Raw genomic sequence first — 144,179 nt, 5'->3', positions numbered from 1 at the left:
GAGCAAACCTTGGTATGATTTTACTTTGTATAACTGAAAAGTTTATTTTTGTAGGTCCCCCCCAATTACGAGTTTTGAGGCCATTATGTAACTTGCTTATTAAAAGCAACTTATTTAGCAGACCATGGTATTAAAAGAGTGGCTGTTTTCTGTATTTATACCAATGTCATGCCATAGATTCTTAGTGTGCTACTAATGTACACATATGAACAAGTGACTTGATTTAAACGTGACTTCAGTTTATGAGTACATTGTCTTTACGTGCCCAACCTGACTTGAAATAATAGATGTTCTGTTAATGGCTTTATAAATGAACATAGTCTTGAGAAAAAGAAGGATGTACGTGCTTGTGTTGTAAACTGGATTTCAAAATCATATTTATCTGATGTGCTAAAGCCGTTAAGCCACAGTTAAACATCACTGGGCTTTTATCCTAAGGCTTGCCCTGTGGTGTGCCTGATGAAAGCTGTTCATTATAAAACTCATGTTTAGAATGACTAGGTCTCAAGCTGACATTACCTGTTCATTGTTATTTTATCCCTCTTTATAATTTTCTAGACTTTTCCACTACCTCTTCTCTATTTTGGGAACCAAATCACAGGACTGTTCAGCACAAAGAAATTGAAGTATGGATAACTTTTATATGTTTGTGAGGTTATAATTTTATTATGCTTTTATTAAAATGATGTCTCTGTATAGTGGGGGCTCTATTTAATTTGAAAGATATTATGATTACTTCAAAAGGCTAGTTGCTTTTGGAATACTAAGGTGGGTGTTTTCTAATTTAGCAAATGGAAAAGTGCTTGATAAAACTGAAGAAGAATGGAAGGGGTAATATCAGCTGGATTTCTTTATAAATTATTCTCTTCCATCTCAGTCCTGTAGTTGTTGAAGTCAGAAATAAATCCCATTATGTTTAGTAGGACTTACTTTCAAGTAAGAATGGATAGGAGCCTTCGTCTGGGAAGACACATACATGTTACAGTGCAGTCTTGCATGCCTACTCAGGAACATAAGTCCTATAAAAGTGGAAAAAATTCACACATTACAATAGAAAATGCATATTCTTAAGCAATAAATACTTCCTCTGTGACTGCATCCATACAGTTTGCTTAGCTGTGTTACTGAAAGTGGTTTGCTAGTGACTTCTTCCAGGTTATGTATTTTTAATTCCCTGCCTAGCCAGTCATCCTGGAATATCCTGGTAGTCCCCCAGCCCTGGATTAACCATTAAGCAAAATAAGTACATGCTTAGGGCACCAAGGGAAGGGGGGCACCACAGAATTTTCCTCCTAACTATTGTGCCTTTAACTCTTTCACTGCCACACTTGACTTCAATTATCAGGACTTATTGAGTCTTCGTGTCTTGTCAGTCAAGCAATGGAAGGGCTGAGGGGCACCATTGCTGGGCTGTGTTTAGGGAATCAGTTGGTCTTGACTCAGCACTGTGGTCCCCTATCCAAGCCCTAAGGAGGTTTAATCCTGCTTAGATGCTGCTACCTGGTGAAGTGTTATTAAAAACAATTAAGAGAGGTAAAACTGTGTGATTTGAGCCCCTCTTTCTGTGTGTTTGATCCATCTCCTCCCTAGCTTCTTTGGACTGCCCTGGTCAGTTTTGAGTGGCTGGAACTGGGAGATTGTCAGTGCCTTTCTGAAGGAAAGAGGAATGCCCTTTCTTGAAGAGGCCTACCATAGATCTGTCTACTGTTGGCAAAAAGAAGGTGGTGGATCCTCTGTTACAGAGGATCCTAGAAGTAATAGTTTATCTGGATTAATATCATCAGGTGTCATGCTGGGTCATATGCACTGATCACCGCGGTTGATGATCTTTGCTATGACTGTGGTAAGGGGAGGTCTCTTGGTGCTTTAAAATTTTTTGGTGGGGCTTGATTCCATTGATTATGGCAGTTTGGTGAATACCTACAAGGGTTTCAATTAGGGGGTACTGTTTTATGGTGGGTTTAATTTTACTCAAGTAGGTGGTTCAAATCAGTAATAATTGGAGAGCAGCACTCAAACCTGTAGCCATTCCACTGTGAAGTGTTGCAAGGCTCAGTGCTCTCCCTTATGTTATTCAACATCTGTATGAAGCCATGGGCAAGGTTGTGCATCACTTCAGAATTGAATGTCATCAGTATGCTGATAACACTCACTTTTACATCATTACCCTGAGTTGAGCTAGCGATGTTGTAAATACCTGAATTGGTATCTGGACCTCATTAGAATCTGGATGAGGCAGAACAAACTAAAATTAGATTGTACCAGGAGAAAGTTGTATCAGTAAACATCAAGTTGATCCATTAACAATGGACCTGATAGTCATCCCAGATGGGGTTGTGCTCCACCTGAAGATGTTGGTCTGTGAATTGGTGGTCCTCCTGGATTCAGGGCTCCTACTTAAATGGCACATGGAAGCTGTGGCCAAGAGGGCTTTTGCCCAGCTCTGGCCTTGTGTGCCAGTTGTGATTCTACCTTGACTAGGATTCCCTAACAACAGTAACTAATGGACCAAAACAACATGCGGTTGGACAAAGTAAAGATGTTCCCTGTGGTGCTGCCTTTGGAAATGACCTAGAAGCTTCAGTTAGGTCACAATGCAGCAGCCAGACTGCTGGTGAGACAATCCTACCATTAGAAAGCAATACCAATTCTGAAGTCCCTACAGTGGCTTCCTGTTAGCTTCTGGGCCCAGTTCAAAGTGCTGTTTATCACTTATGAAGCCCTGAACAGCTCACACCAGGTTGCATTAGATACCATATTGCCAGTTAACTTTGTCCCTGCTCTTTGTGTGGTCCATGGCATTTGGACAAAGTGGCAGGACTTTTCTTTGGCCTCTCCAGTATTAAGGAATGTGGGTTTTGTAAACTGAATAGTTTTATTTTCTGATTGAAGTGGCATAAAAGCACTTGTAATAAAACAAAAACATAAATATCTATGGGAGGTTGAATGGTTCCTTGTCTTCTTCTATTTAAGAAGATCATTAAAACCTTCCTGTTCCAACAAGCTTCTGGCTCCACTTGATGGTTGTGGGCACCCATCTTTGCACTCATATAATTGTCTTATGATGTTTATTTTTTATTTTTGTTTTGTCTTTTTATTGTTTTTGTTCTGTTATACCTCTCCCAGCATTTTAAGACTGGGATGGTTAAAAATAGTAAATAAATAAAATAAACACCTTAAAGCAAAGTGTCCCTTTCTACCACCACCTTAACTCCCTAGGATATTTCACTCTCCAATTTACCTTTTGTTTTTTTCTGGGTAGACTTCATAGTAGAGTACTGATCTACAGCTTCTTCCTACTTTTTTGAGAATAAATCTGGGGTCTGTTTTGCAAAGCGTAATTGAAGTGTGTGACATACTTCAAAAGCATGCAATGAGTGTTAGAATAGCCTAATCCTATATGCAACAAAAGTGTGCTTGACTGTAGCTAGATGAACCTTCCCCAGCACATGGGTGCAACTATGACTGTTGTTTCCATGACACAGCCATTCCTGCCTGCAACTCCACCCAAACACCTTGTTAGAGACATTTCTTAGGTGGAAAATAAAGTTTAGGATGGTGCTGACAAAAGACCTAAAGCAGACAATAATAATATTGTTAGAAGACTTCTGCAAAATTCTTGAAATATTAAGTAGTATTTAATTGGACTACTTCGTTAAAACAAAGACATCATCTTCAAGTCTTATACCATATTCCTAAATTTAATTACATACGTTAATGAAGCATTTTAAGAAAAAATAGTATTCAGTTACTTTTTCCCCAGTTGACAAAAACTGCTGTTCTGCCATCTTATCTCAGAAATACAATATATTACTATGTAATAAAAGATATGGCAATGTATGACCTTTAGCAAGTGGTTATGGAATATTGGTAAACATAACCTTAAGCACAGAACCTTGAGAGTTTATCTCACTTCAAGGGAATAAGATTTGGAGCAAATACATATTCCTCAATAACCTGTCCATATGCTGTTTAGTAGAAGAAACATTTGACCTACTAGGTTTCTGAGCTTCATATTTATGTGTAAAACAATCCCCCCCCCCCCAGTTTTGGGGTTATTGATGCTAGCCAAGACTTGGTAGACTCTTGGTCTTTTTTCTTGTTACTCTTTCTAGCAGTGATGGAGGTAATCTTTCCGGCTTATAAAGATTTTCTGAAACTACTACTTTTCTTTTGTGATATCTAGTGCTTATCATGGTTTATCCAGAGTAGCTTGGCATGACAGTAACTTAGAGCATCTCAGAATGATTAGCTTTATTCAAAACATTCTTTTTGTTTTCTTTCTTAGTCTGCCAATGTTTACAGTCCTGAGACGGTTTTCCATTCTGTTTACAATGTTTGCAGAAGGAATCTTACTCAAGTGAGTTAAGCAATATTTTATATATTGTTTCATGTGTTTGTGATGGGTACAGTTCTGCAAAATTTATTATACTTCTTGGTCATACTGAATCAAGCAAGAGAACTGTAAAGCATTGTGGAACAATCCATTATTTCTGTATTTTTTGCAAAGATCAGCATGGGTGTATATATTTTTTTTTCCACATTTGAAACTCCAGCAATTCTTTAATTCTGTTGAATTTTAGAGCATATTTTTGTTTGTTCTTTGTAGATAGCTGCATGTTCCTTTTTGTACAGCTGAGGGGTTAAAGATATAAATGTGGTGTTTGTAAACATGATCAGTTGCTTGCAATATCTAAGGTCTGGATCACCATTGGCTTATGCCCTCTTGTTAAGTGCAAAAAAGCAGGGGAATCTGATACTAATCTTCCCTGTCCCTGCTATAGTGACATCAAAAGGACCTATCAGTTCTGGTGGAAACCTCATCAAATTATTTTGATTTACTGAAAACTGACTCTGTGCTACAGTTTTCAAATTGGAACAGTACTGAATTTCTGAAAATTCCCTGCAGTAATGACAAAGTTTTCTTTTTAGGAAAAAATTTTCTTGGGGAATTCGGATGACAGTATTTGCGATGATAATTGGTGCATTTGTGGCTGCAAGGTATGGTTTGATTTTTTTTAATGCTTTCGTCACATTTTCATACCAAAATGCTACTGAAATAGCTTACCACCATAAGATTCTGTTTACTGGTGAAAAGAGAGTAGAAATGTAGGTTATTTCCTGTTATTGGGGAACTGAAACAGTACACAATTAATGCAAGTATACTGCTGAATTTACAACAAAAGTGGAAAGTTTCTTTCTCTGATACATAAATTCCCATGCAAGGGATTAAACAGTGGAGTTAGAAAGTATTGGGGGAGGGTATTGTCTGAAATATTTTTTTAAATTTCTGTGCAATCTAGTTGTAAGGTATTTGTAGCTTTCTGCATTTTGTTGAATATTACGTTTCATCAGCAGGATAGTTAGTAAGACATGCAGGAAGTTATAGTTCAGTAACATCTCAAGAGTTACTAGTTACCTGCCTCTTGTGTAAACTAAGGAAGTTGGCCATTTTCCTCTTTTGCTTTCAGCCACCTGCATGGTTTTCCTGTTCCATAACAAATCATGATTGTCTCATTCTATTTATTTTAACTGGGTGGTGGAATTAATAGGAATCTCTAAATCCACTTTAAATTATTTTAAACTTAGAGCAAAGCTCAGCTAGACATATTTAAATTTTTGTTGGGTGGTATGACTCACCTATTATTAAGGCAGAACAAAGATTGCACACAAAAACGGTTTGGCTATATCCCTCCTTCCTCCAGTCTCTTACAGGAGATCAGCACTGATCATATTTACATTATGTTAGAGCACTATACAGCACAGTTCATCTGCTGCCTGACCTTTTCTGGAATACCGTTTACAAAATGTGGCCCTCTTGCAAATTCTTGTAAATCATATTCCATACTGGTAAATGTTATGAATTTTCTGTAACTTAAATGTTGTCTCTTCTCCATAGTTCTGATTTGGCATTTGATCTAGAAGGTTACATTTTTATCTTGATCAATGATGTCTTGACAGCTGCAAATGGTGCTTATGTAAAACAGAAACTAGATTCAAAGGTAGGGTTCATCTCACTGATGCATGTTAAAAACATTTACTATACTGATCAGTAAAAGATAAATAAATAAGTAATTTTGGTTTTGGTGTGAGATAAGCTGTTCCACAGTAATATGATTGACCTGTTCTGTATCTAGGGATGTGCAAAACATTTCATTTTGAAATATTGCAAGCACAAAATTTCATGGAACGCCCTGCCCCAAGCTTGAAATGGTCTGTTCCGATGCTTTGGAGCATCTCAGAGTTGAAACATTTTTTTTTTTTTTATCAAGCTTGAAACAGCCTATTTTGCACTTAGGTGTTTCATGCTTGAGATGAGACATCTTGTGAAATTTCATGCTTGAAACATTTTGAAAGCTGCCATTTATAATTTGTCAAGATAGTCTTTCAGTTCCTTTTTTGTTCTAATTCCCTACGTTCTTTTACCACTTGGAACATAATATTCATTCAGACTCCTTTCATATTAGCAAGATACCCTGCTCATAGTAATTGCCATCCTGGATCAGACTGAGGTTCCTCCATTCCACCTGAACTACAGCTTAAAGCAGCCACAGTCAACTTGGCCAATGTTGAGAGATACTGGGAGATGTAATTTAGCTGTATCTAGAGTAATATGTTCCTCACTGCTGCTCTAAATCAGCGTTCTGTTTCTACCAAAGGACAGCTACAATTCTGTTTTGTCTCCTTGAGTTAAATAACATAGTCATAACACCAGAAGCATTACTGCATTCTGCAGGACAATACTACCTAACAATTTTTAGTGTGAAGCTATTTCATGCCAAGATTAAAGTGGCAGACTGCACATTTAGCTCCAGAAAACCTTGAAAATCTCCAAGTGTGGTTTTTAAGGTTAGGTAAAATGGTCAGGTGATACAAACTTGTGATAAACAACTAAACTGAGTTTCCCAAAATGCAGTGGAATACTAATGTTACCTAGATATTATATTAATTACTTGGTTATACACATATATATTTAAGGAAATGTTATATAATTAAAAGATGAATTAGTGAAAAGACTGTAACCAGTTTAAGTAACCAGTATAACTGGTTGCTTTCTGAGCATAATAAATCAAGAACTAGTTTGCCAGCTGTGAAGGTGGATGAGGGTTGATTTGATCATGTGGTTTCAGATTGTGGATTAAGGGAGTTAACTGCTTGCTATGGTTATTTGGGATAGATTTCTTGCAGGGAGGATACAGGTTGTTTCAGGGAAGTATGTAATCTAAGGACTGATTTAGGTTTATTCTACATATTTAGCAGACAACTACTAGGCAAAAACTCATCCAATTCAGAGGTTGAATATCTGTGTGTAATGTTTTTTAAAGTAGGCACTAATCTGCAGAAAATATAAATTATGAATTATGTATAGCTGCACAACATTTTCTGTCACAGTCTTGATTGGTGCTAGAGTATGAACCTGGTTTGTGTCTAAGGATATGGGAAAGAAAAAATAATAGTATTTGAAGGGAATAACTACAGTCCTGTTTGTGTAGTTTTCTGTGTAACATTTTATTTTTCATCTAAGATATATTTCTGGTTATTTTTTCCTCCCATTCCCAGGAGCTGGGAAAATATGGTCTCCTTTATTACAATGCACTATTCATGATTCTTCCTACTTTGGGCATTGCCTACTTTACAGGAGATGCACAAAAGGTAACTCTTTTTAAAAAAAAATTACAGAATGCAAGTTTTACACCAAAACTGTATACATAATTTTATGTTGTGAAATGCACTTCTACATGTCACTTGGAAATTTAGGACATAGAATATAGTTTTTCAGTATTGTTTGCTAAAATGTCTAAATGTGGCAGAGTTTGATTCTCTTCCTCTGGAGTCCTAGTTTATTTGATTTATGTGCCTCTTGTCAAAGCAGTTTACATTTTAAAAAATAAATATATCAAAATAGAAGAAAAGGGAGCATTTATCAACTACTTAATGTGGTTGCAGGTAAAGAAACACAATATGGATGGTATATATGAAAAAATTATATAAAATTCTGAGCCTGGGAAGTAGCTGGAAGGCTGCTTTCATTAGAATTGATTTCAGGGAAATTGTCCTGGGAAGCCAATACTCGAATCTTATAATCTATTTATACCATGCTGTTTGTTTTGTGCATGTTAATTGGTATTATGTTTTTTGCTAGGAGCATTGCAATAATAATGGTAGTAACTTTAAGAATCAGTGGAGTAAATGCAGTTGATCTGTTAGGTAGTAGCTGTAGCTGAGATTCAAATGAGAGAAGCTAGAAGTGCTGGTTTTGTGGATGTTGTAACTTGCACCCAAAAAGAGCAAGGCTTGAATCTGTTGGGCCTTTACAGTGCAGATTCTCCAACTTGGTGCTGTAAGCATGTACATGCTGCTTGGGAATATGGGATGATTCTTCCACAGGCTTGGTGGACACCAGGTTAGGGAAATCAATGTAGAGCATAATGGTGCAAGATACTTCAGTGGTGGCTTTGACTGTGTCAGTATGATAAATAATCTTGTCCTTATGATAAAGTGCATATTTATTTTGATATCTCACACTTCTGACAAAGATAGAAAACATGAATCTCTGTATAACAAGTAAATTATTTTTAGCTTATTATGAAGTAGTCCTCTCTAATTTTGTTAATGCACCTAATACAACAGATTCTTTATTACTTGCCTGTATACATATTTTCTAGGATAGCTTGATAGTTTAGGAATGGGTTTCATTCATGTGGAAATATGCACAAGTAGTGTTTTATTATACTTTTTAAATAAAATATTATAGTCTGACATCAAGAAAAGCAAAAGAACACAGAAAACATAAAAAACAGATCAAGTGTCAGAGACCTGATACCAACATGGATCTCATTTAAACCAAATTGATTTAACTGTCTTGTTGGGTAGATTCTTTTAATCATTTTCTTAAAAAAATGTGTCCTTATTTAATAGTACCTCAGTACGAATATTCTGGTACACAGAGATAGATGTACCATTTTTGAAGAATATAGTAAGTCCAAATGCCTTGCAGATATGCTTGTCTTAACAGGTACAAGAATTCCATTAAAGTATTTCCAGTACAATCTCTTTTATGATCTGCTCCCATGCTAAGATTAAATTTCTACCAACTACTACAAATTCTTCCATAATTTTCATGTCAGTAGAGTGCACACTCCATTGTACCATTTCTTAAGATTTCAGGAATATATTTCCTTTGTGTTAATATTTCAGTTCCTCTTTCCAGTTCTCTGCATTTACATTCCTCTCCAAATACCTCTTTGTCTTCATCCTTTTAGGAGGAAAGGTAAGGGTGTGATGGCATGTATGTAACTACTCCAACTGCAGGTCTTCCTTGTTCTCCATATACTGCTGTTAAGGTGTGCTCCTAGAATATAATTTAAATACATTATTATTTGTTTTAGTAACTCTGAGCTAGGCTTATTTTAAAAAAAATTAAATGAAATGTAAAATCTGGCATGTTTTTCCAACTTGATTTGTATTCACCTTGTCCTGCACCAAAATAAAGGGTGTAGTGTTATGTAGAAGCTTAACCAAGGCAGCCTGGTTAAATGAGTATGTATAATTTAGCTTTCCTCATCCTAGTTAAAGAATCTTTTCTGTTCCAAGAGAAGCAGCAAGAGACCTGAAGCTAGCAGGGCCAAGCAAGTTCTGAATGGCAGCCAGCCAGACTGGAGACAATACCTAATTGTTTATAGTTGTTGTCCATTGAAGAAATCTAAAGGAAGTGTTACAGGTAGGGTATTTACCCAAAATGAAGCTAATCCTGAATTTAAACCCCCAAAGGAAGAGTAGACTGAAAAAAACAACAACACATACAATTCTTACACAGCCCCCAGCTTCCCAATCTTGGCAAACCAGCTTCTCAGTTCTAGTAGAACCCAGTCCTCCCCAGTAAATGAATGTGTGTGCCTCATGTATGTATGTGCAGGCATTTGTGTATGTAAAAGTTCAGCCAGAAGTTGTAGAGAGTAAGGAAGATGACCTTGATGGCGATATGCAGAAGCCGTTGCCTAGGCAAAAGAGCTGAAGCATTTTTAAAGTCCAGAATGGCCAGATAACATTTGGAAATGGCTCAGACAGACTGCTCCCTAATTCATTGAGCTATAAGAAAGAGGAGGAGATACACTTCTGAAAACTCTGAGAATTGCAAACGATTGAAAGGATTAAAAAAAAAACCTGAACAGAGAAGAAGCTCAAAATTCAGAGGCCTGGGAAATCGCTGGCTTGTTCCTAATGAACTTATATTTAGGATTTATGTGTTAGCTTATTCTGCACTGATACGTAAGTGCGAATTATGACCTGTGAAAAGGGTGGATAATTGTATTTTCTCTTGGTGAAGTTTTTACAAGAGGGAAATATTTGTCAGTAAAATTAACAGGCTATATGTCAGTCATGAACCATTGTGGAAAACGTTAGTTATATCAGTGGAGTTCCAGTGGAGTGAATACATTTTGTTGCATGAAACCTAATTATTGCCATGATTATAAAGTTGGTAGTAGATATGTTCCTGTTTTATTTAAGTCTTATTTCCCAGCTCATCTGTGGTTATGGTCAAGAAAGGTTTTTCTACTGCTTTTTCTTTTGATACTAACAAACTTTGATGAACAGAGAAGGCACACGGTATACTCCAGAGACACTTCTTAGGCTGGTGAAATTTTGAGACCATCATTCTCCCCAAATAGATGCTAGAAGATTGTTCATTCACAAGAATGGCCACCATGGGATCTAACCAGGTACAAAGCTCTGAGATAGCAGAATATTACCTGATTGTAATGGTTGCCTATTCTAAAACACTATCAGACTCATGAACAGGAATTCAAAGATATCTGATTTATTAAAGAATAGTATGCAGGATCACAGAGAAAGCTGAGAATGAAAGCGTGCCAAATTCAAACTAAAAACCCTTGGTGCAAATGAAATCCCTCCCCCCGTAGAATCTTCTCAAGTTCACAATCCCAGGTGCTCCTAACGGTTTCTGATGGTCTGCGGGGAAAAGTCCTTGAGCAGAGAAGATAACCCAAACACATTCCATTGCACTGATTTCACATACAGAGCTTGGTACAAGGTCTCACAGCAGCTCCCTCCCAAAGAGAAACGTGCGTTAGCGCCATGGCATGTGAAACGTTACGATGTATAAACTACATTGAATCAGTGAACATGACAGATATTCTCTCCTGGAAGGGACTTCCTATTATCCCTGTTTACCTGCATTTTTTTTTCTTAGCAAATTTAGCCCTGGATTGTAGTATTTGGGATGCACTGGCATTTTGGAAATAAAGACAGTGCTAGAGCTTACCTTTGCAACATACCAGGTTACAATTTCTGAAATGTTTAAAAGTTTTTCTAAAAATAGAAACTCTGATGGGTCAAGGGATCTGTCAAAGCTTTGCTGGATACTTTTATGATTTTCTGTAAATGCATTGTTTAATAAATAGGTCTGATGCTTGGTACCAGGTTTTTATAGACACGGGCTCTATGAGATAGCCAAATATGTCTATGTATGAAATATACAAAAAGGTACATTTTAATTTTCCAGGATTTTAGCTAGTAGATAAATGGTGTGCATTAGATGAAGCTTTTTGCTGATGCTGCAGTTAGTACTCTTGATTTTTATTAGCTTTCACACTTTTTTTCCCAGTTCTGTGTTTTTCTGTGTCAAACATTTAGATTATAAAAGCATCACAGCAGTTATCCCCTCCCCCTCCACCAATTGATTGGTTTCTTTTGATTTTATGGAAGCTCACTGGGAAGTTATGCTTTATAAAGTTTTTCTTAACATACTAATATTTGGGGTTTTTCTTAATTTAGTTCTTAATACCCAAGTAATTATATTTTATTGATATGCTTTTTTTAATACCTTATTTTTCTTAAATATTATTTTATTTTCTTTCTGCCATCTTAAAGACTGCACATAAACTCTTTTTACACACTTCACATCTCTATTTTATCTTTTCCTTTGCGTCTTAATTTCCTTGATACTTTGTAATTTTGGATTTGTATAAAACATTGGATCAATGACTGTAAAAAATTGAACTCATGGGAATAAATTTCGTATTCTAAAGCATCTACTCTTTGAATCCTTCTTCTGTCTGCCTCTGTACTATGGTAGATGTGGCAAAGTGAAATGCTAATTTGCTGAGGTAATAGAATATAGACTGAGCACTTCAGACTGTAAGTTCACTGTTTGTGTGATATTCTCTGCAAGAGGAAACCTGCACTGCAAGCAAAAGTTTGGGTTAGAATTGCTCCTATAATTAGCTCTCTGTGTTTCTTCATGAAGTTTCTTAAATATGGATTGGGGGTGGGTATATAAGCTAGGTTCTAATTCTCCATTCTGCTGTATGTGAATGAATGCTGCACATAGAAAGCAAGTGGATAAGACACCCCTCTCCCCCAAATAAGAAAGATAGCAAAGGCAGAAATTCGTATTCTTTTTTTAATCTGGTCTTATTTGTAAGTAAAGCTATCTTCAGATCAGTAGACATAAAGCTGCTGTGTACAGGGCATGCAAGATTTAGGATGGATTTGGAAGAAGCCTGTGAGAAGCAGTTTAGATAGGTGACCTTGGTTGTGACCTGAAAAGTATCTTTATGGGTGGGATTTTAGGGAGGAAATACAAAATGCTCTCATCTTCCCTTCCTGTATGTGCAGTATTAACACTGGATTATATTACAGGGTTGACATAAACAAATCTCTGTTAGCCAGACTCTGTTCCGTCAACTTTTGATAGGAAGGTATTAGACTGTATTACACTGGAATGTGAAAGGGAAGAACTATTTTAAAATACATAAACAGAAACTCAAAATAATGTCCATTTGAAATAAGACGGTTGTTAGAAGAAGCAGTAAAATGTCTTTCCTATTGTGGAGATATGAATCAACCAAAAGGTGTTTGGTTCCTTGATTAGAACTTGCATTCATTCATGGAGGTAATCTTGTACTGCCTGTAACTAAACATTTTGAGTAAATTTGCCAAGACATATTGAGTAGAACTGTGGGACTTCATTGACATGCATTTCTTAGACATAACCCACTCTCTGTATTAAAGATTTCTTTGTATATCTTTAGGTATGCATTCCTTCTGCACTTGCATGCAAAGTTCCAGGTGCTCTGAACTGTCTCCTGCTGCAGATTGTATTAGTCCTTCATCAGATTTCAGTCATTACTGCTTGTAGTACTATGACTTTAATAACGGGGACTATTCAGAGTCCAGCTGCTCTTCAAAAGCTTATCCAGAAACTACTTCTAACAACTAAGGGAGTCATTTGCAAAGAAGACATAAAACATTTTAATTTATTGATAAGACCGTCTGTCAAAGTTTCATTCTAGTCCATTGAAATTCACAGATCTTTGGATGATTTGTTCTGATCTTTGCTCTGATTAGGTGTGTTCAGCATAGAGCTCTAATATAGAGGTAGCTGAAAAAGTAGTAAACTTGAATATTGTACATTAGAGATGGCCAGATAAACTGTTATGAAGGACTGTGATAAAATATACTTTGATTTTTTCATATTAACTACAACTTTATGAAGTATTTATATTTTCCTTGACAAAGGTAACATAAAAAATTCATTAGATTGATGGCCTGCACTATATCTTAGGCAGAATTTTTGCCACACTTTATGTATATTACGATACTCATTGGTAAACAAAACTACTGTAATTTATGATTGCTATTATCTCTCTTATCAACGACTCCTTTTTAACAGTAATACAGTATGGGATTTTATTTTTAAATATTATATAGCTTTCTGTTGAGATGAACAATTTTTCACTGAATAGATTCCATACAAAAGGCATTACATCAAAGCTTTGGTCTATGAATTCTGACCTCATTGTCATTTTTTCAGCTTACGTGGATGAAGTATTATGAAAAATATTCCTGATTATTTGCCTTTCTATTAATATACATACAATTTGTTTTTAGGCAATGGAATATAAAGGTTGGGCAGATACCCTCTTCCTTGCACAGTTTACACTCTCCTGTGTAATGGGGTAAGAATACTTTATTTTTGGCTTTCCCAATTTTTCTCCAAAATGCATTTACATTGCCTTTCTGGCAACCTTACTGGTCAGTGTATAGGGTTCTCTGTTATAATCAAATACAGCGGGTTAGATAACAGCATCAGAAAACAATTGTTATTTATATACATTATACACATTTCAATAGCTTTGAACTCCAACATTCTTTTAAGGTAACAAAACAGAGCAAGCCAGATTCCAATACACCCCTTGGAATGTATTCCAGATTTTTTTTATTAGAATTCTTCTGGATTAAACTAGAGTGAGATTATAAAGTTGAATGTCCCTTCCTCCTTAATGAATTTGTGTTAAGTGAATTAAGTATGCTCTCTATTTTACAAATATAAATGCCTTGCCCCATCAAGTTCAAAAGTGGGGTTTTTTTTCTTTTTGAACAGTGCCTTCAAGGACACAGCCATTCCTTCAGGGACATCACTGAGAGACAGAAAAGCTATTTGTTGTGTGTGTGTCGGGGGGGGGGGGGTTGTGTGTTAAAACTTTAGGAACAGTCTCAAAAGCAAAATGCGTGTGTTAAATCTCAAAGACTCTTTTAGGCTCTTATTTCATAATAAAAGCATGAATAATCACATCACTGAAAACTGGGAGTTTTGCTGCTGTGTCAGATCACATGTAGTGATTTGCGGGTCTGCTGGGCACCCCAAAAGAGAGTCTATGGGCTGCTCATCCAATATTGTTAAACTTTCTTGCCAGGATCTCAGGAATTAGCAGGCATCACATGGTTTCCCAGAAAGTGACTACTGATCTGTCTTCTGCCCACTTCTGCATTATATTAAATCCATTGTCAAAATGTTGTGTTGATTTTATATAGGTTTATTCTGATGTATTCAACAGTACTTTGCACTCAGTATAATTCTGCTCTTACAACTACAATAGTTGGTTGTATTAAGGTAAGCTCTTTAAGTTTATAGAACTGATAAATAGTTGTATTACCCCACCTTGCAATTTTTCTTGGAAAATAGGCACAATTCAGCCATACTGTATGAGTTTTCATATCTTTTTTGGTACATATTGTACTTCTGGTGGGAAAGAAAGTCATAGAAGATATTGTATTACTTTGGTATATAGAAAAGACTGTGTCCTGAAATGGTCTTTGTGTATGTGAGAGGGGAATGGTACGTTTTGTTTAACAAATCCAATATGTGTGGGAAAAGCTAAGCCTGACAGATGGAGGTGATGTGATAAAACTTAAAAGAATAAAGCTGTGGGATTTCATGCAATCTCTTGCAGATATTCTATTTAAATCTAATTTTTAAAGTAACCAGATCGCATCTGTCTCTTTTAATGCTGGGATAGCATCTGTATGTGATCTTTTTCCTCTGTGTTTTATAAATAATTTAAAATATTATAGCAATTTATGAACATAACATCCTTCTGTCTGAGAAGTTTACTTAAACACTGTTTAAAAAGTTAAATTCTGTTTATTTATTTACTTCCAGAATATATTAATAACTTACATAGGAATGTTCTTTGGAGGAGATTATATTTTCACATGGACAAACTTTGTAGGATTAAATATTAGGTAAGTAGAGTAAAGTATCTACCTTTTTAAAAAAATGGACAAATTATGCAAGTTTATTATGGAGTTTGTGGCCAGATGCTTATAGTAGCTTTCCTGTAGTCAGTAAGCTGGAAATAAGCCCTATGGAACTTGGAAATTTACATTTAAGGATCTGTTAAGATTTATATTATGAGGTACTTTTCATATATTGGTACATATCTTGGGAGCTGCAGATTAAAGGGTGGGGGATTTTTTTAAAAAAAATCAACATTTATGCAACAGGATAATGCAATGTATTCTGATATACTGCTATACTGCATAGCAAAGGGCAGCCCTGAATGTGTTGGAGTGCTTTGTTGTATGACAGTTGTAGGCTTTGTTTGGCTTCTGGTATTATTTAATCATTTGACTGCTCAGTTAACTATATTTGTTTTTGTTTTTAAACTGGTGTACCAGTTTTAAGTTTGCTCACACAGGAGTCTGTTTTTCCTGCTATGGGCTTTACTTACCTCAAGAAGTCTGTCTGTTAAAAAAATGATGTAATTCAAGGATATAGTGAAAAACAATTAATTGCATATATATCATTTGGGTGTAATTAATATTGTTTAAATGACTCAGTCTGACCTTATTTTAGTTAGAGTAGCAGCCTTATGAGGTCAAGCTATTTACTAAATTATTTTCTGAACAGAAGTGCAACTAAGAAATTAAAAATATATACAAAAATAAAATTAATGACTGAACTTAGGAAAATCATCATATATGTAGTTTACTTTAAATCACAATTCTGATAAAATTGCATTTTCTATGTAATCAAGTGCAAGTATTAAAATATAGATGGAAGTTTTTATTATTTTTTTCACTGGCTATTTATGGGTGGCCCTTAATGTTGTCTTCTAGTATTCACTAGGGTCTTAAATGGGAACCACTTCTACAAGAATATTGGTAGGAATAAAGCAAGTTTAAGGCATCCATAACAAGCTATGATGGGGTAAAAAATGTTACATGTGCCATAACATTGTAAAATATGTAATGTCATGATGCACATGTTGTCATCTGCCCCCCTGCAGATGCCAGTGATTTGAGGTAAGATTATTTAATACAGGAAGAGACCTTTTGTGTTTCAAAGTCATACTAGCTATTTTTAGGGGGACAGCTGGCAGCAGTTACATAAGCATACAGGTAACTCCCCAACACCCCTCTCACACATACTCACAACATGCCCACACATTCAAAACATTCTATCCATCACCATATATCCACAGTGTAGGAGGAATTAAAATAATTCCACTTTTGTTACTATGGCCCAAAGAAAATGTAGTCATTTTCAGCAGTTTCTCTAGAAGAAATGCAAATTGGACTTGCAGATTAGTTGGTGGTGTGGGATGAGGAGAGTCACAGGATACAAGGTATCTGGCTTGGGGACACAAAGACTTTAGTGGAGGCCTTGTGGGTGTCCATGGCTGCTGCAGTACTGACCACCAATTTAATATCATTTCATGAAGATGTTTTTTGTTTATTAACTCTAAATGCTAATGTTTTGCAGTATTGCTGGAAGCCTGGTATATTCATACATCACCTTTACAGAAGAACAAATGAGTAAACAGTCTGAAGCTAGCATCAAGATGGACATTAAAGGGAAAAGCTCTGTATGACAAAAGGCATACTTACCAGAGTAACTCTTGCTTTTTAACAAGATGTGCTGACAAATCAATGTAATATGCAGTCTCTTTGAATGGAATTGGATGGCTACTTTGTATTTGCACAATCTGAAGATTGTCACATTTGGAATCAATTATTTATACTGGACTGCACACATACAATGTAAAGATTGCATTTAGGCTGCAAGGAAAATATATATATCCACACCCACCCATACACACATATGCCTTGCATTTGTTTGTGCATCAAAACTACTTCAAGTGTAATAGGATTAATAATCTCAACTGCAGCAAAAATTGCATTTGATTGGTTGCAGCAAGAAAATGTATCATTGAAATCAAACAAGCCTATTGTTTAAACTCTCATGGCTTTGGCTTGTTGAACCCTCCAACTTTAACTACATTTTCCTTGAAGTCATGCAATCTGTATAAATGAAATGTAGTTCCTACATTTTGCTGCAAGAAGCTGTGTATAAGTGATAAGAGGATATTCTGAGGTGCAGTTTGTGGGAAAGGTGGACCTATACCCACAATCAACAGAAATGTTATCCAAACAAATTTGGGACTTGTTGATGTCCCGTTGATTTTTTTTTCCTGAACCTAATGAAGCACTTTTAAGTGTGTGTTACATGTTGTTTGTGTATCTTGGCCAGAATTACTATTTGTAAGGCCTCATCAACTGATCAGTAGCTGTTACAGATAAGGAGTAGATAAATGTTCTAAAGAACAAGGTTTTAAACACTGTTTCTCACAGAGAAATGAGAAGAGCAAGCTACAGTGCTAAAATAATATTTTTTTTCTTCCCAGTAGCAGGCTTCCTTTTATTTAGTTAATTTTTTTTCTATGCAATTGGTGTGGGTTTTTTTTAATATCATTGGTTTCTTTTTTAAAAGTTCATTGCTTCTTAAAAGACTATGTTATAAATGTGAGTTTGCAATTCTGTGATTTAAGTGTTTTGAAATGCACAGTTATTTCTGAAGAAAATAGTTTTGCAAACTTTTATTGAAACTTTTTGTACATAGAAAAGCATGCTGTTGGAAGTTCTTCCTCCTTATGCTCCCGGTCTGTCATTTCAGCTGTGGTTTGTCAACTCTAGTTTCCTTTTTTGAAATGGGTTCACGCATCATGCTAAACCGACAAACAGGCTCCTTTCATTTTGAAGAAAGTGAAGCTGCTGGGCATGCATGTTGATGTGGAGATAAGCAGAAGCTGTTTTCAAAGGAGCCACACAAGCCTTGCAAGTGAAACTTTTTTTTTCTGTTTGAGGTCTTCATATGTCCTCCCATGTGTTGCAAAGCAAATAAGTCAGATTCACAATGTATCTAAAATAAGTCCTTAAAAGAAAATGAAAGGGCAACTGATAGTAGAATATATTATCATACGCCTCTTGTACACTTACATTGAAACATGAGGAAAACTCTATCTGGATAACATTTATCTAGAAAGTTCTGAATTTTAAGGAGCTTCCTGTCAAATTCAGACCACGTTGGAAGATATGTTGGGGCCCAAAGCAAAATGTTCTCCTGAATGAAATCGTTTGCTTTCCGCTAAAGAAAACCTAGCTTTTGTTTATTTGACTCAGTTGACCACACAAATTCCTGGTAATTGCCTTGTCCATGGTGAGATTGCAAAATACAGTAAATAATCCCTTTTAGACATTAAAGACACTGTAGAAGGTGAACCCTGTGGGACTGGCAGCCAAAGATCTCTGGTAGATAGTAGGACCTTTTCTGACTAACAGACTTTATTAAAAGGCATAAGCTTTTGTGAGTTGTAGCTCATCAGATACATGGAGTGGTTAAACCAATGGAAGACTTCAAAAGGGAATGAGGCAAGGATGCTGGGGGAGAAAGTGTTGTTTTGCACACGCAGGTTAGCACATTACATACACCTCATCAGTTAGCAGTTGTAATGTGTTAAAAACCCACTGTGTGTGTTAAGACCTGAGATAGCTAGAGCCAGAAGCTTCTTGCTGTATAATACTGGCATAGTTTAAAATGGCCACTTGTCTCACTATACACTTGTGTCCATTCTTTTGTGCAAAGTGTGACCTGTTTGTCCAGCAGAGAATCCAAAGGGGTGTTGCTGGCAGGCATGGGAAAGTACCTCTAATCTTGTGAAGTTATTGGGGCCTGAGATTATACTGTTGGTGTAAATGTGGAGGCAAAGTAGACATCTGCGTTTCTTGCAGGGTCTGGTTTCCATGCTAGCATCATTGCTCTGTTGCTTCGTTGCCTGTGAGAATCTGTTTCAGGTTGGGTGGTTGTCTGTAGGCAAGAATGTGTCTGCCACTCAGTGCCTGAGAAAGTTTAATATCAGGACTCAAGACAAAGCAGAGTGTTTTAATATATCAGGGCACTCAATTACAGATTTCAAAGTAGCCATTTTAGAACACAACTACGCCAGGATCATAGATGCCAAACTCACATAAAAAACCTTCAGGCTATCTCAGATTTAACAAACACAATCGGTTTTTCATAAATTACAATTACTAATTTATGAGGTACTTGTAATCTGTCTCACATGTAAACTGCATGTGCAAAACTACCCTTTTCTCCCCTTCTTGCCCCATTTTCTTTTCAAATCCTTCATCTGTTTAACCACTCCATGCATCTGATGAAGTGAACTACAGTTCAAAAAGCTTGTGCCTTTTAATATAAAACTTGTTAGGCAGGCTTTGAAACGGAGATGAGCACCGCCCCCTAGAGTCGGACACGACTGGACTTTACGTCAAGGGAAACCTTTACCTTTACCTGTTAGGCAGAAGAGGTGCTACCAGATTACTTTTAATCAGTAAAAGATTCTAAAGCATTGCAATTTTCCTCTATTTCAAAAGGAAATAAGGCTAAATCTTAAAATTATCAGAACTTAAATGATTCCCTTCCAAGAAGCTGAGATTGTTAAGTGAATTCCTTTTCTAAGGAGATGTTTCTGTCCTATTGTTCTGTTGTCAGGACAAATGCTGATGATCATGATCATCAAGCCTAAGGAAGTGATTCCATTGTGGGTGTCAAAATTACTGCACTAACAAAAATGAGGTGATTTTATGCCCCCCCCATCAGCCTCACAGCGTAAACCAGATAGGAATCACAACCAGATGAGCTAATTCTACTTTATCATAAAGCTATGTTGACAGAATCTTGCAAGTATGAAAGTAGAATTCTCCCCCCACCCGTCTCCCTTACAGCCTGAGAAATGAGGGAGGGTCTCTTCTGAGTCTTTTGCCCTGCCCCCTATCTAGCTGTGGGCTATGCTGTCTCTTATCTGACTGTTCCCTTGACAGCATCTCTTCACCCAGTCTCCCAAGATCTTTCCCACATACCATTACACCGACCCCCTTTGGCCTCAAATTGTCCTGCCTATATTTCTCCACCACCATTACCTGTTTGCATGTAAGATGCAGTTACAGGTAGTCTTCACTTAATGACCGGTCAGTTAACAACCATTTGAAGTTACAACAGCCTCGGAAAGGATGCTTTATGGCCTGTAAGGCACTTCCAGCTCTCATGAAATGGTCATGTGACTGCATTTCGGGCACTTGCAACTGGCTTGCATTTACGACTGGTTGCCAAACACCCCGTGATCATGCGATTATCATTGCAATCTTCTCAGCCGACTTCCCCAGAAAGTCAATGGGGAAACCAGCAGGAAAGGTTGCAAGTGGAGGGGATGGAACTCTTTGGCACTCCTAGGAGGGGGCAGGGCTGGCTTTGCACTGTGAAAAAGGAAAAAAGGCAGCTTTCAGGTTCTTTTCCCTTGGAATGATACCCCTCTCTGGAGCTAAGGTAAGGAGGGCGGGTTGCCTATGGGGGAGGTGGAATCCTTCAAAATTCCTTGGAATCTCAAAGGATTCTTCTCACCCCTCAGAGGTACCCCGTGCTCCTTACCTTCTGCACTGCCTCTCTGCTCAGGGGCTGAGCATCCTGGTTGGATCCCAGCTCGCTCTTGGGGCTACTTTGAGAGCTCCCTGCCAAAGAATTCTCAGCCTCTGAGTGGAGAGGCAGTGCAGCAAGGTAAGGAGCACAGGGTGCCTCTGGTGGGTTGGGTGGAATCCTTTGGCAGGGAGCTCTTGAAACAGCCCTGAGATGGGAGGGAGACAGTGCATAGCCTGCACTGAGCCTCCCAGGGTCTCCCCTACCCTGAGGCATCCATGCTCCTTTCCTGGGGCTCTGTCCACTCAACAACCCATGAGATCACTTAATGACCACAACTGGGAGTGTTGATACCATGGTAGTTGAGCAAAGTAATCACGTACTGTCTCACTTAACGACAGCTTCACTCAGCGACCAAGATTCTGGTCCAATTTTGGCCATTAATTGAGGACTACCTGTATGTTCTTAATTGCTTTGTGGATTAAATTTAACTCTAAAATGAAGTCTGTGAAACCAGTAATGCTTACGTATTCTGTGTTAAATCTATCCAGTCATTCCAGATCTGGCACCAAAGAGTTGAATTATGTGTGTACTGGAGACATTATTTAGCCTGTAATTGTTACTGTTTTGCATATTTATGACTTTGTTAGAGGAGGGATGGAGAACTATGCTGGACATTGCAACAACACTAACAAGAAATCCTATTCCAGCAGTAAGTTGCTGTCTGAGATAGCACAGATTGTTTGGTACACTTTCAAATATATTCTTAGCCTTAAAGTGTTGAAAGTAAATACAGAATTTCAGGATGTACACTTGCCATATGCAAAGTGAGTAATTGTAATAGGTATTCTGGGACGGTCTACCATAGTGTAATGCACAGAAGACAACCCTGGAGCTTCACAGCCTTGAGCCGCTTTGCAGCCTTGGAAGCACTCTCATCCTTAATGCTGCAAATTTATCGCAGTTTTGAGGTAGGAAGTAAACAGACAAGTTCTACAATAGGTTTACTGTGATTTGAAAAACAAGCCCCCGTTGTCCCTAAAATGAGACAACCCCTCCCAGCCATCTGCAATATGCCCATTATAGCTTTGGTCACCAGAAAATTGCCATTAATACACCAACCAAATGGGTGTACCAATTTTTAGTTATAAAATGGTTCTAATTTAGGAGGAGTGTAAAGTGATTCACGCAAAGAGCAGCAACTTTCTAGATGTCAGTGACTCCATGTTTTCTCTTGGGTAATGTGAGCAACAACAAATGTTTGGGGCGTGGAATTTGGTGTGCAGGTTTTTTTTCTCTTTGCCTTAGATGTATTAAGCCATCCTTTGGCTTATGTGTTTTTTTTGTTCGTTTGTTTTCAACCTTCTAAACCAGTGTTTCTCAACCTTGGCAACTTTAAGATGTGTGGGCTTCAACTCCCAGAATTCCCCAGCCAGAAAGGTTTGGGGATAACTGAAAAGGAGTCGGTTCTGCATAAAAAGATGATGTGTACTTTCTCCAAATGCTGTAAACCAATTATCAGTACCAATATTTTAATCAAAATAATTAACTCTAGGGTTTGCACCTGCCAGCTATTTAGAAGAATGAATTGTTTTGACTTGAAGGTAGCATTAAAGGGAACCTTTATAGAATTTATTTTGTCTACTTATGCTGGCTTGTTAAGTAGATAATGGTAGCATTAGCTAATGCTGGCTAAAAGGTGGATTACTTAACACACAGCTGCCTTGGTCTATTGTTACCTTAATTGCTGTGCACCATAATTCTCATGAAATGCTTGTGGACAATTTATGCAAATAAACAGGTAGAATAAGGGATGTTGTTAGACTGCATTTCTCATAATTCAATCAAATTATTGTATTTTTGTTAATCTGCTCTACTGAGGCAGTTGCTCTCAGGTACTAGTTAGAGAAAATGTTAATCTACTGGATAGATTTACTGCCATATAAAATAGTTCTGAATTAATTTGCTTTTTGTAAAATACACATTTTTAGTGCCAAGTTTCAGAAAATATATCTACTGCCTAGGTAACTAAGTCTTACTAGTTTTATTTTCTATGCTGTTAAACTTCCTGTTACTATTTTTTCTATATAGAGCAATCCAGCATTAAGAGTAAGCATTTTTACTGTATAACTTTTATGTGCTATGTATTTTTGTACTGGTTTAAATAAATCAAGATTGTCTCCATTTACATTTTTTTCTGTCTGGTTTTTATAAGATTTCCAATATTTTAGTCACTATAGGTTTAGGTACTATACTGTACTTTAGGTGAAGGTGGAAGGTCCCCTGTGCCAGCACCAAGTCATGTCTGACCCTTTGGGGTGACGCTGCTTTCATGTTTTCTTGGCAGACTATAGCGGGGTGGTTTGCCATTGCCTTCCCCAGTCGTCACCTTCCCCAGCAAGCTGGGTCCTCATTTTACCGACCTCAGAAGGATGGAAGGCTGAGTCAAGCTGGGCCAGCTACCCAAGAATCCAGCTTCCGCTGGGATTGACCTTGGGTCGTGGGGAGTTAGTATAGTACCTAAAGTACTCAAGCCTACCGCTCTGTGCCACACGAGGCTTGAGTACTTTAGGTACTATACTGTTAATTATCTTAGGGTTTGGCACCACTTTTTAGTGAATTTTGACAGTAACAAATTCAGCAGTAGTTGCCTTGGTTGTAAAAACAGCCATTATCAAGATAAGTTGGATCCACTGAAGCTATGATTAACAATACAGGAGAAAGCTTTGAGCTGTCTTCCAGTTACGTATACATCCCACACATTAAGCTGGTATATGCAACCACAAAGACTTTGTTATCTCTCTCCTCTTCCAAAAAAGTAGATGTGCTTTTTTATATTGAGAAAATATTGCAGGATATGTGAATAAATGCATCTCTTCACATATTACCAACTATGGTGCAATGGTTGAGCTGGACCAGAGAAACTTGAGTTCAGACCTACTTTCAGTGGGTTATTGTAACAGTCACTCAGCCCAACCAACCTCACAAGGTTGTTGTGGGAATAAAACAGCACTCAGTGTAAGCTCCCCACCTTGAACTCCTGGAGAAGAGTCAGGATGTATATTTAACAGATGAGTAAATACATTTAAAAGGGCCAAACTCTTTTCATATTGTTGCCAAGAAAACTCTATAGATGTGTCCATGAAGTCAAGATTGACTCAAGGACATTATATAATACTTTTTAAAATAATTTCCTTTTGCCTGTATTTATAATGTGGAAATTTTAATATTTTTACTTTAGATAGTGATCTAAACTTCTTCAGGTCTATATTATTGTTTAGATTCCTTTACACATCAGCAAAATTATTTAGCTAACTCATTGTACGTCAAGATAATGAGCTTGAACTATGGAGGAGCCCTGATTGCATGATACAATTATATTCAGAAATAAAAAATATTTTGGAAAAAAAGGATTAAAGTTAATTCCCCCCTTCCCTTTATATCTTGAATGTATTTGTTCCCATAACCAAGATGTTTATTTGCATAGTCAAAATTATTGTACTGGTGCTCCCATTCAGATGTATGGTATTAATGTTTTTGATTGTTAGCCATTGCAGGATAGGTAATTTTGACACATCATTTTAGTCCATATAACTATCAGAAAAGGATATATCTGGATGTATATCTTAATCACAGTAATAAAGATACTCTATTATCTTTATTGAACACTCAGGTTTGTAGATACTTGTGACAACCCTTAAGAATAAAACTAAAAAGTACTTTTGAGGGTGGAAAGTACTAGACAATGGGACTTCTGGTGGGAATATGGCGAGCTGAACAGCTGTACTCGTGGGCTCAGCGGACAGAACTGACAATGCAGCAGTTTTTCATGGGCTCAGGCAGGTTTTTCGTGAAGCCCTGGAGCATTTTCATGGATAGAAATTGCTCGGAATCACCCCATCTGTTTTCCAGAACGGCACCTTGCAGCCAGAGGATCTCAAACAGCATGCTAATCTTGTATAAGATGCCGGGAGGCTGGGATGTCACCATTTCCAAGCCGCGCTGAAGCCTTAAAGGGACACTAAGATTGGCAACCCCATTTCTAATCAACCAATTTATATATATATATATTAAAGTTTATGTACCCTAAGAGAGGCTTTCTTACAGCAAGGAGAAGTGATCTCTCTTGGTGCTTATTGTTATTTTTGGGATTAATTTCCCATCCGAATTCTAAGGAGGATTGAGGATAAATAATTGCCTCCCTGCTATTATTTTGCACTAAATTTGAAGAATTTACTATTTTCCTACACGTTGAATGTGCTGTTTTGAATCTCCAGCTTTCTGTTGCCACTTTACCTCAGAGCTGCCTGGTAGCATACTTTCACTTGTATCAACATCTTTTGGAAATTTTCCATTAACTCCTACTTTCACTAGTCAAGTATCTAGGGGGCACCATAATCTACTGCCTGAAACATGGAGGATCTCAAGCAGACCTCAGAGTTCCACTGTAAACTTAAACAGAGTTTCAAACATTATTTTCGATTCCTGTCAAGCTATTATGCAAGATATTTGTGACATTGTAAAAAACATCAGCTTTAGAATGTGTTATCTGGCTGGGGATGCTATGGAAGAGGTTGAGGAGTTCAACGATAGAAATGTTTTTACTGACAGTGAGACCGAGGCTGCTGATGGTGACCAGACTGTGGACCTGAAGGAATTAAAAGGACAGTTTGAATTGCAAACCATAAATGGAATTGTTTTTCTGATGGAAAGTTATGGGAAGGAGGTGGTTTTCTGTTGAGAAGTCGGAGTTTTTAAGGGGGGCAGTTGGGCTGATTTTTTTTTAAATGAAAACTGCGCTGTGTGTAGTGTGGAGATATGTGAATGCTTTCATATATTTTGAAGTAGGGTAAGGATTTAAGAATGTTCATTTGGATTGTTTTTAAGGCTTGTTTGACCTCATATGCTTCTTTAATGACTTGGATCAAGATTAGTAAAGTATAAACAATAAATGCTTGGTTTTAGGTTTAATAGAAGTAAGATTGTTACAACTGTAGCTTTATTAATTATGAGCAGATAATTTACATTTTTTGGTTTAATCTTTAATCTTTATTATAGTGGACAGAAATGTATAAAATAGTGGTAGGAAGGAAATAAATGTTTTTTGGGGGGCGGTTAATTAGGAGGTTTACATATTCTTTTTTCTTTTAATATAAAGAGAAGGAGCAACTGTATTTAGTGATTTTTACAATGTGCTAATGGAATGATTTATAGAAATAATGTGACTGGCTTGATAGAGAGCAAGGGATTGATTATGGAAATTGCTGTATATTCTGGCTATTTAAAGTCAGAAGTCACCTCTATGTGATCTTTAAACTTTTTTCCTCTTATGTTTTCACACTTTTTTAGTTTTTTCTTTTTGTAGTTCTTTTCTTTTTTTGTAGTTTTTATCTTTGCTTTAAATCTAATACAATTCTTTTATATAAAAAAGAAAGTACTTGACAGTGGAAACGGAAACACAATAGATTCTACATAAAATGATTTTAGATTATTTTTGTTTTCTGCCAGTTTACCCAACTTTGCATGAAACTTCCTATTGTATTGCACTGTAAGTGCATCACCTCCAGCCAATTTGGTGGTATAGTTCAATACAGTTGGAGGACATCAAACTGGGAAGATTACAGATCATTCTTTAGAATTGTTTTATTTCCTGTTTCTATTTTATATAAAATAGAAACATGGCATAACAGTTTAGTATTTTTCTGATTTTCCATGCAAATTCTCATAAAATATGAATTGTTTGATCTTCCTTTTAAAATTTCCTAGCGCCTTAACTAACTCCAGCCACTATAATGTTTAAATTTATATTTACATGAATATAGTCCTACAAGATTCAGGCTTTAACAAACACTTCCTTGTTTATTAAATCATACTTAACGACTTTTCATTTTTCTTTACTGAGATATGAATGAATCTAAAAAAATCATCTATAATCTAAGAAACTTGATGAAATTCTATCTGGGCTAGTTAATTTTTCAATACTTTTAATAGTAATCTGTTTCTTTATTACAACAATTAAGCTCTATATTCTGTTGTATATCAGGAAATGGTTATATTTTATTGGTAAATATCCTCAACAAAAGTATTCATAGATTTAGATATTACACATCTAATTTCACAGCAAGAATCTATACATCTCAGTTTATCCCTAATTGGATTTTTTAAAAATCCTTTTATATATCTAGAATTTAGTTTGAAACTCTAGTGTGTAGGACAGAATTTTCTGTCCAAGTGCAGAGGTTCGCTAAAACAATTGTTGAACAGTTCAAGTATTCGCTCCCGAATTATTAAGTAGCATTTTCACATTATCTTAAAAGAAACAAATTCCACTCTTAAGTACTCAATATTTGTATTTATAAAGCAATATGTTTAAAAAAATACTTTAATAAGCTTTTCCAGAATTGCAGACAGGGAGCTAGGTAAGAGACACAGGTATTACCAACAGTGCAAAATTACTATGTGAAAAATTTATAAAAACTACTTTGCAATTTTTGTTTTGATTTCTTTCAAAATATCACTTTAAACCCTTTATAAAGCCAACAGTCAGGCCTGTTGAACTGAAGGTTTGATTCAGACTGCACACAATGCACTTTATGGATCAGGACACAATAGTGCTTAAAATATACATTACAATCACTATACACAAGCTGTACTGACTTTTCAATCCAATTTGGAAGCAATGGGTTTCATCTTTTCCAAACTGTACTAAAAGCTGTTTGAACTGGTTACTAAATTACAAGATTTTTAAATAGTACTACTAGTGCAATGTCTTCATCAAGTTATAGTGGCTGGATTTTAAAGAACATGAATAAAATATTGTATAAACACCTGCATAAATGAGATGCACATTACAATTAAATACTTAAAAACAGCTGAGCATTACATAGTGAGTATGGAATGTCAGGATTTTCTTAGGCATACCATTAAAGGTAAGATTAAAGACCAAAGTAAAATTTCTGAAAAATGTACACAGTGCTATATTTTACTTACAAGCCTGAGAACAATATATTTATAAACTTTCCTATGAACAGTCTTGCAAGCATTTCCAACCTGCAAAAATACAGACAAGGAACAGAAAATAGGCCTTCAAAGTTGCAGTAAGATTTCTAAAAGCATTGCACTGCCTTGCTTTGATATACCTTTTAAAACATAATCTTTGATACGAGGCTAGAAAACTTTGGATTTTCATATTAACAAAACTGGGTTTGGTCAGCCATGGCACTTTTCCTAACGCAGTAAAGTTTAAAAGATTAAATATTTCATCTATACATGTATTGAGATACAGTATACTGCTTGTGAGCAGCAGACAATAAATACTAGTCCTGTCATATTAAATCATGGAATTCATCAAAATGTCTCATGGGAAAGCAGAAGGCTAAAAGTAGGTAACTTCAGGAATACCTACGACAGAATTATGTTAGGACTATCTAAAAGTCTACTGGAGTTCATGATTAAAATCAAACACTGTGCATTTCGCCAAATCATTAAATGATCAGATAATGTGAAGCTATAGTTGTAACATTTCAAGTAAGCTCCAAGACATTGTTAACTTTATTTTATATAGTCAATGTGGCAACAAAAAGAAAGACTGTATATGTCACTGAGTGCTTGATTCTGTAAACCTTCATTATGGCCATAATCCAAATCCTTTTATGTATGCGAACTGTCGCTCCTGAAACTATCCCCAGACTGAAAAGGGTTTCTAATATAAAAAACAGGTTAACAATCCTTACAGTACCTCATATGTGTGCATATTGATACACATACATGCCCTAATAACTACTATCCCCACTTTTCTACTTCCTCAGAAGCAGTGAATCCATGGATTTGTTGGATACAGCATAAGGCCCCATAGCATACAGGCTGTGCATTAGTTCCTCCTCAAGGTAGCCAGATTTAATTGACTCGCTTCCTAATTCTACTGTGCTCACTGAAATGTACAGATAAACTGATAAATAATGTAATGGATGACCTTGACTAACAAGAGTTAGCAACATTAAAGCCTTTAGCTGATTTTTAAGATTCTATCTCATAAAAAGAAATCTGAAAAACAATTATAAAAGCAAGAACATCTGTGCAATCAAAGCATCATGCTAATCTAAAAATTTTAAGTCACCATTTGTCCCAAGATATAAGTTTGAAAATTCTGATATTCATAATTGGGTATGCATTTTAAATATTTAAAATTTCTACTGGTTTCTAAAACTTGACTTTTATTAATAAAAAAAGCTTTAGCAAAATAAAGTGAAGCTGACAATTCCTCAGAAGATCAACTCTCAGAAGATCAAACTTTACCATACTGTACAAATTATGAAAATTACACACTTCTTTTTAGTATTGTAAAAATCTTTCAAAGGCTACAAAATCTGGAAAAATACAGAAAGTATTTCTTATTTCCAGATAAGAATATGGAAAGACATCACTGATGTCAACAATTTTACATACAAACCTCTTGGTTTATTTTAAAAATATAATTCATTCATATATATATATATATATATATATGTACACAGAGAGAGAGAGAGAGAGAGAGAGAGAGAAACACACACATATACACACACACACATGAATGAATTCTCATGCAACTTTCAGGATTTACAGGCATTCTTTAAACTGTTTAATATTGCTTCTTTCTTCACTTCTGTTTTATCAATTCTGCTTAGGAATTTTAAGCTGACTATTTTTCAAAGTATATTTTACATAACAGGTTAGTGCCCTGAAGTAATCTGCAGAAATCTGCCTTAAAAAACGAACAAACAAACCTCTCAACCACTCCTATAGCAACTGGCTCTCTGACAGAAAATTCTCCCACCCACTGCATCTGCATTTCAGGATTTTAAAAGGTATACTATACCCTTACCTAGGACTAGGAAGCAACTAAAATACATTTCAAAATCTCCATAAACTATATTATGGGATTTGAATCTGTAAAAAGAACCTGTTAACCCTGAAAATGCAGATATCCCACAAAACTATTTGAAAGAAACATGTTAACATGTTCAGTCACCCACAGTGTCCTGTTCTTCAAAATTTCCATGAGCTACTGCTTCTGGGAAAATTTCAGAGGAAACTGTGCACTCTTTGTCACTGCTGTTGATTCTTCTCCTTTTCACAGGCCTTTCATTTCTGTCTTCAAGATCATTCCTTGTATTTGAATGAGGAAGTTTAGAATGATTGGAAAGGTTTTCAGGTTCATAACCATTTGTATCAAAATCTACAAGATGCATTTTTTTGCCACTTGTTGGTCCATTTATGTGCAGTCCTTCAATTTTCATGTCATCTTTATTTGATAATTCACTAGGCCCATTAGTAGATACACCTACAAGCAAGAGTAATATAAAACAGAAAAGAAAGAACTACCGTTTTAAAAACAAATCACAAAAACAAAACTTAAAATGATGGACATGTACAACACTATCATATATACAGAATACAAACTTGCCCAATTTGTAACTGCTTAGCTTTTAAGCGGGTGAGTGATATTCTACAAAAGTGGTTGGTGATACCATGCCCCAAACTAAATTTGATTTTACTTTCTTCACATTTAGATAATGGTTACCATCTGGTATGTATTTTTCCCCACTTCTATATGCTTGAAATTATAATTTCAGATGTCTCTAGGGCTGCACTGAGATGTTAGACTAGGACTGGGAAGGCCCGATTTTGAATTTACTCATAGCCATGGAAGTTCCATGGATCAGCTTGGGCCAGTCGTTCTCTCTCAGGCCAACCTACCCCATAGTGGAGGAGCTGAGGGGAAAACACGAGGAAGGAGTACCACACTGAGCTATTTGAGAAAGGTAAAATATTAATCTAACAGACAAATAAATAGACAAAGTATTTAAGAGAGCCATGTGATTCAGAGGCTGCAGATTGTACATGAGCCAAGTACCTTTCTGCCCTCAAACACATTTTTGCAGAATTGAATATTGTAGTTCGCATCTTAAAAAAAACAAAAAACCACAACTCACAAATGTAAAAATGTACAGAGGAATACTTTGTTGACTTAAAGAGTATACTATTAGGGAATTTAGATGGAAGAAGATATATTTTACCTACCATTTTGATTACTATTGCTGGTTGTGCTATCCTCTCTTTCTGAATGGCTGGTGCTGCTATTGGAAGTTGTAGGAGGAGGGCTAGGAGCTCTGCTGGATGCAGCACTTTCACTTTCATCTAAAAGACGATCCATGTAGTCCCTTTTAAAATAAGAAATTTGCTCTTCAGGTATGTTTCACTATAATTTCCTACAAGATATGGTCCTACATTGAATAATCTGCATTCACATAATGCTAAGCCAGGATTTTAAAATTATAATTATTATTGAAGAAGTCACATTTGCCTGGTTTGCACATACATTAAATCATATTGCACTAAGGCAAAACCACACAAACTATATTAGGCAAATATTTACTATTTGTCTAATATAGGCAAATTTTATTACTGAACAAGGTATAAAGCTCAAATCCAATGAATATGTATTGATAAAAAGTAATATAGAGGTAAAACCCTAGAAATTCAACAACTAACTTGTTTACAATGTGGCATATGATTTGCTGCTTATAATGTCTATTTCTTGCTCAAAGTACTAAGGAGCACAGGTAGTCCTCACTTAATGACTGCCTTACTTAGCGATTGTTCAAAGTTATGATGGTGGTGAAAAAGTAATTTTATGACCAGTCCTTGCACTTATGACTGTTACAGCATCCTTTGGTCAAGTGATTGTCATTTGCACGCTTTACAGATGGCTTCTGACAAGCAGAGTAATGGAGAAACCAGCAGTAAAATTGCAGGTTGTGGTCATGTAAGGTCTTGCTTAATGACCATGAGTCATTCAATTAATGACTGCAGCAGAAATGGCGTTGTAAGCCCATTGCAGTCATGTGATGTCTCGCTTAACAACCGTGGCATTTAATGACAAGGTTGCCAGTCCCAATTGTGGTCAGCAAGCGAGGACTACCTGTAATCCTAACGCATCATTCTAATATGATAAGCCTTAATGGAAAATGTCCTTTTAAAGCATTCAGAGCATAATCCATTTTAAATTTTGAACGGAGATTTATTATACAGACAAACAATAAACAAAGGCTTGCCTGAAGTAACTTTTCTATACCAAGCTGGTAGCTTTTTAAACAGCTATTTTTATGATACTTCTATCTACTGTCTGTTGTATTCATATTCTTTTACTATGTATTTTTGGCTTTATTCCTAAGCGACCTGGGACTATTTGTTGTTGAAATGTGGATAGACATTCTTGAGGTAAAGTGGCATCTTTAACAAGCTCCTCCCATTCCATGCCCTTTAAAAAAAAATAGAAGGAGGGAGTCAGCCAAAGAGCTTGGCTTTAATTTTATACACTTCTCTTTTGGGGCATGACATAGCTATACAGCTCTCAGATAACATACATTATACATTACTTTAGAGGCCTCACAAAATTGTATATAAATCAAATAATTTTCAATCTAATAGGTGGTAGGAAAACCATAACTAAAATTCAAGAGATCAGAGGAACTTCTCAGTTAAAATTCCCATTCAACAACTTTTCCTATTGTCACCAGTTATTTAGGGCATACTTGTGGGAAAAGGAGAGAGATGATCTGGACCTTTGGAAGAAAGGATAAAAATTGTAGTAAATAAAGTAATAATAGCATCTCTACAGGTAAGCATGGCCTGGGAGAACAAAACAAAGCAGGACATAGGCTGATAGAATTTTGTCAAGACAACTCACTCAGCATAACAAACACTCTCTTCCAACAACCTAAGAGACGGCTTTATGCATGGACTTCACCAGATGGACAACACCGAAATCAGATTGACTACATCCTTTGCAGCCAAAGGTGGCGGACATCTATACAGTTGGTAAAAACAAGACCTGGAGCTGACTGTAGTTCAGATCATGAACCTCTTCTTACACAATTTAGGATCAGACTCAAGAGATTAGGGAAGACCCACAGATCAGCTAGATATGAGCTCACTAATATTCCTAAGGAATATGCAGTGGAGGTGAAGAATAGATTTAAGGGACTGGACTTAGTAGATAGGGTCCCGGAAGAACTATGGACAGAAGTTTACAACATTGTTCAGGAGGCAGTGACAAAATACATCCCAAAGAAAGAGAAAACCAAGAAGGCAAAATGGCTGTCTGCTGAGACACTAGAAGTAGCCCAAGAAAGAAGGAAAGCAAAAGGCAACAGTGATAGGGGGAGATATGCCCAATTAAATGCAAAATTCCAGAGGTTAGCCAGAAGTGATAAGGAATTATTTTTAAACAAGCAATGCGTGGAAGTGGAAGAAGACAATAGAATAGGAAGCACAAGCAACCTCTTCCAGAAAATTAGAAACATCGGAGGTAAATTCCAGGCCAAAATGGGTATGATCAAAAACAAAGATGGCAAGGACCTAACAGAAGAAGAAGAGATCAAGAAAAGGTGGCAAGAATATATAGAAGATAACAAGAATATAGGAAGGATAACAATATCGAGGATAGCTTTGACGGTGTGGTCAGTGAGCTAGAGCCAGACATCCTGAAGAGTGAGGTTGAATGGGCCTTAAGAAGCATTGCTAACAACAAGGCAGCAGGAGATGACAGCATCCCAGCTGAACTGTTTAAAATCTTGCAAGATGATGCTGTCAAGGTGATGCATGCCATATGCCAGCAAATTTGGAAAACACAAGAATGGCCATCAGATTGGAAAAAATCACCTTATATCCCCATACCAAAAAAGGGAAATGCTAAAGAATGCTCAAACTATCGAACAGTGGCACTCATTTCACATGCCAGTAAGGTAATGCTCAAGATCCTGCAAGGTAGACTTCAGCAATTCATGGAGCGAGAATTGCCAGATGTACAAGCTGGGTTTAGAAAAGGCAGAGGAACTTGGGACCAAATTGCCAATACCTGCTGGATAATGGAAAAAGCCAGGGAGTTTCAGAAAAACATCTATTTCTGTTTTACTGACTATTCTAAAGCCTTTGACTGTGTGGACCATCACAAATTGTGGCAAGTTCTTAGTGGTATGGGGATACCAAGTCATCTTGTCTGCCTCCTGAGGAATCTGTATAACGACCAAGTAGCAACAATAAGGACAGACCATGGAACAATGGACTGGTTTCGGATTGGGAAAGGAGTACGGCAGGGCTGTATACTCTCACCCTACCTATTCAACTTGTATGCAGAACACATTATGTGACATGCTGGGCTTGATGAATCCAAGGCTGGGGTAAAATCACTGGAAGAAACATGAACAATCTCAGATTTGCAGATGATACCACTTTGATGGCTGAAAGTGAAGAGGAACTGAGGAGCCTTATGATGAAGGTGAAAGAAGAAAGTGCAAAAGCTGGCTTGCAGCTAAACCTCAAAAAAACCAAGATTATGGCAACCAGCTTGATTGATAATTGGCAAATAGAGGGAGAAAACGTAGAGGCAGTGACAGACTTTGTATTTCTAGGAGCAAAGATTACTGCAGATGCTGACTGCAGCCAGGAAATCAGAAGACGTTTAATTTTTGGGAGGAGAGCAATGACAAATCTTGATAAAATAGTTAAGAGCAGAGACATCACACTGACAACAAAGGTCCGCATAGTTAAAGCAATGGTGTTCCGTGTAGTAACATATGGCTGCGAGAGCTGGACCATAGGGAAGGCTGAGCAAAGGAAGATAGATGCTTTTGACCTGTGGTGTTGGAGGAAAATTCTGAGAGTGCCTTGGACTGCCAGAAGATCAAACCAGTCCATCCTCCAGGAAATAAAGCCAGACTGCTCACTTGAGGGAATGATATTAAAGGCAAAACTGAAGTACTTTGGCCACATAATGAGAAGACAGGACATCCTGGAGAAGATGCTGATGCTAGGGAGAGTGGAAGCCAAAAGGAAGAGGGGCCGACCAAGGGCAAGATGGATGGATGATATCCTAGAGGTGATGGACTTGACCTTGCGGGAGCTGGGGGTGGCGACAACCAACAGGAAGCTTTGGCGTGGGCTGGTCCAATAAGTCACGAAGAGTCGGAAGCAACTGAACGAATAAACAACAACAAGCATCTCTACCTCTGAGAAGACAACATGCTAATGTAATATAAACGTGGTATTCAGATTGATTATGAAAAAACACTTTCCATTTCCAATTAACTAGAAAAGCCATAGTTTTTTTGAAAATGATTTTAGTACAGTGCGAAATGAGAAAACTGACAAGTAATCAACAAGACTTACGTTACACCAGGATGCAGATTGTACTTCTTTTTACCAAATCGTGTCTGCTGAGCGAAGAAGTCATAACGTTCTGACTTTTTCCACATATAGTAAAATGCTACACACTCTCCAACAGATCTTGTTCGTACCTGTGTTTATTATGAAATATATAATCTATTTTAATATAAATTCATATTGAAGGACATATCTATAGCAAATATTCAATTTGGAACATTTACATCAAGGTGTAACATGTTGCCAAGAGCCTATCAACAAGCCACCAGACAGCAAACTTCTCTTAATTTTTTTTCCCTTTCAACCACCATGCAACACCCCTGTTTTGGCTTTGTAAAGCTAGACAATAGCATATCATCATCATCATCATCATCATCATCATCATCATCATCATCTAGTTGGAAAACCAATATGTAATATTACCATTGTACTGGTACTCTAATCTTGCCTACATATTCACTTCCTTAAATAAATAATGCTAGAATAAGACAGTAAGACTAGAATACAAACAGTAATAAAAAATAGACCTCTATAGGCCAAGCCTCAGGCAAATCAGTTTTCAAAACGTGTACAAAAAACAAAACAAAACACTACTGCTTCTGGTAAAGAATAAAATCCTGCTGAGTTTGCTGGAGAAGAATTCCAGTCATGGAGTAGATGTGGTGAACAATTGTTTGATATAATACACACAAAACATTATGAAGTTCTTAGTAACTGAACTCTTGTTAAGAAAGGGATAGGGAAAAGGTTCCACAGAAGAACTCAGCATTTTAGCTAAATGACAGCAACAAAGGATTGTGTCCAGGAAGCTAATCAAAAGTCCTAGAAAACACTCAATATACTTCTGGGAAGCAAAGGCCTTTAAAGAGACAAACAGAACTCTGTACAATCCAAGGAGCTACATCTCATAAAAGTGCTGTACAATCCAGTAGTATTAGTACCATAATTGCATAGGCAACCAAATAGTGTGATTTTTTTTTTTTGCAGAATATGAACAAAAGGGTTTGAGAGGTGGGGTCAACGTCAAATGTCGTCTGATATATTGACCATATTAGACACCGTAGTTTAATATAGCATTGACAGCAGCACTTCAAAGGCAGCAAGAAGCCATAATCATAATTTCCCCATAATGTCTCTGCCTGCTTGATCTAATACGCCTACAAGCTACTGATGAACATTAAATAATGACTGCTTGGAGAGTTGGAGAGAGCTGGGGAGCATGAGGGGAGTAGGACATGCATCAGCAGTGTAGAATCCTGTAGATGAATTGGGATTTAGTAGTTTCTCCAAGGCTGTCACATGCTAATGCCCTGGCTCTAACATAGCCCTAAAGTTCAGCATGGTTAAAGTTGGCAAGATTCTCTGTATAAGTTGGATGGCAAATGGTTATATGGCAACTTGGTCAGCCTCAGCCTTAATGAAGGTTAAGTAATAGCCACTGGTGATCAGTGATAATCACTGTTAATACAGGCAAGTCAAATTCAACTTATGAAAGGAGCATATCATTCTACAACCAAGAATAAGAACTGCATTTGTCACACTTAGGTCTCATGAAGTCAGTGCTAGAAACACTCTTTAAGTGCTACATTAAAAATAAGCAAGAATACAATATTGCTTTCGTTACAATTAAAAATGTGATTTCATTCAAGTTAACTTTTCAAACTGGGACAGCTGGAAGTACAATTCTAAACTTACAGGTCACAGATTAAATAACTATTCTATACTCCTCAGGCTGCTCAGGCCTTTGATAACCTGGATCATCTCCGTAGTTGCCATGGTGGCCATGAACTCATGAGCCACTTCTAACTGTGCTGAGAGAAGGCAAATTGAATTCCCCCAAGATGATAAGCCTGGATAACTCCACTACTAATTCAGGCACAGTATCCTGCAGTTCAGGTTGGGAGGTAGCTACACAACAGAGAATTTGGTACAATAGCAGCAGTCTTGTATGATCCCTAAAGCTCAACTTCACAAACAGGGTCTCACCTCCTGTTATCTGCAGAGCAGCATCCCTAAATGCCACAAGCATTTTTCAGATGAAAATAGCCACTTCTCCATGCCTTCTCTGAGATTGTATCTGATGCCACACTCAAACTCCGGGTGGGCACATTTCTGAAAGGGGCATCCCACTGCACCCAACCAGTAATATGTGCCAAGTCAGCTCTCTCATCCACATTTAATCATGGATGAAGGAGACCTTATTATAGGTGAAATTAGAGACTAAATAGTCCAGTGACCAGACACAGGGCAGAAACCAACCAGTTCTTCAGAGGAAAGATGGAAAAATTCCAGAGCAGCTGACAAGTAGAACAGAATGTGTTCCTGTTACATGTAACTGCCATCCAGCATGGTAGGTCTCACACAAGACACTGGCTAGTTCTCCTGCAGGACCACAGTCCAACTCACATTCCTGTCAGCACCCAGCATCTGGGCTCTCAACTCCTTCAAAACACTGTCATTAGGGAATATCAACTCCACACAGATGAAAAGCAGTTCACAATGAAGCCATCACCAAAGCTGTCCACTGGACAGCCAGTCCCACCATTGCCCTGCGATGCTGGGATTCAACAGCTGAGTGGCAGCGGCTGAAGATAATCACTACTAATAATTTCTCCAGTGATCACAGTGCTGGCCAGAGAACAGCCCTTCTTTCTTGGCAGCTCAGAGATTCATGCTTGAGGCTATCTTCAGAATCTGCTGTCATTGCCACAAGCTGCTGTCACACCAACTGAAGACTCAGCAACATCAGAGCCATCCACAAACCTTCACCATTCCTAAAAAAAACCTTCAACATCAGCACCATCACCTATGGCCTGTCATCACATAGCCTCAGCACCATGACCAATGTATTACCACCCAGTTTAATGCAACTCCTTTTATCCTTCCCTTCTAAAGCATAGGTAAAGGTAAAGGTTTCCCTTGACGTAAAGTCCAGTCGAGTCCGACTCTAGGGGGCGGTGCTCATCTCCGTTTCAAAGCCTTGGAGCCGGCGTTGTCCCTAGGGACACTTCCGGGTCATGTGGCCAGCATGACTCACGGAACGCCGTTACCTTCCCGCCGAAGCGGTACCAATTAATCTACTCACATTTGCATGTTTTTGAACTGCTTGGTGTGCAGGAGCTGGGATTAACAACGGGAGCTCACCCCGCCGCGCGGTTTCGAACCGCCGACCTTCCGATCGACAGCTCAGCGGTTTAACCCGCAGCGCCACCGCGTCCCCACCGCGTCTAAAGCATAATCCTTTAAAAAAAATATTTTAGACACCTTGTGCAATTTAGAATCGTGATTTTCCGGGGGCTAGGTAAGGTAGTAAGAAATGGCTTCTCACTACATAAAAACTGTCCCTCAGTAAGTGAAATGCCAGTAGATGACCTCATGGGTGACACAAAACGCTTGGCCCCAAAGTCCATTTGGTTCTTTTATTGGCCATCTTACCAATAGTGGAATTTAATTACTGTAAGTCTGAAAGAAAACAAAGTAGACTATATCTACTACTATGCATACATACATACATACCCTTTTTAATCCGGGCTACTGTGTAATAATTTTGAGGGGGGAACAAAACGAAGAATCAGCTATGAAGAGAAGCCAGGTTCTTCCCTTCTGAAGCAACCCAAATACTAGTCATCAGGCCTATTTTTTACCATCAGTATCTGATGAGGCATTTACACTTCTGCACTTAATGCCTTTTATCATTATACAAGTTACTAACCTTGTTTGCTTGGATTAAGTGAAAATCTTTTCCATAAGCCTTCAAACCTTGTTCAAAATTTCTACATTCTTCTTCTGTCCAGACAGACAGCTCCTCTGAATTAAAATAACACAATATGTAGATTAATGAGAAACTGCAGATCAAAGAAGGAAACCAACATATGAATTCTTAAGTATTAAAACTGATAAAATGTTTCATTTTTGATACAGGACCACTTTAAATGCCATGTTTCATTTACATATAACTATTTGGAGACTGGGAAGCTACTCACAGTGTATTTAAAAGAGTGTATGGGGAAGGGGAGCAAATGTTTAATATTGTAAGCATCTTCTTCCTGCCTAATTTATTTCCAGCTCTGGAATAGGGTTGGGGATTGTTTTAGAAAGCAGAATCCAGCAAGGGACCACTCTCTTCTCCTCTGTCCTTCTTTTTCTTATTTAGAACAGGCAAAATCTCTTCTGCACAGAAGTTCTTCACTTTCATATAGGCTTACAAAGTCACTGTATTGTGAAAATATAGTACAATAAGTTGCCATCATTATCTTTTTCTACATGTGCATGCTAAGTCTCAAGATAAGCAACGGACTAAGGAAATACCTCCATAGCAAAAGATGTGGCTATGAATTAGACCCTCCCTGTCCCGCCCCCCCCCCCACATCACATGGCATCTTCAGATGAATTCTCTTTCTCCATATCTGCATCGAGTGAAAATATGGCTACTGTAATATATGTGTATACCACAGAACAGAAGCTTAAGAGGGAGGATCAAACATTCAACTGAAGTAAGTATGAAGATCACTGGATGGTACAGATATTGATCTATAGTAAGAAACTGTTTTGAAAATGATGTAAACATTCACAATAGCAAAACACATTAAAAAGAATAAAACATACACACCTCGGGCTGCTTTTACATTAAATCTCAATCTTCTTAATGCCTCATCTGTATCAAAATTACACTTCACCAATTCATACAAAGCCTGCAAAAGAAGAAGTCCAAATTGTCTTCTCAGGCTTCATTTTAAAAATTTGAATATTAAAACTGGGAGAGCTCCAGCAGTATGAAATATAACCTTTAGTTTTTTCTGTAACTAATATAAAAATTCTGAGTCTTCTCCTCAAGATATTCCAAAAAGTGATGGATTGGATCTAGAATGTTATTCCTCTGACAGGAGCATCCTAAAAGGGAGACCTGCTTAAAATGCCTCTGCTGGTGGAAAAAATGAACCAATTTTCCCTGATTTCCTGTCTCTTTTCATCATCTGCAATATTTTCTTCCACTGTTCTGGACAGCTCACAACCCTCCAGGGCAAATTTTTATAAAAATGTAGGCAACAAAATGAGGATGGAGGAAACTGCTGAAGACTGACTTCCTTTTCAGCAATAGAAAAGCTCTGCTGAATCCAAAGTTCTATTGGCAAATGAAGATTTCCATATATTTGATATACCTGTTCATTATCTTTAATATGAGATCCTTCAGGAATTGCATCAATTCCTCTCTCATCACCTGTTCGTCTAGAGGCTTCATTAAGGAATTCGATCACTTTGTCTTCAGTCAAGTAATCTGGATTCCATAGCAATTGATCATCATTTTCATACACTAAAATTAGAGACAAATAATTACGATTCCTAACAGTATTTAAGCTTATCTTCTAAAGAATCAGCTAATTATTTTCATTTTATCTTACCTCTACACAAATCACAAATTTCTGTTTCTTAAATATTACTGAAAAATAGGAGACCTGAATCAAAGAGGGGAAATCCTGTTCCTGACTAAAGCATTTTCTCTAGCAGAGAGATTCTGGAAAGTGTCTCATCCTACTTATTTTTTAAGTTCAGTTTATTTCATCCAGTTCCAGATAAGTGCAAACGAGACTTCTAAAGACATTACTTTTGCTTAATCAATTTTACATAGAAAATACAATTTTTAGAGCAAATGTCCAGTAACTATTTTCTAATATTTATATATACGGAAAAACTAGTACTTGCATATTAAAAATCTTCTTTGAAATATCATAGCAAAAATATCCTGCTCTTTGCTTCTGAGCATCCCTTGCAGTAACTGTTCTAAAACTTCTCTATAAACTGCCAGCTATATATAAAAAGGATGTTACCAAATCTGACACCTATAAATGCTGCGAAGCTCATATAAAACCAGAATGATGAAAACTGTAATGTCATTTAATTTTATAACTTTTTCCTTTTAATATAAAAAGATCTTAATTCAAAGTCTTCCATAAATGTAGCCAATAGTAGAATCAAGACATTAGGAACCCTAATTAAGAAAGAAGCATGGAATAACAGAACCAACTGTTCTAAATTAATCAGAATTAAATCTATCTCAGTAGAATATATATCAAGATTCCAACTGCCAGGATCTGGCTGAGTTGCTCAACTATTAAGTTGTTCTTAAAGTTTCTGCAACCTCCAAAGCACCACAGTTAGAATTTCTGAAAGATGGTTTCCACCATTATGGCGGCCGTTAATATATGCTGGTTTCTGTGTAAATTCCATCCCATTCAATAATATATAGCGGTGGTCCCCAACTTTTTTGGCACCAGGGACCAGTTTTGTGGGATATTAGAGGAGTTCTGAAGATCCATGTATGGGAGATGCAATACAAGGATACATGCACCTGATAATGGGCAATCCAGTTTTGTAACTTTGTACTGATAAGGAAGCCATGCACAAGCGTTTGCAACATCCCTTACTCTCTGTGTATCTTATACCTTATTCTCATGGCCATTCTAACCTGGTAAAAACATTAGGTAATTACTTTTGTCATATTCATTTCATGTGTAAAAATCACATGGTAACATGTGAATTGATAGATTTTTATAAATCAATCTTATTAAACTGAAGAACTTACCTAAAATCTTGACCTAAACCTTAATTCAACTAAATTACCATAGTAACTTTAACTTTAACAACAATTACCTTACCTTTCTCATTCTCTTTATATTTAGATATACCAACTGGAATTTCAGCTTGATACATGGAACCCACCATAATTTCCTGTTTGGAAAAAATATAAATTGTTTGTAATCACAGATCAAACACCATAACGTTCAATAACTAGAAACATAACTAAGTATCAATTGCAATAAAAACATTTTAAAACTGTGAAATAAGTATATTTGTTCATATATTGACATCTTTATTCAATGTAAACCCTTACATGGGCTTAATAATAACCAAATTTGCCAATAAAAATGCCAGATTCTGCAGCATTTTTCAGAAACTTCCCACTTGATCCTACCAGGAGTGGCTAAACAAATCAGGAACTCAGAAACAAAGAAAAGATTAACTTTAGATCCAAATTCTGGGCTTCCTGCTGCCAAATGCACCAAGAATTGGCAGCGACTATAAACTGTAACTTCAGCTTGTGTCTAGTTAGGAAAGTGACAAAGCAAATTACTTGCTTATAACATTAAGTTTTTCTTTGCTGGAAGAAGCCCATTGCTCATGAATGATAAGACAGGATTCTCTGGAATTCTGACTTCTTGTATGTGGATGAAAAAAGTGCACCAAAGTAATAAATGATCCAGTTTATAAGCAAAACTGTCAGATTAAAAAAAAACATTCTGCACTGAGTCAGAACAAACTTTTCAACTTGGCAACTAGTTATCAAGCAGTCGCAATTAACAGTCAAGTATTTTTTTTCAGCTAGCATCATTTGGATAAGGGGGGGAGGGAAATGCCACGAAACGACATGCATAATAAAATCACAGATGTAACTAACAAAAACATGTTTTGTTCAAACAACACCCCCCACCCCCTATATTAACTCAGTCCTCTTAAATGCTCAATGCATTTAACAACCACAGGATTTCAACAACGATTTTATTTAAGACAGAGTTAGGAGTTTTTAAATAAACTATAGCTGGATGCCAAGAAAACTACAGATCTGCTGGCCAAGTACCCAGCCTGTGAGATCATTCAAATATAACCTTCAAATGGCTTAACTGTAAAGGCTCCTTGGGTCCCCTCTAGCTGGGATAACCCTTCATAAGAAGATTTGAATACTCATAATACTGGGAATGATTTTTTGCATAAATTAATTTGTATAATAGCCATATTTGTTGATATAGTTTATCACAAAGCTCAAGTGTTTACTTTTTTCCAGTCTTCTGAAGGAATATAGTCTTCGTCTTCTTCAGATTCCTCTTCTATTTCACTATCTATATTAAGAAAATCAACAACTGTCACTTACAGTTATCCAGAATTTACATTTCTTCAAATGAATTATTTTCTACAGACAGATTTTTCAAGACCCATTATCTGGTTGGTTAATTAAATATTGAACTATGATGTCACAACCAACTCTGTGTGACTAATTGTGGTAGGTATATCCTGACTGAATAATACTCTGAACAACAGCAACTTAGGAGGTTTCCAATTTGAAAAATACCACACTCTAGTATAGTCATTTTAAGCAAACACCATTGCTAAAGAGTTGATACATACAGTGAGATGTTGCTTAGAAACATCTACATCTTGAAAGTCACAAAAAACATAGCATTCAAATGAAAACAAACTGTTGTCCAACACAGGCAAAACTTAGCATGTAATACTTAAAAAAAAAAATTAGAAATAGGCTTCTGAACATATACAAAGAACAGGGGAAAAAAGATTCACACAGCTAAAAATTAACTATATTCTTTCAGGGACATACATTGGAAGGATGTATACAAATGTTTCAGAATGTATTAGCTAAGCAATTCATCATAAAATAATTTTATGTAGCCATTTCATCATCCCACAAGTTCCATACAGGAGAGAGAAGTACAAATGATAATTTAAAGAAGAGATTCATAGGTTAAAAAACCAGCCATATCATATGTTAGTTTTGGTAAGATACACAACTAAACTATTTATATTCTTGGGACTCACTAACTGTATGCTAAGAGCATTTCTGCTCATACACATTTGTACATAAGTAGAAATGAGCTAGGCAAAAAGCAGTTAGGCAGCATAATGGAAGAAAAGCTAGTTAAAATTCTTAGCATTCATACAGAGAAATACGAATATTAGAGCACTGATTGGGCCAGAAATAACATCATGTCAGTCCCTATTTCTCTAACCGGTTTTCCAAATATTAGCTGTGAACACCAGGAATGGAGAATCCCTGGCTTAATAATCTGCCAGCAACTATTTCCCCTCTTCAAGAACCCCCTCCTCTTTTCCCACCCTTCAACATTCAGAGTGATAGTGCTCAAAGCTTACTATCTCACCAGCAAACAAGAGAAAAGATATTCAGCACTTAGAAATGTTCTTCCAGAGCACAGAGGATTCTCTCACTTGAATGCAGTAATAGCATCACGTAGGCTATATATATATACCTGGATTGTGGTGTGATAAAAATTCAGTTTTTATACTTAATTGTGCAGGTTATACTCTTGATAGAAATGAAGTATTAGAAAGTAGGGCAGAAGATCTTGTTATTCAAATATGGAATTCAGAATTTTCAACACCAACTAGCATATCTTTAATTAATTCACAGAAAACACGTTCTAACATGTTCCTCAGTGGATCCAACGATATCAAGAGACAAGGCTCTGGAGAGGATCACTCTCCCACTCCCCACTCAATTAATCCCTTGATAAGCACTGCCCCTGTAAAAAGACAAGCAGCGACTACTATTTGTCTTTCTCTATAATGGAAAGACAGCCTTTCATTTGTACAGAAGGGTCTTATTGTTTCCAACCAGCAGTTGATAAGAGCTCTGAGGTTCCTAAACATTCTCCTCCCACAAGAAAACACTTCTCTCCTTGCAGATGCTTTTAAAATAGTAGAGAGCTAAGGAGGGAGACTTTTTCCATACATCTAGAAGATTTCAACTAGAGAAAAAAAAAATCACTGCCTTTGTTAAATTCGTCCAAATTTCTACACATAAAGTAGATTTCATAATCTTCAACCTGGTTCAAAATTCCAGATTTCATCATTTAGCAATGGTTCTAGCTTTCCTGATGTTCATTTACTGTGTATGAGAATGCCCAAATATTTGTACAGCTTCCATGCATTATTAAAACGTTCGAAAACTGATTTAGAAAATACATACTTGTATCAAAGTATTTACAACGCCGTGGTCGAATTATTTCTGGTACAACAGATGGAACTGGATCACCATTGGAGGACTGTGTCTCATCCTCTTGACCTGATGAATCCTTTATAGTTTCCTCCTTAGAAACAATGTAACAAAGATAGAAGCAATTATTTCTATTAACTCTACTTGACTCTTAACAACATAACGCAGCAAAATAGACACAACAGATATCTTAAAACAATAGGTCCAATTAAAAGATGAGTACAGCAAATAAAGCAAAGCAAATCTCCACATTAAAACATAAAAAAGCAGTATTTTAACAAATATCTGAAAACTAAAAATAGAAGCAGCCCAGTAAATACACACATGGAAAATATTTCAGTTTCAATACTATCATTGGAATTTTTTTATTTCACCTATTCACCATTTTACATCATAAAGGATGAGACAAAGAAAAACACACTGACTGTATGTTCATCTTAAATTAGCTAGTAATAGTATTATTTATGAACTTGAACAGTTCTTGAAGTTACCTGGTCCCAAAATATTAAAAAAACTTTAACCAATATTTAAAGAACAGAATTTATTTCCCCAAAAGATTATGATCCTCCCGCAAATGAAGAGTAGACAGAATGAATGCACATGCACATACTTATATGCACACATGCATGCACACGCATGTGTGTGTTTGTGTGTAGACAGACAAAAATACTGTGGAAAGCTTCTCCCCTTATTAATTTAGAGTTGCTAAGTCTAGCTGAAAAACAGCCTTATATACATGTGACATATTTACCAAAAGGTATTTATGCATGTGACAGATTTGCACAGGCATATGTGTGCCATATATATGCTTGCCAAAAGCCACACTCCAAAAAAGGAAGGTTAAGACAAAAACAAAACAAAACAAAACAAAAGCATTAATTACTACTGATTAAAATTTCTGATAAAAGCAGTAGATCCCAATCTGCATATATCCACCAATCTCATACACAATTCTGTCTCACACAAGAAACACATGGGGACACATATACTTCTCTCCCTACTTCTAGAAGAAACAGGAATAGTATTAAATATAAAATTTTATTTGTGATCATAGACCAACATTCTATATATAACACATCAAACATGTAATAAACTAAATATTAAGAGAAAAACACAGCTAATTACCTTTTGACATGGAACAATCTATCAGAACTTAATTATACCCAGAGTTTCATTACAGTGATGACTAAAGAGTGCTTTGCTACCTTTTAAAAGATTTCTAAGGATTTTTCAGCTAATACGGAAAAAACAGTATCTTCTTCCATGGCACAGTTGGAGCAATTACAGGTAGTCCTCAACTTAAGACCACAATTGGAAACGGAACTTGTCACTAAGTGAGGCCATCATTAAGTGAGCCACGCCCGATTTTACGACCTTTTATCATGTCATTAAGTCAATCACGTGGTTGTTAAGCAAATCTGGCTTCTCCCATTGACTTTGCTTGTCAGAAGCTGGCTGGGAAGGTCGCAAATTGCAATCACATGACCCTGGGATGCTGCGACTGTTGTAAATACATGCTGGTTTGCCAAGTTCCTGAATTTTGATACCGTGACTGCAAGGATGCTGCGATGGTCGTAAGTATGAGGATGAATCGCAAGTCATTTTTCAGTGCCATTGTAACTTCAAACGGTCACTAAATGAATGGTCATAAGTCAAGGACTACCTGTACTAAGGAGGAGTGATATTAATACAGAGTGCCATGTCCCACCTTTGATAGAAAGGCCAAAAACCTGGCAAGAGTAAATGTTCTTTTTAGGGAGAACACTGGAAATGTTGGAAATGTTCTCCCTCAAATGAGAAATGAGGGAGAGAGAAAATGTATAAATATTTAAGAGTAGGTAAAAGCCTGTTCCACAGGCCAACTTTATGAGAAATTCTGCTCCTTCTGTAACTATAGATCCAGGATACATTGCTTGATTTCTTACAAGTCCCTCTCAGACTCCAGTGAACCAAGAATCCACAATAGGCCAAGTCTGAAGTTATGTGTTTTTTTTCCATGAGAAGTCAAGCTTAGATTCAACAAATATTAACGGGGATAGTTATTTTCCTCCCCCCAATTTAATTTTAACTAGTATTTCAATCAGTAAATCTTCATGCTGGCCTCTACTGTTCTGCAACCCAGCTCCAGCCTCAGCTTGGAATGCAAGAACTTGTATTGAATTACCTCTGTTTTTAAACATTTTTATAGACACAAATGTGTGTTCCATGGTGTATTAAACTCTGCACTCTGGCCCTGAAAAGTGTGATTACAACAGGAATGTGAGATGTGTGGTGAATTATTTTGATAGATAGATAGATAGATAGATATAGATAAAATGTGATTATTTTCATAGTGCTTGGCAAATTTAATGATTAGAAGTATTTTGTGCACAAGATGAAATATTTTTTTTGTCGTTGCTCTTTCTAGGTATCAGAGGAATGAACTTTTAATTCCTAAGCATTTTACACTTTTAAAAACTTAGGAATTGTATTTCAATCCTCTAATACCTGAAAATATCTGTTCAAACTGATTGCATTTGATTTTCTATTTATGGCAGATACTTATGCATTGTTTTGTTAATAAGACCACTTTTGTTTTACTATAATTATTTTCTAGTTTTTCTTCCCTACAATAAACATCTAATGCTCATAAACTTTGTTGAAGACCAGCATGCATCAGGGAGAGGAGGATCACATCATTTGCATAAAACAAAACAGATACTGGTTTGTTTGCTAGCACTGGGGGATGAAATTAACTTTTTGTTAGAGCTTGAATTAGGGAGTTGATATAAAGATTAAATTAAAAAGGGGCTTGTTTAAATCTTCTTACGATGGGAATTGGGGCTGAATAGGCTTTTATTCACTGTACATCTTACTTGTATGTATATATTGTTATGGAACATAATAATCTAGTAAGATGGTGATCCACAGATCATTTCCATCACAAACTTTAGAGATCAAATCAAAACCCACCTTCAAATTTATGAAGGCAGCATAAAGAAAACCTTGAGATTGAAAGGAATATTTCTCTACGGTTTAGGATAATTCATAAGTCTACAGTTGACTGTCCTGTCCTGAAACTTCTTTGTTCATCAGCCAAGACTTACTCTTGTTCCAGCTAATCAGTGAGGTTCCCACATATGTTTGGCACATAGTTTACTAATAACACTTAAGAGACTGCTTGGACAGAAGTTAACAGGATTAGATTTGCCACCTTTCTTAAAGATTGGGACTATAATAGAATAGGAGCATTCTTTGGACAACTGGATAGAGCAATCAATGTGTGTGAAGGAGGCTAGCACAGGACCCACCATTCCACATTAGCTTTTATTCTGCCAGAAGAAAGAAGAAAAAGAAGGAAAAATAATCATAGGGTGGAGATAGGGTCAGCAGTAGCTGCTCTGGGAAGTGAAGAGAAAGGGGGGAACAAAACTAGATGTAAATGAGGCATCAGAACGAGGTCAAAGAACAGGGAAGGGAATAAAAGAGAGCAGCTTTCTTTAGGTATATTAAAATTTCAGTGTGAAAACAGTCTCTTCCAACTGGCTAATCTTCAAAGGCACTAATGCTTTTCAGCAATAAAGTCTGCAATCACTTGTATTTCCTGACCACTCTTTACTTTCAGCAACATTTTCTACTCTTTTAAGAATTTCAGGGAATTTAAGACCCCCATCCCTTAATTCACAAGTAATTATTTGGTGGTGGTGGGGAATCTCATCTTCCTACAGGTAACTGTGGGTACTTCTTTATATGGTCTTTAAAGAAAGCTGCACACACAGAGTGTTACAGTACTACAACCTGGAAATGACTATATGGTAACTGAGGCCAATATGCCTTCTTCATTAAAGACTGCAGCTAATAAAAGAGCTGAAATTTGTCAGAAGCACTCTTAGCTACAGCCACCATCAGAATATGTAAAAATGGCATGAAACTAAGAAAAGCAGTAATGAGATATAAGAACACCCCTTACAGGAGTTCAATTCTTACCTATATCAGGTTTTATAAATGCTTCCAGTTTATATATGGGATAAAGTTTCAGCATGTTTATTCATGCCTCCCTTTAGGGATTTAATATATTAATACTATTTTTTTTACATCTAGATATAAATATGATCTCATCTGGCTTCTTGGGATCTGATTTTAGAAACAGTTTCCAAACCTTACTCATCTATTTTGGACAATACCTTTAGTAATGTATCCCAGCTTCAATGAAAGAACTTCACTAACTAAAAACAGTCAGATGAAGAAGGAAGATCATATATACCCTTTCTCTGTGGCTGGATTTGCTTTGCCCAAATTTGGTAAGGGTAGTTTTCAATGGTTCATAGGTACAGGTTTCATTTTTTCAACACATGCTCATTGTCACAAAAAGTATCTCTTACCCTGCAGTTTAAAAAAGAACTGCCTGGGCTTCTGGTGGGACCATGGCAGTCTGAAAGGCTGTGCTTGCGGGCTCTGTGAGCAGAACTGAGAATGTGGCAATTTTTGGGCTCAGGAAGGCTTTTCCTGAAGCAGTGGAGCGTTTTTCCGGAGAAAGGAAAACACTCAGAATTACCCCATCTGTCCTTGGGAAGGCTGCTTGCAGCCAGAAAATCATGAACAGCATTCGCAATTAACTGGTAAGAGCATCCAAGAGGCTGGGGTGTCATCATTTCCAAGCCGCACTGTAGCCTTAAAGGGACATTAAGACCAACCACCCCATTTCTAAATCACCCAATTTATTTTTCTTTTAAGTATGTGTACCCTAAGAGAGGCTTTCTACAACAAGGAGAAACACGTTCTCTTGGTGCTTATTGTTATTTTTGTGATTAATTTCTTTTTAAAAAATTCTTTTTAGGTTTTGGATTTTGCTTTCCATCCAAATATTAAGGAAGGTTGAGAGTATGTAATCATCTCCCTGTTATTATTTTTGTATTATATTTGAAGATTTTAGCATTTTCCTACATGTTCAGTCTGCTGTTTTGAACTTTCAGCTTTCTGTTGCTACTTTCCCTGGGGAACTGCCTGTTATACTTTCACTTGTGTAAACACGTTTTGGAATTTTTCTGTTATCTCCCACTTTTGCTGGTTAAGTACCTAGGGGGGGCACCATAATCTACTGCGTGAGACATGAAGGATTTCAATCAGACTTTTTTGGATTTTCATCGAGACTTTATTTATTTTTTATCCCACCTTTATTTTTTTTATAAATAACTCAAGGTGGCGAACATACCTAATACTCCTTCCTCCTCCTACATAAGGTCTAAAATGAGTTATCTGGTTGGAGATAATCATGGAAAATTGAAGAGCTTAATAACGATAGAAATGTTTCTTCTAATAGTGAGATCAAAGCTTCTGTTGAAATGCTAGATGAAGATTGAATACTTGAGCTGAAGAAATTAAAGGGACAGATCAAGTAGCAAGCCATAAGTGAAATTGATTTTCTGATGGAATGTTATGGAAAAGAAGGGGTTATTATGTATGGGGGGCTTTCTGTTGAGAAGTTGGGAGTTTTTAAGGGGGGCAGTTGGGCTGTCTGATTTCTTTATGATAAAAGCTCTGTGTGTATTGTGGGGATATGTAAATGCTCTGGTTTATCTTTGCCTTAAATCTAATAAAATTCATATATACAAATTCATACACACACACACACGAGAGAGAGAGAGAGAGAGAGAGAGAGAGAGAGAGAGAGAGAGAGAGAGAGAGAGAGAACTGCCTGAAGTATTCTAACATGATTCTTTGGGAGAGCATAAAACATGCAACTGGTAGCCCACAAACTGGCCTGTAACCTCTCTATAGCATCAAGCAAGAACCTCCTCAAATGTATACATTATATATGCAGTAGGAAATTTCCGAACCACAGGCCAGATATTCCCATTCAATCCTTCAGTGCTCAGATAGGGTGCTTTCATCAACTCCTTTTGCAGATGCAAAAAATTTTCACCACCATCATTTCCTCTTTAACTTTGATTCTACCTTGCGTAGAATGGATATATCTCAAATCTTCCACAATCTGTGTGGTGAAAAGAGAGACCAAAGGTCCATCTATTTTAATGTTTCTGTTTCCTAACAAACGTATAAACCTAGGGGTAGGCAACATAGTGCTTGTAAACTTTCTTATAAACAGGCATTTTTACGTGCCCAATGTCTCCCCATCTCACCTGAAATTCTGAAAAAGATTCTAATAATAAAATAGGTTGTTGGAATGCTGTAAAGCAAGAGACCAGCCTTTAGCATCAGATAAGAAAGAACAGGTAATATACAAATGCAGGTAATAAATATTATAATAAATATATTTACTTGCAGCAATGCCTTTGGACTCCACAAAAAGGCTGGTAGAGAGCATTATGAGAGTCTAGTTTGCCTTCTGAAAACCTGTGTTATCTGACTGGCAATACCAATTATGACAGCGACTTTGCAAATGCTCTCACCATATTCCAAATATGCTTCTGGCCTAAAGAGTCCTCTACTCTCGTAAGCTGTGTTATGATTTAAACTTTTTAAAAATACAGAGCCAACCAGAAGTTTCAATGCCTCACAGACATTATTTCACAATAACTACCATTAATTAAAGTAAGACACTGTCATACTTAATAGCAAACTGTAGTTTGTTATAGAGCTTTGTTAAGCTGCCATGGTGCCTTTGTGATTGAGACAGCATATAAACTGATTAAACAAATAATTAATAAACATTAATTATTACAGTGAGAGCCAGTTTGGTTTAGTGGTTAAGGCATCAGGCTAGAAACCGGGAGACCGTGAGTTCTAGTCCCACTTTAGGCACAAAGCCAGCTGGGGGACCACTCTCTCTCAGCCCTAGGAAGGAGGCAATGGCAAACCACTTCTAAAAAACCTTGCCAAGAAAACTGCAGGGACTTGTCCAGGCAGTCTCTGAGAATCGGACACGACTGAACGGAGTAAAAAAATATTATTATTAGAATTGCTGTGTGACATATTTCAGTGGACTAAATAGATGGGCTATTTTGTATCTATCTATAAAGAAAAACTGAGAAGATTTTACCTAAAATCAAATTTCTCAAAATATGAAAAATAAAATTCTTAACAGCATAGCCAGAAACAAACCTTTATTTGTTATTTCACTTTTCCTGCTGGAAGTATTGATATAATGTTATCAATTTTGTCAAAAAATTCTGCAATTCCTAAGAAGTGCAAAAGAAAATTGGCAGGAAGGGCATTTTAATCTGAAGACCCTCTCAAACAACATATGCAACAAAGTCACAAAAATAATATTCTAGAAACTTCAGTTCATACTGGATATAAATGTTTACTTTTTATTTATATCCTTATGTACATTGTTCAAAATAAAATGGCATCAAAGTAGCCACTATGTCCACAAACACTTTAATATACAAAGTGTTCACATATTAGAAAGTTGCCTTTCAATTATCCATTTCTAAAATATAGGTCCAACTTCCAATCAAAACCTGACAGAAAAGAATTCCCTTTTATTGGCACAAAAACTAACCAACATCAACTTAATCTCCAGGACAATATATTCAACACCTCCAACAATTCCACTGAGAAAGTTTTATTGGTTCTGAAACTCGAGATTTCATTTAGGATGTGCTCAAAAACGGCTTCCTGGCAAATTTCAAACTATGGCAGGATAGTGCAAGGAGAGGTACTCCTTTAGGTAATTCCAATCTAGGGAATTTATGCATTTATCCATTCAAGTTAACAAACTGAATTGCAGTCAGTTCTGCTCTTAAAGGACTAATATTATATACTCTAGCCCCAAATAGTTGGCAGCAGCTAATCAATCCTGACTGATCTCAAATTGACCAGATCTGGTTAGCACTTAGGTAAGAGACTGCCAAGAAAAGACAGGGAAGGCTAGACAGGAAAGTAAAAACAAAAAAATCTCAGAGAAAGGAAGTGGCAAAGTACTTCCATAGTTATTAAAGGTAGCAATAATACGTCCATAAAATTACCAAAAGATGAGTTCACCTAAAGATTTTATCTATGTCAGTGTTTCTCAACCTTCACAACTTTAAGCATGCTGTCTGGGGAATTCTGGGAGTGGAAGTCCACACATCTTAAAACTTGCTAGGATTGAGAAACGTTGATCTACAGTATGTCATCAAATCCTGACTGCATTTTACACAAGCAATTATCTCTGAACCATTTTCAAGGAGCACCCTACCTGGAGCAGATCAGGTAGTCATCAGAGCATGATTACTGTGGGCAAGCTACCTTTACTCTGAAATAGCCTTACATGAAAAAAAGCATTCCACACAATTATTATCATCAAGCTCTGGTCACACACCTATATTGTTCTGCTTTGCTTTATTCCATCGCAAAGGGAAGGCAAAGAAAGTGTGTGCGCGCGCGCGTGTGTGTATACATGCTTTCAGGCCCCAGTTTTGTCAAGTAGTCTTAAGTTGCCAAGAAACCAGTAACAATTATTGAAGTTGCACATCTCCTATGACTCTGTTAATAAAAGTTATTAATCAGGGCAAACAAAGCCAATTCAATGCAATTTGGGAAAAAGCTGAGATGAAATATTCTAAATAAATATTACAAAACTGAATTTTAATATCTTGGGTTGAAATTTTAATATCTTAGGCTGAAAACGAGAGAAAGGACTTGACCTTAAAGAGAAAAATTCGACACCACTTTCCTTTTTGTATATCCCATCAGCTTCCACAGCTTGCTGTATCCAACAAGGGCAAATTCCAGTGTAAGAAAAAAATAGAAGAAAACTGTAGGGAGAAGAGTTATGGATCCAAAGTTTCCCAAACTTCTGCAGTACTCTCAGACTGGTTGCAGTTGTAGAACTGATTTCTAAATGTCTTATGGTAATCCTTCACATAGCTTGCATTGGAGGAAACTTTGTTTTGTTGGAAAAAGAAAGCAAGAACAAAAGAAAACGCCAGAAAGAATAGCAGACTTTTTAGAATCTTAGCAGGGCACTATATTTACCAGATGCTCTGTTACAGCACTTCAAGAAACTAAATAGGATTTATTTTATCCAGTTTTTATTCCAATAAAATTCAGCAAAATAGCATTTTTATTATGGGTAATGGAGCAATGTAAATAAGGAAATATTTTTAGTAGATTAAATGCATTGACTAAAGATTAGTAAGATTCTCAGTAACAAATAGTACTTTCTTTGGATATAAGTTTTCCATTATTCATTTGTGACTCTTAGATTTCTTGCATTGTTCTTTGTGCTCTGCACTGTTCCAGATTATTCTTTTGGCAACATTTCTGGTACTATGCTCTAAAATTAATTAACATTTCCTTTATTGTAACACACTAGAATAGTTATGCAACTTGCCATATATTGCATGACAGAAGTGAACAATAAATACTCCTAGGCAAGGGGACGAAAAGATGAACCCTTCTAGTATGATAACCCAAGACTCTTATTCCAAGATGAAAACTGTGATTCGCAATCTGAATAACACTATTCCTCCAACTTTCTATGAAGTAAGTTACTCATTTCTTGGATCTCAGACTGTATTTGAAATTAAACTAGGCAGGGGGCTTGAGTTTGCATGCTTGCTCGTTCATTTTATTCATAAGCAATGATAATGGGAGAGGCTGAACTGGGAAAGTCACTAATAATTATAACCACGAACAATCCCCTTTAAACAAATATGAGTTCTTTCCTATTCAACTGTTAACTAAGTTAATGGAACAACAAGCCCAAGCCTTCTTCACAGTCTAGATTCAGTCTTGAAAACCAAAAAAGTCACCTCTCTCAACTCTCAGGAATTCCTTAACAAAAAAACAGAGCAGATACTAATGTGCATTCAGCCACTGTAACACTGTGAAGCAATCCTATAGTAGCAGTCAATCTCAGCTTTCTCTTTGCCTTCTAATCTTTAAGAGCCTGCGCACATATCCACAAGGTTAAATCTGAAAATCAAAACCACATGCCAGGTTACATTCTGGTATCTACAAGGGCTTCTCTCTATATGGCAAATTTCAAGTAATTAAATTCTTGCTTACCAAAGGCACATGTACATAATAGCACAAACCAAGTTTTTAAATTAATAAGTCTAACTCACTTTATTTTCTCCACTGCACCCACTGTTGTTATCATTATCTTCACCCTCACCCTCCTCCTCCTCCTCCTCTTCTTCCTCTTCTGGTAGTGGTACAGAACCATCATAACCATAAAGGCTAAGAAGCTCATGAATTGGCATATCACCTTCCTAAAAAGAATTAAAACAGGACATAAGAATTTAACCAATTATATACCATTGTGGGATGACTAATCAACAGTAGCAAAAATTGCTCCTTGGAGAACACATGTCAAACTTTATATATCTATAGAGAGAGACTTCAAGTGTATGTGTTATTTTTTTATAGCAGAAGAGGCAGGATGGGACACTGATGCAGTCTGATATGATAACAGTACAGCAATCAAGTACAGGGAAAGCAGGATGGAGCAATTATTCCATCTGACGCATTTTTTACTCTGTGTGTTCAGGAAACACTAACACACATACACGCTCACTACTCAATTTGATAATAGCAACAAGCAAGAAAAGCTACAAGTGATGGATGACTTACGTTATATTTAAGTGATTTTGAACAAGGAATGCTAGACAGGACAACAGACATCAAATTATTGCAAATAGGAATGTCTTTTGAATGAAGCAACAAGTATATGCATATAGATTTGTATGTACAGTTATAATCATTTTGCAGAAAGCTAGCTTCTTTTTACAAATTCATTATAAGACTGAATTACTGCCACATAATTAGTGCCAAAATGGAATGTGCTGTAAGAATGTATTCCAATAGTTTTTCATCTTGAAAAATATTTATGCAGGCCAGCAATAGTTAACATGTACACATAACACACATGTACATACATGTACTTTGTGCATAGATTATATACAAATACTTGCATAAGTATTATACACAACACACATATGCACACACACAACTGCAGAAATAAAAAATATAAAATATTAAAGAAAGCAATTGGAATAAAGCAAATAAAGGGAATTCAAAACTTGACTGCATTTTCCAAGTCTCGTATATTCCAAGGCTCTGAAATTCAAACAGATTTTTAAAAATACTTTTTAGATGATGATTTCACCAGCTACTAATGTCTTGTCTGTATTCAATAAAATAATATGCAAGCTAAATATATGTCATCCAATCATATCTTTAAAATTAGCCATAACTGACCATAATATATCCCCTGGGCAATTTTCAATATTGATCAAGCTACCCATTGAACTGAGTATACGCAATATCTTTAATATGTACTAGAGCTTTATCTGTACTAGGCTTTCATTGAAAGTCAATACTTCTGACCTTCACTGTCTAATTTATGAGCAGCTGACATCTGATTGGCATGCAGGCTCCTTGTTCCATTAAGAAGCTGCACCACTTTGATGGGACACACATTTCCATGGTGACACTTGATACATGAATGATGAGGAACATTGACATAGAACTTGCAATGTTCTCATAATCTCACAGTCACTCCTATTCTCCAGGCATGTTCACTTGACCATTTCTTTGATTTCAAGAAGACAAAGTAATTATCTCAGAAATCACTGCCATGCAAACAACCTAAATATTTTTCACTTCCGTCTAATATAACTAAAATATTGTATATTTTCAAAAATGTGCATATATACCAAGAATTAGTAGCCATCAACCTAGTTCTAATCCCATACCTGCTGATATAATTAGTCAATAATCAAACTACCTTCATCCTTACATGAAACACAAGTCTGAAATAAGCTGTAGTATTTTAAGAGGGAACCTTTTCCATGTACTCATTTTGACACTGACTTTTTAAAAAACCAGCCCTTAGTATCTTCAACCTTGTTAATGTAAGAACTGTCAATTTCTCTTTGACTTCATATTCCACTTACCAAAGAGTATCTGTGATTGCTTAAACATGGAGATCTATTTAAGTGCAGCTGGATTTTTATAATCAACAATGGGAAAATAATTGATTACTTGCTGCTTCATCCCAACAGTCCCAGAAACAGCTCTGGATGCAATTTAAGTACAACAGTGCCAGTGTTTACAGTTTTCAAGATCATCAACCTTTTTTTTTATCCTTTTGCTTAATGAAATTATTGGAAGATCTTGAAAAGTTGCATTTTGGTCTAAAAAGGTTATCTCCCTAAAATGGATTTTTTTATGGCTAACTGGGCTTATTCTTTTAGAAAAATAAATACAACTAAAACCTCTTAATCAGTAGCTTAGATGGAAATATTTTACACTAAATAAAGCCTGTATAAATTTTGTACAGTATTAGAAATAGATGACTGAATTCTCCATGTTTAATATATGAGAAAAACTGTGAGGAATATGGAGAATACTACTGTTCAGCCAACTGCTACATAATATTTTATATGTCCTTCTACTGAGATATGGATACATAAAGTTTTTGTTTGTTTCCATTATTTTTCGAACAGCATTTTAAGTGTCCCATTTAAAATAACTTTGCCAGGATATTTCAGCTATATGAGTACTTACAGACTTCTATTTTCGCTTGGATGATGTTCATTTCAGGAACATTACCATAATAATGCATAGCAACACTCATGATAAAACCTAATACTAAATAAAAACAGAGTATACCATATGTGGACAACGTTCATATATTGTTATACATACAAGGTAATTATTCTGCAGCCACTATTTTACTATAATTTTGAAAAACATCTATGTACTTTCAGGCATTTGCAAGAAGAATATGCACACACAATATTTGGAATTTAAAAAAAATTACCCTTGTAAGATCTTCTATTTCAGAACTGAAGTTTGTTTCACCTTCCATCATTTCTTCCTCTTCTAATGTTCGTTCATCATCAAAATCATGTACCAGCATGTCTGCTGTTGGGTCAAAGTCATGGTCATCTGATGTTGCAGACCCTCCTATAATTAGATTAATAACCACAGAGTTGATCATCTCATAGATTTAAGTATAGTATTACTACACGATTGCAAAAATCAAGAATAGATTAACAATCCAGGCAAGATAATACAGTACTTGACAAAATCACTGAACAATGATACCAGAGTAATTCTACTCAGGCTTTTCTCCACTATCAAACTATAGTGCAATGCACTCAACCTTGATCTAGCAAAAAAACTATACGGGTATGATATTTGCTTTCCCTGCTGTCAATCACTATCCTACCTTTATTGCCTCTGTTCATTGCAAGTTGACTCACTGCAAGTCATTTAACTTTTCTTCAAGATAATAGGTTGCAAAACGTAATGGATTTTACACACTGTGAGGCTGTTCTTGGACACTGTCAGAATAAGGGGGAAAAGACTACTGTAACACTGATACAGCTGAGAATCACTTAAGCCTGTCTTACTTGGGCTGAGGATGAGATGAGGGAAATATCATGGGGACATTGATATTTCATGGAAGAAGAACGATGTTGCAAAGATAAGTTTGTGGCAAGGTTAGGTGCAAGAGGATAATCTCAGAAGCATGTCCTGATGAGCTAAATAATTTTTACCCACATATACACGGATATAAAATTCTGTTGTAAATTCAAAGAACTTTTATTTTCTATAGGAAAATAATACCTAGGAAATACACCCCAAAAGTCAAACTAATTATAAACATTCTAGTGCCTATGCTCATGAAATGTTATTTTCGCCCAGAACAGTGTAAATTCAAATTTCCAGTTTGGGGAGGAGTGGGGGGGAGGGACAGGAAAAAGAACAGATAGTCTGCACAAACAGACTTCAAATCTTTAATCATGGAAAATTATAACATTTATATAGCTATGCTTTTTACTAGCCAATTATTATAGCTGCAGTTAAAGGGTCCTTTGTGTAAGTAGAAATGCTTTCATTTTTATTTGCAGCTTAAGTGAAGACGAACAATTCCAATTGTCACTATTCTACCATAAACTATGTATGACATTATTTGAAAGGCTACCCTCAACCTCAGGTGAAGATAAACAATAACCTGCGACATAAGAGGGGAGGGGACACTCTGTTATGCAAACGTAACTCTGCTTTTAATTATTTGGGACGCGGTGGCGCTGCGGGTTAAACTGCTGAGCTGCCGATCGGAAGGTCGGCGGTTCGAAACCGCGCGGCGGGGTGAGCTCCCGTTGCTCGTCCCAGCTCCTGCTCACCTAGCAGTTCGAAAACATGCAAATGTGAGTAGATCAATAGGTACCGCTTCGGCGGGAAGGTAACGGCGTTCCGAGTCGTCATGCTGGCCACATGACCCGGAAGTGTCTATGACAACGCCGGCTCCAAGGCTTAGAAACGGAGATGAGCACCGCCCCCTAGAGTCGGACACGACTGGACTTTATGTCAAGGGAAACCTTTACCTTTACCTTTAACTGCATGGTAAAACATTCCAGCTAGTGGTGGTCCTCATTTATATGCTTAAAAATAGAAATTATGGCAGTTTGCGCTCTCCTCAACATTGAGTTGAACTTTCCAGCAAATTCTTCTTCTATATAAATGTAATAAAGCTTTACCCCTCTTCGCCCAATGCACCAATTTGCCATTAAGGAAAAAGATGCTGCCACAGTTATCATGTGATATACTTTATTTGACATATTTTGAAAACTAGCTTCCAGAAATGTCCCTCTGACCTTATTGGGTAAATGTTCAGAAGTTATGTGAATTGCCATTCTTCCCTCACATTCATTTTAAAAATTAAAATAATATAGGAATTTCAAGGTCAAAGTTGTTGCATATGAAGCCTTGCTTAATTATTAATAGTTTTTGAATACATGAATTACCATAACATTGCAACAGGCTTGCTGAAAAATTTGCTGTTCATATATATTCTGTGTTAGGGATGTACATTCTGCTCCATGTAAAGAATGAGGACTCTGGGCAACCTGTGGATGGAGAGAAATCTGTGGGTACCTTATGATTTGCTCTGTCTGGAATCTGGGATAACCTGCTTCAAATGTTTTATATGGAAATGTATATGCCTATGCCTATGTTTGGGTCTGCCACTCCTTTTAAGTACCTCTGACTGAACACCCTGTTTTCTCTTGCTATTAGAATGTTTATCCTTATGATCTTTTGGATTCTCCTGTCAGGATGAGTACAAGAGGAGAGATATGCCGACATATAAAGAACACATGGCACATTCTGGATCTATCTGCTAGTGGAGAAGATTAACTGGACAAACTAGACAGCAAGATATATTGAGGGATCACTACAATCTGCACTCATTCAGTGCAGGACTGGTGCTTCTGCTGGTGACTGGTGATAATACTCGTAATGTATCTGGTTGCTGACTCCTGCAGCAACCTCCTCAGCCCCAATCCTATTTTATTTTAATTTTTTTTAAAGTTTTAATTTAATTCAGTGTAGTGGGATAAGTGGTGCTTTTAGTTAGTTAAAAAGAGAAAGATTCTCCTACCCATTGCCTTGCTTTTTAAAATAACCCACTTTTTGGTCTAAAACATTCATCCACCCCTCCAATCCTCTCCCCCAAAATATGGTCTGCTTGCTTATTGGGGGAGGAACACCTTTCTTTGAATACTTGGGTGAATGTTTAAGAACTTGACTCATCTCTCCCAGCAACTACAAGATGGCATCAGAAAGTCAGAGTTTTCATGTATTTCTTTCCTGCCGTTCAGTGGTACCCACAGACTTTACAACTTCAAAATTCTGCTGTTCAGTTTGGAACTTCTGAATTTACTATGAATTCTGTATTGACAGAACCTAAACTGGGGAAGTATTATAGATACTTCTCATTTCAAACATCAACCAGCCTGCAATGGAGTGACAGAATTTACTGAGTAGGATGTGCTTCACTCTGCATATATGACTAAACCACCTTAACATATTTCTGTTGTACTGATTAGTCACTTCCACATTAATTCATCATCAATTCATTCCTGACCCCATCTCTTCTTGTTTACTATGCACACTTTTTAGGTAACTCATTTTTACTGCGCTTAACTTACAGTTCTAACTTCCATATAGCCAAATGGGCAAAAATATGTTCTTATAGACAAGCTGTTGTTTCTTCTTTCAACACTCATTCCTCACAAGCATATGTTTTCACCAACATTTGCACATATTAACATGTTTGACCTATTTTCCCATCTTTAGTAAACATTCTATTTATATACATTCATCTACAATAGTCAAAAAAGTTTGAGTCCTTTAAAACTATCTGCAATCCTGCAGTACTGTGACCTAAAATGTGATCAGAACTTTATCTAAGTCCTACCAATAAAGTGATTTTGATTAAACAAACTGCTCAAAAAGAGCGTACTGTGTCACGTTTTTACTGAACACAATAAGGCGATCTTCACAGTCTTTACTGGGAAAAGTATGTGAATTTTTAGATTTAGTAACTTTGGGTGGGGGTAGAAATATAATTGATTTCTCTTCAGAATGTATACTTTCCTTTTGCCTTTAAATTTAGTAACTGGTGGTACCTCCTTATTAGCAATGACTTCAACTAAACATTTCCTGTACCTGTTGATCATTCCTGTATTATCAGCTTCAAGTATTTTGGCCCATTCCTGCTTTAACTCTGATATTTGTGAGCTGTCTTGCATGAACTGCTCATTTCAGGTCATGCTGCAACATTTCAGTTGAGTTAAGATCAGGGCTTTGACCTAGCCATCCAAGTTGCAAAATTTCTTCTGCTTCAGACATTCTGTTGTAGCTTTACTTGTGTGTTTAGGGTCATTGTTGTACTGTGTGACCCACATTTGTTTAAGCTTCAGTTCACGGATGGATACCCTGACAATCTCCAGTAGAATTTTCTGGTACAATGCAGTATCCATTGTTCTTTCAGTAATTGCAACTGGGTTCTGAGACTGCAAATCAGCTCCAAACCATGTGCCATGTTTCAGAATTATGATTAGGTTCTTCTGTTGAAATGCAGTATTTCATTTTCTGTAAATAGAACATTTCTCACTAATAAGTTCTATTTTTGTTATAGCTACCCAAAGAACATTGTTCCAGTAGTCTGCTAGATCATCCAAGGGGTCTTTGGTGAACCTGAGAGGGTGGCAATGTGCTTTCTGGAGAGCAGTGTTCTCGTCCCATGCACACACCACTCTTGCTATTTTCCTTATGGCGAACTCATAAACATTATGACATCAAACAATGCTAGAATAGCCTGCAGATCCTTTAGAATCACCCTAGGTTCTCTGAGACCTATTGGGATATTGTACATCTTGTTCTTGGAATATATTTTGTTCTCTATTTGTACACTACCTGCCCGACCTTGGATTGATGGTGGCCAAAGTCTTTGACAATGGTTTTGTAATCCTTCCCTGCCTCATTGACATTTCTTTTTCTGAGGCCCACAGACAGCTTTTCTGATCAAGGTGTGATTCATTTCCACAAATCTGTTTCATGAAAAGTAAACTCCAGTGATGGTAACCAATGTGCTTTTTTAACATGGAAGGTCCCCTCAAACTCACATCTTACTGTCATCTCAGTGACTGGAACATCAGACCCCCTTAGGAGATCTGATTATCCTAGGGTTTAACTTAACAATGTATGGTCAGAAATCCAGGGCTTCACTTAGTTTTTCCAGAAAAAAAAAGTAATGTATATTGACTCAATGTGTTTGATAAAGACATGACACAATGTACTGTTTTATGTTTTGTTTGTTTAACCAGAATATATTAACAAAATGTATTGACAGAATTTAGATGATGTTCTGATCACACTGTAGTCACAGTACTATAGGATTACAAACAGTTCTAACAGTTCACAAACTGTATTTTCTCTATTTTTGTCATTTATTCATAATTTTCAAACATGTACACCATTTTACCCAACACACAATTATCTTAGTCTCTCATACAATTTTCAAATCTGCACTCTTCATTGCATTAAACAGTCTATTTAACATTCACTGCAATTCATTCCTATTCTCAGCCAACAATATGGCATCATCCACATACAAAAAGCACTAAACATTTACTGCTGCAGCCAAAATACCTCTATTATCAGCACAAGCATCCCTTATATATCCATCAATACATTAAACAACCAATAGGACATCACACATTCTAGTCTTACCCTCTGCTCAATGTTGAACTATTCCCTAAGCATTCTATTTATTCTCATGCCTGCTTACTTCCATTGTATACTACATAGTCAGAAACCTACCTTTAGCTCCTTATTCCCTAAAAACATTCTGTAACTTTAAACCTATTCATTTTATTCTACATTTTCTCTGCATCAAATTGTACAATAAACCTGCTCATTTACAGATCTCTCAATAACCTGAAGTGCAAAAATGTGATCTGTACAACCCCATTCCTGGCATAAAGCTGAAACTGTACTTCCCAAATTTTGCTAACTGTCACCTCTCATATCCTTTTTACCAGAGTTCTGCCAAGCCCCTTCCCAGACACACACATAAACTAATACTCCTGTAGCTATTGGGAATAGCATTCTTGCTACTTCTCCTGCACTGGGGGACAGTAACAGCAATGTTCCAATTGTCAGGAATCAATGCAATCTCTGCACACATTAAATGTATAGTTACTCCATGAAACTACCATATCCATATTTTAACACTTTTCCAAGTATACCGGTACATTTGTACTGTACATACAGTACATACTAGTACTATAATTTTTCAATGTTTGTGAACCACTTGTGACTTTTCTTTTTTTGGGGGGGGGGGAGGCACTAACATCTATGGCACTCATTTTAATTTCACTCTTCAATATCTCACTATCATTCTCTTATAGATCTCTCTTTAAAATATTCCTTTCAGTATTCCCTCACTTCAGTTTCATCCCCAAAATTATTTTATCATTTTATTCTTAACCCATTCATTCTTCTGGAGGTTTCCTGTTCAGCATTTTTTACCGACTCCCAAAACTATCGTCATTTCCATTAAAATCACTTTGCTTTTTCTCTGCCTCTTCTAAATCTAATCATTTCCTGCTCTCATTGACAATATTTTTGCAATTATATTTTTCTCTATGCACAAATATATAGAGAAAGATACTATATTTCTCTCATCCTGTTTTTTAAAAACCACTATTTTATATACATTTTTCCATTCACAGCCTCTTTTACTTCATTCTACCCAGCAACTTTTTTCATACTTATTAGCATAACTCTACATACTTACCTAGCAAAATAATTATATTCTGTAAGTAAAGCATAACTTTTTCTTGCAAATCATTTTCACTCCAAATGTTGCATTAATTTTTTTCTGAAACTCATCTCCAGTACTTTCATTATCGTAATTCACCAGAGCATAACATATTGTACAACCATAACTAATCTATGAAATCCTCCTTTTGTATGCACCCACAACAGTCTAGATGATATCACTTCATATTTTCTGACAATTATTATAGCTATGTTGTTCATAATGAAACCTATACCTTCTCTCCCATACATGTATTTATCAACTTCACATGATCAGGTCACTTCATTCAGATCCTTTATATCCTACTCCTTTTGTCTTAGTACCACTAACACAAAACATACCCATTCTTCTCTCTTTCATTTCATTGTTGATTCATACATTCAACTGTATGTTCCAAGTTGCAATCTTCCATATGTCATGTCATGACCAGATATGCCCATTTCTACTGACCTCCATTGTCAATCAGGGTTTTGGTACCTGTTTGTTGTGGTACATTGACCAGTACCCCGAGTAAAGCCCAGGTTTACCCCAATGATATGGAACTAGCATCTGTAATCTACAGACTACCTTGCAAACCAACATACTATTGCCCATATCTCACCAGCTAGGAGCTACATGTACTGTATTGACACATTCAAGATAAGTTTCAAACTTGTAACAGCTATACATTACATTTCTGTACTACGTAAACACAAATCAATATATTCAATAGTATAATATTGTGTGCATTGTTCTTGCATACATAATTTTGGTAAAATTGAAATGATCTATCTATAAGTAAAATATTCTTGAAATCCAGCTCTAACAATTTTTTTGTGTTAAGAAGGAATCATATTTTAATATTTTTATTATATATTGTATCAAGTTGAAACAAAGTTGGGAAAAGATAATGTCTTCAAACAATTCACTTGGAATGTGTAACAGAAATAATATGCTGCCTCTGTCAGGCAATAAAAAACATACAGTATGTTCAAATTGTGAGAAGGAAAAAATAGCATAAAATTTATATTATGGCTGAATGGAAGAAATCTGAATGGCTTTGCTTTCACTATCAGCTCAGCTAATCTCCAAATACAGTATAAGAAAAGATAATGTATGTCAAGGTCTGGTAATAAAGTTACATCACAACAAAATATTTTATTACAATTTTATCATTAGAATGTTCAAAAATTGCTAAGCTCTTTATGATTCCTTAACACACAAGATTTCAAATGCTTCATTGCTATGCACTGAAATTAAATATATACTTCTTTATGGAGTCCTTGGTGCTCTCTGAGCTGAGTTGCTTCCTTGCAGATGTTTCATTACCCAGCTAGGTAACATCACCACTGATGATGTTACCTACTTGGGTAATGAAATGTCTGCAACCAAACAACTCAGCTGAGAGAGCACCAAGGACTTCACAGTTCAACTCTGAGCTACATTATTATTTTATTTATTTATTCATTTTTATCCTGCCTTTATTATTTTTATAAATAACTCAAGACGGTGAACATACCTAGTACTCCTTCCTCCTCCTATTTTCCCCACAACAGCAACCCCGTGAGGAGAGTTAGGCTGAGAGAGAGAGTGACTGACTCAAGGTCACCCAGCCAGTTTTCATGCCTAAAGTGGGATTAGAATTCTCAGTCTCCTGGTTTCTAGCCCAGCACTCTAACCACTAGACCAAACTGGCTATTATATTATATTATATTATATTATATTATATTATATTATATTATATTATATTATATTATATATATTACACACACACATACACACACATTCTCTTCTATTGGATACTTCTTTATGACATTTACATTTCTGACTATAATACAGAATCTAGTGATTTGTGTTTATTAAATACAGAAAGTCATCAGAAAATATTTCCTGACTTTTTTCAACTTCCCAGAGCTAGGATTTTCTGATGGTCTGCCATCCAAATATTAACCAGGTCTGACCCTGTTTAGCTTTCTGAGATCAGTCAGAATAGGCTAGATGCTGCCTCCTGCTTTAGACTCCAAAATTATATACAAGGCTACAAAATACAAATATAAGTTAGATCTATTGTCTTAAATAAGCAGGTCTTGAAAGGGTAAACCTTTCACCAAAAATGTGTGCATTACACAAGCAGAATCAATAAACTTGCAATACAATTCTGTTACAAGTGGATAAAGTTACTAGAGCAATATGACAGCCATATTTGTTAGTGTCATGTTCACTGTTTCAATGTATTTTAAACATTGTAACGTTTCCCATGCCATGGCGCTGACGCGTGTTTCTGTTTGGGAAGGAGCTGCTGTGAGACCTTGTGCCAAGCTCTGTATGTGGAATCAGGGGAATGGAACATGTTTGGGTTATTTTGTCTGCTCAAGGGCTTTTCCCGCAGACCATCAGGAACCGTTAGGAGCACCTGTGGATATGGACTTGAGAAGATTCTAAGGGGGAGGGATTTTGTTTTCACCGAGGGTTCTTAGTTTGAATTTGCCCGCGCTTTTAGCATTCTCAGCTTTCTTTGTGATCCTGCATGCTGTTCTTTAATAAATCAGATATCCTTAAACTTCTGCCTGTGAGTCTGATAATGCTTTAGAATAGGCAATCATTACAGTTAGGGCTATGCAAAACATTCAAAAGAAGCATCCCTCCTCAGATTATTAAAGCAACTGTCTTTTGCAAGTGTTGCACAGCTGCTTCTGAAGCTGCTCCTAGCTCTGTGCATGCACAGCTGCTTCGCTGAGAAGAAAGCACATTGTGAAATACTTCATTCAAAGGCTCTGCACAGCCCTAATATTTGTCTAGCATGTAATGATCATTAGAAGTGGTCCCTTGAGATCAAACTGCCTTTTAGCAGGGAACACAGATCCTTTTAAATACAGTTCAGTGCAGTTAATTATAGCAACTACTGTGTATAGTATAATATATATAATCAAAATGAACTCGAATAAAGAACTTATATTTTCTCAAGCTAAGTAAATATAAAATAAAACATTACCTGGGCTTGCTGATTCAACTGACGGCTGTCCAAAAGAGAAAAAGAAAATGTTATCAGTACCAACATCAGTTATAATTTTAAACTTTGTATTTAAATCAAACATAATTGTTTAGAAAATGTCTGTATGATTTGTTAAGAAAAGAAAAACCAATACATCATGTAAATATCTGCAAGTGAATCATTATTTTTAGCCAGTTATAAAAAGATAAAGAAAACAGAAAAGCTTAGTGTCGCACACGAAAACTAGCAGCAAAATGGCTGTAGTTGAGCTCTTAAAATATTATTAGCCCAATCACTCAAACATATTGAACTGTTAAAAAAACTTGACAGGTATTTCAAATTTCTAGTTCTCAAGATTACACATGTGCGTATGTGTATGTATAAACAACTAACTGAAACACAACCCCTTGACCATGTTCACATTTAATATTGTGTGCTATGTCTGGCCTGCCATATTTTATTTCAGTGTTACTCTCTAAGATATTCTTTACCTTACCTAATTTCATGATGAAAAATCTATCAAATCTATGTCTGTCACAAGCATTAGTAATTTACAAAAATTCACCACCTATCCATGAACAACTTTATGGAATTTGTGAAAAAGTAAGAAAAAATAATATCTTGAAATGAAAATATGTTATCCTTAGCAGTATAATATACACAGAATGTATATATGGATAAGAATGTATATATGGATATAATAATTTAAATTATTTGAATAATACTGTTTAATCCAGAATACAGTATACGACATATTCATATATGCTTGTATTCTGTTCTCTGGTAATTACCAATGATATTATTTACTGTATTTTTAAACCAATGTAATTTGAATTAACTCTTAGCAGTTTACAAACATATAATACAATCTAGAAATAAAATTATAATCAATACATCAATGTAATATAGCGATAAAATGACCCAAAAACAAACTGGATAACAATCCCAGTTAATAGCAGCAAAAGTTAGATTTCAGAGGCCCTCCAAAAAAGCTATGTCTTCATCAACCTATGAAATGACTGGGTGGTATATGCTGACTGGATCTCTGATTGAAGCCTATTCCACAATGTGGAGGCCACCAAAGAAAAACATTTCTTCTGGCCCCCCAACTCCCTTTATATTCTATATGTGGACAACCCTAAGCACGTATAAGTACACATGAAGGAGTTTATACTGTAGTTTCCAAGATTAATATCAAGTCCTTAACAGGAGAGCACAACCAGGGAAGCAGGAATCATACCAAGCTTCTTTAATTAGGCCTAATGTAAGGAAATAAAGGGCTAAGATACAGAAACTTGTAAGGAGAATAAGCAAAATCCCACCCTCATTTATGAGTGAATTCACTGAGGTAGAGTCTTGGTGAAGTGCTTCAGCCTCTTTTTTCCAGATTGCAAATTTGAAGGCCTACCCTTTTTCAGATAAGGATGATACTGAGATATCTACATGCTCTTTATAAGTGACATTTTGAAATACAGTACTCGTTTTTCTCAGCCTCAGTGAGTTCTCTTCCAGAATCCAATAGTAACTGGGAGATACACAGGTGAGTATCATTAGCATACTGATCATACCTTACCACAGACCTATCAACAATCTTTCCTACCAGTTTCATGTAGATACTGAAAAACAGGGAAAAATAATTGAACCCTGTGGCACCCCAGAAGAGAGTGTCCAAACCAATCTCTCATTTCCCACCAACAAAGACTGGTGTCACCTGCTTAGGAAGGAGCAGAACCACTGTAAAACAGTGTCCCCACTCCCAACCGTCACAGGCAGTACAGAAGATTACAATGATCAATGGTATTGAACACTGCTAAAAGTCAAGTAGGTCCAGGAGGGAAACACTCCTCCAGCCAGGTCCTGATGATAGTAATCTACTGTGAGACCAATGCTGTTTTTGTTCTGTGCTGAGGCCTGAATCCTAACTGAATCCAGATACTCTGCTTTTTCTACTCTGCAACTGAAGCCCCATAGTATTCTCAAAAACCTTCCCTAAAAAATTAAGTTTATTGACAGATCAATAGTATCATATCCACTTTAAAGTCCACAGGCTAAAATAAATCCAAGCTCACACTACAGGTATTGTCCTAGGCACCACTTCAGACCCTCCCTTCGAAGAGGCCAGACTCAGGCAAATCTTCATGCCTCTCCTTCTCTAATAGGGAGTGAGTGACCTTAAAAAGTGACATGGTACAATGTCCCGCTAATGCAATAAGTGAAAAGTACTGAGGCTTTGCCACCCTTATTGCCATGTAGGCGGGGACTTGAGCTCTTACCCATGTTTGGTCAAGTTCACTTTTGTCTTCTTCCACAGCACTCCAGGCTTGGTTTCTACTATTTCACCTTGTAGAGGTCCTCAGAAGGCCTAGGAGCACCTGGGATTAGCAGACAGACAGAAGCTGCACAGGGGCAATTCAACCCTCTAGTCACCTCCAAATTCTAACCAACTACTCAGTGGAACAGTCCAGCTTCCAGAATGGCGAACTGAGCAGCTGTGCCCGCAGGCTAAGCGGGCAGAGCTGACAATGTGGCAACTTTTTTTGGGCTCAGGCAGGTTTTCCTGAAGCCCAGAAATTTTCTTCAGATAAAGGAGAACACATGGAAACATCCTATCTGTCCTCCAGACGGCTGCTTGTAGCCAGAAGATTGCAAACAGCGTTTCGCGTTTCACTGGTAAGAGCTAGCTGGGAGGCAGGGCCGTCATCATTTACCAAGCTGGGCTGTAGCCTTAAAGGGACACTAAGACCAGCTACCCAATTTCTAAATCACCAATTTATATATATTTTTTAAGTATGCATATTCTAAAAGAGGCTTTCTACAGTGAGGAGATGCTGGCTCTTGTGGTGCTTATTGTTATTTTTGGGGTTACTTTTTAAAAATTCTTTTTTAAGTTTTGGACTTTGTTTTCCTTCCAAATATAAAGGAGGATTGAGAGTAAATAATTGTCTTCCTGTTATTATTTTTGTATTAAATTTGAAGATATCAGCATTTTCCTACATGTTGAATCAGCTGATTTGAACCTTCAGCTTTCTGTTTCTACTTTCCCTTGGGAACTGTCTGCTTATCTCACTTTCGCTTGTGCAAATACATTTCAGAAGTTTTCCATATCTTTGACTTTTGCTAGTTAAGCTCCTAGGGGGTGCCATAATCTACTGCGTGAGACATGGAAGATTTTAAACAGATTTTTTCTGACTTCCACCAAGCTTTTATGCAAGATATTCAGGACATTGTGGAAAATGGAGATCTAAAATGTGCCATCAGGTTGGGGATGTGGTGGATGAAATCAAGGAATTCAACAGTGATAGAAATGTTTCTTCTAAGAGTGAGATTGGGATTTCTATTGAGATGCTGGATGAAGATCGGATAGTGGAGTTGGAGAAATTTAAGGGAGAGATTGATCTGCAAGCAGTAAGTGAAATTGACTTTGTGGTGGAATGTCATGAAAAAGAAGGGGTCATTATGTATGGGAGGTTTTTTGAGGAGAAGCTGGAATTGAGGGGGGCAGTTGTTTGCTTTTTTTCAAGAGAAAAGCTCTGTGCACATTGTGGGGATATGTAAATGCTTTGGTTTATTTTGAAGTGGGATATGGGTTAAAGAATGTTTATCTCGTTTGCTTTAAGGGTTTGACTGATGTTAACTATTAAGTATAATGGCAGACAATTTATGTGCTTTTTAATTTGATTTTTATTGTAGTAGACAGAAATGTATAGAATAGTAACAGGAAGGGAATAATTAAATATATGTTAACTTTTTGGGGAGGAAAAGTTGTTTAGGAGGTCTATATGAATTTTTTTATTTTAATATAAGGGGGAGGAATACTGTACTTAGTTATTTTTATTATATGCTAAAGTGGAATGATTTATAGAAATAATGTGGTTTTGGTTTAATATAGAGTAAGAGATTATAGAATTTTTTTTATACCCTTGCTGTTAAAAGTTGGAAACCACATCTCTTTGTAATCTTGAAAAAAAAATTCTGTGTTTTCACACTTTTTAAGTTTCTTTTTCTTTTTTCTTTGTAGTTTCTTGTTTTTTTGTAGCTTTTATCCTTGTCTTGAAACTTAAAAATTTTATATATAAAAAAAGTGTCCGTCTAGTTGCTAGGAAAATCCCCAAGTGCCTAGTGGAATCCCTCCAGATCCATAAGGTGCCTGGGCAGACCACCTTAATCAGTCATCCCACCCTTCAGAGATTATGCATGGTGATTCATCTCATCAGACCAGAAAGTGATTTGACCATGGCAAAGGACTAGATTAGTGTCCTCTATCCTCACACATCAATTTCTCTGAAATACAAAGAGGTCTGATATGTGCCTGCATATGTTTTGAGCCTGAATTTACATTGAGACAAGTTGCTATTGTAGTGTCAGCCAATGTAAGTAGACCAGGCCAAGAAACTAACTCCATAGGAAGACTAAAACTATTTTTACTGATTATGTTGTACCCCCCCCAACGGTTCAATGAATTAGGGAGGTGTTTGTCTAAGCCACTTCCAAATGTTATCTGGCTGTTGTGGACTTAGTATGTTTTACAGCTTGTCACCTTGGCCACAAAGCTGCCTACCTCTGTCAAGGTAATTTTCCTTACTCTACAGGTACTCATGAACTACTGAGCCTTCTTAGACTCTCCTTCAAGGCAAGGAGGTTGAAATCTTATGACACAAATAGTTATGGAGATACCAACATCAGCCCAGAGAGGAGATCTAGGAGCTCAGGAATGTATCTTGTTGGGGAAGCCAAGTGGGCAGTATTGCACACAAATGGAAACTCTAATCTGTCCTTATAGTTCAGCTGAATGCACAGGTACTTACACCACATCATCTCACAAGTAGGATCCTGAGTCACAGATAAATTAATTCTTAACAGCACAGCCACTCTCCCTGTCTGACCCTGGCATTGCAGCTGCTGTCAGACACAAAACCCAGGAGGAGAAATTTTCAAGATGGCCATATCCCCACTCTCTCCCAACAACATATACCCCAGATCTGTTTGTTCATCTACTACCAAATTATGAACCTGGACCTGGCATTCAGCAACAGTATAGTAATTTAAATACCATATAGAGTACATCTAATAACAAAACAGATTTTAAATGTTTTATAATGGGCAGTAGGACCTTCCCCAAAGATGAAGTTGTGTGGTAAAGACATTAATATATTACCTTAACAGCTCATCAACTACATATAAATATTAACATTCTAGCCACCAAAGCTGCCATGTACAATATTAGAGAGCTGCTTCACCGCAATAGTCACTCAGTTCAAAATGTACCAGTTTCCACCTTCTTTACCTTTCAGGCAGTACAAAGTTTCGTAACAAACAAAAACGCATGTTCTCAACAGTTTTTCAAGATTAGTAACAATATCCTTTGAAGGCTTAATTTTTACTCAAGTTTTTACTCCCAGGCTTTTTACTCAAGCAATAAAAGATTTGGTCCTTCCCTTCGTGAAGATAAAAAAAAAATCAAGGAAAATGGATAAAGCCCTTGTGAAATATACAAAAGATATCTAAAGCTACATAAATGGATATTCTCCATTTCATCTTGCTCATATCCCAAATGTTCCAGATCAGATTTGTGAGAGAATACACAAGAGTGAGGAAATAAGAACCATTCTGATTGTGGCACAGCGTCTACCCATACAATGAGAGCTGGATACAAATTTATCAAAAACATATTTTTAAAAGATAGGGATGCAGAGCATGGCTCTCAAAATTCATTCCAACCCCCTAATAATAGCTCCACTCTAAGTCATGTGACTGGCAGGGAGGAAGAATTCCGTTCAAAATGAAAAAGCTCATATTACAAGGCATTGTGTGCTCTAGAGGGGAGCACTGGTAGAATTTTCTTGGATTTTTTTTCTCTGCAGCCCCTGGCCTGATTCAGCCTATTTTCAAACTTGATCTTTCTTTTGATAGCTTCTATCCCAACAGCAAATTTTGTCTCGTCCTGTTCAGTATTTGGAGAATTATATGCTGATGGACAGAGCTCCAAATCTCTTTTATCATAACAGAGTGAGAAATAGCTGAGCATAGTCCAGTTGTCAGCTCCATAACTCCTGTGTGCCACAAAGCCTGAAGCCCTAGAAATTACAAATGAAAAGAACACACTTGCACAGCTTTTGATAAACCATTCAAATTCATTATTTATTATGCTGTTTCTGTTACCAGAAGAAAACAAGTACAGATTTTCAAAGCCTATTATTCAAAAACAAAGGTTTTTGAAATGCCATGGTTTCCTATTATCTCTCAAATATTGATATGTCTAACAACAGCAGCAGCAGCAGCATTTGAAGAAATAAAGTTAAAAAATGAAAGTGAAATTCATAGCTTCTGGCAATTACTTTTTAAAAAAATGGTTTAACACTTGAAATCAGACTATTATTTTAACTGGTTCAATAAGAATATTGAGCTCACATTAAGACATGAAAGTAACTTGTTAACTAGGTCTCCAATGACTTATAGTGGCATATCTTTAGGATTATTATATTGATAGTCCACTTTTTTCTGAGGCTCAAGATGGATCCCAGCCAGACACTTTACGTACTAGACTACACTGGCCAAGGATGAATAGCACCAACTGCGTGGAAATATCTAGGTAACATCAAGTTGATCCCCACCTGCAATTATGCAAACTATAGATTCCATGCACTAGAATTAGGAATTTCTACTGCTTTGTATCAGATACAGCTTTTCCAAAGACAACAATATTTACTTATTTATTATCCAGATTGTTATTTTATTTTTAAAATATTTATATTTTATCAGATTTATTTATATTTATTATCAAATTTATATTATCTACCATTTTGTACAATCAAGGTGGTGTACTTATGCTCTTATTTTCCCCACAACAACCCCCCTATGAAGTGGGTTGAGCTGAGAGAGAGTGAATCCATACCTCTAATAATCTTCCAATCATGTTGGCTGGAAATTCTGAGATTTCCATCTTAAAATATGCAGAGGGCACTAGGGTCATGGTGTCCTCTGCATATTTTAAGATGGAAATCTCAGAATTTCCAACCAGCAGGATCAACTCCTCAGAGAACAAACTTAGAAGGTGAATTTAGAAAGGCTTGAAGCCCAAATGGAACCAGTAAGATATGAGAGGCACATTTCACCATTTTTAGGATAATCTAAATTTTATAGAAATATAAAAAATATATTTTCAAAAAAAGATAAGAACACCCAGCTGGATTAGTCTTATCATTTTGTCTCACAGTAGTCAACCAGATGCTTCCAAGCGCGGACAAGTAGAAAGTGGAGCTTCATCCCTTCATATCATAGTTTCCCTGCAACTGGTAGTTTGAAGCATGCTGCCTGCAAAGGTGACCAGTTTCCTACACCAATAAAGTATGGAAAAAAAGTTTCAGGCTCAGCCAATCAAGAGGTGCCATGGAAGAGTGACCTGAAGTGGGCATACTCTGTGGGGACTTCCCTCCTCTGGAAGAGTTTGCCCTCCCACAAGGCAAGAGTAGCTCCCACTGTCATGATGTTCCAGAAGGTCATAAAAATTTGGCTTTCTGGAAGGCCCTTGGCATCTGACTTCTATAGAGCTCCTGGTGCAGGAATGTTATATTAATTGTAATTTTAAACTATAAAATTAATGTTTATTATTGTATTTTATTGCCATTAATGCACTGGCAGTTGCTTTATTACCATTTAGAGTCACTTTGACTAAAACTGCTTATAAATTTATAAATAAAATTAGGAAATCTTCCTAAACGTGAGCGCTATTTGGTAATGAAACAGATTGCCTCAAGTAGTTATATGCTCTTCTTCTTTGGAGGTACTGAAGCAGAAGCTGGACTGCCTTCTGTCAGGGATACTAAAGCAGAATCCTTCACTAAAAAATCCTACAACGAACAGTGAGCTGGGCCGGGTGATTTTCAAGATCCCTTTAACTCTACCATGCTAGGCAAACCTAAGATTTATATAACAAGCTATATATCAGAAACTGTAGCTAGTGCAAAAGACAGCAGGGAGACCTTTGCAAGGCATATGCTCCACACATCCCATTATTTTGCTCTTCAAACATTTCACTGCTTTTTATTGTACTTCTAGGTGCAATTCAATGTGCTTGTGTTGATCTATAAAGCTCTAAACTACGTGGGACCAGGTAATTTGAAGGAACACCTATTTCCACATTAATCTAAATGCCAAGAGTCAGTCTGAATTGTGGTAGGATATGAATGCAATAAATAAATACCAATCATTTATTATCATCACTGGAAACCAGGTTCTATAGCATAATTACAGAATTCACTACCAAAGGAGAAAAGATTGTTTCCCTTCTCATTCTGCTTTCAACAAATAAATACTCTACACTGTCAGATGTTTAACACATAGTGTATGTAGAGCTCTCAGGGCCTCAAAGCAAAGCTCTCAAATGGAGCTGTGTAATATGAGAGCTAAGGTGTTGATCCCCCAACCAGACTGCAACAACTGAGATTGGTTGTGAGAAAGGGTAAAGAGGCACATGGGCTGCTTCTTCTCTGCTGCTGTCACAGCAGGCCTGAGACTCACAAGGATCTCCTCTTACTCCCTTAGTCATTGCAAAGCATCCCATCCCTGGCTGAGGAGTAGAAAGTGACTGTCAGCAATGGCACCACTGCTGCTGTTGAGGCAACAGCTTACTTGGGAGCAACAATGGAGAATGAAGTGATATAGTAGCAGCAACTCTCCCTCACATGCCATTCTTCTGATACAGCTCTCACTGGGGCCCCATGAGACCAAGCTCATTTCTTTTAAAGACTGCAGGTATGCAGCAAGGAGTATCTTGTACCTTGGAGCAAAAATGCAGCCACATCCTTTACCTTCACTATTTGTATGCGTCCACTTTTAACTGTGATGCTATGTTGCCCTTTAAATTAAACACCTCAAAGTTTATTCTTGTGTTGCTCAATTGTATGGGGTTGATATTTTTATAATAAATTGTCCTAACACCCATGGGCAAAAATCATTATATACATATAATAAGCAAATAAAAGTAGAGTAAGAATTAGTTCCCCAACTGATAGATTAAAGACATATGAACAACCTGATGTAATCTTCCCTGTTATCAGGATAGAAATCCACTTTCTTGTCAGTTTGTCTGAAGGTTGTTGAGAATTAAAAAGTCTCTATTTTAATTTATATATTGATTTTAAACTGAAAATAATTCAGTTACTGAAATTCTTGTAACCCCATCCCATCTATCTCAATAAATTTTGCTAAAGGGAACTCTGTGAAAATCATGCCTAGAACAATAACTTTCTGTTTAAGCAGCTATCATTGAGCATGACAGTAGTTTACCATAAACACTTATTCTACAGCTTTAACTTCTCATATATGATTTATTCAACTATATAATGAATGAATATCAAAACTCCACAGTTAATCTAAAACTTTCATTATTATGAAATGTAATTTTTTTTTACTATTTTTTAGAAATTTGAAAACTTTTACACATGTATCGCTTTGCTTTCCTGTTAATTTATTCAAGTGGGAAAAATTTAGTTTAGTTAGGTTATTGATTAGCCTAGGAAAAGGAAGATCACAAAAACCAGAAAAGCCTGTTTTTTTTTTCTTATGACAGAAACAACTTGCTTTGGAAAGCCAATACAATGTATAAAGTTTGTATGACAAGAAATGTCCATACAATGTATGAAATTCCACATTCTAAAATGCAAGACCCTTTCTCAGTTAAAAAATAATAATTTAATTCTACATATAAAAATCACTAGATGATCAGGCTATGTTTGGTCTCTAAAATACTTACTCTAATAATTAAAGGCAAGTCGAATTATTTTTAAGGCTATTGAAGCAAAATTAGTAGCTAGCAATATTATTAATACTCTCATTCATATTTTAGGGGGGATTTTTTGTTAAGATGACACTGTTCAAAAATATTTTCCCCAGGAATGCTTGCCTTACATAGTGTCTCTTTTGTTGGATCAGGTGATGAACTGGAGAATTTTTGATGAGTTCAGTAAGCATGTGTGGGTTCTTAAGGGGAAAAAAAACGCTTTTTCTTATTTTAATAAATTTGTTACAGTTTGCTTCTTTATTTTTAGTGTTCTAGTTTTTTTTATTTTGATTATGACTTTTTGTTTAAAAATATGCTCCTTTGTAAATTACTTTAAGAATCCCTTTGATGACTGAACAGAATGGTAAAAAGTAAATACAGAAAAAAGAAAAATCATTAGGTAGCTTGATCATCTAGTAGTGATCTTTACTTCAGAAGACAGACTTGTTTCAGAAGCAATGCAGAATATAGTTTGTGTGTAAATATATATCTCTTCCCACTACCATATAGTTAGAGAGGTACGATTTTTGGTAATTTTGAAGTAATGGGAAAAATAATTAAAAAACTGGAATTTTGGAATAAAAATTGACACATGAAATATGCAAAACTGATTTTTAAAACTGTTTACAAACACAGTCATTTTGTTACCTTATACAATATAGTATGTATAATTTTCATATAAAATATGATTTGTGTATACAAGTGAAAATTATAGTTTATAAGAGATAATTATACATCTGTTGATTAATTTTACTTCAACGTTCTGTTAGACATCGAATTATGTTGTGCTAAACTTTAAGGTAGTACCATTTTGCCTATTTAGAAAAGGAAAGTAGGCAAAAAGCTACTACAAATACAGAAGAAACTTTCAGCATTGTAATAAAACAAAGAAAAGTTAGGTATATCCATTTTTAACTTCTATTGTATCAGACAGATGTAAAAACCATCAAGTTTTCAAAAAGAAAGCTGTAAAAGGGGCAAAACTGAACATTAGCCACATCCAATATCCAATCAGTTTCATTTTCTGACTCTCAAGTACAATCATCAGAATTCTCTACTGATCTTTTCCTTGTTTTTTTATCATTTTGTTGGATTTCTGAAAACTGCTATCTTGCCTATACTGAGATGAGCTTTCCTACTTTTGCACATATTTATATATTTATGTATAGGCCAATTTCTTTTACATCTTATCATTTTTGGTATCATTTTAAACAAAAATGTTACAAAAAGTGTCCCCATTTTTGGAGAAAAAGCAATAAAACAGGCCTAAGAAAAAGAGTTTGTCTTTTTTCCTCAGCCTTCACATCTCTAAATATCTCTAAAAGTCCATGTGGCGCATACACTTCACATGATGCCAAATGGATGCAATCTTATTTATAAAGTGAGCAAAGGTGAGGACAGTATAGGAGTCAAATCACTGCACATGTTTGGCTCAACATGAAATAATCATGATGCTTTTTAAGCTGCAAAGTGGGGAAACACACTTCTTTTCAAAGATATGTACTAAAAAACCCTATCAATTTTTGAGATAAGTAACTCATCCAAGCTTAGGTAAGTGATTTAAAGAGTTCTTCCTTGTACCAAAAAACTAAACATATCAATGTTTCAAACAATATGGAAATGTCAGTAAACTATACTATTATCAATTTTGAAACAACACCTCATTACTTAATTGTGAGAACCAAAGGCTATATCGTAGCATGAAGGATTAAAGTAAGCTCTCCTAGTCAAGCTCAACTGCTAATTACTTCATGGACACATCCATACGCTTTTCTTGGCAGCAATGCAGAAATGATTTGCTATTATCTTTTTCTGGATGTTTTTTTCAACTTTCCTATCTAGCCTGTAGCTTTGGTATCCCTTGGTGGTCTTCCATCCAAGTATTCACCTGGTCACTCCCTGCCTAGCTGACACACTCACAAAAAGATGGGAAGGTGCTGCCACCTCCTGCCCAGCCACCTTGAGTAAGTCTTATAAGTTGCTTAAGCTTATTGTGAGTCTAAAACACCATTTTGAGTTTCTAGATTTCAAGGGGGAAGATGAATGTAAGTTATGGTGAATAACAACACCAACCCTATCAGAGTCCAACCTGAGAATGGCCTTTCACCATGTTCACAAGCCAAGAATTTAACCTGTCAGAAGGAAACGCGCCAAAACATATCCTGCCACTCTCTAATGCTGGAACAGTACAGAGACATCCCCTTTCAAAGACTTTGAAAGACTACTAAACCACTCTACCATCGAAAGGGGTGGGGGAGGGCTTCAGCAAAATAAGCCTCTCTGCCTCCCCAACTCCCCCAAAGAGTGAAGCTTTCGATTCTCCCCAGATCTCGCTTTCCACCTCCCATTCTTCTTCGGGAGGAGAGAAATAAAGGGGCAACTTGGGTGAATCCTGACTGTCCCGAACAAGCAGACAGCAGCAGCCCTTTCTCTTCCCCTCCAGAGTAAGCCATCTCCCACCCCAAAAGGAAAAAAAATGATTATGTCAACGTTTCTAGTCCCCTTCGCCCAACCCATCCCTCCCCCCGGGGTCCCGCAGGGCCGGTGCGTCCTCACGGACTCGGGGGCCCGCGAGTTTTAGGCGCAAGACGCCACCCAGGCCCATCTCGGGACCTTCCTCTCATCTCCGTAACTAACTTGTGGGGAAGCGAAAGGAAAAGAAGGGCAACGGCCGCGCAACAAGTTCCCGGCCGGCCCAGGACTCGACTCACCTCTTTTCCCCTCCGGCCGCCGCTTCTTCCTCTTCCTCTTCCTCCTCCTCGTCTCCCTCCCTCCTTCCCATCCTTCCTTACATCCCCTCGCCGCCACCCGCGGCTCTCACTCACTTACCTCCGCCATGTTCACCGCTCAGCTGGGGCGGGCCGAGCCTGGAGAGGGGAGTCACATCGCCGCCGCGGCGGAGAGGAGGAAATGGCACGGAAAGGCTGCGGGAGCGGCGGCGGCGATGGGTCACAGTCTCTGGGAAGCGGCAGCGGTGGATGCAGGGAGGAGGGAGCGGGAAGCCACCAGGGGGAGGAAGAGGCCCAACGTCACCGCGCAAAGGAGGTGGGCGCGCCCGCGACACCGCCTCTCCACTCCCCCGCCCGTCCTGCCTTCCCTTTCTCTGCCAGCGCGAGCGCCTCAGTCACGAGACGGGAGCGTCCGCATCCCGGCGTCGCGCTCACGGAAGGCTTCCCCCGCCCCCTCCTCGAACACGAGAAATGGTCTCTTCGGGACTTCGCCGCGGCTCCGGGGCCGTTTGAAAAATGTGTTTTGAATGGGCTACGCACGCGCAGTCCCTACTCAGAGCTGGGTCCCGACTTTTCCGGGCGGACGACAACTCCCATACGTAACGCGGGGCCGCCAAAATGAGCACTTCGTTAAAGACTCAACCCACCCGCCTAGACGGGCCAGTGTGAGTCAAAAGCTTCCGCTTCGCGAAAGTTACCCCCTGGTCGCTCTCTTCGTACACTTCCTTTCGCACATTTCCCTCACATGTAGAAGAATGGAGCCCAAATTCTTTCCATACTTCGGTCAGATAAGTGAGGTTACCCGAGCTCACTTGCCGCATCGCAAACGCGCAGTAATAACAGCAAGAGGGGGTGATTTTTACCCCCGCAGCGAGGATTATGATGGGGAAAGCGCGAAATCCGCTCCCTGCACTCTAGAGCAGGCTACCACTGCGGCTGCTTTTTATCTTCCTCCAGAGACGCGGGAAGAGTCGATCAGAGATCGCCCGGTCTCTCCCCGCTCTAGTCCCTAGACATACCTGCTTGCCCATGGTCTAATAATGGCAGCTTCCGCCTCACGAAGACGGCAGCGGGGACTAACAGGTGGGAAACGCGACGCCGGAAGGATAAGCCTCTCCTTGCTTGCCCTTTGGCGTCCCGATCGCAAGGGTGCCTTTACTTGCTCTGTACGTTGACAGACTATGTAAAGTATTTCAAGTCTGGACCACTTCGGCCCTTGCTGAACAGCACTAAGCGGATGAGTTGACGCGCGTGTGTGTGTGTGAGAGAGAGACAGGAATTTAAATACATGGCTCTGGTGCCAACATTGAATTGCTACTTGCTGTTTCTTTTCTTAAAAAGTCCTCCTAAATGGAAGATAATGTCAGGCAGGGTACAAATACTAGCCTTACGTTCCCAGTTGTGAAAGCATGCAGTAAAGATAATTTTAGTTTTGTAGCATTTCTTATTTTAAGTGACTGCTCAGAGAAAAGAGCCAAGAGTGCAACTGGCATAGAAGACTGGGACTGAGGCAACTGATTTATGGTTTGTCATTCAGCACATGCCTGGGGAAAGGGCCCAAGTTAGGACTCAGCTGTTAGCAATCTGCAACCCCCAAAGCAAAATGAACTTCTTTTTGTGGTTCTTAGAACTATCTTCTGTTGGGCTGCCAAAGTTTGGTGACACAGTGCCAAAAAAGCAGCATGGGTCTTCTGCCATTTGGTGGCTGAAAATATCCCAAAGCTGTTTAACACAGTTAAAGATGCAAAGAAGACCCATTAACCCTCTAGAAAAGAAAGAAAATCCTAGCCCTGTATCTACAAAGATATGCTTTGTATTTACTGATTTCAGTGGGACAGTCTGAAGTCAAGTGCAACTACTCTCAAATAAATATACATAAGACTCAGCAGGATTTCCAAAAGGACATAAAATGTACAGTAAATGCAGAATATGAGATCAGTGGAATTTCAATATAATCATAAAAGTGTGTCTCAATACAATCAGTTCTTTTAATGCTGAAATCAAGGATGTGGTTTTATTTGTCTTAACCTGTCTTCTTCTTGGAGAATTACTCTGAATTACCTACTGTGTAGAAGGGACACTTGTAGAATGTAATAAACAGTGCAAATATTGGGTATGGACTCCTGGCAATTGCCTGGACAAGTCCCTGCAGTTATTGTGGCAAGATTTTGGAAGTGCTTTGCCATCGCCTGCTTCATAGGGCTGAGAAAGAGTGAGTGGTCCAAGGTCACCCAGCTGGCTTTATGCCTAAGGTGGGACTAGAACTTACGGTCCCCTAGGGAACCTTGGGAAGGAATCCTTGTATAGGTAGCAGTTGTCTCATGAAGGGTCAGGCTGGGCATGCTTGGTCAGTGGCAGGAGCAAGAAGATAGCGAAGATCAGCTAGGGCAGCAGGGGCCGTGGAGTGCAGGGGGCCAAAAGGGCATAGATGGGGGTTAGATAGGTGGGGGGGAATTGAAGTCCCCCTGAGGTCATAAGTGCGGGCGGGCTACCAAGCGCCCGAATTTTGAACATGTGACCGCGGGGGTGCTGCAACAGCTGTAGCTTTGGGGACCAGTCATAAGTCTCTTCAATGCTGCTGTAACTTAGGTCGCTGAAGGAATGGTTGTAAGTCGAGGACTGCCTGTATGAGAATTTAATATATTATACATTGGGTGAATGAGTTTTGACATACAGCATTGCATATTTATTTTAGTTTTGGTTGTTAGTTGGAATATAGAATTTCAAAATTGATTTCCTCTTTGAGCTCAATTTAAGAGTTATTATTTGACTCCACTGATTAGCTTGGCAGCTATTGGAACTTATTTGTTCAGGGAGCACTTTTGATAGTTGTGGAAACTATACATGGAAAATACTGGGCTGTAGGCATGTTTTGATACATTTATGCATGCAGAGTTAAGGATAGCTAGTAAATTATTTTGTGCCAGAAGTATATACTGTATAATTATAATATTATCGCCTTTGGCCAGTTTAAATCTTTTGAAACCATTTTTAAAGTTTTTGTAGAGTTCAACTTAAACATTTGCTATTTGGACTTTCTGGTCCTGATGGCAATGCTGTCTTTCAAATTCCATATTTGTTAAGTAGTGTATATTGAAAGAATTAAGTAAGACTCTTAAAGCAGTTACAACATGAAGGAAAGAGATGAAATTGATATACGTCATTTATGTAATGTTTGGAATAAGAAATTTGAATGTCCTGGTTCAGAAATGAGTGGCAGGGTTGTTTTTTAAACCATCAGGAAACATGGTTTACACAATATAATGTTTTGTTTTGTATATATTGGACACCTTTAGCAGAGGTAAATAGTCTGCAGCTCTGAATCGTCTTGTGATCCCTGGAGCAGTGATATACGGTACATTTGCTGAAAACCTACTACAGTACAATTTTCTGCCATTTTGAGGAGGGAAACAATGAAAATTAAAGTGTTATTCCTAAAATAAACACCTGAAACTCCTGAAACCAACACAGCCTTGCCTACTTTGTGGCCCTTAGCAACCCATGTATGGGCTTGAGTTGCCCATCACTCCTGTAAATAATACTCAATAAGGGTTAGTTACTATCAACCATGCTGTTAGAGATGCAATTCAGGAATTGAAAAATTAATTCACATGATTGGGCTTGTCTTACTATTGGTCAGACATCTAAAGGATTCAATCGAAGAGAATATTTCTAGTTCAGGGTTAAACTGTGGAGTCCTTGGTGCTCTCTGAGCCTTGTTTTCTTGCAGAAGTTTCATTGCCAGCCTAGGCAACATCTTCAGTGCTAAAAGGGAGTGGGACTTGCTCTCTGTTTATATACCTTGGCTTGTCCTACTTGTGTTGGTGGAGGTGTTGTTCTCTCCTTAGGAGTTCTTTGGTTGGGCTGTTGTTTGCTGCTTGGTTGATTGACTGAGTTAATAATTCTTTGATTAGGGTATAATGTACTGTTTGATTGTTCATCTGGTGTTAATCCTGGTGTTAATCTTTGCATATCTGGGTGCTGATTGCTGGTGAGGAGGTGTTCTGGTCTTTTAGCTTTTCTATTGTCTGTTTTGAATGGTATGTAAATGTTGTTTACCTCTGTGTGTCTGTTGATGGCTCCTTTGTCTGAGTGCCAAGCTTCCAGGAATTCTCTAGCATTTTTGGATTTGGTTTGGTTCAGGTTGCTCAGTTTCCCGGTTGAACGTATGGTTGAGTCTGTCCATGTGTTGTGAACTCCTTAATCTCACAAAACATGGACAGATTTAACCATACTTTCAACTGGGATGCTGTGAGCATCCTAAACCAAACCAAATCCAAAAACACTAGAGAATTCCTGAAAGCTTGGCACTCAGACACAGCAGTCATCAACAGACACATAGAGGCAAACAACATTTACATACTATTCAAAAGAGACAATAGAAAAGCCAAAAGACCAGAACACCTCCTCACCAGCAATCAACACCCCGATATGCAAAGATTAACACCAGGATTAACCCTGGATGAACAATCAACTGGAGAGAACAACACCTCCACCAACACAAGCAGGACAAGCCAAGGTAAATAAACAGAGAGCAAGTCCCACTCCCTTTTAGCATTGGAGATGTTGCCTAGGCTGGTAATGAAATATCTGCAAGAAAACAACAAGGCTCAGAGAGCACCAAGGACTCCACATTTATAGGATTTTCAACCTGTTTTAGTAGTAGCCACTGCTTGTCAAGGATACATATGTATTTCTTAGCTCTATCCAAGTAAATGGCATTGAATCGTCACCTAGTTTGTTGTAGTGGCTTATTGATATGTTCTGTCTATCAGCATCTGAATTAGTCTTTTTTTTGTAAGGGGCAAGGAAAATCACTTTTGAGCTAATTTTCTGAAATATGGGGGTATTATCACAATTTTCAAATATTTTTGAAAAAATGATTTCATGTTATATATAGACTCTTAATTGTTAATTTAAATTATGTGATTTTTGTGACATTAAAATATGAATTATATAGCGTATTTTTGTCTGCACCATTCTTATGTTACTAGTATTATGTCTTTAATGAAGCAAAAATGTACATAAAGTAAATTAAAATGTTTATAAAAGCTTTTGTTGTTTTTCCCATTTATATTTCAACTGTGTTCATTAGCTTACCATTGATTATTATTTTTTATCTTTAGAATGTCGGGCTTTGTAAGGGTAATTAATTGTTGGTAGTTACTGCACTATGAATGTGCTGGTTCTATAACAGCATTTCATGTTAAAGGGCTTCCTAATGTATAACATTTCAGCTAAGTTTACAATAGAATTCATTTGCATAAGATCCTAGTAACATTTTAGATGTTTAAAATAAAAGATGTGCCTGAATTACATTCATTTGTTTAGTATTTCCTTTGTATTACAGCTGACAATAGAACAATTAAGACTGAAATCCTCAGTTATTTGGAAGAAAGGAAGTCCCACTGAATGTATTCTAGAGAGGAAGCTGTGTTAACTTAGGTGGCCTGTGCTATGCGGTATAGGATACTAAGCCAATAATTATGTGGTCTGCAGAGCAATAAAGGTTCTCTGTCAGAATAATGCATGGATGTAAATATGATGTAAAAATGGCAACATTCAAAACTAGAGGGAAATGTTTTACTCTGCTGCTGACTTGCTAACAAATACATGTGATGGGAGGCCTTTCAAAGTGACAAGATTTTATCAGTGTTCTGTTCATTTAAACTCAATCAGTAGATTTTCCTTCTGTGCCACTAGCAGAGCAATATTACTGAGAATAGTTGCTGATTGATTTTGTTTGGGTTTCAGATTCATATAGCACTTGTACAGATCTTAAGTTTCACAATATTTTGCATCCAGTTTGTATTTTTTCATTTGTACTCGTATGCATATATAAAGTTTGACACCTGAGCATAGTGCTTGATCTATCCAATCTAGTGCTCTAAGGCTTTTATCACAATAAAGCCATATATTTTAACATGTTGCTAGTCTGTGTGTCCACTGAATATCAGTGCAGTCCACTGTATATCTACTTTGAAATAATAGAGAAGTAATTTATTGGAGCTTATTTATAGGAGGAGGAAGCAGTATTAGGTATGTTTGGCACCTTGAGTTATTTATAAAAAAAAATAATAAAGGCAGGATAGAAATAGATAGATAGATAGACAGACAGACAGACAGACAGACAGACAGATTTGTAGCCTAAAATGGAATTCATATCCAAGTAAACATGCATAGAATTGGGATGCCCATTAAAAAAAATGTAACTGTCTTTTTGTTTACCACTTCATGTGGTAATATTGTTTTAAGTTTTAAACAAATTAGAATACAATATTTAAATGGAATGAAATAATAGCTGGAAATCATAACAAAAAAGTCATATGGATGGATAGAGTACTAAGCTGAAATTTATTCATAAAGTCTGTCTGTCTTTCTGTACTTACTTAGCAAATTTATTTCCTGTCCACTCCTAAATGGCTTTGGGTAGCCCAAAGTATAATTATATAAGCACTAAAAACTATAAGTGTAAACATTAAAAAGCCAGCAGCATAAAATCCCTAAAAGATGGATGTTAAGTTTTCTATTAAATTATAATAAGGAAGAGGGTAGTCTTAACTCCAGCACCAGTTTCTTGTATAGTAAAGGTCTCATCATATCCAAAGACTTTTACAAGTTGCCCAGTTGAAGATCTAAGGAAAATATTTCCCATTATTGTATAAATTTATCATCATCTGCATTCTGTTCTTTTCCTCCCTGTTGTTTTCTGCTAGTGTTGCTTTGTGCAGTAAAGATAGGAAACAATTAACTAGGGCATAAAGCTAGTAGATAATGTATCAGGTCAGGAATATGAATAAAGGCGGGTCTATTTCAACTCTGTACTTTTTTTTTTAAATTGTATAGCATAGCAGTTCCATGTTCATGCTGCTTTTTTTCTTGCTGGGAAATCCTTGTGAGGTCCAGCAGCTAGATGTGTAGACTGTTTAGCCGTAACAAGTCATGTTGCCCGGGGTGCACCACAAGGGGGCTAGTCTACATTGCACCGAGTTGGGCTGAGAGAAAGTGACTGGCTCAAGGTAACCCAACTGGCTTTCGTGCCTAAGTCGGGACTAGAACTCACAGACTCCTGGTTTCTAGCCCCAGAACCTTAGCCACTAGACTAATCTGGCTCTCAGCTCTGTTCTTATTCAGTGTGTTTGAATTACAGTAGCCTGATCTGCTCTGATTAGTTTTTCACAAGGCAGAAAAGAGGAAGAAGTTGTTGGAAATCAGTTTCTGAGGGAACATGGTGTATTCATTTTTGATGTTTGGGAAACTAAGCATTATTTCAATCCTTTCTGTACAGAACAAAACTTACAGAGATGATTGCTTCAGAAATGGTAGTCTGAAGAATCGCCTGACTAAAATAGAACAAAGTATGCAGCTACCTCTTGTATGGTACTGAAACCAGAGAGATCTGCTGGCCTAGATTTTGGTTTGGGATCATAGCTCCTTTTTCTAATTATTTTGGCAGCATGGCTATACTTGGAAATTATTTTTCATTATGATTTCTTTCCTCAATATTTGTTCACTTCTATAGCATCTCACATAAGAAATGTGTTATTTATGCATTTCCTGTGTTAATATACAGAACATTTTCAATGCTGATGATCAGAACTGTGATGCAGCGGAAGATCAGTAGCATGCAGTAAACACAGAAAACATTTTAAATTGCAGAGGTTCTTTAACAATTTAAATGATCTGATAGATACTTAGATGGAAGAGGAAAGTCTTTGTAAATGTGACATCAGCCTAGTCAACAGTGGTCCCTTAAATTGGAATGTTTAATTTAATTCTCCTTTTTTTGAAACAAATAAAACATTTAGTTTGCCACATGCACATTCCTATGCAAAAATAGAAAAGTATAAATAATCATATTTATATGCTGCCAGCCTTGGTGGTTAATATCAAATGAAGTGTCAATTTCACTGCATAATTGAAAGGCATCTTAATTATAATATTACACACCAGAACAGCTTGCAGTCAACATTTTAGATGCTTACTGACAAGGATTTTATCATGCATTCATTTTATGGCTTTCAAGGAATTGTATTGAGGTCCAGACAACCTAATGTCTTTGTAACCCTCATATGTTTTCCCGCTGCTTCTGTCTGCTTTTTCTCCAAAAATGTAAAGTGATAAAAGATGGCATAGCTATGTATTATCTTTTGATTAGCAGAACTTGAAAGGCATCTTAATTATTACACCTCATCTGAAAGCACCCTTTATTTGTCTGATGGAATCGTATCCTTCTGAAAACTTTCCAGATTTGAATGCTGTTCCTCCAACAACCCGAACACTTTTAAATTTCTAATGTTGTATGAAAGAAAGCAGCTGTTCCACTCTTCCCAGTCTTGGCATTTTCTCCCTCTCAAGCAGAATTTCTAGATTCTATATTCAATTGCAGAGTAAAAATAGTTGGAAATTATTAGAAAATAAGTAATGAGGTGGGGGGAAAAAAAACCCCTTTAGCTACATCATGTCTCAAATGGAGTGTCAAGATTTTTAAGGAACTCTAGCTTATTTCCAGAGTTCATTCATTTGTGTCGCTTTTTAATTGTGTGCAAAAATCCAGATGACCACTAGATGCCAGGAAAGGTTTAAGAGTTTTGTATATGTCTTTGCTTCTGTCTGGTGGTCATCTGGATTTTTGCAGCCCAGATGCAGTATGCTTGCTGGGATTCTATTGAAGGGACATCACTTTTCTAACAAGTCTTGTTTAAATTTTGACCCTAAAAAGCAATCATAAACTACTTGAATAACTGTTTGCTTATATTGCATATTCTCATTATTTTGGGTAATAATAATACACCCATGAAAGGTAACAAAAAGCATGTATTTGAGAGATAGAGGATTTTTTCATCTTTTACCAGTAATTCTGCTCCTAAATTAATTTAGGAGCAGAATCAAATTCTGTTCGTAAATTAAAGATCTTTCAAAACTATTACCTGTCAAAATTAGACAATAAAAATTCCTGTCCATAGTTTTATTTGTTAAATGATATACGTGATATTTAAAGAGGTAATAATATCTTTATTAAAAAAACTTTTTTTCTGTTATTTTTCTTTTTACATGAAGATCTAGCAATGTTAAAATTATTTTCTGAATTCATATGTGGCACTGATAATTGCCAAGCTACATAAATGATACAGTGTATAAATACAATTTTTTAAAGAAATTATTATTCCTTTTAGTTCCTTGTTGCAAATATTAAAACTAAGGGTATGTTATGTAACATTCCAAACAGAAAGAATACTTGGTTTTGTTGTTTTTTGGTTAAAAATATTGTTATTTTTCCACAGCAGTAAATTATCTATGGTTGAAATACCTTGAATAATTTATTTTCTGCCACAGGGAAGAGGATGTTGATTTATTCTCCATAGCACCTGATGGTAGGACAAGAAGCAATGGGTGGAAGCTCATCAGAGGGAGATCCAACCTGGAAATAAGGAGGCATTTCCTGACAGTGAGAGCTATTAAGCAGTGGAACAGCTTGCCTCGCAGAGTTCTGGGTGCTCCATTGCTGGAGGTTTTCAAGAAAAGATTGGACAAAAGATTTGTCTGAGATGGTATGAGAATTCCTGCCTTGGACTTAGGCAGGAGCTGGACTAGAAGACCTCCAAGGTCCCTTCCAACCCCATGATTCTATGATTCTAAGATTTGATTCCGTTTTGGAGTGCAAATGTAGTACAAGTTACTTGAGTGTCCACCTTACAATTCTTTAACTGTTTCAATTGTTTCTTTCACGTCCCATAACGCTATCAAGCTGTTTTTCAAATTTCCCTTAGTATTAACTTTGTAATTTATTTGATGGGCAAGTTTAGAATTTGTTTTGTTTTTAAACCACACACACACACTCATTTTTGAAACTGGTTTTCAACTTTGCAATTCTCAGTGTGGTACTTGATAATAAGAACAATATATAAATAAAAAGTTACATGTGTTATAAAATACACAAATACTATCAAGACTAATAGGCCAAGGAGGGAAAGAAGTCATTCTTATTATACTTCTAAAATAACTTCTATAAATCATATTTATGTTTCTAAAAAAGAGGACTTCCCTGAATTCTTGGTTTCATCTGTAATTGTATTTGGATCTGTAAGTGGGTTAAGAAGTACATTTCAGTTATCAGTATGTGAAGGACTTGTACTGAGTATCTGATCTACAAGCATCTGGATGTCTAGTTCAGTTAACTTCTGGCTTTTAGAAAATTTGTTACCCTGAGCAGGGCTGCCACATAACAGTGTGCAAGCTGTGCATTGCACAAGGATGCTGCACCAAGACCAATGATGGAACCTGTACTTGCAACCTAGCAGGCCTTTGCATAATTACAATTAGATTTAATAAATTTCGAGTATTAAAAATATGAAGGGATGCTAAGTGGAATTCTGCACAAAGGCATAGTGTATGCCAGCAATGACCATGTCTTGAAGGCATGGTAAGCTGACTTGCTAAAGCTGAGAAAGCATAGACATCAGTGGACAATACCTTCAGGGACAGCAGTGTTAGCAGTGTCCCACATTCAGGGTATTGTCTTTGCTGTCATGGAGAATGCAGATCTACAAGAAGGAAGCAATCATTTCAAGGAAGAAAAGCAATACTCCTTAAAAGGAGTTCATTCTTTGGAGGAAAAATAGATATCCTTTCCCACTAAGAATGTTTGTTTGTTTGTTTGTTTGTCAATCAAATTTATCACTGCCCATCTCTCCCCGACGAGGGACGCTGGGTGGTTTACATTATTCTCTATGATATGGAGAACTTGGGTAGCTTTGAAGTCCATCTCTTACATTAATGTTTTCATTCTTCTTCTACACCTGAAATAATATTTTGCACAAGCACATTGTTTCAGAAATACTACACATCTATCAAAATATCATTCTGACTGAAATCTTGTCATTAGTGTTGAAGGATAAGCTACATTTAACATAATGCTTGTCAAAGAAAGAAACCCTATGAAAATAATGTGGATCAAAAGAGAAAAAAAATCACAAACCAATATTAGGGTGATACGTTTTAAAGCTAAATTCAAGTGTGCAAGCTTTCAAATTCTCCAGAGTTCTTGATTTGACATGGGGAGCAAAGCAAGAAGGTATTTGATATGGGAGTTATAAAGTATATTAAAATAAAAGGTTGGAGAAGGTTGCAGACTTTCAAATTATATTTATTATTAGATTTGTATCCCACTTTTATTTTATAGAAATCGATGTATATTATGCTCCCACCTCCTATTTTCCCCACAACAACAAACCTGTGGGGTGGGGTGGACTGAGAGATACATGTCATGAGTGAGGATGGCGAACAGGGGGCTCCCTTCCAGACTGTTAAGTGCATGCGTAGCACTGAGGAATTGGTGAGCCATTCCAAGAGGCACAGATTGGGACCGCCTTAACCTGCGAGGTTTATATGGCTGGGTTTTCCCACGTTTGTTCAGTTTGTTAGGATTACTGTTATGTATTAGCAATAAAACATTAGAGACCAGTTCCCTGTCTCAGAGTGTTTCCTGGGAGTCAGGACAGATGCATTTTATCTAAAGAACTTAAGGCATTGCGTGCGGCTTTTTTTGCATGTAATTTTGTCTGTCATTATTCTATCCACTCTATAAATTTTGCATAATCTACATATTGAATTATGTGTTTCACATATCAATTTATTTATTTATTTAATTTATATAGCCGCCCATCTCAGACCAGTTACTCTCATCACTGAACAACTGTCAGAAATTAGGGCTGCCCTTGGAGAATATTCAGAAGCTGGTTGCTTGGCACATGAAACACCTCTGCTCCATGAGCTGCACTGACTGACAGTATACTTCCAGGTGCAATTCAACAGGCTGGTGGTTACCTTTAAAGCCCTTCATGGCTTGGGACCAGGTTTCTTACAGGACCGTCTCTCCCCAGTGGTGTCCACCTGTACCATTAGATCCATCAGGAGAAGCAGGCTCTGGATCTCATCTGTGAGAGTGCCATGAAGCAGGACCTAGAATGAGGGCCTTTTCTGCTGTGGCATCCGCTCTTTGGAACATCATTTCACACATACGCCCCTAGATCAAACTTGCTCCAACCCAGTTGGCCTTTCACAAGGCATTAAAAACTTGGCTTTGCTATCAAGCCTAGCACCCTGATAGTGTGGGTGAAACTGCTTTTTGGTTATATTGACTGTGTGGTATTCAATTATTCTTGGCTGCGAATTTATGCTGTATGTTATTTGTGTTTTTAATTGTTGGTTGCATTTTAATTCTGATTTTATTTTGTTTTAATTGTTAGCCACCTAGAGTAATGTATATGAGATGGGAGGCCATATAAATTTATTAAATAAATTAATTCTAATTGCATTATGCCTTTGTTCTATGGGGGGGGGGGTAGGATATGCTGTACACATGTTCCCTCTCAATCTGCTTTCATGTTTTTGTTAAGCCGTATATGTTGAGCCATGACAAGAAAGAGCTGCTCTTTGTTTTTTCTCAATACTTGTTTTTTTAACAAGATAAAACTAGTAAGGTCTCTATACCATTAAGAAAGTACCCAGAATGATTAAAGAGAAAATTAAATTTAGAACTTTGATATTTAAAAATATTTCTTAGAGAACAGTGCTCTTTCATTACACTAGTTAAGATCCAATTTTTATACTACATTGCATTGTTTTACACTCAGTGGACTGTATATAAAAATATATGTGATTTATATTCTAATAGTCAGTTTCTACTTATTTACAGATATTATATACTTTTTAGTTGCATTTGAGGCAAATTGTTTACAAATGCATAAATAAAAAATCCAAATAAACATTATATAACAAACATGCCAGTTCAGGAAATGATATCCTAAAATATGCTTCCTTTCTCCTACTATTTCTTCTATCAAATCTGTATCATATATACCTTCCTCCTACAGTTCCAGCAGTAGTGGTTTTTATTCCTAGTTGGTTGGCAGATGAGCCTCTTTTCTGAAAATTATGTTACTGCTTTTTGTTTGCTTATTCTGGAGATGAGACCATTGCTGCTTTCCCAAACTAATATTGGATGGCATATCCACCAGATCCCCATATCTTTCATGTTTAACAAGTTTTAATAGTGGCTATGATACTATTAAGCTCTTTCAATGGCAGTTCAGCTATAGATTTTCATTATATGACTGTCTGTATCAAAAGTTCTCAGTAGCTGAGCAAATGCAGTTCCTCACTTGGTAATAGGGCTCAGGAAAAACAACCAGGAAGCTATAGCAGCTCCGAATCACTGGCAGCCAGCTTCAGTGTACCTTCTGATAGGGCTGGCACTCAAAGTATGTTATTATCGTAAGTGAGCAATTTCTGCATGTATCTATTATACTTAAATTATGTCATACAAATTTTGCCTTCCGTTGAGAATTCCTTTTTGATTAATATTCTTGTTAAAGACTGTTTCATTTCCTTTTACATTTTCATTGTATGCTTGCTAGTTAGCAATGACATTCAAATATGTTCCTTTTCTAGGCAACTCAAGTCTATGTGTTTATTCAAGAGTCATTTCTCTCAAGTGATAAGGCTAGATCTACTCAACCCATTCCTCGCAGGGTTTAGTAGGAGAAAGTTCAACTGAATTCAGTGAAACTTAACTGTGAAGCATGTGTCCAATAATGTGTAACTCTAGACTACAGTCCTACAACAATGACATGAAGATAATTCTCACTGAATATTTTTTATTACCGAGTAGGTATGAATTGGATTGTGTTGAGATATTGTTCTCTTGTTCCATATTTGGTTGTGGAGACATATGTCAATTATTAACTTTTATAGCTGAAGTAATGGAATCTGCAATTAGGCCAGTTTTAAGATGAAATGTTAGTAGGCAGGGCTACCAGATCTGGCCTGCATAAATCCAAACAAGCAGTAAATGTCAGCAGGGAATATAGAAAACTCTAACTTTTTTCTGCTATTGTTATCTCAGGACGTTTTCAGGCAAAATCTGACAGATTTGCCAGCAGTCCTTTAAAGAGATCCAGGTGCAACCTAAAACTATTAATGCAAATGGCAGAGGCTGATTTGAAAGCTAGTTTGGTGGTTAAGACCACAAGTTCTAGTCCTGCCTTAGGCATGAAAGCCACCTGGGTACTGTTGGGCCAATCACAACTGTATTGTCCTGACTCCCAGGAAACACTCTGACAGGGAACTGGTCTCTAATGTTTTATTGCTAATACATAACAGTAATCCTAACAAACTGAACAAACGTGGGAAAACCCAGCCATATAAACCCCGCAGGTTAAGGCGGTCCCAATCTGTGCCTCTTGGAATGGCTCACCAATTCCTCAGTGCTACGCATGCGCTTAACAGTCTGGAAGGGAGCCCCCTGCTCGCCATCCTTACTCATGACATCACCCTCCCCTCCAGATTCACATTCCATTTCAGCCCCCTCCCCTCCAGAGTCTTGATAAGATTCGCCGTCTGCTTCTAAAGTCCCATGGGAACTGGGCAACGATGGAAAGTCTTCAAAGGAAAACTCCTCCAAGGACGAAGCAGTACTGCTCTCCAAGTCAGATAACGCCTCTGGGCCAGGTGGCTGCTGCTGGAAAACATCTAGAGAGTTAGAAAGGTCAGCCCCCCTCCCCCCTGGGAACTGTAAGCCCGAGGTGGAGGGTTGTGGTTCCCCCACCTCCTCTGTAACTGGAGTCAAGGCTTCAGGCGGGGGGGGGGGGAATACACACTCACAAACTCCTCAGCTTGGGCTTCTTCAGCCTGCTCAGGCGAAAGAGGAATCTCGGGTAAAATGCGAGGCTTGGGTTTGTGAGGGAAAAGCTGATGAAAACGATGAACCAGTGCTGGAGCATGTACATCCCTGGCATTCTCCCACGTGCACTCTTCCTCGGGGTACCCTTTCCAGTGTATGAAATATTGGATGCCCCTTCCCCTCCTCCTAGAGTCCAGAATGTCCTCAACCTCGTATTCTTCCTCCCCCTGCACAATTACTGGAGGTGGGGGGGGCAGTTGCAATCGTAAGGCACTTGGGGGAGGGTCCTTGGCTAGCAATGATCTGTGAAAGACTGGATGGACTTTCATGGATGCTGGCAGCTGTAAACGATAAGCCACTGGATTTATCTGCTGTAGTACAGTGAAAGGCCCCACAAACTTAGAGTCCAATTTCTTGGATGGTCTGGTAGATTTTAAAAATTTGGTAGAGAGCCAACCTTGTCTCCTACCGCAATCGCTGGCCCTTCCTGTCTGTGAGCATCTGCAGTTCTCTTGTAAACACTCTTTGCCCTGTTCAGCTGCTCCTTTAACAACTCCTGTGCGGCTTGTTGCTCTTTAAGAAAATCAGCCACAGCTGGAACAGTTCCCTGCTGGGAGGAGGTGGGCAACACCTGAGGGTTAACCCCATAGAGTGCTTGGAACGGAGACATCTGGGTAGATGACTGTACAGAGTTGTTATAAGTAAATTCTGCCATGGGTAGCAGGGCTGGCCAATTGTCTTGCCGATAAGTGGTGTAACACCTGAGATACTGCTGTAACCATTGGTTAATTTTCTCTGCTTGCCCATTACTGGCAGGATGATGCGCTGATGACAGGTGGATCTGGACCCCTAATGACTGGAAAAGGGCCCTCCAGAACCTGGAAGAGAACTGTGGGCCTCGGTCGCTCACCACATGATTAACTATGCCTCTATACCTGAAGACATGGTCCATAAACAACTGTGCTGTGGCTGGTGCAGACGGGAGGCCCTTGCAAGGAATAAAATGTGCCATCTTTGTGAAAAGGTCCACTACCACCAGTATGGAAGTCAGCCCTTGGACCGGTGGTAAATCAGTGATGAAATCCATGGAGACAGTATCCCAAGGCTGACTGGGGGTGGTTGGGTTGCAAAAGGCCTGTGGACCTCCCTGGGAGAGGTTTGGCTCGTCTGCAAGTGTGACAAGAGGCAACATAACCCTTTATGTCTGCAACCATCTTGGGCCACCAGTAGTCTCTCAGAGCTCTATGGAGAGTCTTGAAAACGCCTCCATGGCCGGCCGTTTGGTGGTCATGGCAAAGTCTCTCAGTACTACTTCCCTTAATGAAGGGGGAATATACAGCCACCCACTATGCCAGAGTATTCCTGCCTCCACATTAAATGGTGAGGCATTGTCTTGTGGGGCCCTCTGGAGGTCATCCATCCGGGCCCTGGCGTATGGGTCCTGTTGCTGCTGAGCTCTGGCTCTCGTAAATAGGTCCTCTGCTTGTCTGCCTGCTGCTAAAATCTCTGTCTGGCTCCCCCTCATAGACTGATCAAAGTTGTGAGGTTGTAATATAGTAGCCTGTACCTCCTGGTGAGCGGTGGGGCTTGCCTGAAAGGCTCGAGACAGGGCGTCTGCCAAGCAGTTTTGCGACCCAGGCACATAAGAAATAACAAAATTGAAACGGGAGAAAAACTGGCTCCATCTGATTTGACGTGGGGTGAGGGATCTGGTGTTTTGTAGAAGCTGTAAATTCTTATGATCAGTACAAACTTTCACAGGAAAGGTCACCCCTTTGAGCCAGTGCCTCCACTCTTGGAATGCTGCTTTAATTGCCAGCAACTCCTTGTTGAAAACATCATAGTTTCTCTCTGCTGGTAAGAGCAGGCGTGAAAAAAAGGCACAAGGCAGCAATGTATTCTCGGCTTTGTTTGTATATTGCAATAACACTGCCCCAATGGCAATATCTGAAGCATCTGAATACATTATGAATTGCTTCGTGGGATCAGGGTGCCTTAAGAGCGGCTGAGATGCAAAGAGCTGCTTAAATTCCTGGAAGGCTGCTTGCTGTCTCTCCCCCCAGATGAATTTTGAGCCTTTCTTCAAAAGCTGTGTGAGGGGTCTAGTACAGTCACTGAAATTTTTTATGAAATGATGATAGAAATTACAGAATCCTAACAGCCTTTGTACCTCTTTAACATTTCAGGGAGGTGGCCAAGAGAGAATTGCCTGGACCTTAGCAGGATCCATGGATATGCCTTCTGTTGATACTATATAGCCCAGGAAATGTACTTCAGTTAAATCAAAGGCACACTTCTCTAGCTTGGCGAACAACCTGTTCTCTCTCAGTCTTTACAAAACATTACGTACATGGGTTATGTGAGTTGTGGCATCCTCAGAGAAAATTAATATGTCATCTAGATAAACGACCAGATACTTATCTAATAAATCAGCAAAAACGTGATTCATAAATCTGGAAAATATGGCTCCTGCATTAGACAAGCCAAAGGGCATAACAAGGTACTCAAATTTTCCAAACCTGGTGTCGAAGGCAGTCAGGTATTCGTGCCCCTCTTTCACCCGGATGAGATTGTACGCACTCCTGAGATCCAACTTGGTAAAAATGCGTGCCCTCTGTAAGCAATCTAGCAGATTCGAGATTAATGGCAGAGGATAGGATTCTCTTTTTGTTACCTTATTGAGGGGGCTGAAATCGTGGACCACTCTCATGGGTGTCTCCTGGGGTGCAGGTGCCAACGGGTCAGGCTTCTTTGGTACGAAGAAGGTTGGAGCAGACGCTGGGGAAGTAGATGGTCGGATAAATCCCTTTTGGAGATTGGAGTCTAAGTAATCCTTTAAGGTGGCGAGTTCCCTGGGAGACATGGGATATTGTTTCTTTGCTGGAACTTTGGCTCCTGGTAGTAACTCAATGGTACAGTCACAGTCCCTATGGGGGGGTAGTGCTGTGGCCTCCTGTTCGCTGAAAACGTCTGCAAAATCTGCATACTTGGCTGGCAACTGGACCCTCCCTGCTTCAGTGACTGTGTTGGTTGCTGGAGAGCATGGGGCGGCTTGAATCTTGTGGTGCTGGCATTCCTCAGCTGGGAAGGAGATTGCTCCTGTAGTCCAGTTCAGCAAGGGGTTATGTATCCTAAGCCAAGGTGTGCCTAGAATTACCGGCGTATTAAGCGATGCAGTAACATAAAGCTGGATCCACTCAGTGTGGTCTCCCGTTGTCAGTTGCACCGGTTCTGTGAGCCTTCTAATCGGCCCTGCCTTGAGGGGCTGGCCGTCAATGGTCTCCACTTCTATGGGGCATGGTAATTCTCTGGTCGGGATGTTGCAGTCTTGTACGGTCTGCGCATCAATAAAATTAGTTGAAGCTCTGGAATCCACGAGGGCCTCTAGCTTGACCTGGTGCTCTGGGTTGACATGGATTATTACTGGTAAGTAGTAAAAGGCTTGTCTGGAATCCTCGGAATGAGCCCTTCTTAATTGATTGATGGTCTCCCTGCTGAGCTCTGTGGAGGGAGACCGACGGAGTTTCCCTGGTTGGAAACAGAGGCGGGGTTGGGTCTTGTTTCAGCTGCCTGCCCTGGGGGTCTTACTAAGGCTGCTTGGCCTCTCGCTGGGCAAGCTCTCACCATGTGCCCCTGGGCTCCGCAGTAGAAACAAAGGGCTCTCTCTCTCCTTCTCTGCCTCTCAGCTTCGGAAATCAGTCTCCTGCTTGCCCCAATCTGCATTGGCTCCTCTTGTGCTGAGTGAGCGGCTGCTACGGGGAGAGTTGGAAATCCTGAAAATGCTCTGAGGGTTCTGTTTCTCCCCGGTTGCATCTGCCTAAGCTCCTCTAGTCTGGCATCTATGACCACCGATAGCTGATATAGGGCTTCTAGCGTAGCTGGTGTTCCCTGGCGCACTAATTCATTCTTAATCTCTTCATCCAGCCCCTGTTTGAATTGGTCTTTCAAGGCACTCTCATTCCAGTCCAGATCTCCTGCTAACAACTTGAAATCAGCAATGTAGATTCCCACCCTCTTGTTACCTTGCTTGAGCTTCCGAATTTCCCGGCTGGCTGTGGCTTCTCTGATTGGGTCGTCAAAGCGTGCTCGGAACCCTGCCAAAAATTCTGGTAGTCGTTGAGAATCGGGTCGTTGTTCTCCACCATGGGAATAGCCCATTTGGCAGCTGGTCCCTTTAGCAGGCCTAGGATGAAAGTGACTGTGGTTCTGTCTGTGGGGAATTCTGCGGGTCTGCTGTCGAAGAACATAGTACACTGTGTGAGAAAGGCTCTCAGCTGTCCTGCTTCTCCTCCAAATTTCTCTGGTAGACTGCCCTGGGATCTCAACATTACTGGTGGAGCTGCTGCTGCTGCTGCTGCTGCTGGTGCCGATTGTGGGTTAATCGGAGCTGGTTGTTGTAACTGCTGTAGCATGGCAGCTTGTAATGTGTTGATCTGGAGATCTACTTGTTGTTGGTGCTGTTGTAGGGCTGCTGCCAATTGCTGGATGGCGAGCCGCATTTCTTGGTTTTCTGCAGACATTTCTAAAAATCTCTCCTTAATTTCTTGTTCCTCCCTCTTTCGATGGGAGTAGGGGTTTGTTAGGATTGATGTCCTGACTCCCAGGAAACACTCTGAGACAGGGAACTGGTCTCTAATGTTTTATTGCTAATACAGAACAGTAATCCTAACAAACTGAACAAACGTGGGAAAACCCAGCCATATAAACCCCGCAGGTTAAGGCGGTCCCAACCTGTGCCTCTTGGAATGGCTCACCAATTCCTCAGTGCTACGCATGCGCTTAACAGTCTGGAAGGGAGCCCCCTGCTCGCTATCCTTACTCATGACAGCATCTCTTCTTAATTAATATAGTAATACATGAGATTTCAGAGTAAGCCCAAAGTTGCTCTGAGCTCCACTTCTTAAAGTGATCCTGAGGGAGACAGTCTATTAGATGTTAGTATATAGTATTACAGGTTAACTGCAAAGTGCAGAATGGATGGATGAGAGTAAATCAAATTTACAAAGAGGTTTAGTTACATAGTTTTTCCTTATATTTAGATGGAGTGAGAGGCAGACAGAACTTTCAAGTCGGAAACTAACGATAGTAATAAAATTTCCAGAGTAGATTAAAATGGAGTAAAGCAGTTCTAAGTACCTGCAATAACCAAGGGGGAGAAAATGCAAATAAGGGCTATCCAATCTCTGTTTTCATCCAGGCTTTCTCTTATTGTCAGCCAATCATATAGCTACATGCTAAAAAGGTGGCTGCCATGGTTACCACAATAAACAATTTCTTGTTTCAGCAGTAGCTGTGGAGAGAGGCAGGCTTTGTACTTAATTTGGATTTCAAAGCAGCAACCTAGTGGCCTAGACATTTGCTGAACCTTATTTCTCAGAGTGCTGGCATACGGGCAGCAAGAGCTGCTGCTCATTCTACAGCTTCAGTGTTCTCCCTGACATTCTGTTGGGAGGCAGATACTATCTTCGGCATCTGTAGACAACTTGACCATGTCGGATAATAGTAATATCCAGGGTGGCAAGAGCAAGAAGCATAATATCCTTCTCAGTGTGTAAGTAGCATAACGTTACTGTAGCAAAGGGATGATTTTGTAACAGGATCAGTAGAGAGGAAGGTATTTCCAGTCAGTTATTTTGTGAAGAGCTAATACAGTTTTTCCTAACATGCTGCTGTCCAGCTGTTTTAGACTACAACTTTTGTCAAATCAGTTTGGACAAGTAGTTATAGCTTATAAGAACTATAATCTATGGCAGCCAGAGGGCACCAGTTTATGGGAGTGTTGGATAAATGTATTTCTTCCTGAATTTTGAAGGTATTTCTAAAACTAAAGTTGCCTGTATCAAGGCAAGAGACTTCAGCAGAGATGAGTAGGACGTGAGGGTTGGGGAGAAGGCATGGACTATATAGAAGCAGATTTCTCCTTCCACAGCTTAATTGTCCCCCTCAAGCCTTTGGTAAAAATCCTCTCAGCTAAGAAATGGGATGTAAGAGATCGTTCTGATTTTAATTGGCTTGTATGAATTGATTCCATTTGTCATGTAGTTCTAAAACTTTTCAGTTTAAAGTAAAGATGTAGCTGGCTATATGATAAATATATAAATTGAAATATTCTCAAATTAAATAATTTTAGTGTCATTCCTAAATTAAAAATATTTAAGTTTTATTCTTAAATAAGCACATTCGTTTTCATGCAAATTTTTCTCTCTCTCTGTCTCTCTCTCTCAAATTTCTGTAACTACCCATTTCACAAAACAAGTGACCCTGGGTGGTGTACAATTTATGATTAATCTTTATTTTACTTTATTTTGAAGAGATTGCAGGTGGTTGAGAAAGTTTAAAAGAATGTCCGTGTGTACAATATTCATGCTGAACACTGCCTAATAGCCATGCCAGAAAAGGGAAGGGAACAAATGGAATAGGGTAGTCTCAAATTCACATAATATTAAACCATATGTGAATATGACCGCTGTCTCCAGATTTTGCTTTTTAACAACTATCCTTTAAAAAAAAACAATAAAGGTTCTTGCGGAAGAATGGTTCTTAGTCCTACCAAAGTATATTGAGCATCTATTCTGTCCTACCTTAATAGATTTTTGAGGCTAAAAAAATGATGGAAAATATAATGGAAAAATACAAATTCTAAATGGGAGACATGATGCCATGGATTCCATGTAAATGTGTCTCTGTGTGTCTGTGTGTATGCACACATACTAATTTAGAGATAGATAGAGAAGTATCTAAATCACTCATGATGCCCTTTCATTACCTCAGTCCTCTATTCTTTAACTTATCCAGTCTGCCATGTGATACTCTCAAGTCTGAGAAGATAACTTTTTATTTAGTTTACTTACACAATAACTGGGTGTAATAGGTTGATATTTTTCTCACTTCATAACTTATTGACTTATTATCAAATTATAGCAATTAGCTGTCAACTGCTTTTATGAGCATGTACTAAAGCACAGGTGCACAATGTTGAAAAGCTGTAGAACCCAAATAGTCCACCATAATTCTACTTTCCCTTTTTTTCTTATTATATATAGCTGTGTAATCACCATACAACAGCAGTAAGAGACGTTAGGTATGACATGCTAAACTTCCATTTGCTCATGTTTGCCAGTATTATAAAATGACTAGGGTGCTCATAGAAGCACCCATAACCACCAAAACATTTGAAACATGGTTTTACCCCTGTAATTGAATTCATACAACATGATAGTTTAGAGATAATGGAGGTTGAAGTTTAACAACCTGACAGTTTAAAACAGCTGCCACCATACAGAATCCAGTTTTCACAGATGAGGCACTTCTACAAGGATGTCCACAGAAAACCAAAAAAACCAAAAAAACTGTGAACCTTTCTACTATCTGGGTTACACATAGTTCTAAGCCATGTTTTGTTCAACTATGGATTGTTCAACAAATCACAGTTGCTAGATTCACACGTAATCCACACATAAACCACAATGTCTGGGTTCATTCAGCCTGCCAACCAAAATTAAAAATCTCATTTTTTTTTATCCCACCTTTATTATTTTTATAAATAACTCAAGGCAGGGAACATACCTAATATCCTTATAATATGCTTATAAGCTAACATAGCTTAGCTTAGTGCAATGGATCTTTTCCCATAGGATACCATTTACTGTAAGGAACTATAGCAGACTTTGCAAATCTGGTGCCCTTAAAATGTACTGAACTACATCTTCCATATTTGTTGCCAAGCATTCCCAGTTACAGTCTAATACACCTGGCTGATACTTGGTTGGGAAAGGCTAACTTACAATATTGGTTTGGGAAATAAGTAACAGTAAATGTGTCAAATGTTAAGTGGCAAATTAATTTGAATCAGTCTTCTAATCTTCTGTACACTCATGTATTTATCAAACCAGGAGCACCCCAAAAGAACAAAATATATATAAGAAGTTACCATCATCTTCAGCATCTGGGAGACGAATGAGCTTCATTAGTGCTATGCAAGCCAGCAAAGCTGGGTCATTAGCTCGCAGGAGTATTGTGATGACTTCAGAACCAAAACCTATGGATAAGGGTACCTTAGCAAGCAGCAAACCTCTTGTCCAGGTAACCAGGCACTATGTAAATCGTAAGCGTAGTTCATAAGACAACCAAATCGAAGATAAAGGCCTGTTAAAGATGCAAAAATGCCAGAATTCTTTTATTACTATTTCAGAGAACATATAAATTAATATCATTTTTCTTAAACTGAGTATTTCTGTGAGTGAGAAACATGAGTGTTATTTTCCCTTGGTATCATTCCATCAAATAATGATAATTGATTTTAAATAATGCTAATCCAAAATATGTGTGTCTGCATATTTGTGTCTGATGAAATGAGCTATATTTTCTATTCATTTTCTATCCATTTGATCAGAATCCAAAGCACCCAGACAGTTTTAAAATGGAATTGTGATTGAAAAAAAATACTTAAATCTATTACAGAAATAAATTTAGTATATGAATTAAGTTTATCCCTTAAAAGATTTTTTGCTTTTCATTTTATACAACTGGATATGTGGCTTTAATATTAAGGCTGTGAACAACAGAACATCTCCCGTGAAATACCTGACCAAAACCAATAGCAGAGTTCCTTAGTTGTCTTTTAAGCTGCACAAATAATACAGATTTTTAGTTTTAATCATAAAAGTTAATTCCTGTGCAGGCATAACTCATAATTAAATGACAATTTAATTGTGACTCTTTATATATGACACAACATCCATTGTAGCCCAACTGGGAATTATTGTATGTATTTTGTATCTTCTTGCACCAGGTCTATATTTTGTTTGTCATCTAAAAAATGCCATCCACCTTTTAATTACCTGCTTACAATTACTTTATGATCTGTTTTAGATCTTCCTAGGTAGAAACTGACTGCTCTGCAATTCTCTGTATCCTTCCTTCCACCCTGTTTAAATATAAGAGACATTTGTCCTCTTCCATTTATGTAATAATTAGCATTATGTAAGACTAATTACATAAGTATATTACTTATGTAATATAGCTAGAGGTCCAGCCAGGCCATCAGCAAGTTTCTTTAATACCTTTAATGGATCTGGCTATGAAGTTTTGAATATATTCAGAATCAGTAGGTGTTCCCTGACCATGTGTGAAGCTGAAGATGCAAGTCCTATTACTTGATAACTGGCTAATGGAACACAAGTCTTCTCTTCCTGGAAAGGGCTCAGACAAAATGAAAAGCTTGGTAGTTCTGCCTTTTCTTTGTAAGTCTGTTAGCTTTGCCATCTTCACTGAGCAATTGATAAATAGTTTATTTTGAATATATATGAAAGAGACCTTTATGTTGTTCTTAGTATTCTTTACTTTCATTCATTCATTCATTCATTCATTCATTCATTCATTCATTCATTCATTCATTGAATTTATATAGCTGTCCATCTCAAGCGTATGATTCTGGGTGACCATATAAATTGAATCTCCATTCTTTTGTGACATTGGCTGTTTTCCCATTAGTGACTTACAGCATCTTCCAGTATCACCAGTCATTACTGAGGTGATATTAAACCTGTTCTCATTACATTAGCCATGAAGCAATGATGGTTTGATGACTCTAGAAGAAACCACAAGTCAATAGTGGAGATCTTGCCATTACCCTTACATTCTAAGCTATCTGTATATAACACTTTCTTGATGACCTTTTCCTCTTTTTACTTCCTAAATCTGTCCTTTTTTATTTTCAGATTTTCACTAAGCTTTTTGTGTAGCCAGATGGGTCTCTTCTGCTGCCCCCCCCCCCGCCCCAGTTTGGATTCTTTGTTCTTATGCTTTCAGTATCTCCTTTTTTGGGAATTCCCATCTGCCTTAAACAACTTTTTCCATTAGCTTTTCCTGGCAGGGAATTATGCTTTATTTTTGCTCTGAATTTATTCAATCTCTTTTTAAAAAATCCATGGTGTGCATAAGAATTATCCGGCTAAATCTCAGTTGTAACTAATGTAGGAGGAGAGCTGTGTTTATGATTGCCAACAATCAGAAGATTTTATTAAAGGGCATAAAATTGCCTGAACCACAGTTTGCTTTATCAGCCACACCAAGTGTCTGATGAAGTGAGCTATAGTTCACAAAAGGTTATGCCTTTTAATAAAACAAACAAACAAAAATCTGATTTTGGCTATTAGCATTAAAATACATTTATTATCCATATTGTGAGCATTACTATAAAAACTACGAAGTCCGTGAACTTTAAGAAAAAAAAAATCATCTAATTTGTAATAGTTTCCACTTCAGTTACTTTATCCCTTCTCCCATAGTAATCAAGTTGCGAAGTTTTTCTGGGTTTTTGTACCAACAGGATTCAGTTTAAAGACTACCTGATCAAGCTTTTCAACCTTCTACCATTTGTTTTCTTCCCAGTCCATATGAGGTGCAACTAACTTTTACCAAGAATTCATCACCTAGAAAACATAAACCATGGCCCTAGACAGCCATGCCCCCAGAAGCCAAATCTCTCATGTCCATATCCCTTCTATGGACAGTTATTCATCTGCAACATCTGTTTTCCTATGAAGTCCTCTTCCATAGGCGAAAAGGATGGAAGAGAACAATTTGAGCCCTAGATTCCTGAGTTTCCTTCTTAGGCTTCCAAGTCCAAGAAAATATAACTGATATCTGTTCTTGACAATATAATTTCTCCTTTTGTAGAGGAGCAGATATGATAGTTACTTGATGAGTCCTAGCAGCTTCTTTGCAATGCTCCTGAACGATACTTTATGATCCAGCAAACCCATGTGACATTTTTTTTTCTTTTCCCTGTATTTGGAAATTGTGAACTCTTATCTTGGTCCTCTTGAAAAAAGCAGTTGCCATAGCTGTTCAGAGCTCCATCCTCTTTTCTCTTTTTTAACACTGTTTCCTGAAGGCTCAGAGCCTCCATTAGGATCTGAAAGCAATTTCTGAGTTTCAACAACGCAGAATGTCTATTGAATCTCTTGTTTTCTTCCAGTCCTACTTCTTTGGCTGTCTTTCCCCTTCTTGGCTGCTTTATTACTATTTTAAACTTAATATGCTCATTCTTTAACCTGGTCTTTCCAAACTCATTTTTCCCTACACACTCCCGTTATGCATTGATAACTGGCTTCATTCCTACAGACCAAGTTCAAAACCTTGAATTTCTTTCTGACTTACTCTCTCCTTTGTCCCACATGTTCAGTTCATTAAATAATATTCCTCACTTTCTCTTTATTATGTAATTATTTTATATTTATTCATTTATCTTTACCACTATCTTTCCACCAAAATCATTAATCTTGGTGTTCTGACTAGGTGACATACAAGTTTGTTTCCAAGCCTTCGAAGTCTTTCATGGCCTTGTTACTACCTGTGCCCATCCTTGTTATCTTCCACATCCATTTCCAGTGATTCTGCTTTTTTTGTTTTTTGTTTGGTTTGTTTATTATTCCTGGTGCTTATTCTGCTGCTCAAACACCTGTATTATGCTACATCCCTTGCTCCTTTCAAAATCCATTTCTCCATTAAGTCTTCCAAACTAGATATTTGGAAGTAAAATAGCTACACGTTCTTCCCTATTCTCCTGATGTCCATTTCTCTCCCCTTCCTCATGGCTGGTTGGGGAATTCTGGGAGTTGAAGTCCACACCTTAAAGTTGCCCAGGTTGAGAAAGACTTCTATGTTGTTAAAGTGTAAGTCCTCTTGACTGGAGTCCAGCTCTTTGTATTTTATAAAGTTCCTTGCACATTGCTAATGCTATGCAAACATATATATAGCCCAGCATTAAGATGTTTTGCATGCAGATGTTTCCAAGTTCAGGGAATACCCAGTTAAAAGGATATAATAGAATTGACGGGAAAGAGCTGGGTTAAATACACAATATATGGCCTGTAGCTATCCGTAAGAAATAGACAGTACTAGGCTGGATGGAACAATCATTCAACTTGATGTAGGGCAGCTTCATACGTTTGCGAATGTTCCCTTCAGTAAATAAGTGAAATGCAAAATCAGGGGCATTTCAGATGGTTCCTTTTTCATACATTGTCTTAACCATTTACTCATTTTATAGATGAAATAATTACTGAAAACTCTTATTCTATTGTAAAAGAATGTTAATGTGCTCTGTGAATTTTTCAGCCATGAAGTTATATAGTTTCCATGAATTGTCCATACTACATTAATGCAACCTAACCTCTGATATTTTTAATCTACCCTTAAAAATACTCAGAGGGGAGATTTAATGAAGAAAAGCAGCATATCTGAGCTAATAGGGAACACCTACTTTTTAAAGTAAAGATCTGAGTCTTTTAATCAAATTTCTGGGAAAAAAACAATAAACATTGTTAAAATAAAATATCCAGACATTTTTCTTTCAGTCATAATTATGCTCTAAAAATTTTACTGCTTCCCAGCCAATGGCTTAGAAAATTGCTTTACAAAAATACCATCATCACAGTTTGGATTACAGGGGGACAACTCTAGAATAAATATGACTTCACATTAATAACCTATCCAGTCAATCAAGGCCACTTTTTAAAAAGCTGTCCTCTTTTCCTAATATCTGCTTAAGACCTGACAAAACAGTCTGGTGATTTCTTAAAAATCAGAAAGGAGAGCTCTTTTGTTCATCTGTAATAAAGTGGTCCTGTGAAAAGAATGCTATAACTTGAAATATGGAAGCATGTGCTATTACAATAGTATGTCCCTTTTTTTTCCTTCCTTCTAAATTTATGCATAGAATAGTAACTCAAACCTGCAGTCTAGCTTGAAGTAAGCCGCATCATATTATCTTGTTTGTGTCAACAATTGCAGCTTTGTTGGTTTCTAGACAGGCTGAGGGAAGAATAGAGTTCCTTTACTGTTATTTTGTTATTTTATTGCATCTACAGGTTTTTGATGAGCAGGGAAAAGATGTGACGCCTCGTCCACTTTATCGTCCAGAATTGAATGTCACACACAGACAAAGCAAAATTTTATCAGCACATGACTTTGCTGGGGTGACTCAAAGTGAATTTTTGTCTTCTCTTTCTCTGCAACAAGCTTCTGTAACTAGTATTAGCTTAGCAGGTCCATTTTCCAGGTACGATATGGCATCACATAAAACCTCTAATGTGACATCTATATAAAGTTCAAATAGGATTTCTTGGATATTATTGTTTATAACGTGATTTATCCCAATTGATCTTATAACCAGAATACTTTCCAAAGTACTGTATTACCTGTAACAAATTAGGCAGAGAGATAGAATATCATTGGTATATAAAAATAATTTATATTTTCAGTGTGCCAAAGTAATGCCAATAATATCTGAAGATTGCCTAACAATAGTAGCTAAAGGTTCAAGAATTAAGTCAGAAAGCAAGGGTGAAAGTGGGCCACCCTGCTGAATACCATATTGTAACAAAGGATTTTCTGTTTGATGTAAGTCTCACACAGGGTCGCAAATTATAGGTTTCAATGGAATGAACAAACAAACAGATAATGTAATTTTATTAAAATATTGAAAAGTTTGGGCATACTGCTAAAGCATGATGAGAAACAGATCCAAATAGCTTCAGATATCATCCTCTGATCCTCTGACAAGAGACTGGAAGCTTCTCCATCTGCTTTAGACTAACTCCGCAGTTTAGCATTACTCCTGAACCTCGAACAATGGCTAGCTCTTAAACTACATTACTTGAAATAAGCCAGCTTTCTCAGCTATAATTTGAAGTAAGACCATTTAAAAACAAATACAATTGTTAACATGAATAATAGTTTATTGGATCTGGTTTGTAATCATGTCAAGGTATGATTGATTGAAAACATGAACATAAACTGATGAAATTTATTTATATTGTGGTGGGAAGAGGATATCTGAATCCGAGCTTGCCTAAGTTCACTGTCGTAGTCCTAAATAAAGCTTTAATATTATGTCCAAATTAGCCCATAATACACATCTACAAAACACATATTTTCGTAGACCCAATCCCTGTCCCAAACCATTCTTACAGCAACATTAGGTTACACACTACAAACCAAGAAAAATAAAACAGAATGACACTAGCCCATAGAATTCATCAAGTGAAGAATTAATTGCTGCTTCCTAGAAAAAGTATATCTAGAAATGAACACACATATTGTGGTGGGTTCAGTTATAATGCAGTTCAATTTATAAATGACTCCCTTTTCACATATTCTTCCTTATGGCAGGCTACCCATTCAGCTATTTTGGAATTTTAACTTAATCAGAAATCTTAAGTACATGAACTAGACTAGAAATCGTTTGTGAACCAGCAAGAATGCAGCGTGCGTATTCCTAATCAATGTCTCATCAGTTCTCATGCCTTCTTTAACAGAATCAGTGCAAATATATTATTGATAAATGTTTCCTCCTGCAGCAGATAATTTTATGAGCAGCAAGTTCTGTGGATATGTTTTAGTGGATAGGTAATATTCCTTCTTTGACATTTGTTATTTCATTTACATTACTTACAAAATGTTATATTGAAACTACAGAACTTATGGCAGTGGCAGTGTCACAAAATCGACTACTTCTACTGAATCAATGGCAGAAGAGATTGTAGAACCTGGACTTAGACGAGAAACAATTTCTAGTTTTACAGGTAAAAATCTACATTAAAAACCATTTCCTTCTCCTTGTGCCTCATTAAATTCATAAGTTGCTAAACCCTATCAGACTCATGGCAGCTTACAGCACAACGTGCTGTTGCTGACCTACATCTCCTCTGTATGTCTACCTGCTAGCCTGTTCTTTAAAAAGTGCTTGATATAATGTCTTATCTTGTTTTAAGTATTACTTGCCCTTACCACAGTTTATTGGCTGAGAAATGGTGAATATAATGATACCTACCACATCGCAGCCTTCTTTTGCCAAATGTTCCTGAAGCAACGTGGAGAGCAGGGGAGGATAAGCTGCTTTTAGGTATTCACCCTCTGTAGCATTTGTATGCTGTAGTGATTCTGTACACCTTAGAAGAAAAGTCGATTCATATAAAAGAAAAATGTTTATGTTCATTGTCTCAATAACTCACAAATGATCTATATATGCTTTTCAAAATGCAAAGAATGATTTCATTCTCTCTCACGGTAGATGTCCAGGTTAGACGAGAGGAAGTGCTAGAACTGACAAAGCACGAGTTAGAAAAACCTGTGGATATCTTCCTGACTGAGACAGAAACAATTTGGTTATTTAACATGCCAACTGTTACGATATCTACAGAGTCTGAAGAAGCCGACAATGTAAAGTAAGTGCGGTCAATGGCTATTATGCCTCTCATTAGCAACCCTGTTATGAAATATGACTTGTAACTTTGGAATTTGTCCATCTGATGATTGTATCACAAATATAACAAAAACATATTTTGTTTCTGCAGAATCAAAGAAGAGCAATGTATGTTCACCCTGGATTGGTGAACTGCAATTCCCATCAGCTCTAGCCAGCACAGCCAATAGTGAGGGAGGGTGGAACAAGATTTGGAGAGCCACATGTTGCCTTCTACTGAGTTTCCTAGCAACGAAGTGTTTTACTGTTAGACTGAGCTATCGTTTAGCAGTATATAAAGCAGCTTTTGTCTTGTGCATTCCCAATTCCTGTTTCCTCTAGTACAAGTGCTTGAAAAAGACCATCTCCTGTTTAACCAACTACTGTTTAGCCTTATATCTGAACCTGGTCAAATTGCAAAAGTCAGGTCAAATATCCCTTGAGTTGAGCTAAACTCCTGCTGACTACACGGACATAAAATCACAGAACTGGATGGATGGGCTCATGTAGAGCCCAAGTTTTAAAGAGAGGGTTATGAAGCTGGCCACAATTAATTTAGAGATCTAATGTAATACTAATACTAATGTAATACTAAACTGTGAGTTTAAAACAGAAGTAAAAATTTCCATTATATCATGACTGCACTGGAGGTAAAGAATGTGCATACCACTAAACCATAGTTTACTCTTATATCTATTCTAGGATAGCTTACAAGTTACTTCATACTATGTTTTAGACAGTATTCCCCAATCTAATGCCCTTCAAAAGCTTTGAATTATGATCCCTCCTACGCTCTTAGAAGCTACTTTGAAGGGAAAAAGTCATTAAATGTTAGGACAGCCAGTCACAGATCCTTTGTGTGTCTTTGGTTAAATTATTAATAGCTAACCTAATATCTCTGAGTTTTTAAGAAGTCATCATGCTGCACACCAGAATGGAGGGTCACATTTTCTAGCAGGGCAGGTATGACTAAAGAGAATTTGGGGTATTTCCACACAGCCATCAGCAACCAACAGTCTCTGGCCACCCCTAGCTCTCTTGTGTTGCCTCACAAGTGTCCTCGCCTGACAAGATCCTCTCAGTCACTGCCAGTCAGTATAGAAAATGGTAAGCTAGAAGGCCAGTCATCTGTTTCCATAGAAAGTAGCTTGATGTGTTCCAAAATAGCTTGATTTCATACTAAAAAGCCTGCCACCCGCGAGCATGTCTGATATTTTACACACCTGTCAGCTGTGGGGATAAAACAATCTTATTTGCTTAATTACGTAGATCTATTTGGAACTGAGCTGTAACAGTTGCTGCCTCTAGATCCTCATAATCTAATGGAATTTCAGTAAAACAAAGCTGTGCAGAAAGGAATATAAAATGTGCAGTGTCAGAAAAACAAGTGACATTATTTACCTACTGATTTGCAGTTGTTGAAGAATCTGGTTAGAAAAATGCAAACTTCAGATTTCCCTCTGAAGAATTCCAAAACATTTCACAGTGCAATTCTATCAGTATCTGCTTAAATGCAAATCCATCAGAGAGTACTCCCAGCTAAATGGGTTTGTAGCTCCAGAATTCCACATCTATTGTAGTACCATTTAAGAACTAGTTTCCATCTATAGTATTTATGTGCCTGATTATTTCTAAGAAGATATCTGTAAAGCAAAATAATATCTGTTGGAAGTTGAAAAATTTGTTTGTGTAAAATACTTTGTGTATCTTTTGTTTTTCAAAGGAAAAGGAATGTTGCTTATATGGAACTCTGTAAAAACAGAATTGGAAATGATCGATACGCCAGTAGAATGATGCAAACACTGAATGGAGCACCAAAGACAAAGGAAGTACAATGTGACAAAATTATAATGGCTGACAAAGGTAAATTAATGGAGAATTTTTTAAATAGATAATTGAAACTATATGGAAAGATCTGTAGTTTCAACTTTGGAAGCAAACACCAAGAATTTTTTTTTTCATTCTCCTATGTAAATATATAAAGAAGAAAATGGTTTGAGCCAAATGTTGTGATTTCTTTTCTTTCTTTTAGCAAAAAAGAATGAATATTGCCACTAAAGAAGGTTTCTTATGAGATTGTATCTCTTTTTTGCAACTAATATAAAATGGAGTATTACATTTACATGTACACATTTTTTAAAGTTGTGTTTGCAGAGCTCAGCATCCTAACAGTTGAATATGGAAAGTTTCCCCTCTATGTGTTGATTTAGAAAAACTATATAATAAAGAGAATAAACTTGAATTATAGAACATTTTGCATGAATATTGAATTTAAGGTTGGTTGCTAAATATGATTTAAGGGATGTGGATGTAAAAAGAGAAAATAAATCAAATGTTTATACAGTGATTCTGCATTGAGCAGGGAGTAAGATGTGATGTCCCCTTTGTTGTTTAATGTATCTATGCATGAATATATAATAAAATCTTGTTGTGATATTAGAGAGAAGTTGGTTGGGGATGTGAATACAGGTAGTCCTTGGATTACAAGAGCAATTGGGTCTGGAATTTCCATCGCTAAGCGATGTGGTCATAAAGTGCAATGTCATGTGATTGCATCACTTAGTGACAGCAATCCCTGCAGTCCTTGATGCTGTTATAATCTAAAGGCCTCACAGGTCGTTAAGAGAGGAGTTCACATGACCTAGGCAAGCAAATCAGTGGGTGAGAGCTGCGGGCAGGTAGGTGAGTGCTGCAGGTACGCACTACTGAGCACGGATGGGCCAGCAAGGGTCAGGGGTGGGCCAGTGGGGGTGAGGAGCAGGTGCTACAGAGTGCCGATGGGGGTGCTACAGAGTACAAGAATGACTTTTGATTGTGGGAAGCCGGCAGGGAAGGTCACAAATGGTGATCATGTGACCGTGGGGATGCTGTGACGGCCAGAACTCCAAGGACTGGTCATAAGTCCCCCTCGTTCAGTGCTGTTGTAATTTGGAATGGTCACTGAATAGTGGTCGTAACCCAAGGACTACCTATATGTATTTTTATATACATTCAATGCTGCGGAGTTGGCTAAATACCTGAATGATTTGCAGTGAATGTTAGATGAACTGTATAGTAAAATGAATAGTATAGATCTAAAAAATTAATGTACCAAAGAAGGTACATTAAGGTAGTTATGTTTGACAGGAAAATGAAGTAAATGACTGCAAATCAAACATAAATGGCAAAGAGAAAGGAAAAAATACTGTACATGATTTTATATTTCTAGAATGGGAGAAATGGAGAACTGAAGATAGGGAAATTAGAATGTTAAAACATGTAAATGCTGGTAAGAAATGTATGTGATTATTGTAAGGAATGTATGTCAAAAAAGTAAAATAGCTGCAGGAACATGATTCTGCCTGTTTTGTTTTACGAAAATGAGAACTGGGTAGAAACAATAACAACTTGGATATAGTAGTAGTGGATTAATTAAGAAGTGTGTGAGTCAAGAATGAAAATGAATGAATGTGTATTGAGTACATAAGTGAGTGACCAGTACAAGAGAGGAATGTCGAGGTAGTCTGATCTTACATAAAGAGAATAAATGAGGATTCAACTGTATAGCAAATACAGATTATGTGAGGAAAGTGAAGGGTTCAGGTTGAAGGGTAAGACAAGAAAGTTATGGTTGGATGGTGTTGATACATCAGATAAAGAGAATTGAGAAGTTTAAAGAAAAAAGACATATGAATTACTGTTTGAATGTGGTAGGAGAAATGAAATAGAAAAGTTTGTAAACATAGAAAAGTATAGAGATCTATAGTGAATCATATTGGTGTAAACTAGATTTGGGATTGTATGCAAAAGTTTAGGCACTCCTGATCAAACTGCATGTATCAATGAATCCCTAAGTGAATAGAAGCTAACATAGTGTTTGCATAGTACAAAGTTAAGCACAACGTATTTCTCCAAATTTGAACATATACTTATTTTTTAATGTGCAGTTGGCTACAGATTCAGAGTAAGAAACAGTGAATATTGTCTCTTACTGTGGGTTTTTTTATATTGTGGTTTTTAATTTTCCAAGCCTCCCAGAATCGCTGTGTGTGAGTTGGGTGGCCATATACGTTAGTTAGTTAGTTAGTTAGTTAGTTAAATCTATCTATCTATCTATCTATCTATCTATCTATCTATCTATCTATCTATCTATCTATCTATCTATCTATCTATCTATCTTAATATTGTAGGTGCAGAAGCTTGGACACCCTTTATGTCAAGACATAGTAACACTTTGGAGAAATACAGCTTCCAAACTCTTCCTGTAACCAGTTAAGAATCTGCTTTCAGATTTTTTTCCCCACAATCTTCCTTGCAGAACTCTTCTAGCTGAGAAATATCCTTAGATCTTCTTCTATGCACTGCATGTTTGAGATCCCCCCCCAGATTTTCAATTATATTCAAGTCTAGGCACTGTGCAGGCCATTCCCGAATCTTTATTGTTCTTTTCTGTAAGCACTTCATAGCTTTATTTGAAGGTATTGTATGCCTCTGATTATTGTCTTGCTGAAATAATCTCTTTGAACTTCAGTTTCTTTGCTGAATGTGGGACATTATTGTTGCAGTGGTTGTGGTTGTCATTAAGATTTATATCCCACCTTTATTTTGTATCACTCAAGATGGTGTATTAAATGCTCCCTCCTCCTATTTTCCCCACAAAAACAACTCTGCAAGATGGGTTGGGATGGGAATGACTGATCCAAAACCACGCAGCTGGCTTCCATGCCTGTGGGAGGACTAGAATGCACAGTTTTCCAGTTTCTAGTCCAACACCATTCTCCTTTGCATCCTCTTTTTTTTTTCTCCATCACCCATGGCTTGGTTTCAGATCCAAATGAGACTAATTTCTATTCAGTTCAGTTAAGGAGGTGACCTCCTTTTTTTGTATAGGTGTGTGTATTTTAAAGCCTCAGTAGGTGGCAGCACCTAGTTGACCTTGGCTCAGAAGTAAGTAGAGTCAGCCCTAGTTAGTATTTGGGTGGAGGAACCACCTGGGTTGTTGGATAGCTGTGGAAGCTGGGAGAAAAAAAATCCCAGTAGAAGGCAATGGCAAATCAGTTCTGTAACGTTGCCAGTAAAATTTTCTTGGTCAAATCACCAGCAGTCAAGGGTGCTTTTACTTTTCAAAAAATACTTTAAACTTACAAGGTGGATTTGTGCAAGAGTGCTGCCCCTGTGTGGTGTGTAAGAGCAATTATACACCTGTCTAGAAGATAATGAAACATGTAAAATGGAGAAGACTGTTTAGGAAACTGACAGAGAGTACTTTATCTAAACATACACTTTATGATCTTCTGGAAGAATATGCAGTTATACAGAGGAAATGTGAGAATTCTGTGACATCCAGTTATATTTATCTTAGCTTCTTAAACTGGTTAAGAGATTCAACCAGTTTGTTTTTCTGAAATATAATTTATCTGTTCAGCAGTATTTCCTTGTAACATAAATATGTGGCAGTTATATGTAGAATAAAGTCGGATCTAATCATGTCTTTTTTCCATAGAGATAATGGCTACTACCTGGGATTTATTTGATTCTTTTAATGCTCTGGAGGCAGCAACAGCAGAAAAAATTAGTGGACCTTTTACTGCATCAGCTGGAAAATCAGCTGCATTCAAAGAGCATGACAAAACCGTGTCCCGTGGTTCTTTGGAAGCAGGTAATTTTACACACTATATTTACATTTCTGCATCTTCTCCCAGCCAAATCAAGATTTACATATTACCTATATTATACCGGAGTTTGGTTTTACCCTTTTAACTAGATTATACCTGTGAAAATAATGAAGTGTTACTGCTGTTAACTTGGAGTCAGCACAGTGTAACAGTGTGAAGAAAATTCTTTTTATTATTCTTACAATTTTCCCTTCTGATATGGGATCAAATAAATCCTAGTGAGCAATTCTATAAATGTTCATCTAGTAGAAAATCTATTTTTTAAAATGAGTTTATTCTCCAGTGGCTAGGGTTTTAGCAATTACAAAAACATGCATTTTAAAATAATACTGATGTCACACTAGTAGTATAAACTCTTAAGGAAGAGTTTATAGCCTAGAATTCTATACTGAAATGGTTTTCTAGATGTGCATGCGAAACACCCACACTCACACATATATATATATATATATACACAAACGAATTGTAGATTGAACCAGGGACTGAAATATCACTGAGCAATCTTCTCTAGCAAAGTAGAAGAATATATAATAAAATAGTATATTATAACATTTAATGTATTATTTATTAATAGATTTTTATGCTGCCCTTAAAATTCTAGGTCAGTTCAGAAAATTAAAAAATGAACATTATTTTCTCTTTCTTGTAACACTGCAGATGTTCTCTTCATAACATTTACTGTTTTTTTTCTTTTTTCTCTCAGAAAGCTTCACTTCAAGTTCCATTATTGATCTTGAAAGTGTAATTCTCTCCCGAATCCATGAAGAAACAGAAGACCACTCAGAAATTATATTGAAGTCTGATAAATTTCATCAAGATCTATTTTATATGGAAAGAGTCCTAATGGAGAATATTTTCCAGCCTAAACTTGCAGCTTTTCGGCAACTTCCTATCCTCATAGGTACATAAGTGATCAGGTATTTCCTTGTCAAGAACCAGTTTGGTGTAGTGGTGAAGGCATCAGGCTAGAAACCCAAAGATAGTGAGTTTTAGCCCCAGCTTGGCCACAAAGCCAGATGAGTGACCTTGGGCCAGTCACTCTCAGCCCTAGGAAGAAGGCAATGGCAAGCCACTTCTGAAATGTTGCCAAGAAAACTGCAGGGACTAGTCCAGGCAGTCTCCAAGAATCAGACATGATTGAATGGCAGAAAAAAAAATTCCTTGTCAGCCTGAGTTCAAGAACAGCTTCACTTATTGTAAAAAATATCTAAGTTAATTTACATCACTGTAATGTTATTCTTAGAAGAAAGAGTTGGGAAGGGCTTCTCAAACCCACTGCTTATGAATGGACTATTTTGCTTCCTGAAACGAAATGCTGGCATGGTTTACAAATGAGGTGTTAGTGTCCTGACTAATCAAGGACCATGCCGAGATGAGGAAGAAATCTCTAGTGTTTTATTACTGCTATTGTAGACAGAAAATCCTACCAAACTGAAGAAACGTGGGAAAACCCAGACAGATAAACCCCAAAAATCAAGGCGGGTCTGTTCTGGGTTTCTTTGAATGACAGCTCAAAGTCTCTAAACTACGCATGTGTTTTCCCCCCTGGATAGGGGTCCCTTCCTGCTCACCATCAGTACTCATGACAGTTAGAATGTTTTGATGATGCCTACAGTCTAGGACATAGGTCATCAGTTAGTTGTCAGGGTCAGTCTTGCTTCGCAATAAGGCACGGACTCAATAGGTATTAAGGATTTCCGGTTTATTGGAATGGTGGCTGACAGAACGAAAAACGGGAACGGGGTTGCGGTGGTGAGGCGCCCTGTTTATACCCTCTTGCGGGTCCCGTGCTCCTCCACCCTTCATTGTCCCCAATCCCTCTTGATGGGCTCCTTGATGGCTGTGTGGGCATTTTCCCGGTGTCTTTCCTTGTCCTCTTAGCTCCGGTGTGTCCTCCAGGGCACCAGGTGCAGCTTATTGCTGCTTATCTGAAGCCCTTCTTTTCAGCTGTATATGAGTCCATGGGTGTGGGTGCTTTGGGTGCTTGGTTTAAGCACTGTTTTAATTATCTCCTTCCCCTTTTCCTTAATGATCATGATCCACGTTGTGAGGCTCTTTGTGCCTTGCAACGGGGTCATGACATGCTGCCCCCCGAAGATGTCTTTTAGGGTGCTGGTTTCTCTGGGTATGCCTCGTGGAAATGTCTGGTTAGTTGTCTTGCTCTGACATGTTGTGCCTGGACCCACTCTGGGTGGGGGAAATGTTTCCACTTGACGAGGTATTGCAGCTTGCCTCTTTGCTTTCTTGAGTCCAGTATCTCTTGTACTTCAAAATGTTGTTGGTTGTCTATCATGGTGGGTGGGGGCGGTGTTTCCTCCGTATGCCATTTGGATGTGTTTGTCGGTTTCAGTAGAGTGCAGTGAAATACCGGGTGGACCCGTCGCAAGTTGTGAGGCAGTTCCAGTTTGAATGTAACTGGATTGATTACCTCTGTGATTTTAAAGGGTCCGAAGAATTTAGGTGCCAGCTTCTTCGAGGGTTGCGAGGTTTTTATGAACTTAGTGGAGAGGTAGACCCTATCTCCCACTTTGTAGTTCGGTGCCTCCGCCCTGTGGTTGTCCGCATATTTTTTGTACATAGTTTGTGCGTCTGCTAGGGCCGTTTGGATGATTGGCCAGGTTGTCGCCAGCTGTGCTGCCCAGTCGTCTGGTGAGCAGGGTGGGGCCTCTGGTTGAGGTAGTTCTGGTATTGGTACAAAGTCTCTTCCATAGACCACCTTAAATGGGATGTGGCCAGTGCTTTGGTGTACTGCATTATTATAGGCTACCTCTGCAAAAGGTAGTAGGTCCACCCAGTTGTCCTGTTGGTAATTTATGACTGCCCTCAGGAACTGTTCAAGTGTTGAGTTTAGGATCTCTGTAGATCCGTCCGTGTGTGGATGCCACGCAGTGGACAGTGCTTGTTTAGTCCCGATTAGTTTTAAAAATTCCCTCCAAAACTTTGATGTAAACTGTGTGCCCCTATCGGTCACCAACCTGCAGGGGGCGCCGTGGATCCTGTATATGTGTGTCAGGAACAGGCGTGCTAGTTGTTGGGCGGAGGGGATGGTCGTGCACGGAATGAAGTGTGCCTGCTTTGAAAAATAGTCTTTTACCACCCAGATTAGTCTTTTCCTTTGACTGGGTGGGAGGTCCACAATAAAATCCATGGAGATTTCTTCCCATGGGTGGGAGGGGCTGGCTACTTGCTGCAGCAGCCCTTGGGGTTTCCCCCCTTTCCGTTTGGAGGTGGCACATGTGGGGCAGGTGGCAACGTAGTCTTTCACGTCTTTTCTCAGGTTTGGCCACCAAAATTGCCTCCTCGTTAGATGAAGGGTTTTTACGAACCCAAAATGTCCCGCCGTTTTGTCATTGTGTGATCTGTTTAAAATTTCCCCCCCGCAGTGATTCTGGCACGTACAAAACTTTCTCTTTCCAGGCAAGGCTGTCCTTGATAGATACATGGTGTCGGTTGTTTTGCGACCATGTATCTGTTTGTAGTACTTGTGCGAGTCTTTGTTGCCAGTTAGGGGAAATTGAACGGTGGCTCCGTTCGTTCCCTGGCGTTTGTGCTAGCGTGCGCTGATTCCTTGTCTGGCTGCAGGTGACAGCTGGGCAACCCAGCTGTTTGTCGGTCCATACCGTCCCCACGATGTCTGAGGTTTGCGTGTTGTCCTGTGGCCGTCGGGAGAGGGCATCCGCCAGGAAGTTCTTCCTGCCCGGTATAAATTTCAGCGTGAAATTGAACCGGCTGAAGAACTGTGCCCAGCGTACCTGCTTCAGGCTGAGGCGTTTAGGCGTGCTGAGAGCCTCCAGGTTCTTGTGGTCTGTCCAGACCTCAAAGGGGCAGGTGGCCCCTTCCAGCAGGTGCCTCCATGTTTCCAGAGCTGCTTTTACTGCGAACGCCTCCTTTTCCCATACATGCCATCTCCGCTCTGTTTCGGAGAATTTGCGGGAAAGGTAGGCGCAGGGCTTTAGCTGGTTGTCAGAGTCCCTTTGGAGCAGGAGAACTCCGATGGAAAAATCGGAGGCGTCTACTTGCACTACGAAAGGCTTGGTGGGGTCGGGGTGTTGTAGCACTGGCTCAGCTGTAAAGAGGTTTTTTAGTCTCTCGAATGCCGTTTGACAATCAGCTGTCCAGTTTAGTAGCGCCCCCAGGTTTCTTGATTTGCGCGTGTCCCCCAAGGCCATAGTCTTAAGCAGGTCCGTTAGGGGTAATACAATCTCCGCCAGTCCCGGGATGAACCCCCTGTAAAAATTCGTGAATCCGAGGAAACTTTGAAGTTGTCTCCTCGTGCGTCGGCGCTCCCACGCCAGTATAGCTTGGACCTTGCTTGGGTCCATTTCTATTCCTTTAGCGGAAATCCTATACCCTAGGTAGTCAATTTGTTTCCTGTGAAACTCGCACTTGGAGAGTTTGGCAAATAGCTCTGCTTTGTGAAGTTTCCTGAGCACTTCTTTTAACAAGCGTTCGTGCTCACGTTCTGTTTCAGTGTAGATTAATACATCGTCGAGGTAAACCAAACCCCCCTTAAAAAGGTGGTCACGCAGTACCTCATTGATTAATTGCATGAATACCCCCGGTGCACCTGCCAGTCCGAATGGTAGCACCTTGTACTGAAACGACCCCAATGGGCAGTTGAAGGCAGTTTTCCACTCATCCCCCTCCCGTATCCGTATACGATAATAGGCTTCCCTTAGGTCCAGTTTAGAGAATACCTTACCCTTTGCCAGGTGGGACAAGATGTCCTTTATTAAGGGTAGAGGGTATTTATTGGATACGCATACAGCGTTTAATCCGCGGTAATCTGTACAGAGCCGCAGTGACCCATCCTTTTTCTCACGAAAGAGGACTGGTGCTCCTACTGGAGAGTTTGCAAGCTCGATAAAACCTCTTGCCAAGTTTTTGTCCACAAAGTCCCTCAATGCTGCCAGCTCCCTCTGGGTCATGGCATATATTTTGGGTTTGGGTAGGGGTAACCCGGGACCAGTTCAATGGTACAGTCCGTTTTCCTGTGTGTGGGGGGGGGAGTTTGTCCGCCTCTTTCTCGCGAACACGTCTGCGAAGTCTGCGTATTTGATTGGCAGCGCCGCCTCTCTGTGCTCTGAAGTCATTGTTGCCCTCCCCATGGCTGCTCGGGGGACCCTGTTCCCTGTGGGTGCTTGATAACGCCCGTCAGCAAACTTAATCTCTCTGGTTTTCCAGTTGATAACTGGGTTTTGCTGCACGAGCCATGGGATGCCTAGTATGAGTAGGGGTTGCCCCACCGGTGCCACGATGAAAGCCAGTTTTTCCTCGTGGCCGCCGAGCCTTAGCGCGGTTTCTCCGGTGTATTGGGTGACCGGGCCTCCTCCCGCTGCTGATCCATCAAGCTGAGTGAACACCAAATGGTGCTGAAGTGGATAGCAGCGGAGGTTAAGCGCGGCTACCAGGTCTGGGTGCATTAGGTTTTTAGAGCAGCCAGAGTCAATCAGTGCCCAGACCTTTTCAGTCTTTTCCCCATGGGTGAGGGTGACACGGACATAGAGGGTGGGGCATTCCTCACTCACCCCTTTGTCATTGCGCCTGTTGCTCTTCTCCACCTGTCCTTCGGCGCCCCTTAGGCCAGGTGGCTGTCGTTTCCCGTCGGCTCGTCGGGATTGCTTCCCTCCTCCTCTGAGCTGTAGGGGAAATGTCTGGCCCAATACTCCCCCCTCGCTGCTGGTCGCTTTCTTGGCGTTGGGGTTGGTGCGGCTGGTGCCCTCCTCGTGCTCTCTCTGGGTGTCGGTTTGGGGCATGCTGCCGCCTTATGGTCGTCCTTGCCGCACGTGAAGCACTGCCCTTTTGCAAAGCGCCAGTCCCATTCCTCCTTCCACAGTTGGGATCTCGCCTTCCCCGGCCTTGCGGCTGTCCGTGATGGTCTCGCTGTCTCCGCCTGCTGTGCTTCCCTCTGGGCTTGGCGGAACGTGTCGTGGGCGTCCTCTGCTTCCCCTGCCAGCCGGATCCACTCAGTCAGGGAGTTGGGGTTGTTGCGACAGAGCGCCCACCGGAGCACGTTCAAGTTTAGACCTTCTTTGAATTTCTCAATCAGGGTCGATTGAGACCAGGCTTCCACCTTGCCGGCTAGGGCTTGGAACTCCATGGCATACTCTGCCACGGAGCGCTGCCCTTGCCTGAGTGTTTTCAGCGTCCTTTTAGCTCTTTCTTGCTCCAGGGGGTCCCTGAAGTGCAGTTCCAGCGCTCGAAGGAATTCTGTGCTGTCCTGCAGTGCCCGGGCACCTGATTGGCACAATTGGACGTACCAATCCACGGCCCGTCCTTTTAATTATATGGCGAGGGCATTGACTTTGCCCTGTTCCGTCCTGAAACAGGGACCCCATTCTTCGAGGTAGTACCTCGCATTTGTTAGGAAAAAGGAGAGTTTCGAGGGGTCCCCGTCAAACTTTATGCCAAAGTCCTTGGCTGCCATTCTGGCCTGGCTCCAGGTCACATCTGGGCCTTGCAGCGTGCTGCGTGGGGGCTGGTGCGGGTCGGATCGGCTCCAGGTGTCTGGTGGTGTCGTTGTCGTCTCTCGCTGGGTCCCCTCGCCAGTAGGTCGTCTCATCGGCAGGGTGGGAGGGTGGGATATCGTCCCTCTGGTGGCCTCTCGGAACCGGGCTCCCCCGTAGCCTCCACTGTCCGCTGGGTCGCCGCTCCATCTCTCGTCCGGGTACGCCTCCAGTCGTCGGGTGGGCTCCTTGGACCGGGCTCCGTCATAGCCACCGCCGCCCGCTGGGTCGCCGCTCCGCCTCTCGTCCGGGTGCGCCTCCAGTCGTCGGGTGGGCTCCTTGGACCGGTCTCCGCCCTAGCCGCCGCCTCCCGCGAGGTCGTCCCGCTGTCTCTCGTCCGGGTGCGCCTCCACGATGCTGCTGCCGCGGGGTTCCTGCACCGCTGTCAGCTGTTGGAGCAGCAGCCGTATCGCCTGCATCCCCTCCTCCAGCGCGTCCAGCCTTGCTGCCGTCGGCAGACTCCCGCTGGTGCGCTCGCCACTCCGCTCGCCCTCGCCTCTGGTTGTCGTGGAGGAAGGACCTTCCCTCGGTCCCTCTGTGGTGCCGGGCGATCCCTCGACTCTGTCCGCCCTGGGTGTTGGTTCAGCTCATGTCTCCTCCGGGGTGCCGGGCGAACCTGGAGAGGATCCCCTCGTCTCGCCCCCGGTGGCCCACGGGCCCCGGGGCGCCAGGGTGGTTCCCTCCCACTCCTCTTCCCCCGAGCTGGATCCCATACTTACCTGGGCATTGTGCCGCCCGGACCTTAGCCACATCCCGCCTGAGGGGAGGGGAGCTTTGCCGCCGGGTGCCGAGTGGTTGTTCATACCTAGCAGGGTCCCTCACAAGCTAGTTGGATAGGTGCTAGGTAAAAAATTTTTGTGGGTTCCTGTTTTTATGTCAGGGTCAGTCTCGCTTCGCAATAAGGCACGGACTCACTTAATAGGTATTAAGGATTTCCGGTTTATTGGAATGGTGGCTGACAGAATGAAAAATGGGAACGGGGTTGCGGTGGTGAGGCGCCCTGTTTATACCCTCTTGCAGGGTCCCGTGCTCCTCCACCCTTCATTGTCCCCAATCCCTCTTGATGGGCTCCTTGATGGCTGTGTGGGTGTTTTCTCAGTGTCTTTCCTTGTCCTCTTGGTTCCGGTGTGTTCTCCAGGGCACCAGGTGCAGCTTATCGCTGCTTATCTGAAGCCCTTCTTTTCAGCTGTATATGAGTCCATGGGTGTGGGTGCTTTGGGTGCTTGGTTTAAGCACTGTTTTAATTATCTCCTTCCCCTTTTCCTTAATGATCATGATCCACGTTGTGAGGCTCTTTGTGCCTTGCAATGAGGTCATGACATAGTGGATTACACCTCAAAGAGACATCATTGGCATCCTCATTATTTCCTTTTTTTAGTGGAGGAATTAAATCAGGGCTCCTCAAGGCTTTCCCTTTCTCCAAATGCCTGCCAAGATAGATGTGGTCAATTACAAAGAACATTTTTCCTGAAGAGGCTTAAAGAAAATTTGTTTAGAAATATAAATAAAGCATAAGTTTTGTGAACTTACATATTTTTGCTCTACACCCATTTCACGGAACAGAACTAATGTTGTACAAAGATAAGTAACTTCCACTAAAAAACAGAAACAAAACCATATATACAAACTCAGAGGTAGGATGATCCCCTGATGCCATAAAAACATTTCACAGAAGGCAAGCTGGTAGTCCTCCTAGAAGCGTACAGAGGCAACATTTCCCAAAACATGTCTTAATGACATACAGGACTACACTAATAATTTTTTTTTAAAAAAGAAAAGCTAAAATCTAGACAAAATTGCATATACAAACCCAGAGATAAAACATACCTACCCATGCACATAAAGTAAGCAAAACATAAACAATCAAACACACCAGGTAATACATTTAAGAAAAAATGCTTCCTCCCTCCTCCCTGCTTTATAGTTCTGTTCATTAAAAATATTGAATGGCTAATTGTAAACTGCCATGAGGCTTAGTAGATTCAGAGAGTCAGAGGGAGATGAATGAATCATTTCCTACCACTCCATTCATTTTTTTCTCCTGTTATCTTTTATAACAAATTATTGATCTGCAGATAAACACCATGTTTATTTTTGAAGAAGGGTTCTTGGGCCCACATGCTGTTTGGAGGCTTTGCTGGAAATAAAGAAACATTAAAAGCATTTAATGTTTTCTTAATGCTAGGCCCCTGTTTTTCAAAAAAAATTTTTTTTTAAATTTTGTTAACTCAGAAGGGATATGACCATGGTAGGTACTATGACAGGTACCTACCAATCTGTGGGCACTGGGAACCTCAATGTTTTAAAAAAGAGAAAATCAGAATATCTAAGATGTTGCATAGAAGAGAGCAGGATCTTGGCAGCAAGCCCTGCCCTTTAAGTGTACATGGTATACTATAGTTTATTTATTGCATTCATATCATGCCTTTTGTCTTAGAGCTCATACTCGAAAGAGCTGAGAAATTACTGTTTATGTATGAATAAACCCAAATAATTTATCTTTAAATTTGTGGGTCTGCAATTCCAATATATCTTAGCTTGTGAGTGATGGGAATTGTAATCTAAGACATCTGAAGAAGCAGGCATGTGGCTATTTCAGAAATAACCAACATATGGAGACATGGTGTTGGGCCGGAAAGTTCTGGAAGAAGTCCACACATCTTAAAATTGCCAAGGTTGAGAAACATTGATATAGATACTGGTCAGGCTAAACACTGACCTGAGCAAGTATAAGCAATACCTATTTGGGAATGTAATGATATTGGCATTTTCTTGGTTTTGTTTTTGTTTTTGCTTGTGTTCTTAGAGCCAGAGGTCAGATCTGATTATAGTGAATCTGAATTTGATAATATATCAGAAAAGGAGGAGGAACAGGAGGAAGAACAGGAGGCAGAAGAGGAGCCATCAGTTAAATCATCCTTGCTGCTAGATTTTGGTGAAGGACAAGAAGAAATGCCACCACCGTTTATGGAAGCCTTGTGGTCCTATGGATGCAATTTGACTAAAGGCAACAATGTGAGCTGTATGGCTTGGAACAAGTTAAACCCTGTAAGTGACTACTAGGTTTTTGGTGATGGATATACATTTAGAATTCCCCAGCCAGTTGAAGTCCACATACCTTAAAGTAGTTGAGGTTGAGGAACTGATTTAACAGGTTAACAACAGATTAACAAAGCCTGTGTAGTGCTTTGTATTTGAGGGCAAAAGCGTGCTTCAAAGCACACAGGTGCACATACACAGCATCTGTCTGCTGCTCCTTAAATCAAAGGTGTATTTTCTTGAGATTGCATGGGCACTGTGAAGAGAAGCTGTACAATCCCAGAAAAAGATGCGGCTGCTTTGGGTGTTACAGAGAGGTTCTGTCCTAACAACCAGGAAACACACTGAGACAAGGAACTGGTCTCTAATATTTATTGCTAGTACTTAACAGGGATCCTAACAAACTGAAGAAGCGTGGGGAAAAGCCAGACATATAACCCCCAAGGGTTAAGGCGGTCCCGATCTGTGTCTCTTTGAATGGCTGAACAATTCATCAGTGCTACGCATGCGCTTGACAGTCTGGATGGGAGCCCCCTGCTCGCCATCCTTACTCATGACATCACCCTCCCCTCCAGATTCACATTCCATTTCAGCCCCCTCCCCTCCAGAGTCTTGATAAGATGTGCCATCTGCTTCTAAAGTCCCATGGGAACTGGGCAAGGATGGCAAGTCTTCAAAGGAAAACTCCTCCAAGGACGAAGCGGTGCTGCCCTCCCAGTCCGATAACGCCTCCGGCCCAGGTGGCTGCTGCTGGAAAACATCTAGAGAGTTAGCACGGTCATCCCCCCTCCCCCCTGGGAAATGCAAGCCCGAGGTGGAGGGTTGCGGTTCCCCTGCCTCCTCTGTAAGTGGAGTGAAGGCCTCAGGTGGTGGTGGGGGAAATACACACTCACGAACTCTTCTGCTTGGGCTTCTTCGGCCTGCTCAGGCAAAAGAGGAATCTCTGGTAGAGTGCGAGGCTTGGGTTTGTGAGGGAAAAGCTGATGAAAACGATGAACCAGTTCTGGTGCATGCACATCTCTGGCATTCTCCCACGTGCGCTCTTCCTCAGGGTACCCTTTCCAGTGTATGAAATATTGGATGCCCCTTCCCCTCCTCCTAGAGTCCAGAATTTCCTCCACTTCGTACTCTTCCTCTCCCTCCACAATTACTGGAGGTGGGGGGGGGCAGTTGCGATCGCAAGGCACTTGGGGGAGGGTCTTTGGCTAGCAAGGCTCTGTGAAACACTGGATGGACCTTCATGGATGGTGGGAGCTGTAAACGATAAGCTACTGGATTTATCTGCTGCACCACAGTGAAAGGGCCGACAATTAGAGTCCAATTTCTTGGAGGGTCTGGTAGAGATCAAAAACTTGGTAGAGAGCCACACTTCTCTAGCTTGGCGAACAGCCTGTTCTCTCTCAGTCTTTGCAAAACATTACGTACATGGGTTACGTGAGTTGTGGCATCCTCAGAGAAAATTAATATGTCATCTAGATAAACGACCATATACTTATCTAGTAAATCAGCAAAAACGTGATTCATAAATCTGGAAAATATGGCTCCTGCATTAGACAAGCCAAAGGGCATAACAAGGTACTCAAATTTTCCAAACCTGGTGTCAAAGGCAGTCAGGTATTTGTGCCCCTCTTTCACCCGGATGAGATTGTACGCACTCCTGAGATCCAACCTGGTAAAAATGCGTGCCTTCTGTAAGCGATCTAGCAGATCCGAGATTAAGGGCAGAGGATAGGATTCTCTTTTTGTTTGTTTATTTAAAAAACTGAAGTCGTGGACCACTCTCATGGGTGTCTCCTGGGTTGCAGGTGCCAACGGGTCAGGCTTCTTTGGTACGAAGAAGGTAGGAGCAGACGCTGGGGAAGTAGATGGTCGGATGAAACCCTTTTGGAGATTGGAATCCAAGTAATCCTTTAAGGTGGCTAGTTCCTTGGGGGACATGGGATATTGTTTCCTTGCTGGAATCTTGGCTCCTGGTATCAACTCAATGGTACAGTCACAGTCCCTATGGGGGGGTAGTGCTGTGGCCTCCTGTTCGCTGAAAACGTCTGCAAAATCCGCATACTTGGCTGGCAACTGGACCCCCCCTGCTTCAGTGACTGTGTTGGTTGCTGGAGAGCGTGGGGCGGCTTGAATCTTGTGGTGCTGGCATTCCTCAGCTGGGAAGGAGATTGCTCCTGTAGTCCAGTTCAGCAAGGGGTTATGTATCCTCAGCCAAGGTGTGCCTAGAATTACCGGCGTATTAAGCGATGCAGCAACATAAAGCTGGATCCACTGAGTGTGGTCTCCCATTGTCAGTTGCACTGGTTCTGTGAGCCTTCTAATCGGCCCTGCCTTGAGGGGCTGGCCGTCAATGGTCTCCACTTCTATGGGGCATGGTAATTCTCTGGTCGGGATGTTGCAGTCTTGTACGGTCTGCGCATCAATAAAATTAGTTGAAGCTCCGGAATCCACGAGGGCCTCTAGCTTGACCTGGTGCTCTGGGTTGACATGGATTATTACTGGTAAGTAGTAAAAGGCTTGTCTGGAATCCTCGGAATGAGCCCTTCTTAATTGATTGATGGTCTCCCTGCTGAGCTCTGTGGAGGGAGACCGACGGAGTTTCCCTGGTTGGAAACAGAGGCGGGGATGGGTCTTGTTTCAGCTGCCTGCCCTGGGGGTCTTACTAAGGCTGCTTGGCCTCTCGCTGGGCAAGCTCTCACCATGTGCCCCTGGGCTCCGCAGTAGAAACAAAGGGCTCTCTCTCTCCTTCTCTGCCTCTCAGCTTCGGAAATCAGTCTCCTGCTTGCCCCAATCTGCATTGGCTCCTCTTGTGCTGAGTGAGCGACTGCTACAGGGAGAGTTGGAAATCCTGAAAACGCTCTGAGAGTCCTGCTTCTCCCCGGCTGCATCTGCCTAAGCTCCTCTAGCCTGGCATCTATGACCACTGATAACTGATATAGGGCTTCTAGCCTAGCTGGTGTTCCCTGGCGCACCAATTCATTCTTAATTTCCTCATCCAGCCCCTGTTTGAATTGGTCTTTCAAGGCACTCTCATTCCAGTCCAGATCTCCTGCTAACAACTTGAAATCAGCAATGTAGATTCCCACCCTCTTGTTACCTTGCTTGAGCTTCCGAATCTCTCGGCTGGCCGTGGCTTCTCTGATCGGGTCGTCAAAGTGTGCTCGAAACCCTGCCAAAAAATTCTGGTAGTCGTTGAGAATCGGGTCGTTGTTCTCCACCATGGGAATAGCCCATTTGGCAGCTGGTCCCTTTAGCAGACCTAGGATGAAGGTGACTCTGGTTCTGTCTGTGGGGAACTCTGCGGGTCTGCTGTCGAAGAACATAGTGCACTGTGTGAGAAAGGCTCTCAGCTGTCCTGCTTCTCCAAATTTCTCTGGTAGACTGCCCTGGGATCTCAAGACTATTGGTGGGGCTGCTGCTGCTGCTGCTGCTGCTGGCGCCGGTTGTGGGTTAATCGGAACTGGTTGTTGTAACTGCTGTAGCATGGCAGCTTGTAATGTGTTGATCTGGAGATCTACTTGTTGTTGGTGTTGTTGCAGGGCTGCTGCCAATTGTTGGATGGCGAGCCGCATTTCTTGGTTTTCTGAAGACATTTCTAAACGTATCTCCTTAATTGCTTGTTCCTCCCTCTTTCGATGGGAGTAGGAGTTTGTTAGGATTGATGTCCTAACAACCAGGAAACACACTGAGACAAGGAACTGGTCTCTAATATTTATTGCTAGTACTTAACAGGAATCCTAACAAATTGAAGAAGCGTGGGGAAAACCCAGACATATAACCCCCAAGGGTTAAGGCGGTCCCGATCTGTGTCTCTTTGAATGGCTGAACAATTCATCAGTGCTACGCATGCGCTTGACAGTCTGGATGGGAGCCCCCTGCTCGCCATCCTTACTCATGACAGGTTCCCACGTGCTCTGAAGCAATCTTTGCCTTTGAATCTGAAACACTGTTTAGGCCTACTTGGCTCTGCTTATGGAGCAGCTGGTATTCCTACCCTTTGAAGGCTGGGTTTATGGCTCTGAATGGTATTTAAAACTCTGAAATTTATTCCGTACTGGCACTTATTCTCTTCTTTACATTGGCCCTTATTCCCTACTTTACACTGCTTTCTGACATTGACTGGCCTCTCTTTATTTCTGTCTCTCTACACCTTTTCTTAAAGCAGTATATATAGGATTGCCTTCTTCGTCCTCTTGAATTCCAGAGTTTCTCCACAGCCCCGTTTCTCAATATTTCTCCAACTGTCTAATATCTGACCCCTTCTCTTCTTTTTCTTATGCCTTCATTTCTTCTATAGTCTTCCTAGATATATGTTTCTCAGCTTGCTGATTAGCCTATTTTCCTCTTTTTCCCCATATTTCCTAAATTTAATCCCCCTCTGCATCATTCTTCCCTTACTACATTTCCCCTGAGTTAAGGCATGTATTTTTGGCCAGGGGGAGGTGTTTGTTGTTTATTCGTTCAGTTGCTTCCGACTCTTCGTGACTTCATGGACCAGCCCACGCCAGAGTTTCCTGTCGGTCGTCAACACCCCCAGCTCCCCCAGGGACGAGTCCGTCACCTCTAGAATATCACCCATCCACCTTGCCCTTGGTCGGCCCCTCTTCCTTTTGCCCTCCACTCTTCCTAGCATCAGCATCTTCTCCAGGGTGTCCTGTCTTCTCATTATGTGGCCAAAGTATTTCAGTTGACCATAAAGATTTTCCTGATATGAACTGGCCTAATTACAAACCAGCTTTCTGCTTTCAGAACTTAATCATGTCAGTAGTTAGAATACATCTACCATCCACTGGCAGAGATTTCTCCACGATCATCATCACTACCACTGCATATGCCATTAGCACAAAATACAGATTATAATAGCAATTTTCAACACCAGCAGTGTTGGAAATATGGACCTAAACTTACCCTTAGTGCATCAGGAAGTCAGGTAGCTATTGGGAGTATTGTTTTTATTTTAGTTAGTTTTTATTGTACTTACATTGTTAGAAAGCAAGGAAAACATTGGGATCTTCTCCCCCACTATCAGAATAACTTGGATACTTGTGTATTTTAATTGCCAGTGTTGGTAGCATTATTTTAGTTCTACCCAAGGCAGCAAAGTATTTTGGCTGGCCCTACCTATAAGGGTTGGGGAAGGCAGGAAGCAGGAGTTCTCATGCTGGAGAGGGCCTTTGTATGTAAACATATCTCAACCACCCAAGGCTACCAGGTAGCCCCCAAGTATCTGATAATTGGACAGGCAGAGAAAGACACATTTAAACCTTGAAGAATGGCTTTCTGTCTTTGATCTCTGCACTGCAGGGGGCAAAGAACTGTTGTGTTCATTCTTATCTGCAGTAAAGATGCTAAGTGCCTGAGCTGGGTCTGGAAATCTTCTGCCAAATCTAGACAACTGTTCAATAAGGGATGAAAGGTCTGAAGAATTGTGATGTATTGGTGGGAAACCTGACACTGTCAATGCTTCTTTGTGCCTATAAGACAGCTTGTTCAACCTGATGCCCCTTAGGTCTAAGAATGCCCAGTTTTGGGCTAAGCTGACTGGAAATTTAAAAGCGGTAGTCTGAACACATCTGGAGGGCATCTCATTGTGGGAACTGCTCTATTATATGTTTGCTTGCTTCACTGAACTGCTCAAAATGAAAGTCGTGGCAATTTCAATATGTTGTTGGCTGGTAGTAATCCATTTTCTTGGCTTTTAGGATCTTTTAGCTGTAGGTTATGGGCAGTTTCGTTTTAAAGAGCAGAAGAAAGGCTTGGCTTGCTGCTGGTCACTGAAAAACCCTATGGTAATGGACACATTTGAAATATTTGCCCCTTCTAATTTTAATTGAATTTGTTGTTGTTGTTTTTATTGTAAATAGTAATGATGGGTTAGTAGCAATATAGTTTTCATGCTTGCTTAATATAAAATCAAATAACTTATTTACAGTCCCAGACCAATATATATTTGAAGCCATAGCAATTTTTTTTGGGTAAAATCACAGATGATTCATTGACAACCTGCCTAATGAATCTGTCTAATTCAATGCATATTAACTCAGAAGTCCTACCTTACCTTTATCATTTAAAAGTAGTCTCATAATTTTAAAAGTTTTGTGCCTTATTAACATTATTAAAATACTATATTATAAATGTATTAGGATATAAACTTTTAAGAACCAAAACAAATGTTACTTAGATTAATTACTAGGGCTTATAATATTGTTATTCATGTGCATATCACTGAGTATTGATGTTATAGCTTTATATTTAATAGCCATATCATAATCAGCCTAAAAAATAGACAGTTGTCATTGTAGCCTATCTTAAAATGATTCTTGGGGTCTATGGCTATCAATAATTTCATATATATATATATATATATATATATATATATATATATAGAGAGAGAGAGAGAGAGAGAGAGAGAGAGAGGATACACACACACACACAATATTTTTAATGTGCAACAATCTCAAATCAGGGATAAACTTAATTAGAAATTTAAAAGTGATAAAAAAAACTTATGAATTTTGTGGCTGTTCTCTTATCTAACTTATTTTTATTTTTACATTCTGTTCAGTGGCCAGAACGTATCTACAACTGTGCTTATGGGGTAACTGCACTTGATTTCTCTACAGCCAATCCAAACCTTCTAGCAATTGGACTGTTCAATGGGACAATAGAGATTTATAATGTCCAATCCCGAAATCGAACTTCAGTTCTAGATACCAGGTATGACATCCTAAGTCTTCTAAGCCCTTCCCCAGACTTGTTTATGCTAGTGTTATAATGAATTGTTTTGAAAAAGATGCAGGTTTATAAGCAGTGCCAAGGCCTAATTTTGTAGTATTTTTTAAAAATACTTAATTCCTTGTCTGTATGGCTGCGGCTCTTTTGAAAATTTAGAAGATTAGCAGATATTATTTTGTTTTTCTGTATGGTAAGCAGTTTTATGAGTCCAGTGTTACTTTGTCAGTTTTCTTTCAAGGGATCAAATTTCCAGATAGATACCACTGTTTCACCTGATGCTATTCACTAACAGAGATTTCTCTCTCCATTCTAAATGAATTTCTTCCTTGGTGCACCTCTCAAAAAACCAGGAGTCTTGTTTTCTTTCAAATGCACAAACATAGATTACACTTTATCTACAGTAGTTACAGTAGAGTGTGCTGGAGGTGGGTGGGAAACATGCTCCTTTTTAAGTGTCTTAAGGCTAAATCCTTAACGGAATTTCCAGACTGTTTAAGCCTCTTACCCTTTTGTTTAAATAAGCCTTCTTCAATGTCAGGGAATTTTAGGAGTTGCAGCTCTAACACATTTGGAAAGTGCCATGGTGGGATCTAGTCTAAACCCTGAAAATATTCATCATCATATGTTATCTTCTTTTAGTTTCTTTGTAGTAAGGGATATATTGCTTATGTGCACTGAACTTCAGTTTTATGCTTACGTGTCATATAACTGTCACAAGTTGACATTCATTTTCATATCCCCCGGCAGTTTTTTCTTTTATAGTGTTATGCTTTAATCGCTGTATAAACCCAGGAGTTGTGTTTTTATGAAAATATGTTTCAGCGAATCCCACGATAAACATTTAGGGCCTGTGTGGCAGCTGCGATGGGTAGAGCAAGACAGGGGGACAACAGGAGAAGACAAAGGGGAGATACTCGTCTCCATATCAGCAGATGGCAGAGTAACTAAATGGTTTCTTCGGAAAGGACTAAGCTGCACAGGTAAATATTTTCACATTACACAAATATCTGAAATAATTCAAGTGTTGCATTTATAGATTGTGGTTTGGATTGATTTATATCTGTGATTTATTTAGTTTTTTAAAAAAAATAGTATTATAATTACATACTTTTATGTCTATAATTATGTGTATAAATTTTTTTTCCCATTTATGCAAAAATACCCTCAGGCATATGTACTATCATTAGCAAAAAATGAAATAATTTCTTCTTCCACCTTTTTCTTCAGCTGCTTTGACTGCAGTAGGCAGGTTGGTGAGAGGAAAACTGAAATTATAAATACATAAATAAATAAATAAAATGAGTTTTTATTCACATAAAAACTTTCATCAGGCTGAGCACACACAGAATAGCTGAGATTAATGTCACTGGCTGCATTCCATGCACTGAATCTACATTATCACTTCTCTTCCTGACAACTGATTGACAAGATCTGGTTTCTAAAAAAAGTTAATATTCTAATGTTATCATTCTCTCTTCTTGCATGTTTTTTCCTCACAAAACTGCCAAACCGATCTATTCAGAAATCTGCTTCCAGAGATGTATTGATCAGCCTTCCCAACCTGTGCCTTCCAGAAATGTTGGACTGAGACCCTTGAGAATTTGAGAAGTTGTAATCCAACACATTTGGATGACACCAAGTTGTGGAAAACTGTTGGATAATTTTGTTGGGTTGGGACTCAAGGGATGCTGTAGTATTTTAGAACTGTAGTGTGTGTAACCTGAAATACATAAGGAGCAGTTGCATTGCATGGGAGTTTTTTTTCCCCCCAATGATTGCATAAGCACATGTGCTTGTGATTGAGACTATGTAGTGAGGTGAGATAGTTGGTGTGGAACTTAAAATTTCCTTTCCTGTTCATTTGATGCACAATAATGTTTTTGCATGTGGGTTTAAAAAAGATAGGGACATTGTTACACACACATACACACTCCCAGGTTTGGCTTATGCTCACTCACTTACACTCTTGCAGCCTGTTGAGGCACTCGGATCTTGTCAACCCCCCTTGCTTTCTACCTGGGTTTTCCAAATAGGTGTGGCTTGAGCAGACAAGACATACAGCCCTGGTCAACAGCTGGGAAATAATTAGGGACACATACAAATCACTTCCAACCAAACACTGAGGCACAACAAGTTCTTTGAAATACATGGAGACCCAGTGAATTTAAAGTAACAGCAAACTTTACTGGTTGCAAGGTACATTTGCTCTTTCTCACACACACGCACACACATGCTCATCCACACTTACCCACGTCCTCCCAACTAGGCTGCCAGGCACTAGCTAGAGGGAGGGAAGCTGCCAAATCTGGATCCAAAGATGACTCCAGGAGTGGGTGGGCTTTGGGACCCCTTTTATCCCCCAAAGTCCTTGCTTTGTTGATTCACAAGACTGGCAGCTACTCTGGCCTTGTTAATTTACAAGTCTGGTAGCTGTTGATGGGATTGAGGTGGGGGTTTCCATGTGCTCAGGCCCAACTATCTTCGCCTAGTTCATGTGACATTTTTCCTTTGTTTCCTTAATGACTTGCTTCCAACTTGTCTACCTCCCTGACCGATCTTTTAGACAAGTTTTCTGGCTTTTGTCTCTGTGTATGTGTCTGCTCCATCTTTAGATAATGGCAGCTTCAGCCTAGTCTCACAACATTCCTCCCCTTTATTCTGGGCAAATAATCCTGCATCCTTTGTATATGAGAAAGAGTCTGAATACCTCATAATCAGGCCTGATGTTTGCAGTTCTGTTTAAATTACAGACCTAATGAAGCTAAAGCGAACCACAATGGAAAAGAAAAAAACAGGAACAGAAAAGAAATCTGAAGCACTTATATCTCGACAGGCTCCAGGGCTAGCCTTTGATTTTCATCCAAAGGTATTATAACATCTTATTTCACACTACCTGGTCTTAAATATCTTGTAAGTATTCATGTAAGTCATAGCAATGATATTGCCCAAAATAGTGAAGCCACTGATAGGAATGGACTGTTCCTATCAACTGTTTAGAACAAGCAGTGTGGCACAGCTTTTTAGATCTCCAAAATAAGCAAAGAAATGGGCATCTTTTCAAAGACAGCAGAGCCTTCATGCTCTATCCAATGCTGTAAAACACCTTCAGCTCTCTGACTATTACCTGATATCAGATGGAAAGCCCAGAAATCTTGGGTAATTCAGTCAGCCATGCTTTTGGGAAAATTGAGCGCAGTACTACCCTTGGTCACCACCACATTCTCCTCAACATATTGCAAAGAAGAAGCAGCAAAAGAAAGAAATCAAGATATTAACCCATCCAAGAAATATCTAAACCAGGTGTACTTTCATGCAGGATTTTTTTTCCCCTTGCATATGCTAACTTCCCAAGAAGTGAATACTGGGAGACACACGGATCTCTTTACAGGGCATGGAATATAACACATATGTGAAGAAATAGTATTTCATGAAACGAGAGCATCTCTTTCTTGGGGGAGAAATAAAGTATGGCATGATTGTTATAAGTCTGAGGCTGAAAATACTGGTTTTCAAATGTGGCTCCCAAAGCCAGAGTAGATTAGACTGATGGTGTTCAGAGTGGAAAGCTACTAATTGTCACTCATGCAATACTCTGGTTTTGTTATACTATCCTGACGTCCAGAAGAGTGCTGGAAACAGTGGTAGGTTTGTCCCCATTCTCTGCCATCCTTCTGAGTTGACATCCACCCTTTTTGCCTTTGTAAATGTGGTGGTTGTTCTGTATTCTTTTAGTAAAACATTTGATTATGCTGTTGGTCAGATCACTGGCTTGGACCTTTGAAAATTCCTCTATATTATAGCTTAATAATTTCAAATATTATCTGGAAGGGAGAAAAGCAACCTTCCTGCATTAAAGATTCTCAAAAAGGCATCCAAGCTGAATAAAATAAAAAATGTCAAAGTAATTTGGTTTTGTTTCAGGACACTAATATCTACATGGCAGGAACTGAAGAAGGTTATATTCATAAATGCTCTTGTTCTTACAATGAGCAGTATCTGGAGACCTACAGAGGACACAAAGTAAGAAAAGTTAAACCAACCTGATCAAATAAGCCACACTGCGCTCTTGTGCTCTCGTTCTCTCTGTCTCTCTCTCTTAAAATACCTCTATTTGAGGGCTTTACAGCAGTTTACAAGCAACTCCAGACTTCCAAACTCATGCTGTGGGCTAGTTTGGGAAGTGACTCAACTCTTTTCTGATTCTGCACCAGTTTACCTGAAACCAGAGCAAAGCTGTTGTTTTCTCTGGCAGTGGTGCAGTTATGAAGAGCTTAGGGACAGCTGCCCCCACCCCCCGGTGGGATGGAACTCTTGCTTCCCCTGCTTTGTGGCTCATGATCATCTTTCTTGGTACCTGTCTGTAGGCTTGTCTAGAATATATTGCCATCTCTCCCTCATTCTGATTACTTCAAAAATATACAGTCCTGATTTCAGCTATTTGAGAAAGTGCTTAGACTGGCAAATGCTGATGCTATTGTTTCATACCTTGCGAGAGGTTTCTAAGATGGGAGGAATGGTATCTTTGTAGTCAGTTTTGCATTGACGAAGCTTCCCCTCGTTTTTTCTTTCCTTTATCTTTGTAAATGACCAGAGTAACATATGCAACATACATTGCAAACATATAATGTATTTTATGTCCCTTTTGCGTAGAATAAGACTGAGGGGATTTTTTGCATGCAGCGACCAGCAGGATCTTAGGAGTGGTACTGGCAGAATGACAGTTTTTGAACTCTGTTGCTCACCTGAGGAAAGCACCGTTTGGCTCATGGTGTTTCTTGCCTATCACCCAAGGACATCCCCACCCACCCACTGCCCACCACTTATTTTCTACAGTAATTTTGCATGGCCACACAGGTCTTCAATAAGGGTGTGGAGAAAAGGAAGTAGAGAATAGAAAGACCATCTAGCTCACCAGTGGAGGAGCATAAAAACTGTCATCTAAGCCAACACCCTGCACCCCTCATCATAAGTTCCTTACTGCATTTATTTTAGCAGTAAGGAACAAAAAAGGTGATTGGACTGGCAGAATAGGGAGTGGCACAGGCAACTCTCATTGCTCCTAGAAGTCAGATGGATGGTGATAGTCAGGCCCGCAACTAGGGTCTGTGTCACCTGGGGCAAACATGGATTCCGTGCACCTCGCCATGGGTTGGTGAGGGAGGATTTTGTCATTTTGGCGCCCCCCCTAGCGCGGTGCCCGGGGCACATGCCCCACTTGCCCCCCCCAGTTGCAGCCCTGGTGATAGGGCACTATGATGCACTGGCTTCAAGAAAGGCTATGTAAATCCTCGAGCTATGAGGAGGGGCAGATTGGGTGTTCCCATTATTGGAAAACTGCTCACCCCCCAGCTTTCAAGGGAGTGCTACAAAACTCTCTCTGCAGCAACTGAGCCAAAAATTGATCTGCTTCTTTTGCAAGACCTCTGGAAGTTGCACAGTATCATGAGGACTCAGAATGTAAAAGAACCCAATAATGTCTTTATTCAGCATTTCCTCTGGATTATACAGTTAACCTAGTTAAAAGTGTGCCATTCAGCATATGCTGTTCAGAATTCAGTATCTTCTAAAATCTTTTTGAGCTTTGCTTCAGTGCTAGAGCATCAGTATACTTCTGCATAAATTTTTCTATACCATTCCTGATCTTTGCTGCCTTATTCATGAATATATCCAAATATGATTATTTCAAAGTCTTACTAGCTTTGCATTTAAAATGCTACATTTCTCTTACTTCTCATTAAGGGCCCTGTGTATAAGATCACATGGAATCCTTTCATTACAGAAGTGTTTTTAAGTTGTTCTGCAGACTGGACTGTCATGCTGTGGCGCCAGGATTCAGTTCGCCCAGTTTTGATATTTAGTTCCACTACCGATGTTATTTATGATATAATGTGGTCGCCCAATTCCGCCTACGTGTTCGCAGCAGTGAATGAAACTAGGGTAGAAATCTGGGACCTAAGTGTGAGCACGTAAGTAACAGAATTTCTTAAAAATGATTTCAGACCAACACTAAACAGAATAAAAGATCATATACTGCATTGCTATTGTCCTCTGGCTATAATTGGACTACACAAGCTATGTTGCCAGAAGATTAATAAATTTATCCAGCATATTATTCATATTTCTGACCTTGAAGAACTTATCGTTTTTTCCCGCATCCCCCCTTCCCTTGTATGTCTGTCTTTTTAGATAGGGAGCCACACGTTTTAATTAACATGAGCCACTTTGCAAGGCAATTGGATAAAATGTAACATAATTAAAATAATACATTGGAATTATTTTGAGGAAACAATAAGCAAATAATACTAAACAATAATCAGATAAATAATGCCTTGCAATGGAATTTTCCAAACAACTCTCCAGTTCCAATTGCACATCTTGTACTATTTATAGGTTGGATCCCCTGATTGTGAATCCTGCTACTGGCAATTTGAAATTCACAACTGTACTTTTTGCTAAAAATGCAGATTGCCTTCTGATTGGGGACAGTGATGGACTAGTCACTGTTTATGCACTGAGAAATATGACTGTCTCGGACAGAAAGAAGGTATGTTATGCTGCCTGAAAAGTTAGTGTGCCTGAGCCTGGTATAAGCAACTAAGCCTCCTGTTTCTTGGTAGTAATTTATTATTTTGAGCTGAGCTTGTGGTTGCAATGTTGGCCTATAACTAAATCATCCTTCAGTCAGGACTGTATCTGCTGTGGATGCTAAAGCAGTGGGATAGAACCATCCAAGAAGAGCAAAACAGGTTTTTTCTTAAGGCATTGTTTCTGCCTATAAATTGTAGACAAGTTATTAAAGCACCAATATAGGATCACCTCACAGCCTCATGTGGCGCAGAGTGGTAGGTGGCACTATTGCAGTCTAAAACTCTCCCTGCGACCTGAGTTTGATCCCAGCGGAAGCTGGATTCTCGGGTAGCCGGCTCAGGTTGACTCAGCCTTCCATCCTTCCAAGGTCGGTAAAATGAGCACCCAGCTTGCTGGGGAAGGTGATGACTGGGGAAGGCAATGGCAAACCACCCTGCTACAGTCTGCCAAGAAAACGTCACGAAAGCGGCATCCCCCAAAGAGTCAGAAAATGACTGGGTGCTTGCACAGGGGACCTTTCACCTTTCACCATAAGGATGAGTAATGTTGCTTGAGTTCAGTAACAAGAGAAAATCAGAAGGTGATGTATGAGGTAATGAGATTCAGCTGCTGAATTCAGTGACATTGTTCCACGTGACACCATAAATAGATGTTTTAGTCTGGGAGTGACAGCTGTGATGCATTGTAAATAGAAGATGGAAGTTCTATTTCATATAGTATTTTCAATTTGTTTACGAAATGGGGAATACGAAAAAAAAGTTTAAGCACTATGTACAGAATTATAGCCTGAAAGTATTAGTGCTGGCCCTAAATGATGATATAATTGGAATACCTGTGTAACATTTGAAATGGCCTGCAAGTATATGATTTATGATAAATTTCATTCTAAGCTCTCTCATACTAGTAGTTTTTAGGTTTGGGCTTTGCATCTCTGGATCCACATTTTCAAATAGGTAATATTTTATTGTTGGCAATCAAAAGGTGGTTTTGGATAGAACAGAAATAGAGAAAGACTAGTACATACCGTAAATACTGGATATTCCCATTTATGGTATTAAACGCTAATTTTCTTTAAGACTTTTCAGAATATAGTCAGCTTAGTGCATAGACTCTTCCTAGTTTATTTTAAAAAAATGCTTTTCAATATTTTTGTTTTACGCCTATGTATGTGTTTATTTGTTTTTCAGGTGGATATTTTGCATGATATGATCGGCTCTAATCTAGCCAGTTCACAGTAGCTTTTTTTACAGAAGTATTCAATAAAAGTGGAGGTGATGTCAATAATGTGGCATTTAATAGTGCATCACAGAAAACCGTAATTATTAAATATGTATGTGCTTCTGTGCATATATGTCTGTGTGTGTGTTTGTGTGTGTATTATATATGGAAACCAATCTGTTGTGAATGTTTTAAAAAGGTCCTAAATGTTTTTATGGAAAGTACTAATAATTGATTACAGGTAGTCCTCGGTTAACAACTGTAATTAGGACCAGGAACTCTGTCGCTAAACGTTGCTAACATGGTCATAAAGCCTGACATCATGCGACAGTTCCAACAGTTCCAGCTGCAGTTGTTAGGTGTGATGTCACATGAACACCATTTGCAACTCCTGCCAGCTTCCCCATTGACTCTGCTTGTTGGAAGCTGGAAGTGAAGGTCACAAATGAGATCACAGGACACCACAACTGTCATAATTGCAAGCTGGTCACCAATCACCCAAATCTCGATCATGTGACCATGCAGACATTGCAGCAGCCACAATTCGAGGACTGGCCATAAGTCTCTGTGTTCAGCACCATCATAACTTCGAACAGTCACTGAACAAATGGTCATTAACTGAGGTCTACCTGCACAAACAAACACAAGCATGCAAGCACATACAATGCAAGATACTCTTTGTTGTTTAAATTAGGGTTCTACTTTATTGAATTAAATCCTATATAAGCTGGAGAGCTGTCACACATGAATATTATAATTTTTAAATGATTGACTCATCAAGTTGGCTTCCTAAGCATAGCAACAAATGCTGAATGTTTAAACAGATCAAATTGTAAACTGGTCAGAAGCCATTAACACCTATCTCTAGGTGCAGTTTGCACATTTTTATGAAGAAATTATGTGACAAACTGTTTCCTGTTATGTTTCTAAAGATGGCATCCATTAGAGTGAACAGAATGTTAATCATTATCCTCCTGAAAGTGACAAAAGGATGTGTTCTTTCTTTTAATGAGCAGATACAGATTGTTTTTATTTGTTGGTTCTACTAAAGAACTGAGTATTTTTAATGCTTTTGTAACCTGCAAAATATCATCAAGGTTAATGGCATCCTACGTCAAAGTTAACAGTAGTCAACACTTTATTTCTTGAAGCTGGAGAATATGCGTGATGTAAGGAATCAATAATTTTCTTTATATTATAGCTATTAGGTATTTCAAAGCATAAATAGATGAGCAACTAACCTCAGCTTAAATTAGAAAGAAATCTATTCATTTAAAATATTTATAGCCTGGCTACTCTTCAAGGGATTTTGGAGCAAGCCACTTTCTTCCTAGTCCAAAGGTAATCTTAAATTAACTTTTAGTAGACATTCTCAAGGGTTTGAGATGGCAGAGGTCTCATAAAAAGTGAGTGCTATGTGCCAACCTCTGACCTACAAAACCATTATCATCATAAAAATAAAAAAGCACCACCTAACAAATTCTAAAAAAATTTCCATACCCAAACAATTCAGTGTGTAAAAAACTACAGTTAAAATTGATCAAGCAACCCAGATCAGAATTTGTCAAAGGAAAAATGAAGAGGACATTCATTTGCATACTGACAGGGTCCTTTTCTTAATGATACAAGCTTCTCTGAGCTGTAAGATACAGGTGCTATTTTTTTCCAAAGGGGCAAAAAGTAGCTTGGGTTGCACTCCAACCTGCAATTTTGGGAGCTGCTTTGTTTTTTCTTTAAAGCTATATTCAAAATAACGTAACTGAAGATCACCTGTGTTCCCTGATGCTGCGCTTAGCAGCGATTTCTGTGGTTGTACTTGGGAATTGTTCTGCTGTTCCTGATCCAATATTGCATCTTGCATAATTTATTGCAGGTAGACTGGAAATCAGCTGTAAATGGCTCTCCTAGCATGGTATCCTACTGTTCTTAGAACTACTAGCCTCACAACAGCGTTGGCCTTGTGTCTATTTATTTTATTTCTAATGATGGAGACAGAGTCCTTGGAAAAGACGAAAGTTAGCAAGCTGAACTCACTTTTCAAGGATCAGGCAATCGCAGATGATTGTATTAGTACTGATATTGGCATGTGGGGGCAGGTGACAAAATACTTATCGTGACGTCCCAATGCAAGGTCTGTGACTAACATACTTTATGTGGACATCAGGATGCAAGTATACATGGTGGGGTTTGAGTTATGTTATCACGTATGCCATTTTTCTATGATTGTGGCTAGCTGTGGACATCTATGAGTGCTGACAAGAGTTAATTCTTTTACTATCATGATCAACTTTATTGCTTTCAGCAATTGCGAAGAAGTGTGCTCAGTTACTTGAGTTTTGCTTACACATGCAAGCTGAAGCAAGAAACTTTTAAGATCCAAAGGCTTTTCCTCTCGGTTTCAACTCTCTGGAGTCTCCTACTTCATCCTTGCCAGGTGAAATCCACAGTAGCAGAAACTGACACTGTTATCTTAAAATAGGTTATATAATAGAGTGCACTAGAAACGAATAGAAAAGCAAAATCAAAATATAAAATTATAATCTCCCATTCCAAAATTACTCATTGATGGTTTCCAAAATCTGTTCAAAATATAAATACAACCATTAAAAAAAAAAAAAGAACAGTAGCTGGACCAGCACATATATGATTATAGCAAGATTGAAAAAATTTAGGGAATCCAAGAATTCTGCCAAGTGTTCCAAAGCAACCTGGAATGTACTTACTAGTTAAGTTAATCCACTACTTAAAAATTATAGCAGCCACAGTAACTTGCAATTAGTTAAATTTCACAAGTAACACTTTGGGATGTGGGGATGAAGTGCACATTTGTAATAATGATCTAAGGTGGGAGAATTCTATAAACGTTCTGGACAACTGTGTGTGTTGCTATTCTTGGCCAATATAGTGATATACTGAAACCTTGGTAACTATCTGAGAACAACCCAAGTGCATAACCTAAAGCACTTAAAGCTGTTACAAAAACATTTTACTAGTTCCGTCCACGTCATTCCATCAGCAGCCCAGATGCATATAAATTGGCACAGGGTCTTGGCATCAATCTCCAGTGGCCCTCTACTTCTTTCCTGCTCAGATTGCTACCAGGTGTTTTACCTACAAAATGAAGGCGGTACTAGCAGGGTTGCTTTTCCTCTGTGTCCTCATGGCCATACATTCTGAAACAACTCTGGTTAAACTCTGTGGGAGAGAATTTGTCCGAGCTGTTGTCTTTGCTTGTGGAGGATCACGGTGGAGAAGACAACTGGATGAGCCTTTCTCAGAAGGGCTCATAGGTAAGCATATTAATTATAAATTGCCCAAATATTCATAGTTTTGGCATGCAATTGGTCATTACAGTATATTTACCATTTTTATTTTATTGTGCCATGGTTTAATATAAATATTTTAAAGATGAGTTATATAATAAAGATAATAAAATTAAGACTTATAAAACAGTGACTATTGTGGAGAAAACCTTATCCTCAGTCATCACCTGCCTTATTTTGATGGTAGATGCACCAGCAGAGGTTCTTAAATGGACAAGAGCTGGCAGTACCCTTTCAAGTCTCTATGCCTCAAGCTGTGCAGGATTTGAAATGTGCTAGATAATACTGTGAACAGCATAGTACAGTTTAATCACTTTCCAGATTTGGACATGTTATTTCTTAATGATAGCTGTTGGGATTATATTGTTTTAAGTGCATAGATAGAATTGCAGATTTTTGCAGTTACCTGTCACTGTGCCCTAAATTCAAAATTTTAAAGGTGTCTGTTCAGAGATATATGAGGAATGAATGAGGTTCATGATATAAATGAGAAAACCATTCTTAAGTTCCACTGAAATCAGGTGCATGACCAAGATTATAAAGCTCACAAATCAGATTGCTTTTGATCTCTGCAGTTTTGAATACATACAGTAATTCTTACTCTGATTGGAAAAGCATTTGGAAGAAAATATATCTTTTTTCATTCTTTTGAAATGAAGTCAGCTTCAGTCTGGGATATATTTTTTGGGAAAGCAAAGCTTACTGAAAGCAATGCAAGTTGTTACAGTATAAATTCTTAGGCTAAAGCTTCCAGGTTAATCTTCTAATTGTTCACAATACAGACCGTGCATGTACAGGAAAATTAAAAGAACAGATCAGCCTTTATTTGGTAATAGCTTGTTTAGATTTTAGGTTTGTGGAGATAAAATTTGAACCTGCTTGTCTCTCATTTTCATGCAATGGAATAAGAAAGGCACACATATTTATCATTTAATATCACTCAACAGATGCCAGTGGAAATTACATTGAGAAGCCAAAATCTGAAAGCAACAAATTCATCCAGTACAACATGGAGTCTGAGCAAGATTTCCGAGGCATGCAACAGAAGTCTGTACGCAAAAGAAATGAGGATCTCTTGCAGCTTACAGTCACTTGCTGTACTGTTGGATGCAGTGCAAACTCTGTAAGTTCACTATGCTAAAAATGTAAGATGCTGCCATGGAAGCTGATCTAAATAAGACGCGTTCTGTCTAGAATACATCATTTTCAAATCTTTTCTGTCACACTTTGTATTTCCCAGCTCTACAGACCTTCCTAGCTGCCATTCTGCTTCGGATGTTGCACAAATTGGAAACATTTTTTAATACTTAAGTATCAGCCATGTGAAGCAATCTGCTTTTCTTTATTCCCTAATTTTGAAATAAATGTGCAGTTCACTAAACTGGTTTCCCCTGTTCTTGTCAATGCATAAGAATAGTACAGGCACACCTCATTTTGTTGCGCTTTGCTTTATTCCGCTTTGCAAATATTGTCGGGTTTTTTTTTTACAAGACCCTCCACCAGCAAAAAGATTACTACTCACTGAAGGATCAGATGATGATTAGCATTTTTTAGCAATAAAGTATTTTTAATTAAGGTATGTACATTGGGTT

General features: G+C 38.5%; 4 protein-coding genes across 6 annotated transcripts in view; 3 read left to right on the top strand and 1 right to left on the bottom strand.

Annotated features, from left to right (window-relative positions):
• Positions 1-18,507, top strand: part of SLC35D1 (solute carrier family 35 member D1) — a 20,370-nt gene extending 1,863 nt beyond the window's left edge. Inside the window, exons 4-12 of the mRNA XM_063298087.1 lie at positions 559-626; positions 4,289-4,360; positions 4,933-5,001; positions 5,900-6,002; positions 7,561-7,653; positions 13,915-13,982; positions 14,839-14,917; positions 15,467-15,549; positions 17,072-18,507. Coding sequence (XP_063154157.1) covers positions 559-626; positions 4,289-4,360; positions 4,933-5,001; positions 5,900-6,002; positions 7,561-7,653; positions 13,915-13,982; positions 14,839-14,917; positions 15,467-15,549; positions 17,072-17,180 — 744 coding nt within the window. The 3' untranslated portion in view covers positions 17,181-18,507. The remainder of the gene's footprint in view (positions 1-558; positions 627-4,288; positions 4,361-4,932; positions 5,002-5,899; positions 6,003-7,560; positions 7,654-13,914; positions 13,983-14,838; positions 14,918-15,466; positions 15,550-17,071) is intronic.
• Positions 18,508-27,422: 8,915 nt separating this feature from the next.
• On the bottom strand, positions 27,423-80,821 carry MIER1 (MIER1 transcriptional regulator). 3 transcript variants are annotated; one of them, XM_063298084.1, is made up of 13 exons: positions 80,611-80,821; positions 67,085-67,109; positions 57,757-57,902; positions 55,055-55,201; positions 45,033-45,153; positions 43,088-43,152; positions 41,914-41,986; positions 40,420-40,571; positions 39,870-39,951; positions 38,973-39,067; positions 35,267-35,394; positions 31,118-31,257; positions 27,423-30,377 (listed from the first exon to the last, which is right to left on the bottom strand). In XM_063298084.1, exons 1-13 carry the CDS (start codon positions 80,620-80,622, stop codon positions 30,058-30,060), a joined length of 1,506 nt encoding a protein of 501 aa, XP_063154154.1. In that variant the 5' UTR covers positions 80,623-80,821; the 3' UTR covers positions 27,423-30,057. The 3 variants fall into 3 exon arrangements, with proteins under 3 accessions (XP_063154154.1, XP_063154155.1, XP_063154156.1); XM_063298085.1 differs by lacking the exon at positions 80,611-80,821 and adding an exon at positions 79,692-79,909; XM_063298086.1 differs by lacking the exon at positions 55,055-55,201 and having other exon boundaries at positions 80,611-80,819.
• A 26,460-nt stretch (positions 80,822-107,281) lies between these two features.
• DNAI4 (dynein axonemal intermediate chain 4) lies at positions 107,282-138,097 on the top strand. The gene is made up of 14 exons (XM_063300144.1): positions 107,282-107,340; positions 108,759-108,865; positions 109,354-109,507; positions 111,248-111,387; positions 115,007-115,162; positions 115,882-116,079; positions 124,491-124,732; positions 130,426-130,512; positions 131,289-131,440; positions 132,281-132,438; positions 134,209-134,324; positions 135,380-135,478; positions 137,198-137,424; positions 137,849-138,097. The coding sequence occupies exons 2-14, from the start codon at positions 108,808-108,810 to the stop codon at positions 138,018-138,020; spliced, it is 1,959 nt and encodes a 652-aa protein (XP_063156214.1). The 5' UTR covers positions 107,282-107,340; positions 108,759-108,807; the 3' UTR covers positions 138,021-138,097.
• Positions 138,098-142,424: 4,327 nt separating this feature from the next.
• INSL5 (insulin like 5) lies at positions 142,425-143,929 on the top strand. Its single transcript, XM_063299858.1, has 2 exons — positions 142,425-142,554; positions 143,529-143,929. Exons 1-2 carry the CDS (start codon positions 142,425-142,427, stop codon positions 143,726-143,728), a joined length of 330 nt encoding a protein of 109 aa, XP_063155928.1. The 3' UTR covers positions 143,729-143,929.
• The last annotated feature ends 250 nt before the right edge of the window (positions 143,930-144,179 follow it).

This window comes from Candoia aspera, chromosome 3, assembly GCF_035149785.1.
Source record: "Candoia aspera isolate rCanAsp1 chromosome 3, rCanAsp1.hap2, whole genome shotgun sequence".
Classification (NCBI taxonomy): domain Eukaryota; kingdom Metazoa; phylum Chordata; class Lepidosauria; order Squamata; family Boidae; genus Candoia; species Candoia aspera.
This window is presented reverse-complemented; position numbering and strand designations above follow the sequence as displayed.

Coding starts and splice junctions, on each gene's coding strand:
- MIER1 (XM_063298084.1), bottom strand. Junction 57,903..67,084: donor AGTTGAATCAGCAAGCCCAG/GTAATGTTTTAT, acceptor ATCTAATTATAG/GAGGGTCTGCAACATCAGAT. Junction 40,572..41,913: donor ATATAAAGAGAATGAGAAAG/GTAAGGTAATTG, acceptor CTCTAATTTTAG/TGTATGAAAATGATGATCAA.
- DNAI4 (XM_063300144.1), top strand. CDS start 108,808: ATGGCAGAAGAGATTGTAGAACCTGGACTTAGACGAGAAACAATTTCT. Junction 109,508..111,247: donor GAAGAAGCCGACAATGTAAA/GTAAGTGCGGTC, acceptor TGTTTTTCAAAG/GAAAAGGAATGTTGCTTATA. Junction 116,080..124,490: donor GCAACTTCCTATCCTCATAG/GTACATAAGTGA, acceptor TTGTGTTCTTAG/AGCCAGAGGTCAGATCTGAT.
- INSL5 (XM_063299858.1), top strand. CDS start 142,425: ATGGCCATACATTCTGAAACAACTCTGGTTAAACTCTGTGGGAGAGAA. Junction 142,555..143,528: donor TTTCTCAGAAGGGCTCATAG/GTAAGCATATTA, acceptor TTTAATATCACT/CAACAGATGCCAGTGGAAAT.